Below are 132,072 nucleotides of genomic sequence, written 5' to 3'. Positions count from 1 at the left end.
TTGTGGTGTTGTTTTCCAATAGTAGTCATGATGACGAGAAACTTTTTAATGTGCCCAGAATATAAAGTGGTACACTTTATACAAGTTGTGAGATTCTTTTGTTAAAAAATTAATAACATAAAAGATAAAATTCTCCACCACTTATGTAATAACACGTGGTATACCATTTGTGTTATGGGCACAAGGAAAATTTTCTCCAAGATGACACCCAAGAAATTGGATGGCGAGCTACATTTATTATTGTAGGTATGTGAATAATATGAGGAAATTTTAATTTGGTAATTGAAAACAGCTTTTTAAATATAATTATTGAGAACATAATCTTCTCAAGATTTTGATCTAAAGAGTTACTTCTAGGTTCATCGTTTTTAGAGCAATGGGTGCTTTTACAGGATCAAAAAGGGTCTAAGTTTCAAACCTTATGAAACTGAACCAAGAATTAAACACTATTTATAAAACTTCACCAATAAGTAGACACTATTCATGATACTATACCAATAAATAGACATTATTTAGGAAATTTGACCAATTAGTAGACACTATTTATGAAACAAAAACAAGAATTAAGCATTATTTTCAAAACTAAACCAATAGGTGGAAACTATTTATGAAACATGACTATACACTATTTATGAAACAGGAGTAAGAATTAGACAATATTTATGAAACATGATCAAGAACAAGGCATTATTTATGAAAGTAGACTAATAACTAGACACTATTTATGAAACTGTACAAATTATTATACATTATTTATGAAACTGGACTCAATAACTAGACATTATTTATGAAACATGACCAAAAACTAGGTACTATTTATGAAAGTGGACAAAAAACTAGGCACTATTTATGAAATTGGACTAATAAATAGTATAGTGTCGTTCAGTTTCATAAATAGTGCAGTTTCATAAACAGTGTACAAATCCCCCTGCGTCAGGGTTTTTTTTTCTTTAATTGTGTCATTTTCATTAAAATTTAAGGGTTTTTCATTAACGTATATATTTTTTCATTAAATAAAGTTATAGCATGATTTTTTGTTAAAATAAACTCAGCCCCAAGCCCTTTTCATGAAAGTTCCCGATTTTTATTTCATTCAAGTCTCCTTTCTCAAGGGTTTAGTACGTGATATTTATAAGGTATACAACACAATGAACGGGATAGGGCCACAAATTTGGAAATTATAAACTTTGACATTGGATTAACCACTTGCTCTCTAAACCAATTTAACATAGCACAATAATGTTACAAGCTTGACCTTTTTGAAGTGAGAACTAATACTTTGGGTACCAAAACATGCCTTTGATGCCCTCCGGGTCCGGTTCAAAACCCAAATTTTGATAGAACTCTACAAAACAAGCTGAAAATGCTAAAGCAGGCAACAGCCGAGGTGGAAATGAAAAAGCTCGACGAGTCATAAGAAGGAACATCGATGTAGAGTAGGGTTGGTGGAAAAAGATTTGTGATGTCACCGTGCAGTTGTAATTGTATGGCAATGGCAGACAAGCTCATCAATCTTGAACAACTTAAATAGAACAATGGCATGATACCATAATAGACTGAACGCTACAAATAATTGTTGTTTTACCCTGACTATCTGCAAAGAGTGAAATGCTTCCGATGTCCCTCTGCAGAAGAGCCCGTATAATCTTTTCAACAAGAGCCTTTCCGAGGCCTGGGCCGTGAATGATAAAGACATCATGGGTAACAGTCATGAAAACATGTTACGCGATTAGTGCTTTAAGTCCAACACACAATGTATAAGCGTACCTGATAGCTGGGATCAACAAGGACATCCCAAATTGTGGCATTGAAGGCATGATCTGATGTAGCTCGAGCCATGCCAATTAACTTCTTCTGGTCATTCCCTTCTGTCATATAATATAGACTGCAACACCAATTGTGTGAAAAAGGACTGCAACAATGCTCTATCCACTATGTACGTGTTCCAGGTGATTTCCAAACTGAATGCGATGTGGCAACCAAGTAGCTATTTTTCAAAGATGCAGCTAGTTTCGACAGCGGCCTCCGAGGCCAACCTACCTATAAGAATTACATTGAAGTTACTTGACTTTCGCAGTGGATATAAGATAGCATACTATCTCCACTTGTTGCAATTGGATAAATAGAGAGAGAAATAGATAGCATTATATGTCATATACAGTAAAAGAATGACAGAACAACTTCACTAAAAGGTCAATCAGGTAAAATGCATCCAAAAATAAGTAGAGTCCGGACCTATGAAGAGTGACTTAAACACAACTGGGAGTTCAAAAGACATTGACTATTAGAAGAATGTGCAAAAGAAGCACCAACAACAGCATAGTTACCTTATCACAAGGGGCTTGAAGATCGTACACATCAATATCTCCACCAGAAGAAAATATTATTTCTTCAAGTGTTCCATCCGGTCCAGTCCTCTGAATGAGAACTAATTCTTGAGGCAGAGGTTCTTCGTCTTCCTCCTCTTCTGGGAGCGTGGACGGTGATTCTACTACTTGTGTGGTGGTGTTGTTTAAAATACTGCAACAAGAAGTGAGTTAACGACAATCATAACTTTTCTCTGCGTGTGTGTGATGATATCTAATTTCTCGCTGTTTTAGACTTCAATTAGTACCAATTTCAAAACTGCAGAAGTGGTACAAGCATTGAGCATGCTGCCAATAGGCAACCTTTAGATGCACCAATTTAAGCTTTGAAGCCCAACAAAATGTAAACTTTCTTTCTACGAAACGTATCATTAATCCATAAAGTAACATACTTTCTAAACAAGTTCACTGATTAAGCGCTCAAACCAATCAATGGCTTCATATTTGCCCGTTTCAACAATCGAGCACTAAGTGACATGGCAAATTCAACATTCTAAATCAGTTCACCTGGATTTAATGGATTGAATCCCCAAAAGCCAGCCTTGGGTCGATATCCCTTATGCATCCTTCTTGCTGCAAAAGATACAGAAAAAGATCAAAGAAACTTGGATCATGGTTCACTATGCAGACATGAGCAAGTGTACATCAATCGGTACATACCTTTGGCAAGCTGCTCTCTCACATTGCAAGGAAACAGTAACTTATCCGATGCTTGACGACACGATTCAAACGAAACAATCCGGCATCTGCCACGAACACAGCCGAAAAGGTACATCATTTTCTTCAATCCACCATCATCAAGTAATTAACTTTACACGCAAATGGTTACTTTCAACACATTCTTTTGTGCAATTAAACAGTTTTCGAACAAGTTATTAAGACTGACTGATTGTTTTGTTTTCTTGATACATAAGCCTACCAATAAGTTATTAAGTGCAAAGCTACCAAAATTTTCAAATTTTCCAAGAGACAGCTCGATAAACAGACATGGGTTGAAGCGAAATTACAAAAAGACTGACTGATGGGTGGGAAGGGAAGAACTTACAGAGGATAGGATGCGCAGGCAGCACTCAGCGTACGCATCGTCTTCTTGCTTGTTCTTCTTCTTGTTGTTGTTGCTGTGGAGCTGTGTGAGTGACCGCAAGCTCTGTTGCTAGGGAATTCGGATAGTTTGCGCCAAGGAAGAAAATATCGGTAATATCGGAAATATCGGTAGTCCGAAAACACGGAAATATCGATGGAAATATCGGGATAATATCGATATCGATAAAAATTACATGGAAACCACGGAAATTGTAAGAAAAACTTGGAAATTTTTATTGAAACTTTGCAGGATGTTTATTTAGTCAATTATCTATTAGTTTATCACAAAAAATTGGAAGGAAATGCATTGCATGATGGATTTAACATTATCAAGTTGATTATATAGCGAGCTGACAAACATTGTGAGTGTAGAAAATATGTAGAAATTAATGAAAGAAGTCTAAACACACCATAATCATTTATATATAATGAATTAGTACAATATTTTACACTTTATACATTGCATGGTAAGATACATAAGTGACTTAGTACCACATAGAGTTCCTATGAGGTTCAAAATTTTCACTATCTTCATCATCTCTATGTGTAGAGTGAGTGTATTTTGAAGAGTAGTTAGCAACCATGGCAATGGTTTTCAAGAACCAAAACCCAAAAGTCAATAAGAAACCGAATACTTCGGTATTTTTCGGGATTACCAAACAAATGGGATTTGGAAACCAATCCCATATCGAAAATTTTGGTATTTTTCGGGATGGGATTCTCGAACTTCAGGATGGTTTTGGTTTGGGATTTTTCGGTTTGGGTTTGGGACTTTTTCGGTTTGGTTTGGGATTTTTCGGAATTTTTTCCAGCCCTACCATGTAAGTGACCAAATAAAAAATAGAAAAATTAAAAACCACATGCCATTGACTAAGTAATTAATTGACACAATTTAAAATATAATACCACAAAAAATTTGGAAAATGTGCAAATTTGTTTCTTGTAAAAAGAATTCAAAACAAAAGCATATACATAAATATTGTAGCATATTATCACAACAACATAAGTGGTATGGTGGTTAAGGCGCTAAGGAGTTAATGTGGGAGGGGTTCGAACCCCTCTGTGTTCAAAATTGTGACTTTTCAAAATTTTCAGGAATTTTTGAACAAAATATCGCGATATTAGCTATAATATCGCGATATTAGACGATATTATAGTTAATATCGCGATATTTTGACGAAAACTCATTGGATACTCATTAAAATATCGTTAACCCAAAAAAACGAAAATATCGGCGATATTTCGCCGATATTTTGGATATTTTCTTCCATGGTTTGCGCTTTGGGAAAACCATACATGGCGAAAGCAAAAGCAAAAGTAAAAGCTCTTTGGCCAATCGGTTATGGCGCACACAACTTTTTGTTTTCCCCCTTATTGGTAGGGCTGGTTCGGGTCGGGATCCCAAACCGAAACCCCGAACCCGATTCCCAAACCAAAACATTTCGGGATGGGATTTTATATCCCGAAACCGAACCAAAACTATTGGAATCCCGAAATTCGGGATTCCCGAAAGTGTTTCGGGATTTTCGGGAAACTTCGGGACCGAACCGATGAAATATTTAACTCAAGACAATTTGCTAGTTCCTTGGCCCTTCGGCTATTTCAAAGAAATTAGGGGGAAATTGTGTGTATAGATGATATACCTTTTGTTGGCTCTGTTAGTTACAATGCTCTGGAAAGAAGAGAAGCTTGCAAAGGAGGGAAAGAAGCTTGCAAGGTTGGGAAAGAAGGAAATAAGAGAGGTGCCCAATTGCAATCATCAGCTAAGGGTGCAGCAGCTACCCAAAGATCTCAGTCCACCCACACTGCTCGAAGAAATGATGTAGCACCTTCGGTGAACCCCACAAGTCAATCAGGGAAGACCTCGAGGCCTTCTTCTAGTGGAGGCCCTACTCCCCCTGCATATGATGAACAGGTACTTTCAGTAAGTACATGAGGGAGAATTCAGTCAACAAATTCCGTGAAGAGAAGTTCATGATGATGAACAGGTACTTTCAGTAAGTACTGGGAAAGCTTCTAGGCCTACTAACCTGGATTTTGGGACTCGATTGGTGTCGGATTCGAGTGTGTGAGTGTGAGTCGATGGAGAAGCGTCAGTCCATGGAGAAGCGGCGTGAGTCAATCGACGACGAGGACCGGCATGGATTCGACGGAGGAGTGGAGCGGCGTGAGTCAATGGAGTGATGGACGATGAGGAGCGGCGTGGATTCGACGGAGGAGTGGAGCGGGGGGACTGTGAGAGTGACTGTGAGAGTGAGAGTGTGTGTGAGTGAGGCCAGTGAGGTGAGAGAGTGAGAGCGACTGAGAGAGTCTGATACCTAACAAACAAATGACCTAACTATGGACGGTTGGATTTGATTTTAACAAATCCAACGGTTCAAGTAATTTCTAATTAAAAATTAAAAATAAATAAATAAATATATATATATATATATAATATTCGGTTCGGTTCGGGATTCCCGAAAGCTTTCAAAGGTGTGGCCAAATCCCAAACCGAAACTTTCGGGTCGGGATCGGTTTCGGGTACCGAATGTTTCGGGAAATTCGGTTCGGGAATTTTTCGGGCTAATTTCGGGACGGGATCGGGACGGTTCGGGATTTTCGGGAAAAAATTCCACCCCTACTTATTGGCCCTGCCTCCATGTGAACTTTAAATTGTTCATTTTAACGAAAAATCATATTTTTATATTAAAAATTTAATTCTGGTACTATTATATTATTCTTACTCAAAGTTTTCAAGTCATTTTCATTAGTTTTCTTTTTTCTCTTTCACCCTTTAATCTCCTTTTATCAATTTTTTTTTATATTTTTATTCTTCTATTTGAAGTTTAGAAAAATAATAAAAACACTTTTTTTTTTTTGGCCTTTTACACTCTTATTTAATAGGCGTTTAAAAATCACCACTGAAAGAATAAGGGTCAAGTCATATGTTAAAATGGGGGTCGTTCTCAGCGCATCACAAAAGAATGGTGTGCAGTCCATACACCCAACCTCATTTAGTGAAATTTTAACCGTTTACTCATGAAAAAATTGTGCGGGGGAGAAATTACAACTGTTAAAATTAGGCTGAGGGCTTTTAATGGATATGTATCCGTGGCCCAAACTGTTTCACCGGGCCTTTAAGTTTTATAAGGCCGGTTGGTTTCATTTGGGCTTTTTATCTTTAGCACTGATCCATATTAGGGTTCGAATATGATAAACAAATAATTGAAGTAAAAAGAGAAGAATATAGTACTTGTAATAATACCATCTTTATTGAATTCCGTGCCAATTCTGTCGCACCATTACAAATATACATTTATGAAAAAATTAATTAAAAAATTAATATTATAATATTGGTCCCAACTCTTCTTTTTATACCGTTACGATATTATCTACACGATGAGAAAATGAGTTAAGCTTATAATGAATTAATCTAATATTATTTAGTAGGAATTCGCGTTTATCCAGAATCGATCTTAAAGTTTATTAAGAAAATTTTAAATTTTAGAATAGAAGATGCTTCTCTCATCGTTTAAGAAAATTTGCTGAAAAAAGTATAATAGGTCTGGATAAAAAAATTACTGTAATTCAATTTTAAAACTATAATTTCTACCCAAGAAGCTACATACTCACTACAAATTCAAAATAAGTTGCAATTTAATCCGACTTGAAACTCTCCCGAATTAAAACCAAACAACTTAATGGAAAAAAACTGCAAACGCTTTTCTTGGGTAATTTACTTTCAAATACTTTAATAAAAATTAATGTAATTTTAAATTTGTGTACAAATTAACTTTCATGAAATCTATTTATTTGAAAATTAAATATTATGAAACTGATGTACTGTTTTTGAAATTCAACCAAACAAATTATTTCTTTTCGAGTAATGGTAAGGAGATTAAATTTAGAGATTAAATTTACAAACTAAATGATGTGTCACCAATAACAATAAGCACGTTTGTCAAGGTATAAGTAATAAACCAATTATCAATTTCCACGTCCTTTAATTTTTAAAATTTTATTTACAAATTTAATCTGCCTTACATTACTCTTTTTTTCTTGTTTATCTTGAAAATAAAAAAATAAAAAAAACCCTAAAAACAGAAAAAGAAGAACGCAATACAAGAAAAAAGAATGATGAAGAAGCAAAAGCAAAAGGTGGCTGCTGCAGCACCAGCGACCATGTCCCCATAAAAAGAAGTAGCAGCGGTCCAACCGTAAATTTCTCAACGCCACCGGGTTATTTACGTAAAAATAAGAAGAAAAAGGAGAGAAGGAATGATGAATATGATCCGAAAACACTGTTTGAGATTCAGCAGTTGGCGGTGGTGAAGAGAATTAATGGGGATGGTTTCTGAAAACCCTTTTTCTTTTTCAAACCGCTCTCCAACTCCTAAGCTCTGCAGTTCCTTCACCACTCGGTAATCTACCTCTGTAACTCTACAACTCTTCTAATCTTTTCTGTTTATTTTCTTCGTCTAACAATGCGATGTTCTAAACTACTCAAATCTAGAGAAATAGAGGTTTTAAATTCGGTTTTAAGGCCCGAGTTAAACCGGCCTAACTTACGTCTGCATGCTTTCTTCTGTTTAGCTCTTAAGCTATCAACTGCATGCTAATTATGCGATGTTTCATTAAGTTTTGTTAGTGTTCATCACTTGCATAATATGATGCACGATATGTTTTTGTTTTCTTTTGATTTTCTCAACCCTGTTGTGTTGTTATTTTAATTTTTCAACTGTTTTTTTGTTCTATATTCCTGGATATGGGGGCTCACAGAGTTCGTTAATTATTTAGCATATTAGACAGGACATAGCATTTTAAAATTAATTAATTAACATAATAGACAAAAACATATAAACATTTGGAAAAGTACTTTGTGGCGCAAAACTGAGCGCAATAGAGTTCTAGGATTCATACAGCTGACTTTAGAATTTCAATGTTTCATGTAGTATCTTTTCAGATGTTGCCGGGGACATTACAATCGTCGTGGATGGAGAGTCTTTCTTGCTGCATAAGGTACACTCTTCTGTTTTGCCAATGTGAAGTTTTTTTGTTACCTATTATTGCTACACACTAGGTCTTAAATTGATTATAATACAAGCTGTAGCATTGCATTTTTCTGTTTTGCTAATCACACATGGTTCTATCCTGTTGAAGTTTCCACTGGTGTCTAGAAGTGGAAAGATTCGGAAAATGGTTGCAGACACCAAGGATTCATCGGCAAAATTGGAGCTCCTCGACATACCAGGAGGGGCGCAGGCATTTGAACTCGCAATGAAATTCTGTTATGGCATAAACTTTGAGATCACAACTGTAAATGTAGCCCATCTGCGTTGCGCTGCAGAGTACTTGGAAATGACTGAAGACTACAGGGATGAAAACCTCATTGCACGAACGGAGACTTATCTGAGTGAAGTTGTAGTTGAGAGTCTCGAAAAGTCGGTAGAAGTCCTTGCCACGTGTGAGACGCTACCTTCTATAGCGGAGGAGGTTGAAATTCCTAGTAGATGTGTGGAGGCTATTGCCATGAATGCTTGCAAGGAACAATTAGCATCAGGGTTGTCAATGTTAAGTTGTGGCGGTGAGTCTACAGAGCTTAAGAGTGATCGTCTTGAGTGGTGGGTTGAAGATCTCTCGATTCTGAGGATCGATTATTATCAAAGGGTTATATGTGCTATGACAAGACTAGGTGTTCGACCGGATAGCATTTTTGCATCTTTGATGCATTTTGCTCAAGCATCCTTGAAGGGAATCGGAAAATGTCAAATTTGGAATCCAGGAAAAGTGAAGCCAATTGCTGGCATGGCAGAACATGACCAGAAAACCGTTGTGGAAACCCTCGTTAGCTTAATGCCAACAGAGAAAAGTTGTTCGGTGCCATTGAGTTTTATGTTTGGAATGCTGAGAATGGCAATAATGGTGGATGCAACAATAGCCTGCAGGCTTGAGCTCGAAAGGAGGATTGCTTTACGGTTGGAAATGGTTTCGATTGATGATCTCCTTATACCCTCAATCCAAGCAGGGGGTTCGTTGTATGATGTTGACACCGTTCATCGAATACTGGTGAATTTTCTGCAGCGGATTGAGGAAGAAGAAGAAAGCGAAGATTGTGGATATGAGTCCGAAGGCCTTGGTTCTCCGAGTCATGGTTCATTATTGAAAGTTGGAAAGCTTATTGACTCATATCTAGCTGAAATTGCTCCTGATCCTTACCTGAGCTTACCAAAATTCATTGCCATGATTGAAATACTGCCCGATTATGCACGTGTGATTGATGACGGGATTTACAGGGCGGTGGATATATATTTGAAGGTAGATTTTATTCGATTTTGTGTTGCACGATTTTGGATTGAGTTCCCTTTATATTTGAATTGATTTTGTTTCGATGTTTATTTATTAGGTTCATTCAATGATCACTGAACAAGAATGCAAGAAGCTGTGCAAGTTCATAAACTGCCAAAAGCTCTCTCAAGAAGCCTGCAATCACGCTGCACAAAACGATAGACTCCCAGTCAAGATGACAGTGCAAGTCCTGTACTTCGAGCAGCTCCGCTTGAAGAATGCATTGTCTGGAAGCTCAGGAGACGGGTTCCCCTCGCAGAGAATAAGCAGTGGTGTGCCAAGCGCAGCCATGTCCCCTCGAGACAACTATGCTTCGTTAAGGAGAGAAAACCGAGAACTGAAGCTGGAGATTTCGAGAATGAGAGTGAGGCTGAGTGAATTGGAGAAAGAGCAGTTGTTTATGAAACAAGGAATGATGGATAAAACAGGACACGGGAAGACTTTCTTGACCTCACTCTCTAAAGGGATCGGAAGGATTGGGATTTTTAATGGCCAAGCGGGAGGCAAACCGAAGAAATCAGGTCGGAAGTCCCGGGGATCTGAGGGGAAAACTGGTAGGAGTAAAAGATATTCTGTTTCCTAGGTAGCTGCTTTGCTAACAAAAATATTGTCTTCAGAAGTACTTCGGAGGTAGCTTAGAAGGTTTTGAAGGGATCCTGAAGTTTGTATCACGTATGCAAAGAGTAATGCTACATGTATCACATTTAGTGACCGCATTGTTTACGGAGATGGATTCTACTCGAATCCCACTTCATGTGTTCAATAATGTGGTCTAAATGTTATACAAGTAGTCTATTGATCTTTGAAATAACAATTAGAATCTCTTAAGTCTGTTTTATTTTCCTAACACATGAATTCGGAGTTTTTAGTAAACAATGTAACATATTATGAATTAGCTTACCCTAATTTAAGAGTAAGCTAAGAATCGTTATTTTCTGGAAGCAAAAGTTCATCATCTCAGAAGTAAACTGCTAAACCAACAAAGAACAAGTCTTCTTCTCACTTGTAAGAAAGTACTCCTCTGGTTTAACCTAAAAGGCGCTTCCGAATCTGCAGAGAAAGAAACCAAATAAGTGAACTGATCATGCAAGGTAAAGTTGAGTTTTGTTCTTCTTCCTAGTTTCGCTTTCTTTTCGATTCTGTTGTGCTGAATGAATGTCCAGATGAAACTTCATACTTTGCTTAATCTTACCTCAGGCAGTTTCTGTCTGTACACGACATCCAACCGCGCATCAAGGGTGTTTTCGCAAACAATCTTCCCGTCTTGGGAGGCCACCACCACTCCACCAGAACTTCCAAACAATCCAACCAAACAAAATGATAATGTGCATACAGCAGCCTATTGCATATATGTGCACAAATCAATGCAAGAAGAAAACTGAGGTAATGAGCAGAAAAGAATACCAATAGGGTTCGTGGGAATCGCCACTCTTCGGAGGAGGTGGGAGAAACACACGATCGTCGACGGTGATTTTGGGGGCAGGAACATTGGCTTTATCAGCATAAGCTTTCTTTGCTTCCTCCAACACAGACTCAACAACCTTTTTGTCAACCTCTCTGCACCTCAGCAACACTGCTGGCTCCTTTAGCCGCAGTAAACTCTATATACATACAAGTTCAAGAACATTTCCGGCACTTTAGATTAATACGTACAAACACAACCGGTTACAAACATTAAAGAGGACCTAAATCGGGGTTTATAAGCGATGATTTAAAGTTATTCTTCTTACGATGGTTAAGTACCTGAACAATCAAGTCTTTGAGGAGCTTCTTGTATGCCTTCTTGCCATCAGCAACTTTGAGAAGATCCTTGCCAGCAGATTCTTTCATGGAATTTACAATGTCATCTTGCGCTTGAAGAACTTTTATACGCGACGCGTTCAATTGCATCGAGTATTCTCTACGTACACCAAAATCAAACCCTTAATTAATTACTAATTCCAATAATCTTTTCAAGAAAAATGGTGAAGATTAAGTGATGGATTAGTTTAGTGAGGATGAATGAAATAAATAAACTCACATTTTCTTTTTGACGTCCACCTGCTTTGCCTTGCGGTCATACTCTTGTCTGATCTTTTTCTTTTCAGCTTCAACTATTTGCAATTTCTCAATGTTAAACTCCTGTCAACAAATTACTGAAATCAAATTAAAATCCCCATAAATATCAACTATTTATGCAATCAAATGTAAAAAAAACAATGTTCCGATTGCTAATTTAATTTTCTAGGAATGAATCGAAGCGATGCATGACTGCCTACTTCTCCATTACGTGTGCTTGGGTAGGAGTTTTGTACAGATGTATCACCATGCTATTAACGACTTTGAATAATAAGTTATTGTCTTTCAGGGAGATGGAATAGAATAACCGATTGATGCGTAATGATCATACGTCTCTAATGCATATTGTATGCCCTCTACCGGGAGTCTATTCATAGCTATTACCTTGACGGTTTCATTTGACATTATTAGTATATCTTCCGTAAATTTGTCGGTAGATATTGCAGATTTTTTATTCCATCAGTAGATCGTGACAGCAAGACCACACTACACCACTTAGAATACCTAAGTACTCAAAATTAACAACATTATTATGATCACAGTCATGAAAATTGCAGTTGGCATGCTATGCAAATTGCAGTTGAGTCGAGTGTAGAAAAAAGAAATGCATTATAAAGTACCTCCTCAGCAGAGACAGAAATCTCATTGGCTTTCTCTTCGGCCTCTTGGCGAATGAATCTGACCATCTGCTGAATCTGCTTCGACACATCTGCATCGTTCATCCTGTCAAGATTAAGATTGTACGTACATGAATACGGATACGAATACAGATACGAGGTATGTGCTTATAGTGTGTTTAGAAGACTCTTGAGAAAAGCCCTTTCAGAAGGAATAATCTTGAATGCAAGTTAGGAAATGGGAGGAAAAAAGTGGAGTTGTAGTTTGTGCGACAAGCATTGCAATTAATCTGTGTTGAATAATGCCTATGTGCGAAGTTTCGTCCGAACTTTTTGGAGGTTGAATACTTCCACGTTTCCTCCTTGTTTCCCGAATATCTTGTCCATTGTTTGAGAGTTATATAACATGTACCAAAGATTTGGATTTGGATCCTCTCCTGAGCTTGGGAGGCGGAGCCTCCTAAGCAACTCACATGGGCCGTTGTTACAATTATTATAACTTTTAGAGGACCTCCTGTTTGTAACCGTTGAATCAAAATCCAACGGTCCGTGTGATTTGCTTAGAGGCTCCGCTTCCCGAGCTCAGGAAAGGATCCAAATCCCAAAGATTCACATTGTTGGGCCGAAATTCATGAATTTATATATTTTGTGAACATGGATTTATAAATGTGTTTACTACTTCTCACCGAAATATATATCTATGTATGTATATTTAAAAATTGCGAACTGAGAGAGCTAGTATGGACCGTTGCCTTGTATACTTCCTTTCTAATTTCATGCGTGGATATGATATCCCACCTAGAGTACTCTTTTTTTTTCTTGATTTCATGAGTGTTTTTGGAACCCTACTTTACTTTCAGTAGGTTCCATGTCGTTTTGGAACACTGCTTTTGTTTGGTTCCATGAGAGGTTCTAGTTGCCTACTTCATGTCAAATTTCATGAGAGGTTGCGGAATCTTGCTCTATTTCTTTGAGAGGTTTAGGAATCATGTGCATAACTTCTATCTGGTTCCATGACATGTCCTACTACTTGTGTATCCTTGCTATCCAGTCCCATGAGGTTATGGAACGCAAAGTTTATGACGTCGCCCTAACCCTATTATTTTATTATATAAATATGTGAAAGAAAAGCACGTTGAATTCTTGTGGGGATTCAATTGTGACTTGTGAGTGAGGATTATTTTATATGCAAAGGATTGTGAAATGTTTTATAAATGAGATCAATTGACTTTATTCACATACGTCATATTACTGTCACTCACATCAGCTTTATTTTTAGGAAACTTTAACGAAAAGCACCCGGTACTGTTCACTTTAACGAAAAACCACATTTTTACACTAAAAAGTCAATCCTGGTACTATTCACTTTACCCTTTATTTTGTCCTTATCATTAAAACTCAAAGTTTTAAAGTATTTTTCATTAGTTTTCCTTTATTTTTATCTCTTCTTTGTAGTTATGCAAGGAATGCCTTGCACTTTGATAACTCTTATACTGGATGCCCTAAATACTTTTCTGTTTAATTTTATTTTTCTTCTAAAAAAAATTAAATAAAGAGCAATTGAAATCTAAAATTACGAAATTGCCTCTCAAAAATGTAAATATCAAAATTTAGAATACGAGTAAATAATGAACGACAATAAATACGGCGACATGCATCCAATTTGAAAGTTAGGGAAAAGTAAGCTGAAGATGCAAAATGCAAAAGTTTGAGATACTCGAAAGTATTTTTTTTCTTATGCGAGTCATATTATATCATGATTTAAGGCATAACGTAAATGAGATTTTATATAATTGCACTTTTCCGATAATATATTTAGTAAAAGTAACAAGACTTCCACTAGTAACTCTGATAATTTAAGGGTTTAGGGTTTTGTAATTCAGTTAATTAAGGGACAAAGTACATGGGATTTGGAAGCTTAAAAGTGCGGTTGCCAACACAATCTCCTTGAAGATCAGTCCACTGGTCTCCTATATTTCCCCAAATTCTGTAACCTTGTTCTACCAATTGCTTCCGAACGTTTGATTTGTACACAACTGCGCTCTGCCCTTTGTAAACTGGAGTCCTGCAATTAGGCACACAAACTAAATTAGGTAGTGACACAACACTAACAAACTAACTTTAGGTAGAGACACCACAATAATACGTGCCAATGTCCAATTATTTTCTTTAATTACTTAATCCCCAACCCATTAGAAGAATATATCAAGTTATTGAAACCTAGTCAACATTTGGTAGGTGGTATTTGGTAGGTAGTGACATGTATTGATTTTGTAATTAAGCAATAGGATTACTTTAGAAGTGGAATTTTATTGTGACGGTCACACTGTCAAACAACTAACAATTTATGTAATAATATAAGTGAATGATTTATCTGATACTTTATGGACATATATATAACCGCATGTGTGGATTGACAACATAACGTGTATAACACTTACGCCGGATGTATTCCCAAAAGTTTGACACTTCTTTGTTATTGACTCGGATAATTCTAATGAATCCAATCATTAGGCTAAATTTGATACGGCTGGTTTGGGGTTGGTTAAATTTTTTAAAAGCAGTTTCTTATAAAAGTTGGGGCTTTAATTGTGTTTGGTAAATGAAAAAAAATTAGAGTATTTTTTTTCTTTTCAAAATCATGGGGGTAAAACATCAAAAAGCAGAAGCTTCTCTACGCATGTTTCTAAAAAAAACACGGTTTTCATTGGAGATAGGTGAACAGTACCAATTAATAAAATTTTCATATTGATAAACTCATCTCCATCTTTTTTTTTGTTAAAAGCACTTTTAACATTATAATTTACCAAACGCTTACATATTTATTTTTCACAACACAATAAAAACGAAGAATCAGAGTAACCCTAAAATAGTCGTAAACATGCTTTTGACTTGGATTGCTTCTAGTACAACGAATCTTTTTGGTCTTTCAAACCCACTTATCCAGTCAAACATGACGGAAGATTTTTTTATCATGAGATTTTCCTTCTCTCGCTCCTGTTTTCTATTGAGCCAATTATTGAACTCCTATGCGGTTTGACAAAATCATCCATCGTGATCAATGAAAGAGGGATGCATGCACATATGGTACCACACATCACAATATTCTTACCTCAAAATTAGCCGTTCATAACCAACAAATCCCTGATCATGCAAGTTTGCGGTAGTAATTTGGCCTAGGGTCTCTTCATCTCTTCCTGTGACCATGAACACCTTAAACCCACTATTCACCAGCTTGCTAAAAAGTCCCAGCATACCAGGAACTGCTGGGCACCCTCCAGTCCTTGCCCATGCCTTGAACCCAGATGAATCAAAAGGATCGCACCTGTATATTACAAATTAGTCATGGCAAAATGAACTAGTAAATTCATAGGCTTAAATGTAAGCAGAACGTTCTCTTGACCAACAATGTGCAAAATATATGATACTAATAGACTTCTGGGAATCTTAACCACGCATTTTAACAAGAAAGTTCTAAACAGTATGCATAAATGAATCTCTTTAAGGTTTTAAAAAACGTTATGCGCTAGTCGGGAGGTGGGTAGGGGCTTAGCGCCTAGACGGTTAGGCTGGGGTTTAGGCGGCCTGGACGGATTTATGTAAATTTATTATATATCTTGTAAATAAATGCCTATTTACACTTAAAAAAACTTGTATGAATAATAGAATAATGATAAAATGTAAAATATAAGTAGAAGAAAATATAAAATACATCTATCCAACAAGTTCAATATTTAAAAATCAGTAAGCATATATAGATAATGTAACACATTATTTAAAAAAAAAAAAAGAGATATGTATAGGTAATGTAAAGAATTTTAATTACATAATTTGAAAAAAAATAGATTATAATATATAATATATTTGTTTAATAATGGGAGTAGGTAACGTTTTTAAATATAATTCATAAGCAGATAATAATATATAATATATTTGTTTAATAATGGGAGTAGGTAACGTTTTTAAATATAATTCATAAGCCTAGTGCCTTCCTTTTGATGCTTTTGACAGAGGGGATGGCTTTTGACAGAGGGCAGTGACTTTTGACACATTGGAAATCGGTAAGGCCTTAATTTGCGGTTTCTCGTTTCCTCTCCCTCCGTTCTTCTTCGATTGCTCCGCCTGATTTCCCATCTCTACGCCTAATTTCCATCTTCTTGCTCTGTATAATTTTCCAAAACCTAATCATGAGTACAGTCAATTTCCTCAAGCACAGCGAAGAAATCCTCTCCGGCAAAGAAATCTGGGCTTCCAGGTAAGAGTTCTTGTTTTTGTTTTCCTGCAATTGCACTGTTATCTGATTCCTTCTACATCTCTCTCACGTTTACTCTAACCCTCGCTGTGTAGTGAAACGGAATATTTTAACAGAACCGCCGCAGGGGCCGCTTAGCCCGGCGCCTAGTACCCTTGCCGATTTCCTGAACGTTTTTTAAATAATCGCGGCGGATGCCCGACGCCCAGCGCCTAGGCGCCGTCTAGACGGTCGCCCAGACCACGTTTTAGAACACTTAGCAACACAAAGTGCTTATATTGTTATACTGTGAATCTGAATCACACATAATTGATGCATTTTTACTTTATTTGACAGTGTGACAATATATTTATCTGACAACATAACTAAACATTACCCTTTAAGTTTTGTAATATTTTAACATATATATTACGTACCCGTATCGCTTGCTCTTGTAGTAGAAGAGATTAGATAAGCAAGTGTCATCCACGTCCAAAATCCAAGCATCCATGCCATCATTAGATAAAGCTATTCCAATCGCATAGCTAAGAATTTGGCCAACGATAACATTGATGTCCCGTTCATACTGACCTCCGATCATGTAAGTTTCGACGTAGCGAAAGCACTGAATTGGCACCGTGCGCCACCCACGCATATTGTTGGTCTCCACCGCCAGTCTCCAACTCAAACAGAAGTTGCTGTCGGACTGCGGCAGGCTTGGCCTGGGGCAAGGCTTCACACTAGTTGCCTTGGAGAGTAAGGCCAGAAACAGAAGAACAAACGCCTCGTGGGTCCGCTGCATCATTGCTCTAATATTCATGTGTGCTTGGTTTTATCTCCAAAGAGAAGCAAATAAAATGGGAAACATATAACAAATTAATAAATAAATATGAAAATTTCTGGTTTAGGTCAGTAAATGGGCAACATATATATACAGGAAAACCTTCTCCCGAAGACGGCGACAAGAAAGTGTATGGTTGCCGGCCGGAGGAAATAACAAAGTAAGTTTCCCAAATCAACCCAAATTGTTCTGGAGAAATTACAATCAAAAGAGCTTAAGAAAGAGGTTAGGGTTGACGAAATCTTTTGGGTGCATTGCATGCCATTTTCGTGGCATTAACAAGGAAAGTGTGTTTTGGGCAATTTAAATATTTTGTTTCAACTTGTAAAATACAACAGCTCAACTAGTGAATTTGTGAATCAATTGCATGAGCCAAGTCAACTCATGAACTAAAAATCGACGGAGACCGAAGACTTATATAAGTTGTATGGCTGAACAACCTGGAAATTTCCAGGTAAAATATCCAAATTATATATTTTTGATGGAATATATTCATCTCCACATTATTAAGCAAGGAGGGAACAAATGTTTTGATCGAACCACCAAAAATAGGATTTGAGGGTTGAAGAGAAGTTATACTTAAAAAAATATTAAAAAATATTGGACTAAGAGAGACATCGTGGAAGCTTAATCAGCACAAAAAATCTGACTTTAATTAGGTCTCTGCTGTTGTGATTTCAAAGGAAGGAACTCGAACTGTACGTAAATCATTTTATATAGGATAGGAATTGAAATATTTTCTTGCCAAAGTACAGTAATATATATTAAAAAAGAAAAGAAAAAAAAAAGACTCTTGTGTTGCAGATATGACATCATTTGTGTATACGTATGAAAGACTACGTAATGTCATTTGTGTATACGTATGAAAGACTACGTAATGACCAACAATTGTCATTGGTTCACATTTTGATTACGATTGATTTGTAGAAGTACAATAGGTTTCCAATAATTAGAGCGGCTCAAAGTGTACGTAATCTATTAATCCACATTTAATTACTTTTAATGCAAGTTTATTTGTAAGTAGCTTGTAATTCAATTGGTTAAGAACATTCGCATATCCATTCGAGATTCGTGTTTGAATTAAGTGTAGATTATTCTATATCACTTATAAAAAAAACAACGTTATTTAAATTTTGATTACAAATTTTAAGGACAAATACGTGGAAGGAACCGAAAAACTTAGAAATAGGGAAGATGAAGAAAATGGAATCTGGAGCAACCAGATCCTTCTAGTTGATTTGATTCCTGATTTTTAAATTTTGATTACAAATTTAAGGAGAAATTCATACTTTTAATATTTTTATCTGTGTTAATAAATACATAGAAACAATTGAGAAGTGAAATAATTCTCATACTTTAGTAAACACGTAAAACTCAAGAATCAAAATAGTTCTAATTCATATTCCCTATAAGTAAACATGTATTAATTGTTAAGGACAACTAATATATAGATAATACATGAAAATGTTGCGATCAATCTCACACAAGTCAACGATAGACAATTAAAAATTAAAGCTCATAACATGTGATAATTAATGAGAAAGACTGTAACCTACATGCGTTGAGAATAAAAAAATGGAAAATATATACATAATACTCAAATGTATGTCATGTAATTGTAACAAAAAATTACCATGGTTTTAATAAAACACAAAAAATTGCAATTTGGAGCTTCTCCTTCAGAAGCTGCTAGCTTCCAACTCCTTAACTACTACTGCAATAGCCAATATATAGCTGATCTTCAGCTGCCCACAGACTAGTAAACTACTACTACGCGGGTAAGAATTTGAAGGTGAGAAATGACATCAAGAATCATGATAGATTTAGACAAAGAATGAAAGAACTGGACCCTGGTAGATCCTTAAGTAGCAAAAATGTTGGGTGGGATGGCGTCATAAACCATGAATAATTGCGATGGTGGAGAGATACGTGTTAGAAGAATGGCATGTATGGTCTAATATACTGAGATCAACCCTGGAGGTTTGTGGGGAAGGGTTAAGAGCAAAAGTGGGAATATAGTCACAGCCCACATGTCCTAACAGAACTAGTGGATCTGCCGTCAGATCACTATGCACACACACAAATATACTGCCCCATAGTACACACCTATTGCATTTCTCTGTGTTGGGACAAATTATATCAGACAGTTTCAATTGGTATGTATATGCCACTTCCACAATGCTCCGACCAACCAAAAGTCGTTGTGGGGCAATATGTAGAAGAATACACATGCACAGTGCAAGTTAGAAAACGATTTATATTTTTTTAGAAAACTTATGAAAATAACTTAAAAACTTTGAGTTTTAATCAAAATGATAAAAAGATGTTGCAAGTGAATAGTATCATGAGAGATTTTTTAGAGTAAAATTGTCATTTTTCGTTAAAATGAACAGTACCGGGAGTGTTTCGTTAAAACTTCCAATTTTTTTAGGTCCATTTGCTACAGAAAATACTTCACTTTTTCGTTCTTGAAATGAATCAATTATTTCTTATAGACAAACTATAATGTTATATATTTTATGTATTGCATTTTTTTTTAACAAACGATATTATCTTGATGTAAACTATTAGAATTGACCAAATTGGCGTTCCATCACAATCTAATATGAGGTGGACTGATGTATTTTTGGTTTTTCATGCTAAGTGTATACTTTGTGGTTGGGAAAACTTTTTTTTTTTTTTAAGAAATCTCGATGGTACGAGGGGAGTTTTATTGATATATAAAATAAAAAAAGGTACACGTAGTCAAGATGATATAAACCTAACCCCTCATAATACAAGAAAAAAGATTAAAAATACATGAAAAAGAATTGTGGTTGTGGAAACTAACGTAACGCATACTGTAATTAAGCACATATTCAAAGCACGACTTATGGAGCATAATTAAGAATCTTCAACTTTCGTGTACAAGGCATCAATAGGCCAGTGGGACGGAGTAGCCTCGGGGATGTACTTTATGAATTTCTATTGAAATGACAGGTTAGAAAAGGTCATAGCAATACTCGTGGAGCACACACCAATTAGAGGTTATCAAAAAAATCAAAGGCCATTGGAAATGAAGGTCAAAAGGGGATCTAAATGAGAGATTGGTGGGAGATTGTGGAAGTTCTTCAGTGAAGGAGATCCTACGAGATAAACTCTTGGGTACGGCCACTATATACAACATCACACTCACAAGATAATGAAGTTAAGGAAAACATTTTTTGTGGCATAACTTTGTGACGGATAATTTTGGCCGTCTCAAAAGAATGACCTTTCGAAACAGAACTTATGCCCTGTCAAAAGCATCGAGTAGTTACAACAACGGAATCGGGTAATCTCGTCGTCGCAACCTTGTTAGCATTTGCGACAATGGCATGTTGTCTGAAGAGAGGTTTTCCCTAGTAATGTTTACAATCTCTTGTAGCAAGCCCACCATGATTGGAGCAAACTGGATCTGAATTAAGGCATATCCTAGCTAGTTTAGGGTTAGGCCCCCCAAACAATGAACCATTATATTAGCATGACACGTGGCTCGGGTGTTTGTCCAAACTAACGTTGCTTTCTTATTGATTTATCATATTGTTACAGCCTTAGAGAAAGAAGCGTGAAAGAGATTCATGCATGTGAAGAAGGTACGGAGACAAGTTTTTGAAGATGAAATAGTATGACGTTGTCGCTTGCCAATTTATAGTCATGTATCCTTTACTTTTGGGGCACGATTCCTACCCAACCTCACATGCTTCAACTCGAATACCACCAACAAATTTTACTTTATATTATGATGATATAGCTTTGCTTCAAAGCAAAACTCCGATCTCACCAAATTTAATCCACCATAAAAACCTTGGCAGTGATAACTATATTTAATATATAACACTAAGAAGCATCATGGATTAAAAAGTAAATCAATTGTAACTTCCTAAGTCCTACAATCAAATCATGTAAGTGCATATATTCATAGTGAACAACTTTTTGCGATGAACTTTACGTTTTTGCCCGAAAATTAATGTGTATGTTAAATTATTGTATGAGTGTTCATAATTAAGCTTGGGTTTGGGATTTGGGACAGATACCATAAAGTTCATGTAGCAATTTTAGCGTTAACAATTTAAACTTTAAGAAACTGAAAGTTCACAATAGTTTTATTTTACATTAGAGGAAATTGAACTCCTTACTTATACACAGACTTTCATTGGTCTAGTAATGTAGTCTAGTATTATGGATGTAATTGATAGATTTTTCGAAAATAATATTTTAAAAATTTATCACTTACGTAATATTTCAAGGACTAAATCGACATTTCACGCTACATGAATTGATAACACGTACTGAAATGATCTTTTAAGTGGTGATGTGTGATTTTAGAGCATTTCCAATAACCTAGCTAAATGACGCTTTTTGGCTTTGTAGCTAAATGAGGTTTTTTGACTTAGTACTATGGTGTAGTGGTATTCCTCTTCACTTGTAAGTGAGAGATCTTAGGTTCGATTCTTACCAAAGACAAATTTGAACCACATTATTGCTAGCTTATTGTGAGGCTAAGTTCACCCCCTCCTCTTTAGGGTTATTAATATCGTTGGTTAAAAAAAACAAAAAAATAAAGAAAAAAAAAACAAGCTCCAACATCTTAGCTAAATGACTAGCTATTTTAACTTTGCAAATAGTAATTAAATTTAGCTAAAAAGAGAGGGTTAAATTTTTACCAAACATTATTGCATTGTTTATGGGCTTCATGAGAAGAAATGGGTTGTTAAGTTTATGAAAAAAGATAATATCACTATATTTTAATTTAAGCTAAAATAGCTAATAATGTCCCGTAACTAGCCAAATTAATTAATTTGAGTCAATTGGCCAACTACAATAACAAAAATTTGGCTAGTATTGTTAGGTGTTCTTCCATCATCGTTTCAGTCTTTCTTGCGATGATAAGATGGTGACTTGCTATCAAGCCTTGTGATCCATCTTTGTTGTGTACATGTACATAATTAAGAAGATAGTTAGTCAACACTTGTCATTAACCAACTGCATGTCAACTCCTTCATTTCGAGAGATTTTTAGTGTGACTGGAGTACAGGATGGTACATCACGTCACTATATAACTAATGGAACATGTGTGTTAAAAAGTTAATAACTTAAATATTAAAATTTCCCACTACTTATATAAAAACACATAATGTATCACTCATGTTTTAGTCATAATGAAAAATTTCTCCTTCCTTTCACTGTTCAGAATTGACTCGCCCATGTGATGTGGATATATAATGGGAGACCTTGAATCCAGTCCCTAGCCACTAATACTTTTTGACTAAAATCTTAATGGTATTCAATTTTTTTTTTTATCAAAGTCCCTTGACTTTGTACATCTCATTATTGCTATTAATATGTATTTTGATATGTTTGATATTAATAACTTGACATCTTATGGGATTTAAAATCCCATATTATACGGCATATAAATTAAAAACGATTACAATAAAAAAGAAAATACTCAAAAATTTTGATTGAATAAATAAATAAAAATAGGTAAATAATAACTGGCAAGTGGCAAACGAATGTACCCATAGCGTTCGAAAAAATTGAAAAAGGGTACAATTTATTATAAATATGTACACATTCTAAATAAAAAATAAATAGATTTTACATTAAAAAATGGGTACATTTTACATAAAATGTAAGATTCCACATCGCCCAGGGGTGGGGATCCTGTAAGCCTTATATGTATATTCTCATCTCTACCTAGTACGAGACATTTTGGGAACTCACTGGTTTCGGGTTCCATCGAAACTCTGAAGTTAAGCGAGTTGGCGCGAGAGCAATCCCATAATGGGTGACCCACTGGGAAGTTCTCGTGTGAGTTCCTAGAAACAAAACCATGAGGGCGTGGTCGGGACTCAAAGCAGACAATATCGTGATACGACGGAGTTGGGCCCAGGATGTGATGGGGGCCCGGGCCGAGATGTGACAATTTGGTATCAGAGCCAATCCCTGGCCAGAAGTGTGCCGACGAGGACGTCAGGCCCCTAAGGGGGTGGATTGTAAGATCGCACATCGTTCAGGGGTGATGATCATGTAAGCCTTATATGTATATTCCTATCTCTACCTAGTACGAGGCATTTTTGGAACTCACTGGCTTCAGGTTCAATCGGAACTCTAAAGTTAAGCGAGTTCGCGCAAGAGCAATCTCATGATTGGTGACCCACTATGAAGTTCTCGTGTGAGTTCCCAGAAACAAAACCGTGATGGCGTGGTCGGGGCCCAAAGCGAACAATATCGTGCTACGACGAAGTCGAGCCCGGGATGTGGTGGGGTCCGGGCCGGTGACACACCCCGACCTAAATCAAGGCGTGCTGGCCATCACGAGAGGGTAACGTAGCCATGTGCACAGTGCGGAAACAATAAGGATAAGAAATTTACGAATAAATAAAAACCGAAAGCTACTAATGTGCACTAATAAGCAGAAAGTGCTAGGAATGAAATACAAGTGTAAATACACCTAATCAGAGCATAGAAAGTCTAGGTGCAGTCTAGTAGGACAAATACTGGTTATACAGTACCAGAGATATCCTATGAATATTATATTCTATCAGAACCGCTGAGATCCTCGAACGCCACCAACAGCAAGTCTACCTAAAACCTGGAGGGGAGCAAAATAGAAAGTATGAGTGGACAAAAACAAAGTTTTTCAAAATCATTTCATTTACAAACGCTCTAACCTCTTGCCGTAAAACATGTATAATTTTCCCAGAAATAAAATATAGATATATATATATATATATATATATATATATATATATATATATAAATCATGCTTCACATATCCATATTCATAAGTATGCCATGCCAAAACATAAAATATAATAAGTAACTCAAGTGAGAATAAATTCATGGAAAATAACATATTAGCCGGAACCCCTGCAGAAGTCTGTACGTCTAAATTCATAGTTCATTAGTCAATCAAGCCGGAGTCACTACAAGTGACCTATACGACACTACACTGCAAACGAGTCAGAACCATTGTAGGGTCTGTACAATAAGACTGGATGTAATATAGTTATGCTTAATACTACGCTCTCATAATAGCTGTGCAATAAATCGCTAGTCACCTACGAGTCGGAACCACCTATGATGGTTTGTACGACAAGACTGTGCACCTAAATTTGATCCAATGTGAGCATATGGTGCAGGAGGTGACATTATAAACAGGCATGTGCCATATCTCTGGCTAAATCATTAACACTGGAGTGCAGGTTTATGAGCACAAGGTTTCTCAATTAATCACAACCGTTATTCATATTCACAATTCATAAACTCACATAGGACTTACCTGAGTGTCCTCATCATATGCATATTCTAAATATAAAACGTTTGGCATGGCAATTCAAATCATAACTCATTTAAATGCATTTTCTGGGAAATTATCAAGTATATAAGTATATACTGAAAACCAAAAGCCCACTCACTGGTATGTCGAAGGTTCATAGCCCCCGAGTCGCCCTTGACTGCACTCGTCCTCGGGATAAGTCTCCCCTATATGCGAAACAACTATAAAAACGTTAATTTAAAGCACATAACTGATACTAGCTAATAACTTCTCATACATTGCTCAAATGAGATATATAAATATGCCATTGTGATCTACACAACTCCACGAACATGTCCATATTTTTAAAATAATTTTTGGAGCTTTCACGCACTGTCACATGCCGGCAAGGGCACGGCCCTACGTGCAGGGACCTTAATGGAATCCCCTAACCCCGTCAGGAATATTTCGTTAAAAAGTAACATAAACCGTTAAATCTACCTGATATTTGATGGAATATTCCGTCGTCATCCACCTTCGAATTCCGATAACTGTTGCCGCCACTAGAAACTGCAAAATTTTCAAACCTTCATTTCTCATCCGTTTCTCAACCAAATTTCATGGAACTTAAACCAATTTGAAGCTTAAGACGAATAGAACACAACCATACCTTTCAAAAGCCCTAAAATCCACAGAACTCGCCGAAAAATCCCTCGATAATCCGGCTAAACTTGCAACTTGTCGAAACTCAACTTTCCGACGTCCAAATCACTTCATTTTTCTTCTCCAAGCTTCGTGAAAACAATCTAAAGCTTCCTATGCCCTTAAAAACTCCTAAAAACCTCACATTAATTAGTGCATGAACAATACCTAAATCATAGTTTGTGAGAAACTAGGGTTTTTGAAAGTTTTGAGTCCAAATAAAGGTATAAATCGACTTCAAGGCTTGCAAAGAGTTTGAATGTTACCTTTAAAACCTCGATACGTGCCCAAAATGGAAGGTTGAAGATTTGTCCGTATGGGTTGTACGGAAATGCCAGAAAATGCGAGAGGAAGGAAAGAGAGAGATCTGAGTGTTTGTGTGTATGGTACGTGTGAGTGTGTGTGTGTGTCCAGCTTGGTCACCAACCAAAAACCACAAAAAGCTAAGTTCTAATTGGGTTCAAAAATTAAGGAAGAACATAAATTTGGACCACCACTAACATGCATAACACACACCAAACCACTAACGTCCAAGGGCAAAATAGTCATCTCACGTCATCGATAAAAATTTATTCCGGGATGGGGTGTCACAGCCGGGATGTGACATAAAAAATAGTATATTTACAAAAAAAAAAAAAATGGTACATTTTACATATAACAAAGTGGTATATTTATAAAGAAAAATGGGTACATTATAAATAAATTATGAGTATAAATAAAAAAATTTAAAATATGGGCATAAAATGAAATTAATATATGGGTACAAATTAAAATTAAAAAGAAAATTGGTAAAAATTAAAAATGGGTTGCCAATTAAAAATGGTACAAACTAAAAATAGAAATATATGATACTAAGTTTAATGATAAATAGAAATATACCAAATGTAATGTTTCTAACACTAACTAAATCTATTTTAAAAATAAAATTTAATTATGTTCATATATAAATAATTTATAACTGAAACAATGATGTTCATTAAAAGTTAGGGACCTTGATAAAAAAATTAAAAGAATAATATTTTAATCAATGCAATAGAAAAAAAAAATTGAGAACCTAATTTTTCCATATATATAATCCACGATTCCTACTTTAACCAAACTTAGGGTTTGCATCTCTTCCTCCACATGATAGCCTTATTTCAGCATTGTGCTTCTCTGAGCCATGCAGCCATTTAATCGGTCGTACATGGACCACGCATCTAGTGCAAAGACTACCAGAGGTTTGCAGATTCGGAAAGATGTTTTAGTGTGCCAAGTACGAGTTCACTAAATAAAATAACTTCGAAGCAGAATATTATAGAGTTAATTGACAGATTATTAGTATAAGGATTGGTTTCTGAAAAAAATATTTTAAAATATTTTAAATTTTTTTACTTAAGTAATAATTTAAAGACTAAATCGACATTTCACGCTAACACATACTGAAAATTTTCTGACAAACGAATAATACTTGGCTACTCAAATAATGAGTATGAGCTTCTCTCCTACTCAAAACTCTTTGTTTCTGATTCAAACTGTCGAGTTTATAATCAAAACGGTTCACATTATAAATCACTCTATAAATGTCATGTTTGAGAAAAATCATTTAAAACTAGGTCATTGAATTGTATAAAAACATTGGACAGATAGTAAAAGCAAGGTCATCGAATTGTACAAAAATGTTATGAATCGTCTATCTATTTTCTACAGTTGATCAACTGAATGACCTTATTTTTATTTCACTTGTTGCATATGTGAGCTTTACAAAATAATTTATAGTATGAACGATTTCGATTATAAGCACAAAGTTCTGTGAATCAGACATGAAATTTTAAGTAGAACTCCTACTCAGCTATCAGTATTCAAACATTGCTCCTAAAAAAATTAAATGGAGAAATCTTCAAGTTGCAGTAGAGTCAAATATATCGGCTTATCACGTTATGTAGTGGTTGTTTTTTGTCGGATTATTCGTCTCCAGTGCTTCTGCTTGAGGAAGCATCACGTGGCCAAGTCAAGCTGGGCTTCGTATGTCGGCCGGTAAACGTCGCACCCTTCGTTTTCTCACATGGTCCAGCACTATTGGGAGCTTCTGATGACCTGATGGGTAAGTCAGTCCCGGGACTATTTCATTGGAGAAGCTTGGATGCCATGGGCCACCATGGGCCACTCCTGGCCCATTTGCGATTTCGGATTGCATAATATTAATGATTACGATATATTTGACAAAAATATATAACTATGATTATGATATAGTACCATGGTTGGTACCTCCTAGAAAATATTGTGTCACGTCCCTTTTCTAAATAAATAAAGTAATTAAATAAGGTGTCACGTTACATTTCTATTTAAACAGACCGAAAACTTTAGTACTCTCATGTCTATTCTATACGCCAAGATTTGCGGTCATTAAATCTTGATCTCTAAATATAAAAAGCTATAACGATTTCACTATTAAGATGTATGGTAATTTTTTTTTTAGTACATCAATATTTTTACATTAGGGGTGGGGAGTTCGGTTAAGCCATACAATGGACAACCTAATTTGATATTGAATTCATCATCCACGAGATTCGAACATAAGACCTCTCACTTCCAAATGAAGAGGAATATCACCAGACCGTAGTATTAAGTATCAAATTGTATGGTAATTGAATGAAAAAACATGAAATATTTCGATCATAAAAAAATTAATTCAATATTTTGAGAGGGGTTTGATTAAAAGGGGAACATAAAATATGATCTTGCATGGATTATACGTGGGGGGTCCCTTTTATGAGCTAACGTTAATCAATCACCAGAAAGCGTGTAAAAATTAATATACATCGGCAAGCACATGAATAAAAAGGTAGCTAGAATTTTTCCATGCAAAGAGGATTATACGTTATTATATTTGTTGATGCACAAAATCGGAAGGTCTTGGAATAACGTAAATCCGACCATGAATCATGCAAACGCCCAAGAACACAAAGATGTATCGTGGTTCATCCTAATGTTTGGGCTACGTCCACATTGATGTTGATTGTATTTCTCTGTATGAATGTATAGATTATAAGTGTGAGGGGGAGTCCCCCAGAGAAAGAGAGAGTTTGAGAGAGTTTCTCTGTTTGTGAGCTTTGTGGCTTCTGTATGTGAGGATGAGACATGAGGATTGTGAGGGCGAGGATGCCATTTTATAGACTAAGGGCTCCTCCCCTTTTACATAAATCATGAGCTAAATGTCTGGAAGCCCAAGTAACAAGGCCCAATATAATATAGTACCAACAATATTTCCGTCGAAAACTTTATAAATAAGTGACAGGAAACGTAATGTGTCATTCATTTTATGAAAGATAAGATACGTAAAACAACATACTTTTTTTTAACAAACAATATTACGTATATTAAAATGGAGGAGGTAAACTGAACCTCATTTTAAACGAAGTAAATAAGATAACACCTACATATGATGTTAGTTGTAAATGCATGTGAGATCCACAAATGAAGTCTGTGTATGGTGCACACATAGGTAAACAACTCTTGCAAAATATCGAAATGGCAAATGAAGTCTGTGTATGGTGCACACATAGGTAAACAACTCTTGCAAAATATCAAAATGGAAACCCTACATTTCAAGTTAGCATATGCCACTTCTTTGTCTAATAATGGGTTACTTAATGCTAAAATGGAAAAATAGAAAGTTAGCAACTACCTACTCAAATAAATATAGTCTAAATAATCCAAGTCCTCAATTGTTAGGTTGGGTGGTTGGCCCTTAATCTTCCTTGAAAGATATACAATTACCAAGAAAATTGAGGTGGGTCCAATGATATGGTTTGATGATATGAATAGGGACATATCAATCAAATAGATATATAATCATGGATGAGCATCCCATCCGGATCCAAATAGTGGAGATACTAGTGATCCTCACATCCTAACCGTTCATCATATATCGTACGGTCAATTTTTATCAGTTATTATTTATATTTAATTTTAAATAATAAAATTCAAATGATTTATAACCGTACGATATACGATGAACGATTAGGATTTAAGGATCCTAAGATCCCCACCATTTGGATCCGGATGGGATCCTCATCCTTTAATCATAATCATAATATAGCTTCCAATTAGATAAATCAATTCTCAAAGTCCCTTCAAAAGATTTCCATAAACAAGATTATAGGGTAAAGCAAAACATAATTAAGTAATTAACAAAATAATTAGCAAAAAGCCCTTTTTTACCACAAAAATCATGACAAAGTTTGTTTTCTTTGAAAAGGAGATCAATTAGTGGCAAAAGCACGTTGATCCACTTTTTTTGGAGTTTAGAAGATTCACATAAGTATTTCAGCTATTTTTTTATTACATCAAACAGTTTATTAAAGCTATAACTTAAAGGATGTGATATCCACACATTCCATTTTACTTCTCACATATCTTTTTAATTTTCGGCCGTCGAATCGGATGAATTAAAGAAGATCAATGGACATAAATTATTAAAAGATGTGTGAGAAATAAAATGAGATGTGTGGATAACACATCACTAACTTAAATCCCAAAAGAATCGTGTGGAATACGGATATAAAATCTGCCCCAGCTCCAAGGAACATGATGATATTGATGACCAATGGAGTAAAATCATGTGGCTAGTTTTGTTGTTGTTTGGTGTGTTCCTGTTGTGTGAATGACATATGAGGTTTATGGTTGTTTGATGGCTTTTGCCTTTGGTCCACTCACATGCCCTGAACATTAGATGGGGACCCACACTAATGGTGAAAAGTGACTCTCCTTCTGCTTGTAATTTGTTCGTCAGTCTCTGACACACCACCATGAATGGGAATGAGCACCGATTGGCCACACTTTGTGTATTGTTATTCCACTGATCGGACAAGGATTGTCAGCCCTTCTACTTTCAGTGTTATTTCGTGTCTTTCTATTTTATATGGTTACGGTTAAGTTATGTTAATATTTTATATTATTTTTTTATAAAAATAATAAGATAAAAATAAATAATAATATAAAATATTAACGTAACTTAACCGTGACCATACAAATAAGAGATGGGAGGGCAAACAATCATTGTCCCCACTGATCTCCTCGGCAGAAATTTATCGGTGTTTCAGCATGCTAAGTGTTATAAAAATGTAACTAGAACGCAATACAATCTTTCAACTAACGGTTAATTCTCTCGTAACAGACCATAACTTGATATGGAACTTAACGTACATATCTTCAAAGTTAAAAAACAAAAAAGCAAACAAAACAAAAAACTAGCCTTTCTACACCCAATTTTCTTTTACTCCAGAGTTAAAAGAAAATAAAAAACAGGGAGGTCACGGGTTGGAGGTAGGGATGGGCAATAGTTATGGCGAGCGAGTAATCGCGGTTATTTACCCATAACCGTTTATGTTCATACCCGTATAATCATTTTTTCTTTGGGTAATTGCATAAATGGTTATACTCATACCCATAACCGTTTATAAACGATTAATCATACACATAACCGTGTACCCATTTAACTATAAACATTTACCCGTTTACCCGTTTATCATTTTTTTACCTATTTACCTTTTTTTCACCCGTCTACATGTTTTTTTTAACAACTTGAAAATTACAAAAGAAATTTTTTTTCATAATTTTCGTTTTCTGACAATTAAACAATGTTATAGGTACATTTTAGCATTCATTTCCCTATTTTAATCATTTAAGTCCTCATACAATTCCAATAATTGAAATAATAGTTTACGAATGATATTTTTCTGATACACCCAAGCAAGTTTTTAATTATAATTCATATTATTACAAAGTAAGGCTTCTAAAAACAAAAAGTAGTCATTATCTTGAATACTAGATGATTCAAATCTCCAAAATATTCCAAAACTAAACATTTTCGAACACTAATGCTTTAGAATGTTCAATCACAAAGTCTCATCGACTCATTGTCACCAAAAGAGGTCTACAAAAGAAATGTATAAATTGAATTAGTATCCCATTTAGGAACACATACACCAATTAGCATAAGAGAGAGGGCGGCGATGATAGATAGATGAGCAGTGGAGATGAGAGAGAGGGCAGCGAGGGAGAGATGAGCAGGGGGATGGGGCGTTTGAGACTCTAAGTCTGGCGAAGAGATTGAAAATTTAGGATTTTTTTTTTAAATTTTACATATATTAAATTAAATGGGTAAATGGATACCCGTTATAATCACGGGTAATACCCATAATCAATGGATATCCGTTATAATCGCGGGTAATATCCATAACCTCCTATTTAAATTTCACAGATAAACAGTTGTACCCATAACCATTTGTTCTTATAAACGGTTACCCATAACCGTAACTGTGAACTTTAAATGGATGGGTAACCACGGTTATCTAAACCCATGAGTATTTTGTCCATCCCTAATAGGAGGCTTTAAGTTAGTGAGTCTGCTTAACTGTGATCAAAAAAGTTAAAATGTTTCTATAAATCTTTTCGACTCCAAAATAAATGAATAACCTTGAATTAATAACCGTTATTCACATTTTTAAAAAGAGAAAATAAAAGAAAATAAAAGGCCCCCCGAAAAATGACACAAAAAAAGTAGTAGAAGAAGAAGCATCTTCCCATTACCCAATGCTCCAATGACCCCCAAAATAAAAAATTCAGAGTGAAGTTTGGATCTTTAACTGCACTGTTGCAATTCCAGTTGCAATTCGACAGATCTGAAAAGCTCCAGCCTCCTCCTCTCTCTTTGTCTCTCTCACATATGACGTAAACGTGATAACAAAAGAGAAGCTCGATATGCTGTCTCTCTTTGCATCTACGACACTCTCTCTATGCACCATTAGATCTCACTCTCGCTCTCTTACTCTCTCTCGCTCCTCCACTGCATACAATTTGCTGAAGAAACAGAGAGATATGGTGTGAGGGGCATAGAGGAATTGGGGAGCGATGATGAACAGGAATGTGAGGGAATCTCTGGCCGGAGGGAGGAACTTTCCGATGGGATCGCAGCACCGGCGAGGTCAGAGCTTGAACTTGGCGCCGAAGGACTCCGATGAAGGCGGCTTGGATCTCTTCTCGAAGAGCCGCCGGACTCTCTCTGTAACTTCCTCCGACGAGTCTTCCGACGGTACGTTTTATAGTGCTAGTTATTTCCGTTTTTCTCTTTGGACAGAAATGTCCTTCCGTGTTTCATTCAGTTACGTGTACAATCGGTCGTTGATGCGGAGGGCAGTTCGGTCATTTAAGTGAATCATAACTGCCTGAACCGACAACGAACCAATAGGATTTGTCGGCATCTTGTCCCTGAGGATATAGATTCTCGATTTTGTTCACGACTAACCGCTCAACGGCGCCGTTGGTAGTTAATCCATCAAACGGCAGCGTTTTGATTGGAAGATTTAATTTTGATAATTTAGTTGAATTTGGAATTTCTTTTAATTGATTTGATTTTTTGCACAAACAGTTTCTGTGAAATTGGGGAGGCTGTCAGTCGGATCGGCCAAGGTGGGAAGAACTGGCATTGATGATCTGTTGTCATCTACAGATGGCGGAAAGCACGATTACGACTGGTAAGTCTAAAACCGTTAGATTAGATTAGATTAGAATATCGCTCGAATAAAAGAAGATATCTTTACTCGTTTTCGCGTTGAACCAAACCTTTTCTGATTTATATGTTTGTGTACATCTCTTCAACTGCATCACGATCCAGGTAAAATTTTGTTAGATTTAATTTTAATTCGCATTCGATCATTTTTTCGCGGCGGAGATGTCGGATTCAGAATGATTCCTTGCTTGAAATGTTAATACAGAATCAACACTCAGACTCTTATTAGTTATACTTGGTTAAGCATCACTGTAGAATCAACATTGATTTGATTTGATTCCTTTGAACCTACGATGCACGGACACGGTGGTTTACCCCCGTATCGCGTACCTGACACGCCGGGGAAACGATAGATATAGCATGGGGAGGGATACGTATCGATGCGAAGTAGTTGGATTGAATGTTTTGTATAATGTTACCTGTATGATGTCAAATATTGTTGGTTTAAATTGTTAAATTATTACCCCATGAAATTTGATAGTAATTAAATTACGTCTCACTGATTTTTTTTTACATTTTTGTGTCATCAGGCTTCTCACTCCTCCTGAAACTCCGCTTTTTCCTTCATCGGATGGAAGTGAATCTCAACCGTCCTTGGCTCCTCCACGAAAAAGTTTAAGCAGACCAAGTTCTGCAGCTAAGCCTTCAAGGGTATGTCTTTGCCAGTTGACTTCATCCGTGTCGAGCAAGAAAACTTTATGCTTTAGGGGGTTGTACTTCATTATTTTCTTAATTTGTATTTCTCTTGCAGCTTTCAGTTTCGCAATCCGAGAGCAACCATTCATCAAGACCTGCTAGAAGCAGTTCAGTGACTCGCTCTTCGACCTCTGCCTCACTATACAACAACTATTCTTCCAACAGATCCTCGAACATCCTTAACACGAGTTCAGCTTCGGTTTCTTCTTACACTAGACCGTCATCCCCCATTACCCGCTCTCCAGCTACGGCAAGGCCTTCCACTCCAACCTCTCGCCCAACGCTGTCACGGTCCACAACTCCTTCTAGAGCCCGTACAGTTTCAACCACCTCTTCCATCGAGAAACCTCGGCCAGTGCAAAGCTCATCAAGGCCCTCAACTCCTAGTAGTTCCAGGCCACAAATTCCTGCAAACTTGAATTCTTCACATAGTTCTCGACCAAACTCTCGCCCATCTACTCCCACTCGTCGGAGTTCATTGCCTTCTTTGTCTCCAGCATCGAGTCCTTCACCTTCAGTTGGTCGCGGTGTTCTGTCAAATGGACGCAGTTCAGCTCCCTCATCCCGACCAAGCTCCCCTAGTCCACATGTCCGACCCCCACCACAACCAATTGTACCTCCTGATTTTCCTCTTGACACACCGCCAAACCTTAGAACAACATTACCAGACAGACCAATTTCTGCTGGTAGATCCCGTCCAGGCACTGCTTCCACAATGAAGGGGAAGCCAGAACCCCCAGCTGCCACAATTGTGCCAAGAAGACAGTCATCACCCATTGTCTCAAGGGGAAGACTGACAGAGACCCCTTCCAGGGGACGTGTACATTCCAATGGTCACCTTCCTGAAGTTCACGAGCCTCCTCGGAAGTCTACCAATATCCCTGATATGGGTATGCGGAAACCTGTGAGGTCTTCAACACCACCTGCAGACAGCACCGGGTTTGGGAGGTCTATCTCGAAGAAATCCCTTGACATGGCTATCCGACATATGGTATAAATCTATTTCCTTGGCATCATATGAATGAAGTTTCAGGTTGTGAAAATATTCTTCGTATTGTCTTGTTATGCATATCATTGTATTAAATTCGTATAATGGTTGCTATCGCGGTATGAACGTAGATGACAACTTTAGTCTGCCGTACACCATGTGAGAAAAAGAACAGTAATTTGTCCAGTCTGTTTGTACTAATTGTAGCAAAAGATTTAATAACTTCTTTTCAAATTCGTAAGACAAATTTTGGAACAAGGTAATAGATTCTAATGGTTGATCTACCATCTGATGTAGGATATAAGAAATGGATCAGGAAATACTCGCCAACTTTCAGGCAGCACCCTCTTTCCTCAGAGCATTCGATCATCCACTTCCGCTCCCAAGGCCCAGTCTGTACGCGCGTTGAGCACGCCAGCATCCGCCCACATTAACGGAAGCCACCAAACCAACAGTAACGGATTCATCTCAGAGAATGGACACATTGTGAATAGGCATGTAGAAAACGGAAATGAGGCAGACAGCAGACGATACTCTGCGAAACTGAGTGAAGTGGACATCTACGAGAGCTCGCGTTATGATGCGATATTGCTGAAAGAAGACATGAAGAACACGAACTGGCTGCACAGTTTGGATGATAAACTTGATCAAGGACCCATCTTCGATAACGGATTCGAGCATCTGCCTGAACCTTTTGGACTCTTATAACACCTGGTGAGTAAGTGATGTTATTGTTTTTTTCTTCTTTGTTTTAAGTTATCTGGTTTCTTAATATGGGATGAATCCGCTTTAAAACAGAAGAATGAAGAGCCAAGTACCTTGTATTTTTGCAGTGAAATCAATGCATTTTGTTAGTGTTGGTCTTCTGTATTTGCAATTAGCCTCCTAAATTGGCTGCTCAAAAAATTTAAATTCTCGAATTCTTTGAATTGTGATGCATCATTTACCTGTCTGTCGAAAGAGCTTTGAGAATTGAAAGTCTTTCAGGCGCCGTAGTTAATCGACAATGCCATTGTTGGAACTTTTTTTTCCTACTTTAGTTACGGTGAGGGGATTCGAACCTGATGAAAGGAGACGACACACTGTTCTAGCCAATTTACTTAATCCACGTCTGTCGCCATTACTAGGAACTTAAGTGGGCCAAGAAATGGAGACTGAAATTTGAGTTGAATTAAAAGCCCAAGAAGATTCAGAATTGTGGGTTTGTTTAGAGGCCCATTTGGGTTTATGGGCCAAAACATTTAAAAAAAAAGTTCTTTTACCTTGATTAAGATGAATATTGGACCAACCAATTCAAGGGATGCTTAGCGAGTGCCTATGTAGAAGTACTTTTGTTCATAAGCGGTTCGGCATACATGTTTCAAATTTCAATTAGAAGCACGTTGAAATTTTTATTAAAAGTAATGTTTCAAAAAAAAAATACTTGAAGTTAGCACAATCTCTAGAAAGCGCAATTGAAACCGTCCAGAACAAGCGTTAGCCGATGATTAAGTAGATCCAACTACGGTTTGGACCTTTTTTTTTTTTTTTTTTTGGGGTGAAAACTAGGTTTTGGACAATACAATATTTTTCGCTTCGATTATACGTAAGAATTTCTCGTTTATTAGAATTTAACGTATTTCGCTTCAATGTACGTCTCTCAAACGAGAACCAGAGAGGGAAGGGGGAAGGTATGATGCAGCAGCTGATGAGTGTACTGATGAGGACCCCTGAAACAGTCCACGGTACCAAAGAAAGGAGGGGACATCTTTTCTTTTTCCAGATTTTTTTAGATAATATGAAAGCAACTATTTTTTTTGGAATTTACCAACATATATTCATACACCACCAGATCTGAAGTCAAGAGCACAGCAAAGGACTTTTCTTTGTGTCATTTATTTCTTGAAAGAAAATTCAAGATTCAAAAAATTGCATCGAACTTGCCGTTGAATTAATATTTTCTCCCTAATTTATAAGTAGGACGATTCAAACTTGAATCCAAGAAAGCATGCACAGAGCGACTAGTCCAACTCACGCTAACTATGTATAGGTATATGCCTCTGAGTTGTTTGTATTTATTTTCTTTTGAAATCGAAAAATGTCATTGTAACAGTATTAAATAGATTTTAGAGTAATCATGAACAAGGGGTACAATTTCGTGAATATCACATGTCTGTGGCATTTTCAACCCACATTTGTCAATTTGTAATTAATAGCATGCATATAATTTTATTTAATATTTTTGGATTCATAATAACGTGCATGCTCCCATAAGTTATGGTTGTGGATGAATCATTGCATTTTCTCATTTGTTCTTAAGCGAGTTCAAATCTTCTGCACTCATTTTATGTGTGATCTTTTAATTTTATATTTGATTGATATGTATTAAGTTTATAGACAACAGGTTAAGGAGAATTAAGTTTACGAATACACGTCAATTAATGATAATTGCCACATAAATGTCACAAACAAAGTAAGCGTAGAAGATTTGAACTCTTTTCAAGCAATAGTGTATTTTAGGTTGGTGGCTTATGACCCAGAATTTAATAACATGTTTGGTTTCTTTTAATACGTATGGACCTATGATTTGTATATGTTTGGTGTATAATAATATCGCATACAACCACCTTTACCGACGCCAAAATATTATATTTTCTAATTTTCTACTTGCATCCATTAGTCAACGCTATGGTGGATGCTTTCATATATGGAATTTAAATGTTCGTGACGAGAAAGTGATTATCAACCGTTAATACATCGTGAATGTGCATTGACGTTTGAAATACGTTCACTCACACGTTCCGGTGATCATAAACAAACGTAATGAAGACACGTATAACATGGGCTTTGGCAAAGTCGCTGACCAAATTATTGCTTTCAGCCAATGACCATTCACCTTTCTTCTTCTTCTTCTTCTTTTATTTTATATTTTTTCGATAACATGGAAGAAGAAAAAGAAATACTAAGAAACAACTAATCTAGCTAGAGCGACTCAAGAGCAGTCATCTGAAAGAATTTGAACTAAACAAGGAGAAGGCTCCGCAAGCTCTTGAAACTCCATCTTGATGTTTAAACCCAATTTGGCTAACCCGTCAGCTACAAAATTACACTCTCTACAAACATGTTGCACATTACAACTCAAGTTCTCTATGATCAAACTTTTGCACTCCGAGACAAGACTATATAGAGGATGATTATTAAGGCTAGGCAAACCATGAATCAAAAAGACCACCAAAGCAGAATTAGCCTCCACAATAAGATGATAGAAATTTTTAGTTTTAGCTATTTTGAACCCATAACACAAAGCCCAAAGCTCAGCATGAAGAACTTCCCCAACTCTTTTTTAGCAATAAAACTAGTGATCCAGTTACTGTGTAATTCACTCTTTATATTTCCACTTTTTTTCTTTCTTTCTGAATTTAATGAATTTATGGGTAGATTTTGATGTTGTGCATGCAAATGGCCAACAAAGAAAATTAATAAGGTATGGCTTATTGTACCGACTTCAAATTTTTTTTGTGTTGTTTATCATTTATTAACACGTGTTAAGTTTTTGAATAACAAAATAAGAAAGGTTAAGTTTATATACTCTGTCTATCAATAATAAAAATTATAAAAAATTATACACACAAAATAAGTGCAGAATGTTTGAACTCGCCACCAGACCCATCCATCCTCGGATCCTTTTTTAGAATTTGGAAGGAGCTGCATCACGTGAATTCCTGTATAAAAATAAAATAGTTGACATTTCATTAGATTTTTCATGACAGGGGTAACGTAATTTTTGGACTTTGTCATAAATATTCAAATGTAAATTTCACTATCCAGTATCCACTGTCTTCCACTCTCAATCCTATATTTTAGGGTTGAACAGTAAAATTGTAAATAAATAAAAGAAAACTTTAATGAAAAACTTCCGGTACTGTTCACTTTAACGAAAAATCATATATTTACTCTAAAAAGTGAATCTGATACTATTTACTTTACCCTTTATTTTACCTTTATCGTTAAAACTCAAAATTTTCAAGTTATTTTCATTAGTTTTCCTATAAATAAAAGCTTTAACTTGGGTCATGTTTGGAACTTCGAAGTGTATTAAAACAATTTGGAGTGTTTATGGGTTGTTAAAAGCACTTAAAGAGTATTATAGAAATTCTTTAAGAAGCAATTCAAAATATTTGTGTCTGGTTTGTAGCAAATATTTCTGATTATAAACGCTTTTGTTAAAAATATTTTTATTAGAAATACATCACAATTTTCGTTAAGATTTGAAGTTCTTTCTACAAGAGCAATTGAAAGTCCTTGCTTCTCCAAAAAACCACTTCTACAATTCTTAAATACTTTTAATTTTTTTTGTCAAACATGATTAAAAACATTTTAATTGTTAAAAAACGCTTTAAACCCTTGCAAACGAGTTTTAAAGATTTCAATGCACTTTTAGTAAGTATATCGCTTTCAACAAATGACCATTCACCTTTCTTCTTCTTCTTCTTCAGGGTGAAATTCACTCTTTATAATTCTATTTTTTTTCTTCTGAATTTAATAAATTTATGGGTAGAGTTTGCTGTTGTGCATGCAAATCGCCAACAAAGAAAATCAATAAGGTATGGCTTATTGTACCTGACTTCAAATTTTCTGCACCTATTTTATGTGTGTCGTTTATTATTGATCGACACGTTTAATTTTAATAAAGATTAACTTTATAAGCACATTTCAATTAATTGTAAAAACTAAAGAAATATTACACACAAAATAAATGCAGAAGATTTAAACTCGTTGCGGACCATAAATCCTCGGATCCATTTTAGAATTTGGGAGGAGCTGCATCACGTGAATTCCAGTAAAAAATAATATAGTTGACATTTCTTTTGCTTTTGCATGACAGGGGTGACGTAATTTTCGGATTTTTGTAAAAAATAGTCAAAAGTAAATTTCACTATTCACTGTTCCATTCTCAATCCTATTTTAGAATTGAACCGTAAAATTGTAGAAAATTAAAAGAAAAGCCTTAACTTGGGTCATGTTTGGAAGTATATTAAAACAATTAGGAATGTTTATAGGTTGTTAAAAGCACTTAAAAAGTGTTCGAGATTCTTCAAGAAGTACTTCGAAATTATTGGTATCCTTTTTGTACAATTTACACTGCAAATATTTTTTATTACAAAAGCTCTTGTTAAAAATACGTCAAACTTTTTATTAAGATTTCAAGTTTTTTCTAGAAAAACACTTAAAAATCCTTCATTCTCTAGAAACCACTTCTCCAATCCTTAAACACCTTTAATTATTTCTATCAAACATATTTAAAAACACTTTCAATTGTTAGGAAATCGCGTTAAACCCTTTGCAAACGAGTTCTAAAGATTTCAATACACTCGTAGTACATATATCACTTTCAGTTAAAGAAAGAACTAATAAAAAGTCCCTCACAACATAATTTTTTAATTAAAAAAATTAGACAACTTTATTATTATAAAGGACTTTTTATAATATAAGGACAAAAAGCAAAGTCAAATTCAATTTTAAAATATTAATATGCAAATTTGTGGAAATATAGACGAATATATTAAATATCGATATCGATATTAGTTGCTTTGGATGGAAATTTAAAATGAAACCTTAAAGATTGTCAAACATTGGTTTGGACGAAATATAAGAGTTTCTCTGATATTTAACTGATATATCAGAAATATCGACTATATCTATCGATTCTAGTCTAATAAGATTTTCTCCGATATGAGGTGAAGTTTAGGCTTAACCTCCATTTCCATATGTTTTTTCTAACTTTTTGGGTATTTCTATGAAAATATCAATCGCATCGAAGAAATTTTAAACCCGGATCAATTTCATGATGGTTTTGAGTTAAAAAAAAAATGTATTTAATAATAAAATAAAGTGATCTTAATGATAAAGAAAATTGTTTAAAAGTTTCTGAATAAAAAATGGTTTTGTGAGGGTTTTTTTTTTTATATTAATTTTCTAGTAAATATAAGGGGTGAAACGCAAATAATTCAAAGAAATGAGAAATGTGCATTTATTGGGTGACTGCTTGAGACTTGACAGTTGAGGCCTTCGTACTTCGAGAGTTGCAGCTGAGGAGGAACGTTCTTCACTCTACACACAAACACATTGCTGGCGAATCTCAGAAGTCAGAACGCACCTTCTTGTTTTTCACTCCTTTAATCTTTTAATCTTTTTTCCCTGCGTCTTCTTGAAGGAATGCAGCTAAAGCTCACCCATCAAGAACATTAAACACTCTCTCTCTCTCACTCTCTCACTTCTCCAAGCCTCCACATTTCCAGCTGCGGCTTCAATGGTGAGTCTTGTTTTCCCAGTCTTTAATTTTTCTGGGGTTTTCTTTTTAATTTGTTTAGCTCTTTCTGCTGCCATTGCTGATTTTTATGCTTTTTTTTGGAGAATTTAGTGCTAAATTTGGTGTCTTTCTGGTCAAGCTGGGGTTTTGGAATCGAGGGAATCGTCTAGAATCAAATTTTAGGTTTCGGGAAGTTAGTATTGTGGAAAATTAGGACAATTTGAGCTCTATTGGCGAGAATTTCACAGATTTACTTTTTCCAGCTCTTTCTGTTTGGTTGGTGAGAAAATTTAGGAAGCCAAATTCGATTTCCAGAATGAATTAATGTTGGAAGAAAATTGTTGTGTGTGTTTCAGTTTCGGCATGTGAAACTTTTCGTTTCATTGTTATGACATGAGTTTAATTAGACCTCTGCACAGTTTCTTTTTGCACGTATTTCTCATCAAGGACTTGGTGGTTGAACTTGAAATCCTGTATTCCATTAAGCAAAAATTATAAAAGCTGAAAAGGTATTCTTTCAGGATTCTGTCTGGCATGCTTTAAGCCTTTTGCTTTCTCTTTAGCGAGAAAAGATTTATGCTTTCGCTTTTTGTTTTCTCTTCTTTTGTTAAATTTCTTACTGGTAAGTTTGTCTTTGAAATGATGTTGAGTTGAATGCTTTCTTGATGCTCTGCATGTCTTGAACTTACACGTTTTACACAAATATTCGGAGGAGTGGTAGGCCGAAAATGTGGCCCTCCCGATTTCAACTCTGTATAAACAAATTATATGTCTTTACCATTTCCTATATGCTCGCACTGATCGAAAGATGTGGAAGTTGATTTCTTGGAATTGTTTTTAAGATAATACTCGCCACAATCGTTCACTAGTTGCAAGCTGTAGAAATCATTAAGAGCACCATTCTGAAACCTTTGTGTATTTTTCAGGGGAAGAAGAAAGATTGCTGAGTGTGCTCTCATAGTCTGAATCGCTAACGGATTTCTGAGCAAACAATACTAGATGAAGCCACATTTATTTTGTGGCGCAGTAATTCTCTTCCTTTTCCTTTGCCGAACTATAGCTGACATCAATTCAGACAAACAAGCCCTTCTCGACTTTATTTCTGCTGTTCCTCATGGCCGAAAGGTTAACTGGGATCCTGCTAACCCGGTCTGCAAGTCTTGGGCAGGCATCACTTGTACCTTGGATGGCACCCGTGTGCTCACCGTCCGACTCCCAGGTGTTGGACTGTATGGTCCAATTCCAGCAAACACTCTTGGCAAGCTCGATGCCCTCATGATCCTTAGCCTTCGGTCTAACCGCCTCAGTGGGAATGTGCCATCTGATATTTTCTCCCTTCCTTCTTTACACTACATATACCTTCAAAACAATAATCTTACAGGTAAGATTCCCTCTTCTCTACCTCCCAATCTCACCTTTCTTGATTTGTCGTCCAACTCCTTCACCGGCAACATTCCAGCCACAGTTCAAAATTTAACGCGTCTTAATGGACTGTACCTCCAAAGCAATTCCTTAACGGGATCTATACCTGATATCAACACAACAATGCTTATGCATTTGAATTTGAGCCACAACCAACTAAATGGTTCGATTCCTCCTACCCTCCAAAAATTCCCCACATCTTCCTTTGAAGGAAACTTGGAGTTATGTGGGCCCCCACTAAACCATTGTACTTCGATCACTCCCTCACCGTCTCCATCCCCCAATCTTCCACCAACAGTCCCCTTGAAACCAAAAAATGTATCAAAGAAGAAACTTAGTATAGGAGCTATCATTGCCATTGCAAGTGGGGGTTTTGCAGTGTTGTTTCTCTCAGTTCTGGTGATCGTGCTATGCTGTTTGAAGAAAAAAGACAGCGAAGGCAGTGCTGTAGTGAAAACAAAAGGCGGAAGGAACGAGCAGCCAAAGGAGGACTTTGGAAGTGGGGTACAAGAGGCAGAGAAGAACAAGCTGGTTTTCTTCGAAGGCTGCTCTTACAATTTCGATCTTGAGGATTTACTAAGAGCTTCAGCTGAGGTTCTAGGAAAGGGGAGTTATGGGACTACTTATAAGGCCATCCTGGAGGAGGGAACGACAGTGGTGGTGAAAAGGATTAAAGAAGTGGTGGTCGGGAAAAGAGAGTTCGAACAGCAAATGGAGAATGCAGGGAGGATTAGTCAGCACCCAAACGTTGTTCCTCTTCGAGCTTATTATTACTCCAAAGATGAGAAACTCCTGGTTTATGACTACATTCCATCTGGTAGCTTCTCAGCATTATTACATGGTATGCCCCTTTTCATCTTGCTCTTTCTCTTTTTACTTCTCTCGTATGATACTAATCTTTGAAGCAAACTTGTATAATATCCTCAAATGAAGCTTTACAATAAACTTTGATGGAGGACATGCAACGTTTATTGTAAAGCTTTTGCATTTAGACTAGCAACTTACTTCTCACACCATGAAGTTTTGCTCTAATTGTTCTCGGAACTGTAGTAATAATACGCTTTGCAGATAAACGTATGAATTTTCCCTCAGAAATGAATTCTCGCGCTTATCCAATATTACAGGAAACAGGGAAAGTGGACAGCATCTACCAGACTGGGTAACCAGATTAAAGATCTCCCTCGGATGTGCCAAGGGCCTTGCCCACATCCATTCTGCAAGTGGAGGGAAATTCATCCATGGCAACATCAAGTCCTCCAATGTCCTCCTCACCCAGGACCTCTATGGCAGCATCTCTGATTTCGGCCTAGCTCTTCTCATGAACCTCACAACTATCCCTTCCAGAAGCGTGGGCTACCGAGCTCCAGAGGTGATCGAAACTAAGAAGTCCCTTCAAAAATCCGATGTTTATAGTTTTGGTGTTATGCTCCTTGAGATGCTGACAGGCAAAGCACCAGTACAATCATCAGGGCGTGATGATGTCGTTGATCTTCCAAGGTGGGTCCAGTCTGTTGTTCGAGAGGAATGGACAGCCGAGGTGTTTGACGTGGAGCTAATGAAGTATCAAAATATCGAAGAAGAGTTGGTACAAATGCTTCAAATAGCAATGACTTGCGTGGCAAGGGTGCCGGACATGAGACCTACTATGGAGGAAGTTGTTAGGATGATCGAGGAAATCCGGCCACCAGATTCTGAGAACCGGCCATCATCAGATGACAACAAGTCCAAGGACTCAAACATCGAGACCCCAATCACCCCGGAAGGGCCAGCCTTGCCGTAACCATCAGAAAATCAGCACACGCCCGAATGAGATGAATCCTTCTCAAAATTGTCATATATCAGCAATTGTGTGATTCTTTGTAGTGTTCCTTTGTAAAAGCTTAGCCCTTTTTAACATTGTTCCAAACGATTAAGTGATGTACTTATTAATTGTAAACATGATTTGCTTGTTCTGAAAATTGTTCGTTAAGGAAGACGAGCGTAACAGTTTGTTTCCGAAATTTGCCGTTTCTCCATGATCGACGTGTTAAACCCTAGTTCATAAATCATCTCCGGCGTGGATCATCATGGCAAGCGATTATTAACTGACGAAATTCCGTCAACTGAAATGAGAATTCTACTGCCAAAAACATGCAGACCTGCTGTGAAAAACAGGGTAAAGATCCATAAAAAGAGGAGCGAAGCCCTGAAATCCCACAGCGTACAAGTATTTCTTCAACAGAAGTTACATTTTTTGATACTTTAACAATGTAAATGGCCAAAACAAGGGCCCGACCTCTAAAAGAATGGTAACGTCGACAAACATATGAGAAGTTATGCCGCTGCTCATGACAAGGTAGAAAGCTAATAACTAGAGTCAAGTAGAACCCTTGTTAACCAAGTCAGCACCGCTAACATATCTAGCAACATATGACATTAACCGGAAAGGAGCACCGATCAGGGGAGCTTCTATAAGTGGCACAGCAGCATTTTTGTCATCCTCGAGAGACACCTCTAGGTTCCCGACTTCATTCTCTTCCAACGGAATTTGCACAATTTCACTAATTTCATCAGATACTGGTAACTCTGGAACTAAAGCAGCATGTTCAGAATCCACGTTACCATTACTATGCATCTCCTGTTTGATTGGAACATCTTTTGGGGAATCAAGCTTCTGGTCTGATGTTGACATATCCTCATTGGATCTGGGATCGATGACACTGACAGTTTCAGGAGGAACAACTGCTGTATTAGACTCTGCCGTTGAAGCTGTTGAAGTGAGTTCAACTGTTGGGCTCCGTCGGTCAAGTTCACCATACAACTCATTCACCTAGGATAGAGTAAAAGATATATCAGACAACTGGTCAGCCCATCAAAATCTTATAGTAATAGCTAAAACTTAATCACAGGTGTCTCAATGTATAACACGACTGTACACGTTACACCTATAGAAACCACGGGAGGGAAGCAGCCTTTCACCTTCTCAACAAGCTCTGCATTTTCTGCAACTAATTTCTCAACCAGTGAACATGCTGCTTCAACCTGAGAGTTCAATTCCTCACGTTCCGAAGCATGCTACATTAACAGAGTCAGATATATTTTCGTCCTTTGACAAATAGTATGTCAAGATTTCAATAATAGAAAAAGAGACGTTTGTCAGATTTTTTATTTTAAAAAAAAATCTCAGTAAAACTGATAGATTTATCACTCGTAGTAGTTAATAAAAGTTCCAAACACCATTGTAAGAATTTATTCTCCGGGAAACATAAAACACTCCCACAAACTTAGTACCCTAATTGTACATAAAGCTACCCATAAAATTCCGTCGTCAGGTAAGCAAATGGGAGCAAACCTTTGCAAGGTCGTCTGATGATGGAGTAGAGGAGACACTCTCAAGATTCTTAATTTGCAACTGCAAACTAGAAATGTTTTCCATCAGCTGTTGATTCTCTTGTACAAGATTATTCCTGGATTGCTCCAATTCCGATACCTGCCCAGCTTTGGTTTTAATTTCCATATCAGAAGAAAATATAAAGATGTTATGTGAACTACTTGTGAATGGGAATTAGGATGAGCATGCAACAAGGAAGACAGTCTGACTCGATTCAAACCTACCATACAGGATCTAAGAAAGCAAAGCAATAGCCAGACTCATCCGTACTCAATCAAGTAGTTATGCATGCTGACACCTTGTAGATCAAAAAAACAATTTAATTGAATCCATCAAGCAGATTCGTTGGGTCAATTGAGCTACATACCTGTGCTCGTAATCTAGCAATATCATCATTCAGAGATGCTATTGTTTCTTTAAACGAATCCTGTAAGAGCCACATGATAAGGACAAACTAAGTCTCTGATATAAAATGATAGAATAAAGATTAAGTAACAAAAGAGTTTCAGAAGATGAAACTACGATGATGTATTTTTCAGGTGCAAATAACAATGAATTCATCACAAAATTCTAAGAATTGCCCAATATTCCTCATCTACAATTTACAGTTAAGAGTTATTAGAGTATTTGAGTACCTCCTTTAGAATCCAAGTCTCTCTATCTCCGTCTAGATGTTTAATCTTTTCGTGTAAGCTTGCCTGCAGAACAATGTAGGGTAAGTTTTACACTTGCAAAACAGGAGTGAAGGCAATCAAGGGAGGCCAACTGATTATTAGTTACGGGGTTACAATAAACAATAGCGGCTCTAACCCTTTCCAAATGCAAAGTGCCGTTTTCATCTACTAACCGACCAATTCTCTCCTCTAATCCAACCTGCAACAAACACAGCATTAACGACCAATTCCTCTAGTTTGCAATCTTGTTTATAATAATGTTGTACCAAACACTAAAAAATCATGATTATGTGCACTCTGTGGAAGTAAAAACGTAGAGGTGCAATTGCATTGAATGATGAACGTAGTTTAAAAGAGCCCTATGATGCAACTCAAATCACCTCTTTCTGAAGCCACAAAACTTTTTCGCTCTGTAATTGATCATTTTCCATCTGTAGACCAGCCTGTATATCATCCGATTAAGAACAGTCTTGAAAATACATGCAGAATAAGCAAACAATTGCACTATGAAGTGTGATAGAGCACAATCGTAAATACATATACGGACTAACTCTTTGTCAGCTAATTACCTCAAGTAAATTTAGGTGACATTACCTCTTTCTGTATATGTGAATCCTTTTCATCCCGCAATTGCTTTATTGTATCTTCTAATGTTGGCTGAATAAATCATACACAAAGCCAAAAGGAATGGTAAAAAAGAACCATACTGGACAAGAAAAGGTTTTGACGGCTCTCTCGGTCCAACATCTTAATCAAAAGTTAATCTATTACCTCTTTCTGTATACACGAATCCTTCTCATTCCGTAATCGTTCAATAGTATCCTCTAATTTAGCCTGAAAATATGAAATAACATCAAAAGTTTAAACTTTAAATCCTGTAAATTACGATAAATGTACCCTAATATTTGGTCCAATATTACTCTCAAAGTTGAAATTCACATTATATTACCTCTTTCTGTATGTATACGTCCTTTTCGATTTGCAATTGTTTGATTGTTTCTTCTAATGCAGCCTGTAAAAACTAGGGTTATTTTATGTTCAAGACGAAAACTTTCGCATCACAATTGAATATAAATTCTGTTGTGAGGTAATCAATGTTCACACTAACCTCTTTTTGGAGCCAATTTTTCTTAGATTCAGCTAATAATCTCTGCACAAAATAAAAACTAATTCAAATAACATAAATTCACAAACCACAATGTAGCTGGTGATTGATCCAATTCAAATTCAAATGCGTAATAGATAACTATCAATCGCTAATCCTGACTAGTAAATTAATGCAACTGAAGCTTACAGATTCCGTGCCATTGCCCTCATGCCTCTTCCCATTCACATCTCCATCTCCATCTAGCTCAGCATCGGAACGAGCACCGCCACCGGCCTCTGAAACTTGGCCACCGCCGACGGCGGGGGCATCATCGGTATGAACATCTCCTGCGGCCTGGGACACTTTTCCGTTTCCGGCAACAGGAACATCGTCGGTGGCCTCGCCCTGCTTGTTCTTCTTCTTCTTGTTCCTCTTCTTCTTCTTCTTATCGTCCTCCATTGTTAGGCTCACAAAATGCTCCGCCTCTTTCCCTGCCGCCACCCGAGAATGAAATCGGATCGTACCGACAGACCCGAATCCGGATCCGACTTGTTGCCGTTGGATTTTTCCTTCACTGAGATTTTTCTCGATCGGATTTTGTTTCGTCTTTAGACCATCTCCAACCTTTGGACTAAAAGCCAAATTTTTTAGCCCGGAAAATTTAGCTTTTAGCCCAGAAGCATCTTTTCTGCTCCAACCCTTCTACCCTAAAATTTTAGCCCGAAATTATTAAAGAATGAAATTAGCCAAAATTTTTTTCTTAAATCAATTTTTTTTTTTAAAAATAAATATGTAGATTATTGTAAATTAATTTTATGAACATTTTAATCTAAAAAAATTTAAATTCCGATAAACATTTCGCATTTAGCCCGGGGGGAAAGCTGGGGGGTATTTGGCCCAGAAATAGCATTTGGCATTTAGCCTAAAATTTTAGCATGGGTTGGAGAGTGTTTGGGGGGGTAATTTGGGGGGTAATTTGGCTTTTAGCCCAGGGTTGGAGATGGTCTTAGGGAGGATGCCAGGAAGGGCTTTCTTGCTTTAATTTTCTAATTTGTGGTACTTTTTTTGCGTTTTCTTATTATTTTAATCGACACTGATAGTGCGTTTATAAATCCATAATTAAATTGAGAGGAATTGAATTGATGATGAATTGAATTGAAGAGAAATTGAAATGAGGTGGAATCAGAATCAGATTCATGTTGAAGTTGTTTACTAAAACTGTCCGGAATTGGAATACAATTCCATAAAGCTGTTTACTAATTCAGTAGAATCGGAATATAAACTAGTATGAGTACTAAAATGCCCTTATCTCAAATCAAATATTTTATGTACTTTTTCTAATAAAATTTGATATAGTATATAATAGTAAGAAAAAAATAAATTGCTTTTTTATTTCAAAGACACGCTAAAATGATTTTGTTTATTTTTTTTATAAATTTAAGTATTAACTTTAATATCTAGATTTTCTCGCTCAAGTTGTAGTTTTTTCTATTCGGCATATGTATGGAATTGTGCATAATGTGAATGAGCATGAAATTATGCTTAATGAGCTAGAATGGCATGGAAAGAAATTGTTGGAGCATTTTCAACCTTAACTCTTCAAGGATATATTTTGTTGCATAATGTCAAGGAGTAGAAGAAACTAAATTATTTTTATGCAATAATTATTAAAAACTAACTTGATTACTAAATTACCCTTGTCTAAAATAAATTATTTTTATGCTATAATTATTAAAAATTAAGTTTAGCTAATTAAATATATCCATAAACAAAGCTTTTTATGAGATCATTATTTCCAAAAAAATTTATAACATCTTTATTTCCAAAGCCAGTTCTCCCCTTTCATCTCAAGCCTTTTTTCCCAGCCCCTTTATCCCTGTAGCCCTTTTTTTCTTAGCCCCTCTATCCCCTTGGCCTTTTTTTTTCCCAGCCCCTTCATCTCAAGCAAACTAAAATAAAGTTTTACTTCCTTCTTTCTCTTCTCCCTATCTTTCCCCAGTATTTGTCTGCAACCCCTTTCTTTCCCCAGTACGCAATATCCACACCCCACCATCCAATCTCAAATGGAACCACGAAGCCACATAACCCACCCCATCAATAGAAGAAAAAAAATAATCCAATTCAGGGTGAAAGTGATAAAAGTTCTTCCTTCTCTTATGTTGGGTTTGCAAATCGCAATTTCCTTGAGGATTTGGGCGTTCGTTGTTCCAAATCATGTTCATTGTTGTGGCGTCGTTTCAAACCCCAGGCGATCGTTGTTCCAAATCGCAGCATTCATTGTTCAGTGCTACGACATCGTTTCAGATTGTGAAGGTGGGTTGGTCTGTGCTGTGAAAGAAACAAATACATAAAGGAGTGATCGATGAAGGTAGAAGTTGTTTTAGGAATATGCATGGGTATTTTGGGTAGAAAACTTTGAATCGTGATGGAGCCATCTACCCATAATTCAATTACCACCTATACAGAGGTAATCCAATTTCGGGGAAATCCGGAATTGAACTCCTGAAATTGGGTGGACCCCACATAAAATCTGATTCCCCAATTGCTAGTAAACGGCAGAATACTTAGGGAGGAATTCAATTCCGTTTCTCTCCATCCCACTCCCGATTAGTAAACACACCATAAGAGGCGGGGAGGGGAAGGACTCACCTTCACAATGGGTTAGTTACGTGGTTCAAATTCATCTTTGGTTACTTACTAATGAAGAAGAATATCATTAGACTGTAGTACTAAGTGACCGTAAGTCCGATTAATTAGGCCACTACTATTTTTAATGGGAAATTTTATTTAAACTCATCTAACCTATTTATACACTCAACTTACTATTTGTACCTATTTGATTTTTAACTAAACTATTAATATCTCCTTAAACCCAAATTTAATACCTAATATACCCCATAAACCCAATTCAATATGTGAATTTATTTCTACATCCATTGAACATCAGTGATTGTTGGTCTTTGTCCCTGTTATGCTCTGCTCTGCAAAGCTAATTATTTTCCTCTGCAAACAGCTAACCAGCCTTGGTTTTTGGGGCAATGGCTGGGTAAAGTATCAATGTGTCGTCATGATTTGCTTGTACTAGGCTTGTTTGTAAATTGCAAGACCTTAATGGGGCGTTTGTTTGCTCTCACTAAGTGGGATTGAACTGAACTGGACTGGACTAGCTGTTAGTCCAATACTGTGTTTGTTCCATGCTGTGACTAACATTAATGAGACTAAAGGAGATTAACATGGACAAAACCCTTCACTAAGAGGTCTTAGCGAGACCCCCCAATAACCATGGGACTAGCTAAGACTATCCTCTCTCGTCCTCGTCATGCTCAACAACCACTCCCGATAGACTCCTCATCATCTCCGGTCACCTAGATCATAATAAAATATTAATAATTTATATATTAAATAATATAATATTAGAATTTGTTATTATCCAGCTTCTTAGTCTAACATTTCACCAAACGCTTCACTAAGTTAGTCTAGCTTAGTCTAGTCTAAGCCAGTCCAGCTTAGTCCTTGAAGCTAGTCCAGTCCGAGATAGTCCGGCGCAACAAACGCCCCCTAAGGGTTGAGGGTGCAATTTCTGTAATGCTTGCATTATTAAAAGAACAAAAATTAAGCTTTCATAAGATCTGTAATGCAGATTCATTCTGTTGCATTGCACAAGGAAATCAGATATGTACTGATTGGAACTGGAGTTGATCCTCAAGCATTGATGCCATCATCTGGACGTTTTGTTCCTCCTCTGCCAATTTGCTGTAATGTTTTTTAACATTTACTTGCTCCAAAACATAGAATATTTAACACAAACCCAGATAGGGAACAAGAATTTCTGAGTGAGTTACTACTGTGATATTTGGTAGCAATGAATAATGCCGTTGGGCGTGTTTGTAATGGTAATTCCCCAAGTAAAAGGGCAATTATGCCCTGTTAGGCAAACTACTGTGATATTTGGTAGCAATGAAAATAAAATGAGATGTTATTTGTAAATCACTGTAGAAAATTTGAATTGATACTTGTATTAACGAATGAGATTACAAAACTAAAGAACACAGATGCCAATTCATAAATTGCAATCAAACGAACAAAAAAGTCATAAATTGAGTCATACCTTGGTCGGATGATTCAAAACTTCAAAATCACAATCCATCAATAAAAAAACTTATTTTTCTCTATGAGAGCTATTAGGGTTTTAGCTAGAATGAACGTAGGATAAACAAAGAGTGATTGTAGAGTTTAATTATAGTGTTTGGGTTTATTGATAAATTTGAGTTTTATTACTAATTTCATTTTGTACTTAATAGTAATTATGTAATAGGATAAAATAGACAATTAACATTTAAAATTTAAGTTGGATGTAAAAAGAGGTTAAATGGGTTTAAATAAAATTTCTCATTTTTAATTTGAATTTTTAAACGAGAGATTTGTTTCATCCCTAGCGTACTTCTTCTAGTTTGATTTTTTTTTTTTTTGGGAAGATTTGTATTTTATAATTAGTTTGCTGGTATTAATACAACATTTTGTTTAAATTCCGTGACATTAAGTGTGTTTTTTCATTAAGACGCATTTTTGGTTTCTAATATTTATGTTTGGATATCTAGAGAAAATTCACTTTGAATAGACTATTCTCTAGATACACACATCATAATATATATTTTGGGAACTTTAAGGAAAATCTCATGTTATTGTTTATTTTAACGAAAAACCAAAATTTTACATTAAAAAATCAATTATGGTACTATTCACTTTACCATTTATTTTGTTCTTATTGTTAAAACTCAAAGTTTTCAAGATCTTTTTATTAGTTTTCTTATATATTTTTGTATTTCACATGTCAATTTAAAAAAGACCTAAAGTTAAGGACTTATCAATAGGCAGTGTTGCTCCAATACCCAGCCAAAGGACTACTACAGTACCAATAAAAAAAGACGGTTGTCACTACAGGATGACAAAATGGATTTAGGAATTTATCAACATTCTCCAAAAAAAGTACTGTCAATAATCTCGCAGTTACTGAAACCACTAAAAAGAACACCCAATAACGTATTTAGCATTGTACAAAGTATTTGAAATATGGAAAAGAAATACCAATTTTTCTATCTTATGTATTGTTCTATGATGCTAATCAAGAATCTTATTTAATAAAAAAATTGAGAGATGTGTATGAAATAATAAGGAGTCTTTTGATATGAATCCAAAGTAATTAAAAATTAGACCTATTTCCAAAGTCAAAAGTCATTAAAAATTGAACCTATTTCAAAAGTAGACATATAAAATTGGATCTATTTCAAATTTTCTCAATAATAAACAATTTTCTCAGTTGACAAATTTTTATTTTTTATTTGACAATGATATTGAAAGAATTTGGGCTCAGTAATATAATGAAAATATTTATATTTAAGTATCAAGCTCGTCATTGCAAGTGGCGTATTATCCTAGTTATTAGAGTTTTCCTACTCAACTTACTGTCTTTGGTTTAAACTATTCCTCTCTTTTTAGTGTGATTAGTGTATATCAATTGTACTGAGAAAATTCGTTTTTTTTTATAAAAAAAAAATTGAATTTAAAAGTTCGCAAAGGAGACGGAGCCTCTTAACCCAAATAAATGGGCCGTTGGATTTTGATTCAATTACTACAATTATTATAACTTTTAAAATGACCTCCTATTTGTAGCTGTTGAATCAAAATCTAATGGCCTGTGAGTTTGGGTCAGAAGGATCTGTCTCCCTTGCTCATGAGAGTATCCAAATCCGGCAAGAATACAACCAACTGTAATTAAAATGACAACAAAATATAACAAAACGTTATAGGGATCCAAGTGAAAATCAAGTAAAAATAGGAGGACAACTTTGGGATACATCATACCCGTTTATCCAGACTTTTGATGGACCCGGGAGCACTAGAGTATTTCCTTTCCAACGTGCTGACTTGGTAGCCTATGATTGGGCGGTTAAGGGATCTGTAGTGTGAGTCGTCATACGTTAGCCTTCTAACTTTTGCGTTAAATGAAATAACGGAAGGAGGTCAGATCGTTCCGAACTTACGGCGTTACCGATTCCGGCAAAATAACACAACAGCAACTTTCACGTTAACTTGGGACCACCAAAGGGGCACGATACAAAGCATGTGGGAGCCACGTGATTATCGACCCGGGCTCCGTCGAAAAGGCAATCCATCAAAAGCAAAGTCGAACCACCAAGTGGTCGTGAATGAATTTCAGGTTCACATTACACACGGTATGTTTTAAGTATAATTCTTGACATACGTGAATCACATGATAGTGATTAAAGGAAGATTGAAATGTTTTTATGAGTCTTTTCAAGTCTCAAAAAGTTGGGCTATTGTGACGAAGCAACTAGTTTTTTTTTTTTTTTGAGCAAAAGAGATTATCTATATTAAAGGGTAGGGGAGTATGTGTTAACCCTAAAAACTACCAAGCCTACGTGGCACGCAGACCGAGTAATCTATAAGCTAACTACGTCCTTTAGTGAATGCGGGGCGTGCCAACTCGTCTGCCGAGCTCGGCCGAGGAGTAAAAATTTGTTGATGTTGGGTGCGCGGCTGACTTCTGCGTCTTGCGATTGTGGCCGAGAAAGGAACACGTCTCGACCTCTTGGGCTCTCGAACCTGAAGACAAGGTTACTATTCTTACGAAGTTCAATATCAAATTCGGCTTTCAATGTGCCGAATGTAATAACTTGTAACACCTCACTTCGCCGAGAAGGCTGATGAGATGACCTCGACCAATAAGGATTCAGGAATCCTTCTCGACCGAGACTTGGATAGGTAATCAACCGTCCTCGCCGCAGTGCTGTTGATGTCAACGGAAGATGCTGCGAGACCGATTGATTCTACGGTGACAAAGCTATCTATGCCGACCTAAGATATCACCGGTTTCTTTCACAGTGCTGTTGATGCCAACGGAAGATGTGTCAGCGAAAAGAGAAAATAAAAAATCTCAAAGTTGTTGAGAGGGTTTGCGCAGGGCAGTTTTGTGTTGAATTGGAGGTCCCTGAATATTGTCCGCGACTTTGTATTTATAAGAATGAAGTGCCTCGCCCTCACAAGATTCTTGGAATATTAGGTAGAATAATCATCACTTAATCTTGTTGATTATCCTATACGCGCAATTGCATTAGGATAATTGTCCCCTCATCACTCGTTGGCCAACTGGAAGTCATCACATGCATCCTGATAGAATTCTAAATTGCATGGAACCATAGATAATCATTATCACCTCCTCCACGCGTTAGCCAAAGATATAATCCTAATAGAACTCCTTATTTGCTGCATGCAAAATTAAAAGCCGCCACCTCATCAACCATTGCTAATGATAACCCATGTGTACAGCAAGCTTGTAGGTATTTGGCTAATCCCAAAAGCCATTCTGACCACATCACTATTTCAATTTCATCCTTATCAAATACAAGCATGTCCAGCAAAACAAAGCAACCTGATTCAAAGCTCACGTCCCCATCACAAATCTACTTGTCTCCATCCCATTTATTTTGCATAAAACCGAGATAACTTGTTAAGAGATAATTATTATAATTAAAAATAATAATATTATCTCTTAACAATAATATCTTAACTTTTTTATCCAACGGTTGAGAACCATGCTTACTCAACGGCATCGACCGCTTAGGGCGATGGTGTAAAATCGGGTCCAAACAGTATGCTAAGCCTCCTAGCAATAATTTGGTTCCAATTTGTATTTGGCGAAAATCTACCTCTCAGTTACAAGTGAAAAAAATATCACCAAAATATAGTACTAAGTGACAATTTCCGTATGTCCAAATGGTTGGAACAACCCAAATTTAACCCAATTAATTATAAGAAAACTAATAAAAATGGTTTCAAAACTTTGAGTTTTAACCAAAAGTCACTTAATAACTTCTATTTAATGATAAGGACAAGAGATAAAAAACAAAAAATAACAAAAACTTATTCAACCCAAAGCGCGTGTGCACGCGAGCAGTGCGAAAGCAAACATCTACCAATTCAACATAAAACCAACAGTGCAAAAGCAACACATAAATTACTTTTTAAATATTTCATCGGGAATGAAAAAGTTCAGAGAGTGAGACTATGAGGGTAGAAAGAAGAGAATGACAACCAAATCCATTCAAACTAACATCAACAAACTCTAAAAAAAATTAGAGAGGGAGAGGGAGAGGGAGAGGGAGAGAGAGAGAGAGAGAGAGAGAGAGAGAGAGAGAGAGAGAGAGAGAGAGAGAGAGAGAGAGAAATTTGCTTAGCCTTACACGTGGGGTGGCATCTCATCATCACCCCATGTTCAAATTATGGAATTATTTATTAATTTTAATTCTAACCAGCTAAAACTTTAAAATAAAAAATATTAGATTATGATCCTCAATGAAAGCACATTAGCTTTTATGATCTTTCATTTATGCTTTTGTTGTTAATTTTGTATTGAATAAATTAAAGGAAAGTCAAATAAATTGTTCGAAGAAATGTCAAAGAACAAATAGGAATGTGAAAGTGTTGACCCTAAAACTACCAAGTCTATGTGGCGCGCAAGCTAAGTAATTAATAAGCTAACTATGTTATTCGATTGTGTGCGGGGCGTGTCAACTTGTTGACCGAGCTCGGCCGGGGAGTAGAATGTGTTGCGTGGCGTTGGGCGTACTGCTGACTTCTTGATCTTGCGACTGTGGCTGAGGAAGGAACACGTCTTGGCCTTCGGGTTCTAGAGCCTGAAGACAAGACTGCTAGTTCTACGAAGTTCATAAATCGTCGACGCCAGATTCGATCATAATGATTATATTCCTAAGAGTATAAGCATGCCAAATCAACACTAAACTATATGGGCATAAGTACTTAAAGCAAATGTGCGTCTTAATAGTAAATATAGTTCGACCGTCAGAATGTCAAAATCTAAATCCCACTTATGAGTATCCAATCATAAAACAACTCGGCGTTCAAAGTGCCAAGCCTAGTAATTTGTAACACCCTGTTTCGTCGAGAAGGCTGATGAAATGACCTATACCAACAAGGATTCGAAAACCCTCGTCGATCAAGACTTAGGTAGGTAATCAGTCGGTCAAGACGCAATGCTGTTTATCCAAATTGAAGGTGCTCCACGATCGACTGATTTTACGGCAACAATGTTGTTTATCCAAATTGAAGGTGTCACCGGTTGCTTTCACAATGTTGTTTATTCAAACTGAAGATGTGTTGGCGAAAAGAAAATAAAAATCTCAAGGATGTGGAAAAGTTTCGCGTAGAGCAAGAGTTTGCGCAAGGCAGTTATTGTGTTGAATTTGAGGGGCGCCTTAATGTTGTCTGCGACTCTGTATTTATAATGGTTGTATTTTGCTTAGCCCGGCCTGATAACTTTGTATAGTCCAATCGCCTCTCTAACTTGGTAGAATATCACCTGCTATGTTGACTTTGAACCATTAGATTGTGTGGAACCGCCTTAGCCATCCAATATCCCCCAATTTTCCTTGAAAAGATAAAGATATCTTTTCCACATGCATGGCCTGACCAAACGAATGCATCATATTCCAACTAAAGCTTCTCTTTTTCCACCATGTTGGTCCAGGTACAACCATGCATGCATAATAAATTACATTTAGTCGTAATATAATCTGATACTTTAAAGACCATCTTCCATCAAACTTATCATTTGACAGACTTCATGGTAAGACAAAAGCGTATGCCATCCAACTCTTGCACGTCATTAGTCAAACACCCATTTAATCTCATATGTACCTCTTTGTTCTCTTATCTGACAAATATTTAATTTGCACGCAAATTGTTGTTTAACCAGATAAGAGTCTCAAAGCTTGAGATATAGTTTGCATCTCATTTATCTTGTACAAGAAAGTATCAAGATAATTCACCATCAAAAGATAATATCATGATTAAAACCACAATATATCCTTCAATAATAATTATCTTAACTATTTTGCCATCCAACAGTTGAGAGCTATGTTCATCAACGGCCTTGATTGCACAGCCGATAGTGTAAAATCAGGTCCAAACAGAAAGTCGTTATTCTAACTCTTTTAGAATATAAATATTATTGTCAGTGATTCATATGATAATGAGAAGAGAGTTTCAAATTTTGAACCTTTTAGTGTTCAATTTATAAAATAGTCGGTGTTCAGTTTAAAAAAACAATGATAGTGCTAGTGTTCGATTTTAAGAAATAGTCAATGTTTAGTTAACGAAATAGTGACAGTACTAGTTTACAAAATAGTGATAATACTAGTGTTTGGTTTAAGAAATAGTTAGTGCTTAGTTTACGAAATAGTGATAGTACTATTACTTGGTTTAATATATTTAGTTTACGAAATAGTGATAGTACTAGTGTTAGATTTAAGAAATAATCAGTGTTTAGTTTATAAGGTGTTCGATTTAAAAAATAGTCAGTGTTTAGTTTATGAAATAGTAATAGTACTAGCGTTCAGTTTAAGAAATAGTTAGTGTTCAGTTTACGAAATAGTCAGTATTCAGTTTAAGAAGTAGTGATAATATTAGTGTTTCTTTTAAGAAATAGTTAGTGTTTAGTTTAAGAAGTAGTCAATGTTCAGTTTAAGAAATAATTTTCGATGTAAGAAGTAGTCAATGTTCAGTTTAAGAAATAATTTTCGGTGTAAGAAGTAGTCAATGTTTAGTTTAAGAAATAGTGTTCAAATTTAAGAAGCAGTCAATGTTATGTTTAAGAAACCGTGACAATATTAGTGTTTATAAAACTGAATAATGAATTTCCTTTATTTTTGATCTTGTAATATTATTACTTAATTGATTCTAAAAAAATTGAAAGAATAGTCAAATAAACAAATAAAATAAAGGGAACTTTAACGAAAAGCACCCGGTACTGTTCACTTTAACGAAAAACCACATTTTTACACTAAAAAGTCAATCCTGGTACTATTCACTTTACCCTTTATTTTGTCATTATCATTAAAACTCAAAGTTTTCAAACCCTTTTCATTAGTTTTCCTTAAAATAAATTGTTTATGGAGTGAGGTGAAAAGAGAGAGAAGGGTGAGGAGAGGTGAAAAGAAAATGAAAAAAAGTTGATGCGAATGGGTGAGATGAAAGGAAAGCAAAAAATTGATGGGAATATGTGAAAGAGGGAGAGAGAGAGAGAGAAAAAAAAAAAAAGGTTGAACGGTAAAGTGAGGGAGACTGTGTGTATATGTGTGATGTGATGCGTGGTCTCACACGTCAGTATTTGTTGGTTTTTTATTTTTTATTTTTTTTATTATTATGTAAAACTTTTGTCATTTTTGTTAAAATTTGAAATATTGTTACCAAAGTTTAAGCTCTTTTTTATTAAATAAAGTTAATAGATGATTTTTTTTGTTAATTAAAAGTTTTGAGCCAATTAGTACTACGATATAGTGGTATTCATCTTCACTTATAAGTAAGAGGTATTACATTCGATTCTCACCAAATATGAGTTTGAACCATATTATTGACAGCTCATTATGAGACTAAATCACCCACTCTCCCTAGTGTAGATAATATTATTTGTTTAAAAAAAAAAATTTTGAAAAACCCTTTTCATTAAAACTAATTGGGTCGCCCAAAAATATCCCAATTGGATAAGTCGATCCAAATTAGGTAAGCCGGAGTCCACACCCGCCGACGCCCTTAATTTTCAAACCAAAATTAAAATTTAAAATTAGAAAGCCGCCGTAAATAACGGTTACAAATATAAAAGAATTTAAAAAAAAAAGAGAAGGAAAAAGTAACGGATAAGAAAGAAGGAGACGAGATTCATGGACGGTGTATATAAACTGTTGAAAGGGAAATCCACAAAGTCTCTTGAGTTTTTGTTCGGGAAAATATCGGGGGGTCTCGATCGAAACGAGCGATTGGTGGTAGCGGAAGCTTTGGGAGGCGGAGCTCCGGATCTGCTACATACCCGTTTCCCTCTGCTGCCGCTATTTCCGTCCGATCTCTCAGGTATTTGATAGATGGAACATTGGAAATTGTTTTGATTTGATTGGATGATGGTTTGTTTTCGAATTGCAAAATTGCTTTTGGGATTTGATGATTTGGGTGTAAAGATAATTGGGTTGGATTTGAATTTCTTTGATTTTACAGATTTTCCGGTCCTGGGTTGCTTTGAGTTGTGATTTGTGAGCGATTCGGTTTCGTCATGGCGTCGAAGCGCATCTTGAAAGAGCTCAAGGATTTGCAGAAGGATCCTCCAACTTCTTGCAGCGCAGGTACTTTTAATTGAGTTTTGAGTTGTAATTTGATGATTTTACACTTAAAAGTTGAAAGCTTTGTTAGTTTGTTATGGTAAATTGATGATTTGTATAGAGATGTGGTCGTCGGCGCGAAATTTATATTTAAATTTTTATAATTACTGAAACTTTGTTATGATTTTATACTCAAAGTTCAAAGCTCTGTTAGTTTGTCATGATAAATTGTTGTTTTTGTATAGAGATGTGGGTGTCGGTGCGTGTCAATTTCGATGATTTTTGTGTGAATGGTTGATATTATTGTGTATTATAGGTTCCCCTTTATTGGATAAGTAAATTTTTGTTAATTTTGTATTAGGTCCTGTGGCTGAGGACATGTTTCATTGGCAAGCAACGATTATGGGACCCCCTGATAGCCCATACGCAGGAGGTGTATTCCTGGTCACCATTCATTTCCCTCCAGATTATCCTTTCAAGCCCCCTAAGGTAAATTGTACAATCTTATGTTCAAAATTCGGTCATGCTTTGTTGTGATGTCAATGTGGCGATTGTTTGTTCTAGAAGAATAATGGTGTTTCGTTTCTCAGGTTGCATTTAGGACTAAGGTCTTCCACCCGAATATCAATAGCAACGGAAGCATTTGTCTTGACATCCTAAAAGAGCAATGGAGCCCAGCACTTACTATCTCTAAGGTTTGTCTTTTATTTCGGACTAAGTTTATGTTTGTTTGACTTCATTTTCTTGTAATATTTTCTTGAATCCCACATAACATTGGTTTGTCTTTGTACTCTCGTTTAATCTGGAATTGGTATACATATGATGCCTTGATGCATCACAGAGTGATCAAGTGTTTCCAAAATTATCGCCTAGTTTTTTAAGCTAGGCAAGAGTTATCAATATATATATGTGTCTCCATTACTCTCTGCATTGCTTATGCTAAAAGGTCATTAATAGTTCATTATGCTCCTTGTAAAGAGTTGAGAAGGTACTTAAAAATGTTGCATGCGATGATCGAGCACTATATCTCATTTTTGGTTTTTCCAATTCATAGTTTTCGGTATCAGCCACGACTTGCTATTCTTCCTTTATGCTTATTATTTGCCTGAGATGGTTAGGATTGTATTTACTAAGCCCATTTTGCATGTAAAACCAGGTATTGCTCTCAATCTGCTCATTGCTGACTGACCCAAATCCTGATGACCCTCTCGTGCCGGAGATCGCCCATATGTACAAAACTGATCGAGCCAAGTACGAATCCACTGCACGTAGCTGGACTCAGAAATATGCAATGGGTTGAAGAAGTCTTTTCAGCCAAATGTAGAGTTTGTATTTGGGGGGAGGGGGACAGGTTCGGGGCTTTTCAATTGAGGAAGAACAGTTTCCTTAATTATATCAAAAAAAGAAGGGTATGAATGGGATGTAATTCTGGCTTTACCAGAACTTTAATTTCTTGTTTGATGTTGTTCCTTCCAGATTTCTAGACAGAAACTTAAGTGTTCAAGTTTTAATTCCATCGACTGAGGAATCGGTGTTGATTTTTCATCTGCCATTTCTTGTTGTGTCTTGAAAGATTGAGAAATGTATAAATCCAATGAACTGCTATGTTTGCTATTTACTCTTCCAATAAATTGTTCTTGTAACTCAGCTTTGATTTATTAATTAAATTGCCGATTGCTTCATCTTGCATGTCGTACTTTGTGAACTGGTTTTGTATGCAGTCTTCACGGTTGGAGCCGGCTATCATTACCGTCTTCCGACCATTCTTCTGACGAAGTAATAGACTTCAGCAGCTTTTATTCAGGATGGTTTGGGAGTGAGGTGCTTAAAAAAAAAGCATCCATGAAAAAAAGCTGTGAGGATTTTAAGTGTTTGGTAAACTAAAAAAAAAGGGCTTATTTTGGAAGCTGCTGTGAGAATAAGCTGAAATCAAAGGAAAAAGCTGAAGCTGCTATTTGCGGCTTTGGAAAACTGGTTTTTTTTCAAAGCACACGGAGCTACAGTGCTCCTTTAATGAAAAGACCCACTATCAGACTTTTTTTTTTTTTTTTCCAAAAGCACTTTTACAAAAACATTTATCAAACACTCTGCTGATTTATTTCACAGCCGCTTATTCTCACAGCAGCTTTTTTTCAAAGCACAGCAATACCAAACCAGCCGTCACTGTTGCGATATTGGTAATAGACATGTTTTAACATTTGGTTGCACTTTGATCACATTTAGGGGTAGCTATTTCACACACATTTTTACTTTCTACAAACACTTCTCAATTTTTGGCCACGGATCAAATGACAAAAATTAACAGAGGGTATGAGAGGTAAAAAGAGGTGCTCTTTTGATCAATTTTGCATGTGAAAAGTCTATACTAACCTTAATTGATTTTTTTAAGGGGTGTGCTATCCACACACCCATTTTTACTTTTCATACACTCCTTGTTAATTTATGTCTGTTGATCTTCTTTAATTCATCCGATCCGACGGCCGAAAACTAAAAAGGTGTGAAAGAAGTAAAAATTGGTGTGTAGATATCACCCCCCTTTTTTAATTGATCACCATGTCCTTCATTGATCATAAACCAAAAAAAACTGCACCAACATCCTAACAACACCCAACAACACTCTTAGATCCATTCGGTTGCTCCGCCTTGACTAATCAAATTTACTCTCTTCTCTCTCTCTCTCTCTCTCTCTCTCTCTCTCTCTCTCTCTCTCTCTCTCTCTCTCTCTCTCTCTCTCTCTCTCTCTCTCTCTCTCTCTCTCTCTCTCTCTCTCACATCTTGCTTTAGCTCAATTATTCGAAAAGGGTTTAGATTGATAACTTCCCAACCTAGTTGGGATGTACATATTGTAGTGAGGCACTCCCTTCCCTAGTTTATCTTACAAATGTTGGATGTGGAAAGAAACACACACACACATTTAAATATTAAACTACAAGGCCCGACCCAAAAATTGAAAAGTCCACTTGGACCCGCTAAGCCAAAGATTTAGGTCCGGTCCGCCCCGGCCCAAATATGCATTCAGAATAAAGTATACATTAAACATTTTTTTTTTTTTTTTTGTTGAAGTTTTAACAAAACACTCCCGATACTGTTCACTTTTAACGAAAAACCACATTTTTACATTTAACTGACACTATTCACTATACCTTTCAAATGAACTTTTTGTTAAAAGAAAAGTTTTTTTAGATTTTTCGTTAGTTTTTCTTTTTTTTTTTGTTCACATCATTAAACATTATCATAAGCTACTTTTTACTTGGTAACGGTCAAATACGAACATTATATTCTAATTTATTTACATATCATTAACGTGCACGATTGAGTTTTGATGCAGTTGACCAAGCATAAATGTTTGTTTAGTCAAAGATGGAATTAACCAAGTTGATGGGGGGAGGAACTGAGGGTAATTAACCAGCAAATTTTTAGTGTATTTGAGATACGGCTTTGCGTTATTTTTAAGACAAGTTATAACATATGGATTTGTTCTTAATTGATATATTATAAAAGTTAGACTATTTAACAATGTCGTTCTCTTTTCTTATAAAATGAGTAATTGCATACCCTTGGTACATCTCACATACTTTCCTATAATACTCTCATTTGCTTATAATATTAACACTCCATAAATTGTTGAATAAACTTCACATACTTAATACACCTTACATTTGCTTTTTCAATTAAAAATTATCTTATCACACCTCACATTCTCAACATACACCCTACATTTATGGTAGTATTATGAGAAAGTATGTGAGGTGTATTAAGATAATTTTTAATTGAAAAAGCAAATGTGAAGTGTATGAAAAAGCAAATGTGGGGTGTACAAAAAATCTAATCTGGACAATCACCTTAAGTGTACGAAACCCACCAGATCACTTCTTGTGGCACCATGAGAAACATAGAAGATTTACGGTCCGGTCGGCTTACCATGTGGCAAGGAATTGGCTACAAAACACAAAATGTGGGGCATCGTCCTCGAATGGTGATGGAGCTAAGGTGTGGGTGAATGTATGGAATGCACAGGTACCACCAAAAGTCAAAATCTGCGTATGGAGACTTGCCAATGAATTGGTTCCTACTAGGGCCAATTTGGTGGCGAGACATATTACCACAGATGTGGAATGTGTATTGTGTGGAGCCTATGGTGAATCTACCATTCATCTAATGAAGGATTGCCATTATGCGAGATGTGCATGGATGAGCTCGTGGGTGGGTACACTTTTGAGAAACAATCATCCTTCTTCCTTTATGATATGGATCAATGAAGTGGCTAACCTTATACCCAAGGCAAGTTTCGATGTTTTTCTGATGGTCTGTTGGGCATTATGGAGGGCACGAAACATGAAACACTGAGAGGAAAAACTGGAACCACCCGAGGTATGCACTGATCGTGCCATCCAATGGTGGCTGGAGTTTACTAGGACCACAAACGCAGGTTCGGAACGGGATATGAGGTTGAGGAACACCCCCCAGATGGAGTGTCCCACCACAAGGTCAAATCAAGATGAATATTGATGGGTCCTAGAATGCAGGAAGACTCATTGCAAGATTCGGGGCCATTATCAGAGACAGCAATGGGTGTTTTGTGGTTGCTCGTACTGGAAGCTTTGAAGATATATCCTCCCCATTGCTCTCAAAAGCTATGGCAGTGAGGGCGGGTTTGCTATGGGCGATTGACAGGGGCTATCAATCCCTTATTATTAGCGTTGAGGGATCCTACTCTCAATTTGTCAATCATTGGGCAAGTTGTGGAGGATTGCAAAGTTTTGCCCAACACAATCAATGAAGCAAATATCACCCACATTCGTTGTAATGCGAACGCTGCTGCTCACCACCTTGCAAAAACATACACCCCACAATTTTTAAATCTTATCACAACTCAAAATATAAAAAATAAAAACAATTTAATAAAAACATAAAATTGTTGATTAGTAGCAGTAGTGGCAAAATCATACACGTCAAAATCATTTAATCTCCAGCAAACTGATAATTATAATACTTCTATAAGGTATAACATTGAAAATGGCAAAGGGATGTTAAGGAGGGATGGCATATACGAAAGTGCAGTGAAGGGTTTCAAGGGTGGGGTGTGTTGGATAATGAACATGCGAGATCCAGGAAGAGAAAGGGAAGGATCAGTTCAGCGGCGTTCTCGACAAATAGCAAAATTAGGCTTAAATAATTACCAATGTCGTTGAAATCACTAGAACAATGAAAAATATGAAATTTTATCTCATATGAAGCTTCTGAACATCAATTTCGTGTTTCTTTCATAAAAAATAATTGGGTAAATTACAAAAAACTACCACAACTATTGGTGTCACGACACTTTTATACCTCATCTTTTAAAATTGACAATGTCATACCTTATTTTACGAATTTGTGCCAATGTCAGACCTCCGTCAAATTTTCAGTTAATTTCGCTGTTAAATGCTGACATGGCTAGAGAATAGACTCATTTTTTATTAAAAATTTAATAAAATATTATTAAATACTAAAAAAAAATTTAATATTAAAAATAAAAAAAAGAAACCATCAGTTCTTCCCTTCCCCCTTCTTCTCTCTTTCTTCTCCTCCATCATCGTCTTCCCCCTTCTTCTCTCTCTCGCCCCCCTCTCTTCTCCCTCTCTGCGCACCTACATCCCCAAAACCCAGAAACCTTCCCACCCGTCCCTTCCCCCCAACCTTCCTCCATCCACCACCCTCTCTCTCTCCCCTCTCTCTCCCCTCTCTCTCTTTCTCTCTCTCTCTCTCTCGCCTCTTTCTCTTCTCTCTCTCTCTCTCTCTGTGGGCACCTGCATCCCCAAAATCCCAAAACCCAGAAATCCTTCCCACCCGTCCCCCCCCCAACCTTCCTCCACCACCCCTTTCTCCCCACTTGTCGAATCAGGCTCTGCATCCTCGTCGCCTTGCAGATCTTGTCCCAGACCCGACAGACCCGCTGCAAAAAAAAAAAAAAAACAAAACAAAACAAAATCTGGGTTTTTTTTGTCCAAATTTTTTAAAATAAAAAGGTGAAGAATGGACAAAGGAAGAAGGTGAAGAATGAAGGTGAAGGTGAAGGTGAGAGAGATAGGAGAGAGAGGTGAAGGTGAGAGAGATAGGAGAAAGAGAGAGAGAGAGAGAGAGAGAGAGAGATGGAACGCAGGGGAGAAAGGGAGAGATGGGTTAGGATTAGGAAGAAGGATGAGAGTGTAGACATCGAAATTTCGGTAAATAAATGTTGACCGATAAATTAAAGTTTCAATGCTCATGTATTACATAAATTTTACACGTAGCGTGTGTCTAAACAAAAAATCGAAATAAGTTGGAAAAGTCATCAAACAGGACACGTGTCAACACCTGGCAGAAACGACTTATTTCATCTGGAATATTATATTCAAAATTAGGCCTTGAAAAATTCTATAAATAGAAGCCAATTTCATTCATTTCGTTTTCACCAATTTGATATTACACCAAAACCTTGAAGCTCTGAAGCTCTGAAACTCTGAAGCTCTCAAGCATCCAAGTTCACGAAGAATCAAGAAAGCCTTCTTCGTTCTTTGTTCATCGTTCTTCCAAGATCAAGCATCGACGGCCCTTGGATCAACAATCATCCACCTTCAAGATCAAGCCCCGAAAACCCTTTGAAGAACTTCCACCAATTCAAGATCAAGCCCTAAAGGCCCTTGAAGAACTTCCACCAATTCAAGATCAAGCCCCGACGGCCCTTGAAGAAAGTGTTCATTGTTCATCATCCGTTCATCCTAAGATCAAGCCCCAACGACCATTTGGATCAACAACGTCGACAAATCCACACATCTGTCCTTTAAGATCAAGCCCAAAAGCCCTTGAAGATCCGTTCATCATTGTTCTTCAAGATCAAGCTCAAAAGCTCTTGAAGATCCGTTCATCACTGTTCTTCAAGATCAAGCCCAAAAGCCCTTGAAGATCTATTCATCAATGTTCTTCAAGATCAAGCCCAAAAGCCCTTGAAAATCCGTTCATCACTGTCATTCAAGATCAAGCCTCAACGGCCCTTGAAGAAACTTTCAACCGTTCATCCAAGATCAAGCCTCGACGGCCCTTGGATCAATCGCACATCCACAAATACACACCTGGAGATCGAATCAAAGGATCAAGTTATAAAGAGATTGTAACCCCTAAATCATTAATACAAATATTATTTTGTACACGTTGTTCTTGTCTCGTTTGTTTCAGGAAAATTTCGTGTTTACATAGAGAAATGGAGAGAATTATTGGGGGTGGGTACCATATGTTTAAAATAAAAGTATTAAAATAATTTATCAATATTTAATTAATATTTTTATCCACTTGGTTAGGAAGTGGATCACGTCTTAAGCCACGTTAGCATTTAACAGAAAAATTAACAGAAAAATTGATGGAGGTCTGACATTGGCACAAATTCGTAAGATGAGGTATGACATTGTCACTTTTAAAAGATGAGATATGAAAGTGTCGTTCGATCTATAATTGAGGTAGTTTTATGTAATTTACCTAAAATAATTTTTCTCAATTAACGTATTTATAGTTTCATCAGTTAGAGTTTTGTTCAACAATGGAGGGTGGGAGAGTTTTTGATAGTTGAAAAAAATAAAAGTGATTTGGGGTGTATGTAGAATTTTTTTTATTTTTTTTAAACCTAAGAAGGGTAATTTAATATTAAATTTTGATGTGGAATGCATTTAACATTATGTGTGGTGCTAATATGAAAAGTTATTTATTTTTTATTAATTTATTTCACAAAAGGATCATCTCCTGATCGATCCGGGAGATTAATCAATCATTTCCGTTCATCGTACATCGTGCGGTCAGAAATCATTTAAAATTTAAAATTTAAAATTGAATATAAATAGTACTTAATGAAAAATGACCGTACGATGTACGATGAACATACATGATTGATTGATTTTCTAGATCCCCACAAAGAGGATTCGGAGAGGATCCTTTTCCATTTATTTCATACGTACAACATAGCAATATCATTGTGAACCGTTATTATAACACGTAAAATTTCATACCATAAAAAAAAAAACATGGGTAAATTACATTTTACCCCCTTAAGTTTGGGGTCGATTTCAATTTCTTACAACATCTTTAAAACATTTTAATTTCATACATTTACTTATAATTTTATTTCAATTTCATACTCCTTCCCTGCAACCCAAACACCCCACCCCACTCCACCCAAAACCCAAAAAAACCCAGCTATTCAACCCGCAACCATGGTTGGTGAAATCAAGCCGAAGACAAATAATCGAAGTCCAAACCGCCTCTGCTCCCGCAGCCCATCACCATCTTCAAGCCTAGCAAAACGTAGCAGCAATCCTGCACCCACCATCGCTGCCAAGTCTCTTGCACCGCTTGATTTGAAGGTTTATGGTTTGTGGGGCTTAGTCGTGGAAGGAGGCACGAAGACAGAGATGATGGTCGTTGGTGGATGGAGTCGACGATGAAGAGGAGAGAAGGGTGGATAGGGCTGTAGATGAGAGAAGGGAGAAAGAGGGTAGGGGTGAGTGATAGGTAATTATAACGCACCACAAAGTAGCACACAATAATCCTATTAATTTTCCTTATTAACACTAAGATTTGTCAATTGTAGCATATGAAAATAAGGGTCTTTCCCGCAGAAGATTGTTTTATCCAAATACTTAAAAATGTCACAAAAACAGGGTGGCTGTCTCCACTGACCAGCCACCGAACAATAATTATTAAACTAACTTACACTTATCCAAATGCAACAAAATTTTATACACATAAACTAGACACACAGTACGACAGTCTCACAAAGTTTTGGGATTTTTGGAGTTGATTTGCTATTTAAATTAAATCGTACAAAAACAGTACAGAAACAGATTTTAAATAATACCAATAGATTTTAATTCACAAGTTAAGAAAACGAGTTAGGGGACATGCTATCCACCACCAAATAATCATGTAAGTATGTTATGTTTCATTCAAATCCCTTTTATTTCCGAATGAAGATGCTCAAGTTGGCTCACTGTTAGAACTCAACCTATTACTCTTTCTTACGTAGTATGTTAAGAGAATGGTGTTTTCAACTTAACTTAGTCCCTAGCATGCAATCTAGAATTGTGTGTTCATAGATTTAACAAGTAGAAATCATTAAGAATAAAAAGAGTTTGAGTCATCACAAGGCATCGTAAGTACTGGTGTTGTCTTACTTATCATAGAAATCGTTTCACATGTTAACCACAATTAACAAGTGCTACTTTAGAACATATGTAGGTCCTCATTCAACAAGGGCAGGCAGACATATATTCATAGCATTAAAATCCTAGATATGCTCACTATGTATGCATCCATAGAAACACATAAAGAATTTATCAATGACATAAGTAGTGAAACAATTTTCATCATTTCATAAAAATCATTCAAACAAAATATTACAACAAATTTACGATCATATTCGGGGCTTCAAAACAGCCCCTAACTACTAAAAATTAGTTACACATAATTCTTAAATTAAACCAAAAATTAAACATGGATTTGAGAAGATAAAACCAAGAAAAATGGAGTGAAGCTTCTTCTCCCTGCTCTCTGCCGTTGTCTCTCCCCTCTCTCTGCGCTTCTTCGCACTGCACTCCTGACTTTCTTTTCTCTTATTTTGCTGTCAGTTCTTTTTCTTCCGCACAGTACATGCCCTCTCTCTTCTCTCCCCCGCCAGTCTATGGCCCCGTTTGGGATTGAGGTGATTTTAAAAAAAGCCACTGTGAAAAAAAGCTGAAGGTCATTTTTGTGTTTGGTAAACTGAAAAAAATGGCTTATTTTGGAAGCTGCTGTGAGAATAAGCTGAAAATCAAAGGAAAAGCTGAAGCTGATATTTGCTGCTTTGAAAAAAAGCCAGTTTTTTCAAAGCACACAGAGCTACAGTGCTCCTTTAATGAAAAGACACACTATCATCCTGATTTTTTTTCCAAAAGCACTTTCACAAAAAAGTTTACCAAACACTCTACTGGTTTTATTTTACAGCCGCTTATTCTCACAGCACAGCCGCTTATTCTCACAGCAGCTTTTTTTCAAAGCACAGCAATACCAAACCAGCCCTATGTCTCCCGTGCGCTGCTCCTGTCCTCCTCTTATTCTTCTTTCATTTTTTTTTATTCCTTCTTTTCTTTTTCTTGTCTGCCATGCCTCTTTCTTTATTCTTCTCTGTTTTTCTTTCCGTTAGTCCTCCACTTCTTCCACTTCTTGCTTTTCTTTTCCTATTTTATTTCCACCAGTTCGTGTCTCTCATGCCCTGCTTTCCGTCCCATTTCTTTTATATTTGTTTTTTCTTTTTCTTAGCAGTAGATGCTCTCCCACTTCCGTCCCATTTATTTCTTTATTTTTTCTTTTGCTGTGCCGCACTCCCTTCTTCTTTTGCTTTGATTATTCCTCCATGAGTCCATTATTTCTGCTCCCTTGTCTTTTATTTTCTTTTCAGCGTTTGAAATTAATCCTAAAACAAAATTAACTGTAGATTAACACAATTTTAACACAAAAATATCACAAAGACTTTAGAAATGAATGGTATAAATGCATGAAATATATGAGTGATCAGTGAGGAGTAGAAAGGGCTCGAAAAGGACGATGGGTTTTTTTATAGGTTAAATTATTATAATATTTTAAAAGGAAAACTAATGAAAATGGTTTGAAAATTTTGAGTTTTAACGATAAAGACAAAATAAATGGTAAAGTGAAAAGTACTAGGATTGACTTTGGGAAATTTTATTTGAACCCACATAACTTCTGTCTACACCCAACTTACCCTCTACACCCATATTATTTTTAATGAAAGAAGTAATATCTCTTTAAACCCAATTTTATACCTAAATTACCCTCACAAACCCAATTCAAAATATGAATTTATCTTTACACCCATTTAAAAAATAAAATTCCAATTGAATAATTTGGTGATCGATGTCCAAATTGAAAGAGAGATAAAATTCCAATGGAAGATTCGAAATGTGAACGAGACAGTGAATAATGGAATAATTTGGAGTCTGAGCCTCTAAGGTGGTTCTTTTCAAAGAGCTTCAGACTTGAACTCAACCAAACACCTGTATTCGATGAACCCAGAGTGACCACTGCCATGCTAGTTGTTGAACTCAACCACACGCTCGTATTTGCTGAATCCGCAAGAATTGCTGCCATGCTAGTCATCGAAACTGAAGGTAAGGATAATCAAATTCAACCTCAGGCTCCAAGCTTGAACGAGACAGTTAATAAAACTCCAAATTCAATCCTCTGTTCCAATATGAATCTTCTATATACTTTCTTGATATCCATGTCCTCGTGATTGTATTTGCATAAGCATAAAGTACATGCTTTCATATGTCTATACTTAAAACACCACAAAAAAAAAACTAATAATAACTTTTCTTTCTATGGAGATAATGTGATAGGTGGCAGTTAGGCGGGAATGCTAGGGGTATTGACGAAGCTGCCATAGGTATAGAGAATGGTGATGGACAATTTGTGTGGCCCGTAAAAGTTGAGGATGAGCTTGCCAAGCTCTACTGTGAAGATGATGTGTTATACTTAGAGGTGACTTATCTTCAGGAACACCCACCTCCTTCTCAAGCTGGGAAACATCTTTTCTGTTGAAATATTCAACCAAGAAAAGAGTCTTAAGTCCAAGGTGACGCTTCGCCACCACCTACACAGCAAACCTAAACCCCCCATCTTCTCAACTTTCAGTGTTGATGATTGTAAATTGAAATTCAAAAACTCATCTTCTCAACTTCATAAAAAATAGAAATCAAACGAAAAAAATAAAAGCATTTCAACGTAGGATCAATGTAGGGTTTTAGCTAACGTAGGATAAACGTTACATGATGGTAAGGTTTAATTTGGGTGTGGGTTTATTGATAGATTTCATTTTGTTATTAATTTCATCTTGTACTTAATGGTAATCATGCAATAAGGTAAAAAAGACAAATCACATTTAAAGTTTAACTTGGGTGTAGAAAGTGGTTATATGGGTTCAAATAAAATTTCTCATTGACTTTTTAATGTAAAAATGTGGTTTTTCGTTAAAGTGAACAGTAAAGTTCCCTATTTAAAATGCATATTTTTGTTTGCCACGTGACACAAATTTGACAGCTAAGTCAGCACAAATGTGGATCTCATATTTGCCACATCATCACTTAACAGATTTTCTAACGGATATATGAAATTGAAATAAAATGATAAGTAAATGTATAAAATTGAAATATTTTAAAGATGATGTCAAAAATTAAAATCGACCTTAAACCTGAAAAGATAAAATGTAATTTACCCAAAAATCAATGATTAATGAGATGGAACCAAGCAAAGCCCCACATACCGACTTTTTACCTTCGAAATTTTGTCCTCATTTGAATTTGAGCATTAGAAACATGTCACAGGAAAATGACACTAAATATGGTGGCATAGAGATTTGATGAAGTTGACCTAGTCAAATCAATTTTTTTAATAGACGATATTATTTATAATAGGGGAGTGACGAAATGTAATGAGCTAGTAATAATATGGGTTAAATTAGTTTTTAACGAAAATCAAACCTAAATTCTTTCACTACAAGTAAAAAAGAATATCATTATACCATAAATGGTAGCCAAATCATCTTTTGACTCTTTTTTTGGTCATCATGGAATTAACCAAGTTAGAGGGAAGGAATTGAGGGTAATTATGAGAACAATTATGGATCTAATAAAGGTATATGATGCCATAATATAAAGTCTTATACTAAAATTAATAATATTACAATTATTTTAAAAATACGCCATAGAGTCGGGTTTATATCAAATTTCCAATAATAACTTTATAATTCTCACAAAGTGCAAGAGCTCAAGATAAAAATTAATAATAAATTGAATAAATACAAATAAATAGGACAAAAAGTAGGAAAACTATATTTTATATCATCATATTAGTGTATTATCTGCTTTGTTTACTAATGAATTTATCTTAATAAATGTTAATTATGTGTATCATTTATCACGTTTTGTAGAATAAAAATATAAATTTTTATCATTAAATAAAAAAATCAAAGGTTATTAAAAATACTTATGTCCTAACTACAAGCAAATAAATTGCCAAAAATGATGAGAATTGAATTAACAAATATATTGATGGTAAGTAGGATAATAATTAATTTGAAAACAAATAAATAAAAGTTAAAACTCCTTAATTAGAGGGGTCTAAATTCCATAAAAATGGAATTAACAAATTAACTTGCACCGACGGAAAAGTTAAAACTCCTCCTTCTTCTTCTAGAAAATTTCATACCATATTTCTCCCTGAAAAATTGTTTCTATCATAAAACGCGCGTTTTGGTTTGTATCCGTACCCTCTTTATCTCTGCCGCAATCTCTCTCTTAAATTACAGCCGACTCGCTTCGTATTACAATTTCAGCAATTCGATCTTCTGAAGGTAATTTCTGATTATATTGTCGCGCATATGTATTTATATATATATATATATATATGTATATATGTATATATGTATGTATGTATATCAATTTATTATTGGAGTTTCTCAATTTAGAAATGTGTAAATTCTTGCAAGCCAATGCATAATAAGACGTTTATTAGCGATGAAATTGATTATTTTTTCTTTTTATGGGTTGCAAAATTTTGTTTTTAATATATGTTTTCCCTTTGAATTTCAAATTATTGGATTCTGGGTATGAATTTATACTGATAAAATGTTCCAATTTTGGTTTTTTAGTTTTTTGGGTATTTAAATTTTGATACTTGCCTTATCTCTTGATATTTCAGCTGTATTTACTGGGCATAATCACTTGTGCTTGTTATAATGATTACTTGAGCATAATCACTTGGATAGTGCTGTTAAAATGATGAATGACTCGTTTAGATGTGCTTTCAAAATGACTGAAATCGCTTTTAGAGAAAATGTTTTTGGGTTCCAAAAGCACTTGAAGTGCTTTCTACAAGAAGCACCAGTTATGCACTTCTTCCAGGAAGCATTTAAGTGCATTTCCAGGATTTGCTTACATTTTTACTAATGATTGGTTCTAAAAACATTTTGACCAAAAACGCTTTCAGTCATTTTGAAAGCACATCCAAACGAGCTCTAAAATGTTTTTTTTTGATGCTTTCGGACTAATTGAATTAGTGGAAGCAGTACATCTTTTGTGCTAATGAGATTGATTATTTCGAACAATCAATCTGTGATGTGTTATCTTTCGATGTTCTTCTTTGCCGACGAATATTATGGCATGCATTTGCATTTGTCCTAATGAAATTGGTGGATGTTTAGGCTTTCAGCGAGCTGCTCTGTAACTAGTTTGGTGTTGGACATCAAGATGGGAGCTTGCGGGAGTAAGGTTGGTGTTTCTTTCGTTCTTTCGTTTTAATTATTTACCTTCTTAGGAGTGGCTTGGTATTCAATGCGGTAATAGAATATCTTCCTAGCCTGATTAGGACAAGTCCGTATCGCCTGTTCAAGCTTACGAAGTTGATGGATGATTAGTGTGCAATAACTCGTATGATTCATGCAGTAGAAGTCTATAATCATCCCTCTGGGTTTAGCCTTTAATAGTTTATGTCTGCAGCCTGCCAAGAAGAAATTATCGCTGCATGATTGATCTTCTCAATAATTGGGTGTTTCGTTGATAATGTTGAACTTTCTTGTATTTTTTCTTTTGTAATCTGCAAGTTATAACGTTCCTGATACTTGTAGCCTAAAACTAAAGAAGACGATTCTGAAGATAAACTTGAGTTTACTGGTGCCAATGTGCACCTCATCACCACTACGGAAATTTGGGATCAAAAGATGGAAGAAGCAAAAAGGGATGGCAAAATTGTAAGTTTAATCACTCTTTCTTTCCAATAGAAATATACTACGTTGAATAATGTCTGATGCTTCGTTGTCAAATTTTTAATATACTTCGGCTGAACCTAATTCATTATTTTTCTATTGGTAACGAGTTACTGCATTTAAAATCTGGTAATCATTAAGACTTTTGTGGTTAGTGATAAAACCTAAACCGGGACTCATGAAAAAAGATACAAGTCCCATGACCTTGGGTGGGATCCTACGCAAAGCTGCACGTTTTGAGATATAAAATAGGGAAGAACAGTATGCTTATCAAATCTCTATAGATTCTCTTATCTACTGAAACCTTGAGTGTCCCATCCAGGCTGTCAAATTTAAGCTTTGGCGACCAAGGAAAAATAGCAAAGAATTTAAACCAACACAATGGGTGGAATAGCAAAAGACTAGTTCTTCTAATTGATAGTAAGAGATCATTTTCTTTTAAGTTTTGATTCAGAAAACTTCCCAATGACGTCTTCCCCTGATGAAAAGATGCTAGTATACAGGGACTTTTTTCATCATAATTTGACCGGGAGTACAATCTGTTGCAGTAATCCTGGCTCCTTTATAACAGGCTTTAAAGAATTTTAGAAGATTGCGTTGTGTATGAGACTATGTTTTCCCAGTTTGTGAGGTCGTACTCATCCCTATTAGTAGTAGATCATTTGTTAAGAATGTGTCGATATAAATGCATCAGCAAAAAATTCTCTCTGCAGCTTGTCTCCAAATAGACATTCATCATAGGTCAATGATATTGTTATGCAATATGGTTACATATTGCTCGGAATTCAGTTTGCATTGGATGTTGTTTCCACATTCATCGTCTTGGATCCTCGTTTGGAAGTATATTATGTGCTTAGTAGGCAAGTTTTGTGTTGAATGACTTGTTAGCTTTCTTTTCTAGCTCTTTATCTATTTGAAATTGATCTGCCCAACAGGTGATTGCAAACTTCAGTGCAACATGGTGTGGTCCTTGCAAAATGATTGCACCACTATACCGCGAGTTATCCGAGCAATACCCTTCTCTAATGTTCCTTGTGGTTGATGTTGATGAATTGACTGTAAGTTGTACCCAGTTATGTTAATGTAATCGTATTAGTGCTATTGCATGCAAGTTATCCTCTTCTGACCATATGCCTGGTAATCAAATTACTCATTAATGTACTCGGGGTTCCGCCATAGCATTATAATTGTGCAAAACAATAAGTGATGTTTCCAGTGGATTGATGCTCGTTTACACTTGGGTTTTGTATGGTGCAGGACTTCAGCACTTCATGGGACATCAAAGCCACTCCCACTTTCTTCTTCCTTCGGGATGGGCAGCAAATCGACAAGCTAGTTGGCGCCAACAAGCCGGAGTTGCAGAAGAAGATAGTTGCTGTTGTAGATTCAATTCCAGTGAGTGAAAAATAACTACGATAGTGGTTTCTATGTTTTGCAAGATTGTTCAATACCTCCTTTTACATGTCGCGAGTTGGTGGATATGTTTGGCGTGAAATTGTTTTTTTTATGTAAGTTGGTTTTGGATTGTAAATACGAACAATCGCATGAACAATTTTCGATTTAAAATTTTTCAGTTTATTCTTTTGAGCAAAATTGTCGTGATTGTGTTATGCTCAAAGTGCAATGCAATTGCAATAACAGGTCCAACAGCCATGAAGTCTCAAAATAGTCCAAGTGGTCTAATCTCCCCTCCACAAATTTGTTTGGACCCATACGTTTTCTCTTTGAGGGTCCCAATGTTAAAAGTCGTTTTTTAGATAAAAACGTAACGCAAAGCGCGTAAACAAATTTCGGTTTATTAGATTTCATTGATCAGTTGGTGATCTTGTTGTCGTCAAATGAACCATGTTGCACATATGTCAATGGATATCAACATTTGTCGAAGCAATCTAATAAGCGTGATCGAGAACTTTGTCAAGTGTGTCGGTACAACTTGTTGAGTACTACGAGATATGCTACATGCATTGCATCAAAACACATACTGGTCACAAAAGATACTCATACAAAACATTCGGAGAGTCCCCAACGACCTTTGCATGCTTGTTTGGGGCTCCAAGTGATCCTGAAACCACCTTGGTCGCATAATATATCCGTCCTTGTATACCAAAACGTACCCCCAGCAATCTCTCCATCAAGCGATAGTGACTAGATTATACATAATCAAGTTAGGTTAATAAAGACAACAACTTTTAAAATCTAAGGAAAACTAATGAAAAGAGCTTGAAAACTTTGAGTTTTAAAGATAAGGACAAAATAAAAGGTAAAATGAATAGTACCATGATAGACTTTTTAGTGTAAAAATATGATTTTTCGTTAAAGTAAACAGTATCGGAAACTTTTCGTTAAAGTTCCCTAAAATCTATTGGTGATTTTTTGTCACAAAACAAAAGGAGCGCGTGGAAAAAGTTACAATCCCACTTAAGGCAGGCTAGCCAGCCGTGCTATGACAGTCAAAATATTCGAGTTTCTCCTATAATTCTACCTGTTCATACCTAACTAAACAAATTAAATGTCGTCTGTCTTGCATTATATCTGAACATGGTCCCCCACTCACATGTTATGGTCCTAGACGACGGCAGACACATACATGAATCATCAATTGATCTGATTTTATAATGCGATCCGAAATGCATGGAAGCGGAAATGTGAATTAGGCTAGTTGGTCGAAACGGACAAAAGAAAAATGAAGGCGAAATCGATGATCCCATGGCAAAAAGAAATATGAAGTAATAAAACATATTCTCAAACTCTTCATATAATTATAGATACAAAATTACAACTAAACGCGAGCAAATCATATCAGATGACTTCAAAATAATATTAGAGAAGAACATTAACTTAATGAATGGAAAGTGGAACAAAGTAAAACAGCAAACTTCTTTGCCTGAATTGATTGAGAGATGAGCCGTGTTTTCGATCCTAACGTCCTTTAGGGTTCATGATTTGTGAGAACACGGCACTTGGCGTCAATCCGTCAGAGTCGTCGCTGGCTAGGCTCCGGCCGCCTATGCTCATGCTCATTCCAGTGCTCCTTGAGTCTGTTACATTACCATCATAGCCGGGCATTGCTTTGGGGTCCTTCCCTTTACTGCCCATGAAGGGCTCTTCCTCGATGTCCATTCCTCCACCGATACCCTCGCCACTCTCTTCTGCACTCTCCTGTAGCTGCAAGGCGAACTCGAGGTTCCAGAGCACATCTCCCATTGATGGCCTGTCGATGCTTTGGTCCGACACGCATTTCATTGCTGTCTCAGCAAACTTCTTGAAGCATTCTGGTGTTATCTTGCCCTTGAGATGAGGGTCAAGGATGTGCTCAAGAATGCCTTTCTTGTGGCAATGTGCAGCCCACTCTGCTAAGCTCACTTGCTCCTTTGGAAGCGTTGGGTTCAAGGCTGGGCGAGCACATAAGATTTCGAAGAGAACAACCCCAAAAGAGTAGACATCAGATTTTTCGGTCAGTTGTTGCCGCCTGAAGTACTCTGGATCCAAATATCCAAAGCTACCTTTCACAACAGTGCTGACGTGCGTGTTGTCCAATGTAGGACCTGTTTTTGACAGCCCAAAATCCGAAACCTTTGCAACCCACTTCTCGTCTAAAAGAATATTGGTTGTCTTCACATCTCGGTGAATGATTGTGTGCTTGGCACCAGTGTGAAGATAGTGCAAACCGCGAGCAGCACCAATACAAATCTCAAGCCTTTGCTTCCAGGGTAGAGGGGGCTTTTGAGTCTTGTACAGATGCTCACGCAGGGTTCCATAAGCCATGTAATCATAAACAAGGATCATTTCACAGTTCTCTTCACAATAACCAATCAGAGATACAAGATGACGATGGCGAAGTTTCGAAAGCATTTCAATCTCAGTTTGGAATTCATGCACACCTTGGTCAGAGAGTGCGCTTCCACGCTTGATTGCTACTTTGGTTGTTCCACCATCAATTTCACCCTTGTAAACCTTTCCAAAACCTCCAACCCCAAGGAGTAGAGCCTCATCAAAGTTGTTGGTGGCAGATTTGATCTCAGCAAACGAGAAATGTCGACAAAGGTTTGAAGGAAGGGAGGAAGTGTAACTTCCTGTTGTGTTTGTCTTTGCAGAACCTGCTGAGTGTGAATTTCCATATAAAGAAAGAGGAAGCCAGCCAGATGGACCATCACTTGAACTTGCGTCCTTCCCTTGTCTACGGCGGCGTGACACACAAATAGCCAAGAAACCAAGGACGAGGGCTAAGGCAATTCCACCACCAACTCCCCCAGCGATAATTGCTGTTTGACCACTCTTTCGCTTGCCATGACCTGATGATGGTCTAGCCTTGGTTGGATCAATGGTATCCTGCTTAGGAAGAGGAAGAGGATTAGGCCCCCCAAGGTTACCGGTTGTATCATTAATCTTGAATATCTCAACTCCATTTAGGATTGAATCATCGTAATTTGGCTTATCAGATGTGTTTGGATGCAGTTCAAGCCATAGATCCACCTGTGGTTTCCCATTCGGAACAAACACCACATAATCCTTGTACACTGGAATCCCATTGCCTCCCGCCCAGGCAATAACATCAGCTCCAGCCATAGCAGTTTGCTTGTTGAGAAAGATATCAAACACTCGTTGATTAATCTTGGTTATATTTTGGGCAACCTCACAGAAATGTAGTCTAACCAGGTACGAGAATCCAGAGTCGATTGAGAAAATCCAAGTCAAATTGTAATTGAGGTTGATTCTTTGATCTGGCCCCATTGATCTGGCAGTGGAATAGACATCCTCTGGTGCAATATATGTAGGCATGCCCGAAGGGTAACTAATCGTCATGTTTGGATCAGTAGTTTCGGGAGCCCCATATGCTGCCCCTAAGAGATACTGAGTGTCATCGTACCAGGACCTAAACAGACCCGTATCTTTTGGCGGCGAGATATCATTCCCACCCACATTTATCCGATAAACATTCTCAAGAGCAGTGCTGTTATCAATGTAGAAAGGAGTCGATTGACCCACAATCATGGTAGTACCATCAGTGGCACTGTAAATATCAGGCATTGACACAATCTCAATCCCATTCACAAATGCAAATGCATTCGCAACCCGGGAAGAGGGTGTAAACGATACGGCCAACGTCTCACCCTCGACATTGACAATAAACTCCTTAGTAATAAAAACATAATCCAGAGCCTCAGTTGTCTGAGCAACACTGAAGTTCTTCAGAATAGTATAGGACTGAGCAGTGACAGTAAAAACAGCATTGGAGGCATTAAGCTCGGCATAGGAAGCAGGGTAAAAGTAAAGACGGATGAATTTTCGACCGGATGCAACTGGGAATTTGTAGGTGAATTGGGAGCGGAAAACCCTCGCAGTCATGAAGGGAACTTCAGGGACTGCAGGATCCTGAGTGGCGGCGGGGGAAGTGGTGGAGGAATTTCCACCGGATGCGAACTTAGATCCCACATCCGATGTCCATTTCACGCCACTGGAATCCGTCGTTTCGGCAGGACCGCCGCAATTTAGGAAGATTTTATCAGATGGGACATAATTAGCAGCAAAAACAAGATGGATTGAAAGAAATACAACGATGAACACAGCTATAAACCCAGCAGTGTTCATAATCATACCCTCTTCGGATTTGAATATACCCAGCACAAAAAAGTGTACCCAGCAGAAGAAAACTACTGAAACAGATCAAGATCTATGCTTTTCCGACAACCCAGATCGGGAAATCCACTGAAAATTCAGAAATCGAGCTGAAACTTATCAAAGTGACGGAATTGGACTGAACATCTTAAGCTTTTCAGCAGACAAAACAGCTGGAAGAAGGTGAGAGTTTTGGTTTACCTTGTCGGAGAGAAAACGCCGGAGAAAGCCTCGGGTTTCGGGAGAGCTCTGTGGATCGGCGATTTGGGAAAGGAGCAGAAACCTAACTCAGAGAAGCTGGCTTTAATGGCTAACTTGCTATTTGCTACTAGCTGTTTGACTTGCTGGCTGGGTACTGAGGTTTGGTTTGCAATGGCCCATAGGTTGCTGGGTATTTACAAAGCGATGCCATCCCCAGCTCCGAGTCGGTGGCGGTTGAAAGTGCTTTTGATTGGTTACTGGAGGACAGATCAGTAAGGGAGTGGTTACAGGAGGGATACGCGTTTTAAGTGGGGCCCATTAGGGTTATAGGTTAGGGATTTGGATTCATCCATAGCTTATAGGTTAGTGGGTGGATTCTGTATCTGGAGTGTTGGTTGGGATCACTGTTCTAAAAATCCCCGCCTAGCGCCGTCTAGGCCCCGCCTAGGCGTTAGGCCCCAGCCCACCGCCTAGACCACCTAGGCACCCGCCTAGCCCGCCTAGGCACCCGCCTAGCCCGCCTAGGCACCCGCCTAGCCCGCCTAGGTTGCAACTCACTTAGACAGAAAATACATAACTTTTATTTTGCATTTTGTTTTTTTCCAATAAATTGTAAGAGACTTGTTGCATACTTGAATGAACAAACATTATATCCTTATTTCACATGTTTTCATTATGTTCCAATACTTCATGATATATATGCATTCTATTTTGTAGTTTATGATGAAATTATATATATTTCAAGTAGAAGCAGACACTTATTTACCTGAAATATGATAGATTTACTTAAATCCGCCTAGTCCGCTTAGGCTCCCGCCTAGCCGCCTAGGCGCTAGGCCCCAGCCCGCCGCCCGACTAGCGCCTAGCGACTTTTAGAACCTTGGTTGGGATTACTACAAATAATCACGACTAGTGTTATCCACACACACATTTATTTCTCACACATGTCTTTTAATTCGGTTATCAGATTAAATGAATTGAAAACGATCAATGACAAAAAAATTAACAAGAGAATGTAAGAGGTAAAAACGGATATATGAATAGCAATTTCCCTAATTAATATGTGATTCCAAAATTTTAAGTCTAAAAAGAGGGGTGTGTTTAGGGATGGGCAAATACCCATTGGTTATGGGTAACCGCGGTTACCCGCCCATTTAAATTAAACGGTTACGATTATGGGTAACCGTTTAGATAAATAAACGGTTATGGGTATAACCGTTTACCCGCGAAATTTAAATGGCGGTTATGAGTATTAACCGCTGTTATAAACGGGTAACCGTTTACCCATTTATTTTATATATGTAAAACTAACACAAACCATGCTCTCGATCCAATAATACTTAGCACCCAATAAATTAGCAAGGAATTCATCGATCATTCTCTTAATAACACTGCTACAGGAATGATGATTCTCATCATCAAGGAATTTGCCAAATTAATTTAAATTCCTTATGGTTAACCGTGAAATTGACAGAAATGCTTTGACAAAAATGTCTTCTAAACAATTTTTGTAACCCAATAATACTTAGCAAATATTATATTTACCTTCATTGATAACAGTTAAAACTATCGTCCGTAAACTATTATTTCAATTATTGGAATGGTATAAGGACTTAAAAAATTAAAATACGGAAATGTATGATGAATATACCTATAACGGTGTTTAATTGTCAAAAAAAAATATGATAATTTTTTTTTAAAATTTTCAAGTTGTTAAAAAACATGTAGATGGGTGAAAAATGGGTAATGGTAAAAAAAAAAGATAAACGGGTTAAAAGGGTAAATGTATAAACGGATATTAAACGGTTAAATGAGTATACGGTTATGGGTATGGTTAACCGTTTATAAACGGTTATGGGTATGGGTATAACCGTTTAGGCAATTACTTAACGGTTAAACGGTTATGCAGGTATGAGCATAAACGGTTATGGGTAAATAACTGCGGTTACCTGCCCGTCATAACTGTTGCCCATCCTTAGGTGTGTTATCCACACACTCCTTGTTAATTTCTGTCACTTAATCTTCTTTAATTCATCTAATCAAACAACCGAAAATTAACAGGATGTATAAGAAGTAAAAATAAGTAGATAAATAGCACACTCCTACAACAACAACAACAACAACAACAAAGCATTTTCCCACTAAGTGGGGTCGGCTATATGAATCCTAGAACGCCATTGCGCTCGGTTTTGTGTCATGTCCTCCGTTAGATCCAAGTACTCTAAGTCTTTTCTTAGAGTCTCTTCCAAAGTTTTCCTAGGTCTTCCTCTACCCCTTCGGCCCTGAACCTCTGTCCCGTAGTCACATCTTCGAACCGGAGCGTCAGTCGGTCTTCTTTGCACATGTCCAAATCACCGGAGCCGATTTTCTCTCATCTTTCCTACAATTTCGGCTACTCCTACTTTACCTCGGATATCCTCATTCCCAATCTTATCCTTTCTCGTGTGCCCACACATCCCACGAAGCATCCTCATCTCCGCTACACCCATTTTGTGTACGTGTTGATGCTTCACCGCCCAACATTATGTGCCATACAACATCGCTGGCCTTATTGCCGTCCTATAAAATTTTCCCTTGAGCTTCAGTGGCCTACGACGGTCACACAACACGCCGGATGCACTCTTACACTTCATCCATCCAGCTCGTATTCTATGGTTGAGATCTCCATCTAATTCTCCGTTCTCTTGCAAGATAGATCCTAGGTAGCGAAAACGGTCGCTTTTTGTGATCTTCGCTAGATTGCTCCGGTCATTAGTGTGGATAAGTATATAAATGGATAGAGATAGGAAAGCAAACACAAGATGTACGTGGTTCACCCAGATTGGCTACGTCCACGGAATAGAAGAGTTCTCATTAATTGTGAAGGGTTTACACAAGTACATAGGTTCAAGCTCTCCTTTAGTGAGTACAAGTGAATGATTTAGTACAAATGACATTAGGAAATAATGTGGGAGAATGATCTCGTAATCACGAAACTTCTAAGTATCGGAGTGTGGTGTCGTCTTGACTTGCCTTATCTGTCTCATAGGTAGATGTGGCATCTTCTCTGGAAGTACTCTTCCTCCATCCAGGGGTGGTATCTTTAACTGGTGGAGATGCACAAGGTAATGTATCAATTTCACTTGAAGCTTACTTGTAGTTTCAGGCTTGGTCAAGCGCGATACAAACCATGTAGTAGGAGTCCCCCAAGTCGCCGAGCTAGGGGGTCTGCTGAAAGAGGTGACAGACAAGGTAAGCAATCAGAGCTCCGACTGATTGTTCACCTTCTCCCCATCTTGCAGCAGCATGAAGGATAAAGAGAAGAAAAATGAGAAGAGATGATATGAGATACTTTTGCTTTTGAAGAAGTAACTTTCCACAGGCTTATTCTTGAACTGAGCTGGAGGGTTTTCTGGTTTCCTCCAGAGTATAAGGCCGACTGAAGAATTTGAGGGTCAAAACAAGTCCATCAAATCTAGAGTACGTTCCACCCTGCTGTATCGGCACGTGTGCTGTTACGCTTGTCTCCACATGCTTCCTTGTATCCTTCGCACTTGCCCTATCTGTTCCTCAAGCAGATGCGGAATCTTCCCTGGAAACATAAGATGTTGAAGATGAGTACTCGAGAGCAATGCCAGGTAAGTAATCAGGTAAGGGGTTCCAGGCAGTCAGTTCCTGGCTGGAAGCTTGATTCCAAGTGCTGACTGATTGCTCTCTTTCTCCTTGTCTTGCAGGTAAAAACAAGGCCAAAGGAAAAGACAGGGAAAAAGCATGATATGGGATACTCTTGCTTTTAACCCTGATGATATGAGATATTCTTGCTCTAGTATAGCTTGTTTGCAGAGGTATTATCGGGGGGAAAGAAAGCTGAATATTTCGAAAGGCTTCGTTGGGAGTGCCCTCTCAGATATGATGAAGGGTTGAGCATTTTTGCAGGTCTGCCTGTCCGTTGGGGATGAAGGTCGACATATATAGGAGTCTCCCTAACAACAAGTAGTAGTGATATTCCTTTACCCTGCTTGGTCATAGCACGGTAGTGGGAGCTACCAGTTTCACATGTTTTAACTCTGTCAGAGCACTTTGAAAAAGTGGTCTATGGTATCTGGCTCTCGAGATTCGGAGAACGATGCCTCTTCGATTTTTGAGAAAGCAATCATGCTGGGGGTCTGGCTCTCGAGATTCGGAGAGCAGTGTCTCTTCGATTTTTGAGGAAGTAATCATGTTGGGAGTCTGGCTCTCGAGATTCAGAGGGCGGTGCCTCTTCGATTTTGGAGCAAGCAATCCTGTTGGGAGTGTTGTCTCGAATGTGAGTAAAGGTTGGGCATGTTTGCTAGTCTACCTTGCCACGAAGCACAAAGGTTGACACACAGGGACTTTCCAATTATCCAGCAATGGTACTGTTCCTTTACCCTATCTTCGCTTTTGAGAAAGTAGTCATGTTGGGAGTCTGGCTCTCGAGATTCGGAGGACGGTGCCTCTTCGATTTTGGAGCAAGCAATCTTGTTGGGAGTGTTTTCTCGAGTGTGAGTAAAGGTTAGGCATGTTTGCTAGTCTACCTTGCCACGAAGCACAGAGGTTGACACACAGGGGCTTTCCGATTATCCAGCAGTGGTACTGTTCCTTTACCCTTGTGGGTAATAATATGGTAGCTAGACCTTTAAAATTTATGTGTCTAAACTTTGTTAGTGCTGTTTCTTTGCTATTCTTTTACCTTTCTTAGTCAGAGCGATGTAGTGGGAGCTGCAAGCTTCACGTGCTCAACTTTGGCAGAGAACTTTGGCAAAGTTATATGTGGTACCCATGAGCTATTGTTGCGTGTGGGAAGTGGATGATTGAACAGTAAGATTCATGTGCTTTCTACTTCACCAGAAGTCTTCGACAGAATGCCCATAATTTCTGCAAAGCTGAGTGTGCGTGTGACAGGTGCTGACAAGGCTGGAAAAGTAGGTGTCTCTTCGATTTCTGAGATCGGCCCTCGTGGTCTCTGGGGAGCCCAGCTTTTGAGAAAGCGAGCGCCTCTTCGATTTCTGAGATCGGCCTTCGTGGTCTTTGAGCAGCCCAACTTTTGAGAAAGCAAACGCCTCTTCGATTTCTGAGATCAACCCTCGTGATCTCTAAGCAGCCCAGCTTTTGAGAAAGCAAACCCCTCTTCGATTTCTGAGCAGGCGCCTTTTCGATTTCTGAAGCTCCGTCGAGTGCAGATTTTTATAGGGGCTGGCATTAAGTTCCAAAGCACACTTGAATCTCCACCAGTAGAAGTTTCATTCTTGCACTTCTAAGATCTTGATTTGTCCGACCTCTTCTCTCTTCAACACCTTTGAAAATGTCTAGCCCCTCCGACCGTCGTTTTGACTTGAACCTTGTTGAAGAGGCAGCCCCGCCTTCTCCAGACAACATATGGCGCCCATCCTTCGTCTCCCCTACTGGTCCTCTTACCGTTGGGGATTCCGTGATGAAGAATGATATGACCGCTGCGGTGGTGGCCAGGAACCTTCTCACTCCCAAAGATAACAGACTACTTTCCAAACGGTCTGATGAGTTAGCTGTTAAGGATTCGCTGGCTCTCAGTGTTCAGTGTGCAGGTTCTGTGTCTAATATGGCCCAACGCCTATTTGCTCGAACCCGCCAAGTTGAATCATTGGCGGCTGAAGTGATGAGTCTCAAACAGGAGATTAGAGGGCTCAAGCATGAGAATAAACAGTTGCACCGGCTCGCACATGACTATGCTACAAACATGAAGATGAAGCTTGACCAGATGAAGGAAACTGATGGTCAGGTTTTACTTGATCATCAGAGATTTGTGGGTTTGTTCCAAAGGCATTTATTGCCTTCGTCTTCTGGGGCTGTACCGCGTAATGAAGCTCCGAATGATCAACCTCTGATGCCTCCTACTTCTAGGGTTCTGTCCAGTACTGAGGCTCCAAATGATCCCCCTCCGGTGCCTTCTCTTTCTGGGGCTCTACCGACTGCTGAGACTTCTCCTAAGCAACCTTTGTGAAGGCTCCCTTTTGTGTGTTTATTTTGACTCATGTATATGTACATATTTGTAGTTTATCGGGGATATTAATAAATAAGCTTTCCTTCATTTCAACGTATTGTGTTAAATACACCAAAGCCTTCTTCGCTAAGTTCTTTGAATTTTCTTTTGTTGAAGCTTGTATGTTGAAGCTTTCTGAGTGGAGCATGTAGGTTGGGGTAGTGTTCCCTTAATTTCCCGAGTGAGGAAAACTTCTCGGTTGGAGACTTGGAAAATCCAAGTCACTGAGTGGGATCGGCTATATGAATCTTAGAACGCCATTGTGCTCGATCCTGTGTCATGTCCTTCGTTAGATCCAAGTACTCTAAGTCTTTTCTTAGAGTCTCTTCCAAAGTTTTCCTAGGTCTTCCTCTACCCCTTCGGCCCTGAACCTCTGTCTCATAGTCGCATCTTCTAATCGGAGCGTCAGTAGGCCTTCTTTGCACATGTCCAAACCACCGTAACCGATTTTCTCTCATCTTTCCTTCAATTTCGGCTACTCCTACTTTACCCCGGATATCCTCATTCCTAATCTTATCCTTTCTCGTGTGTCCACACATCCAACGAAGCATCCTCATCTCCGCTACACCCATTTTGTGTACGTGTTGATGTTTCACCGCCCAACATTCTGTGCCATACAGCATCGTCGGCCTTATTGCCGTCCTATAAAATTTTCCCTTGAGCTTCAGTGGCATACGGCGGTCACACAACACGCCGGATGCACTCTTCCACTTCATCCATCCAGCTTGTATTCTATGGTTGAGATCTCCATCTAGTTCTCCGTTCTTTTGCAAGATAGATCCTAGGTAACGAAAACGGTCGCTCTTTGGTATTTCTTGATCTCCGATCCTCACCCCTAACTCGTTTTGGCCTCCATTTGCACTGAACTTGCACTCCATATATTCTGTCTTTGATCGGCTTAGGCGAAGACCTTTAGATTCCAACACTTCTCTCCAAAGGTTAAGCTTTGCATTTACCCCTTCCTGAGTTTCATCTATCAACACTATATCGTCTGCGAAAAGCATACACGAAGGAATATCATCTTGAATATGTCTTGTTAACTCATCCATTACCAACGCAAAAAGGTAAGGACTTAAGGATGAGCCTTGATGTAATCCTACAGTTATGGGGAAGCTTTCGGTTTGTCCTTCATGAGTTCTTACGGCAGTCTTTGCTCCTTCATACATATCCTTTATAGCTTGGATATATGCTACTCGTACTCCTTTCTTCTCTAAAATCCTCTAAAGAATGTCTCTTGGGACCCTATCATACGATTTTTCCAAATCTATAAAGACCATGTGTAAATCCTTTTTCCCATCTCTATATCTTTCCATCAATCTTCGTAAGAGATAGATTGCCTCCATGGTTGAGCGCCCTGGCATGAACCCGAATTGGTTGTCCGAAACCCGTGTCTCTTGCCTCAATCTATGCTCAATGACTCTCTCCCAGAGCTTCATTGTATGACTCATTAGCTTAATACCCCTATAGTTCATGCAATTTTGTACGTCGCCCTTATTCTTGTAGATAGGCACCAAAGTGCTCGTTCGCCACTCATTTGGCATCTTCTTCGTTTTCAAAATCCTATTGAAAAGGTCAGTGAGCCATGTTATACCTGTCTCTCCCAAAAGTTTCCACACTTCGATTGGTATATTGTCTGGGCCTATTGCTTTTTTATGCTTCATCTTCTTCAAAGCTACAACCACTTCTTCCTTCCGGATTCGACGATAAAAAGAGTAGTTTCTACACTCTTCTGAGTTACTCAACTCCCCTAAAGAAGCACTCATTTCATGTCCTTCATTGAAAAGATTATGAAAATAACCTCTCCATCTGTCTTTAACCGCGTTCTCTGTAGCAAGAACCTTTCCATCCTCATCCTTGATGCACCTCACTTGGTTTAGGTCCCTTGTCTTCTTTTCCCTTGCTCTAGATAGTTTATAGATATCCAACTCTCCTTCTTTGGTATCTAGTCGTTTATACATATCGTCGTAAGCCGCTAACTTAGCTTCTTTGACAGCTTTCTTCGCCTCTTGCTTCGCTTTTCTATACCTTTCACCATTTTCATCGGTCCTCTCCTTGTATAAGGCTTTACAACATTCCTTCTTAGCCTTCACCTTTGTTTGTACCTCCTCATTCCACCACCAAGATTCCTTTTGGTGTGGGGCAAAGCCCTTGGACTCTCCTAATACCTCTTTTGCTACTTTTCGGATACAACTAGCCATGGAATCCCACATTTGGCTAGCTTCCCCCTCTCTATCCCACACACATTGGGTGATTACCTTCTCTTTGAAAATGACTTGTTTTTCTTCTTTTAGATTCCACCATCTAGTCCTTGGGCACTTCCAAGTCTTGTTCTTTTGTCTTACTCTTTTGATATGTACATCCATCACCAACAAGCGATGTTGATTAGCCACGCTCTCTCCTGGTATAACTTTGCAATCCTTACAAGTTATACGATCCCCTTTCCTCATTAGAAGAAAATCTATTTGTGTTTTTGACGACCCATTCTTGTAGGTGATCACATGTTCTTCTCTCTTCTTAAAGAAGGTGTTGGCTAAGAAGAGATCATATGCCATTGCAAAATCCAAGATAGCTTCCCCATCCTCGTTTCTCTCCCCAAAACCATGGCCACCATGAAAACCTCCATAGTTGCCTGTCTCCCTGCCCACGTGTCCATTTAAATCTCCTCCTATAAATAACTTCTCCGTCTGAGCAATTCCTTGCACCAAGTCTCCAAGATCTTCCCAAAATTTCTCCTTCGAACTCGTATCCAACCCTACTTGAGGTGCGTACGCACTAATCACATTGATAAGTTCTTGTCCTATTACAATCTTGATTGCCATGATTCTATCTCCTACCCTCTTGACATCTACAACATCTTGTACCAAGGTCTTGTCCACGATGATGCCAACACCGTTTCTCGTTCTATTTGTGCCCGAATACCAAAGTTTAAACCCTGAGTTTTCTAGATCCTTTGCCTTACTACCAACCCACTTAGTTTCTTGTAGGCACATAATATTTATCCTTCTCCTCACCATAACTTCCACTACTTCCATAGATTTTCCCGTTAAGGTTCCTATATTCCACGTTCCTAAACGCATTTTGCTCTCTTGAACTCTACCCTTCTGTCCTAGCTTCTTCACCCTCCCCCGTCTAATAGGATCAAAGTACTTCTTTTGTGTGTCCTGGGTAAAGTTGATAGGAGCATATGCTCCCAAACAACTTTGAGTGGAGTCGTTCGAAAAGAAGTTTCTATGGCCCCCTTGCTCATTTAACACTGCATCCGGGTGCCGATGGAGATACAGCGACCCTTGCTCACTTATCACTGTGCTCGGGCCACACAGCGCGCCACTTACGGGTGACGCCCTAGCTTTAGCGCGATTTTGTTCTGGATTCATTTTCATAAGGATTCGACGTGATCATGGAGTGCCGGCTGTCGACTACCTGACGCCCTCCCCCTCCTCCTTTATCCGGGCTTGGGACCGGCCATGTAAGACATAGGCGGAGTTAAATAGCACACTCCTAAAAAAAAAAAAAAAAAAAAAAAAATATTTAAGGGCACGAGCCGGCCCAAAATTAAAGGGACCGAATCGGATGTGTTTGAAAATTGCACACCTCTACATTAAGCTATCAAAACAAGAGAAGAAAGGGTCTTGGCATGTCATGACTAGAAACTTATTGGAGGACAATGGCCAAAAGCTAGGTGCATTTGAGATACACTTCTTCTTCTTGTGTTTTTCTCTCATCATGTGCTTCTCTCTCTCTTGGTTTGAATGAGACTACTTTATGCGGGAACACACTCACATAGGTTGATACCAAATGCAATGAATTATTCAAGTCTCTTTGCGTGTTGCATTCAAGTTTTGTTTTCGTGTTCTTAGGCTCCCTATAAGGTTGCCCAATGCAGAAACACACTTATAGACTGTGGTAATATTCTTAGCCAATGTTGCAATGAAATGCATTTTAAAATTTTCACACGACTGTGTAATTAGTTTGAGATAAAATCACAATAACATTAAAATTGCAATTAATATATATATATATATATATATATATTTGTGACGATCTCTCCCCTCATGTGTCGCGCTATAGTCTTATCTCTCTAGAATTTTGGATGAGACTCAAATGCTAAAGATGTCACTCACCTGTGAGCGCACGGCAAACCACGTATACCTTCAACGAAGACCTTCCCCACTGGCATGAGACGCATGCATGGCAAGCGCTAACAAGTGAAAGGACAAGGAAATTTTCAAAAACACACACACATAAACGATAAATAATAACAAAAATGCTACTCTTATTATATTTTTCATACATTTGTACCGTTTTTATAATAGAGATAAGACCCATATATATTGGTGTACCTTACCTCTATTACAAAGATGGTATGAAAAATATGATAAGACATGATGTTAGGATTGGTAAAAAAAAAAACATAAAATTTATCGAACAAACGACCAATGATTACGAAAGTATTTGTACCAAAGAAAACAAATTAATCGAGACCAAAAGGGGATGGCCACGAAGGGATCAACAGTGGGAAAGCACGTTTTCCTTCACAAAGACAACATCATATTGTGATGAACACCGGCACCCAAACTCTCCCAACTAAAAATGCTTGACCATTGAAAAAAAAAACTCCCTCCTTCTATCTGTAGTCTGTATCATTCGAAAAGATTATAGTACGTCGCGTCGGCGACAGACATAATACGGACTGGAGATGAGAGTCGACCAACGTTTAGACACACAGAGGCATTGAAAAGCGGATTTAAAAGGAAGTCGACAAAGAATTTCAACCAACACAAGCTGGGGAAGATCATTGATATTCATGAATTTTGAGGACGGTTTTGGTGATCTTTTTGATCTTTTAACGTCGGACGGACCATGATCAAGACCGATCTACTTTTGTAATTGTAGGATAGAGAATTAAGACGGTATACAATTAGACCAAAAAAAAATTAAAATAGAAGGTATACACAAAGTTACAAACGTAGATTAGACCCGTGGTCTGGCATGGCGGATCTACCATAGGCCAAGGTGGTCAGTTGAACTGTGGCGGCCCGAAAAGTTATCGATAGTGTCTCCGATGACCCTTTGGTTGTTTGGGTAATAACCACTTCGTGGGCATAAAGTGTTAAAATACATATGTAAGACTCGGCATTTTTCTTTGGGTTAGAAAATGGGGTACAAAACCCAAGCAACTGCAACACGAAAAGAAAAACTTAACCCTAGAGCTAGAACAAACAGCGGTCTTGTGGCCAAGACACTCCAACAGCACTCCGCAATCCTTGTGGTACTGAATATTAATACGTGTAGTCACAGAGTCTCTAAAGGAAAAAGAAAAGGGAAAAGAAAAGCTTACCTTCACGATGCACTGCAACCGACACAAATACATTCATTCCTTCATGAGCTGGTAAGAAAATAACCAAGTTTTGCAGAAAAAAGGTAAATCATCCATGTTTCTTTCTTTCTTTCTTTCTCTCTGAACTTTGTTTTTTATGCATATATAGAACCAATCTAGTTCTAGCCTTCTAGGGTTTCTCTAGATGATCAGATGCACTATACTCCATCAGATGTAATGATGATCAAGACATCTGAGCTGAAACTGAAAGCAACACACCATCTAACTTCACATAAAAACATAGTATTATCAGTTTTACATTATCTTCTAAAAGGTCGGTTTTTCGCTCATCAGACGCATTAATCTTGTCATCTCAATTTTTCAGTTTTTAGAACTACGTTAATTTTGTTACTGCTCATCCCACCTTGTCGTAGGACCCAACTGAAAGTGCCTTCGGGATTGATACTGGCTAGCTGCAACTTTACTCCTACACTTGAAACAGTATACATTGTGGAGTCAAGAAGCAGTTTGTTTTGCCTTCCCTTCAAAGTTTGAAATGTGATCATGTGTAGACATCATCTGATCCATATGTATAAATACGTTGCCCGAAAGAACATGCATTGTCTTGCAAGTTCAAATCAATGTCATGGATGGCCGCAAAAGAAAAATGATGACACAGAACATTGTTTTGGTGACCATTTTTATGATTTTCATCAGCCATTGTAGCTCTACTTTCTTTGATGCCAGTGGATTTGAGCAATTGGAAACAGTGGTGGAGAACGTCGAAGATCATTTAGCATATCCAAGCACAAATGATTGGTACCCGTAAGATTGGGTTTCTTTTTTTATTTTTTACTTTTACTTTTATTTTATGTGCATAATGTTTAAGCATACATGTTCCTAATTGTGTAGGGTTGAAGAGCTGAATGATGGAATGGAAGATAATGAGTGGCAGTTGGTGCAGAAGAAAGGGAACCAATTTGTGTTGAATGATCAACCTTTCTATGTGAATGGATTCAACACTTACTGGTTGATGGTGTTTTCTGCTGATCAATCCACAAGGGGAAAAGTCACTGATTTGTTCAAACAGGCAGCTTCGGTTGGACTAACTGTTTGCAGGACTTGGGCTTTCAACGATGGCCAGTGGCGAGCTCTTCAGAAATCGCCATCAGTTTATGATGAAGAAGTTTTCAAGGCAAAGTCCCTAACCACTTGTTTGTTCAATGCTTTCGAGTTACTCCTCGAATTCTAAGTGAATTTCGTACGATGAGTTGCAGGCTTTGGATTTTGTGATAAGTGAGGCAAGGAAATACAAGATCAGACTCATATTATCTTTAACCAACAACTGGGATGCATATGGTGGAAAAGCACAATACGTTAAATGGGGAAAAGCAGCTGGTCTGAATTTGACTTCTGATGATGACTTCTTCACTCATCCAACACTCAAAAGCTACTACAAGGCCAATGTTAAGGCAAGTCGAAAAGCATTATTTACAAGCCTTGATCATCTTACCATCGTCGGTATTGTGCTTAATTTACCTGTTAATTAAGTTTGTAGTGATTATATATTTTTGATATTTCCTTCATGCGTATTTGTTGTTATACTTTGTTGTTGTAGACGGTGCTTAATAGAGTTAATACACTCACAAACATAACTTACAAGGACGATCCCACAGTTTTCGCTTGGGAACTGATGAACGAGCCTCGATGCACCTCAGATCCTTCGGGCAATAAACTGCAGGTTTATGCTCTACAACAAATATGACCGTGTATCTTTGTTTTATCGGAATATATCATTTTCTTGTAGTTGAAGGAATGTTCTGTCTTCTAGGATTGGATACAAGAAATGGCAGTTTATGTTAAGAGCGTTGATCCGAAACACTTGGTAGAGATTGGACTGGAAGGATTTTATGGTCCCTCAGCACCTGCCCGAGTTCAGTTCAATCCAAATACATATGCTCAACAAGTTGGAACTGATTTCATAAGGAACCACCAGGTTTTGGGTGTCGATTTTGCTTCTGCTCACATTTATGCAGACTCTTGGTAACTTTCGAAACTAAATTGTCCAAGTCCCTAACAATAATTCGAGTATTCAATTTCTGATTGAAGTTTTATAAATTCATCGACGAAGGATATCACAATCAATCTCTGACGTGCATCTCCAATTTACCAAGTCATGGATGGAAGCCCACATTGAGGATGCAGAAAAGTATCTTGGAATGCCGGTGGTGTTTTCAGAGTTTGGCATATCTTCGAACGACCCCGGCTACAATTCATCATTTAGAGACACCCTTCTCAGCACAGTGTACAAGACCATCCTGAATTCTACAAGGAAAGGAGGGAGTGGAGGTGGGAGTCTTTTGTGGCAGCTCTTCCCAGATGGAACCGACTACATGGACGATGGTTATGCGATTGTTCTGTCAAAATCTCCTTCAACAGCAAACATCATAACCCTTCACTCCACAAGACTTGCCCTATTCAACTCTCGATGTTCTTGGAAATGCCGGTGGGGTTGTAAGAAGAAGCATCCAATAGAGGGATTCTTGCTACGTTATGATGAACTGTAAATGCTATACGCTTTGAATTGTCATTTCTTCGTTGACATGTATTATGTGATCTTTTGTGTATGAAAAAAACGAAGATGGACTAGCTGAATTAAATAAAAGAAAATTACGTTAACGATACTAGTTGTTCATCAAATCTTAACACCTTGTTCATGGATGAAGAAAATCAACATTTCTATGCAATCTACATGACAGACCGGAAATTGGCACCTTTTCGATGAAATCTACCAATTGAAAACTAACGAAGTAAACTACATTAGTAGCTAACTAACTTGACAACTTATAATTTACTGCCATCCATTAACCATATGATGTATTAAATGTAATTGTTTACTTATATGCCATGAGTTCTTCACCCATCCCACACTCAAAAGCTACAAGGCCCATGTTAAGGCAAGTCAAAAGCATTATTTACAAGCCTTGATATATCTTGCAAAAGAAGGGAAAATTGGATGAAGACCTCAATCATAGAATACAAGCTTGATGGATGAAGTGGAAGAGTGCATTGGGTGCGTTGTGCGATCGTCGTATGCCACTAAAGCTCAACGTAAAATTTTATAGGACGACAATAAGGCCAACAATGCTTTATGTCACGGAATATTGGATGGTGAAGCATCAACACTTACACAAAAATGCGTGTAGCGAAGATGAGAATGCTTCATTGAATGTGTGGGTTATGAGAAATGACAAGATTAGGAACGAGGATTTCCAAGGTAAATTAGGAGTAGCCGAAATTAAAGATAAGATGAGAGAAAATCGGTTAAGGTGGTTTGGACATGTGAAATGAACACCTACAGACGCTCTGGTTAGAAGATATGATTATGAGACAGAGGCTCATAGCCAAAGGGACATAGGAAGACCTAGAAAGACTTGGAAGTAGACTCTAAGAAAAAACTTAGATTACTTGGATCTAACGGACGACATGACACAAAACCAAATGCAGTGATGTTCCAGGATTCATATAGACAACCCCACTTAGTGGGATAAGACTTTGTTGTTGTTGTTGTTTACTAATGCCATGAGTCATATCAATCAATCGTGCAGGCATAGGTTTGTTCACCAGGTAGCGAAATCTCTTGTTAGTATTCTCTGCGGCGAAATCTCTTCTCAGATAACGAGTATATTCTTGAGTTTGGTGGATCATGGCAAGGTCTCTGATGAACGGGAAGCTTTACATAATAGCTCTCATCGCAGGTTGTGCAATAACGTTTCACTTTTCACAAGCCTGCCTTTGGTACCGCTTGCAGGCATGGCTAATGTTTTTCAGCTTCCACCTTAGAATTGGGATTCAAAGTGACGTCTTCCCGGCAACTTGTGTGCTTATACCACGGGAACCACAATGGCTGCTCGGATCTTCTCCATCAGCAATGCGCTACTGGTGCAAGGGACTAGCCCTTCTGGGGTCACTTGCTGCACTTATGATTCTTTGGAAGATGTTCATGTGTTTATCTAGCTGCTTTCGTTTATTTTTCATTGTATCAAGAAGTTAGTATAACATGTTTTAAGCTCTTCATGATCACATGAAAATCATGGACATGGACTTGCAAGCTGTAATTTTTGAGTTGATCATGAACAATTTACTGTTATTTATTTGTTCACGGACTAAATGAGCTTTTTCATAGGGAGAGTATTAATGAATTTAAAGTGGATTAACAAAGTAGGGTTTAGGGGATGTGTGTAAACCTCCTCTGCTATAGTATCATCGGTGACGGAAAACATTTATAAAACTCTAATTTGCATTCGATGGCGTGGTAAACTGGAAGCGAAGAGCTTAGCTCACTCGTTGCAAAAATGACAGCATTCATATACTGAGCAGGCAACCCCTTGCATATCTGTGAGCCTCTCCATTCTTGAGTTGCTGTAACAAAAGGAGAGGGAAATAAAATAAGATATTGGCACGTCCCGAGAAGTAATGAACCAACTACAATTACTCAGGCAAATGCATGTACTTACATCTTGAAGTAGTTCACTATTTGGTAAAACTTAGTTTTGAAAGAACTGCAGCTGCCTGGTCACCAGCTAACAAGAAATAAGGATGCCTCAGAGCAGCGGCCGCTGATAAACGCCCCCTTCTAAGAGAACCTCTCTCGGAAACAAGCTTTGTGGCCAGATCCCAGCCTTTACCCGAATCGAGATCAAGAAGTGACAAGTCAGGTCTCAACCGAGTGCAGTCCTTCCATTTATTCAAGTCATATTTAACCATTTTTATCTCTGAATTGAAATTCTTTAAGCCTGCTGAAGACCTTAAGGATGGTATTGCCATTTGCAATAGTATAATTCCAGCAGAATACATATCAAACAGATCAGGACTGTTGAGCTGCAACAATAATCACAACGTCTGATTCATTGCTACGCTTTAAAACGAGAATTCAAGCTTTTTTCTGATCCAAATACCTCCTGCAAAGCAGCATAGCTTTTGATATGTTTGGCATCACAAATAAAGGGTTGAAAGTGTAGTACCTGCCAAAGAATCGGAGAAAGTAATGCAGCAATAGGCTCGGGAGGAAGATTTGGTGTGTCCTCTGGGAGCACATATAGTTCAGGAGGACAAAAGTCAGGGTCTAGCAGGGTGCAGTCTGGTATATAATTCTTTCCAATCCGGAGGTCAGTGGCTGCCCCGAAATCTATGAGCTTGATCTGTCCCTTCTTCGTCACTACTAAGTTTGCTGGTTTTACATCCCGATGAACAATGCCTGTGTCATGGATTTTCTTAAGCGAAGTAATAATTTGACGCATTATTTGCTTGATGATCAATGCACTGCGTCTGACGGAGTCTACATCTTGCAGGACACGTCCAAACATGACAGACTCTAAGTTAAAAGGGAATTTCCTATCTTTCATGTAATCATCAAGGTTTTGGTTTCCCTGTCACGGATTCAACATCACATGTAAAACAGCACTGAGTTCTTAATAATCATATATATCAGTCTGTCATGGATTTATCTAAATAATTTGAATATAGAGCAAAATGCTTTAGATTTTCGAACTCATGATCCATGAATGCATAGAGTACCTCGAATTTCCAAACGAGCCACTTTCCACCCTTTGTAAACTGTGACTTTGTTTTATCAGCAACGAAACTTCCCAAGAACGCAGCACATGTTTCAGGTGCTGCTCTAGACAACCTGTAATTGAACCACTCCTCGAATTCGCCAAAATCTTCAGCCCCTTGAACACCAATCTTCACCTGCATTTTTCCTTGCCCAAAAAAGTCCGATCAATCTTTTTACACATCACAGAAAACACTAATAAACAAGTAATGGTCAAATCTACAAAGCCACCAATAAAAGAAAACGATTAACAAAATTGTAGTACCTTAGAAACTATGCAAAAATAAAACCGGTTAGATTTTGACTAAAAGTCTGCAGGCGGTTCTATTTGTGCATATTTCCCAAAACCGTAAGTAGTAATATCATACCATGATAAATCACGGAATAACCTACTTACCTTCTTGAGGATGACCTTCTCCTTAAACCTCTCATCCAACTGTGGAGCCCTCCCCCTTCCTCTCCTCTGCACAGTCTCCTCGACATTCACATTCTTCGGAACAACTGCCCCGGAATAAACCACACCGAAAGACCCTTCTCCCAATTTTTCCCCGATCACAAAACCCGTCCTTTTCAACCTCCTCCTCCCAGTCAAACTATCCAACCCCAACTGCAGAGGAGCAAGAAGGTATGCATCAATGGCGCCAATGAGAATCCCCGGCCTTGCGGTCAAGTATATCCAAGTAATCCCAGCAAAAACAAGGAAACCCCATTTCTGTGTTTCTGACAGCTCCTCTGTAATTCTCTCAAACTGCATGAAACCATATTGCAGAGGAGGAAATTGGTCCAAATGGAGGGTAGTTTCCATAAGATTTTCAGGGATTTCGCCGAAGAATGCATTGCATCTGTGAGGGGAGATTCTGAGTTGGGTTGTGAAGCAGCAGAGATTGTGAAGTGAAGAGGGTTTTGAAGGAGGGAAGCATGCAGGCTTAGGGTTGTGTTTACGTGTGGACAGACTTGGAGAGTGCAGATAGGCCATGCTTGTAGTTTGTTGTAGAGGTTATGTTGTCTAGTGTGTACTTTTTGTTTTGTTGGAGAACTAGTACAAGCGTCAGCAAAGGCTGACATTTTGACACGTGTACTCTGATTTATCCACATGTGAAATTTGCTTCCGAAAATGCACAAAAAATTTGGAAAATAAGAGAAAACATGAGAAAAGAACATTGCTGTAAGAAAATTGGCTCCTGATGACGATTTGTAGTCGTCTATCGAGAGTTAGATGATTATTTTGGAACATTAATAATAATTCTTTTTATATGTTATTTTACGATATTACCATAATATCTCACAAATTTAAATAAAAAGTAAAATGCTAACATTCAGAATTCAGAATTCAGCAAATGAAATGTGTCTGCAAAGATTTCATATTTGTGTAATCTCAAGAGAGGACTGCTTAAGGAAATCTCTCTCCCGGATGCTGCTTTCAAGCAACTTACATAAGTTCATAGTTAAGAAGATTCTACAAGGGAAAGGATAAGAAAGGTCGAAAAACTTGCATCTTGGGACAACGCACGCTAGCGAATGTCGTCTACTTCTGGAGAAAAGAGGAGACCGGCCTAACATAACTGAAGCCTGTGAAGGGGTTTCCAGCAGCATTCGGGCTAGCGGCTGGGGAATCCACAACTGACATGTCGGTCCAGCACTTATCAAAATTGGCGATGCAGTGCCTCCCGGCAACATCTGGGCGAAAGCTTGGTTGGATTTGCCGAGCCTCCAGTTTTTTCCAGTTTATTGGCTTGAACCATTTGTGGCGCTTGATGTCCTCACTCCCCAAAGGTTCACGACCGAGGCGCTTGGTTGGATCCTTCTGCAGCAGCTGAAAACATAACCAGGCAAAGTCAGTTCTCTCATAGTTAACTAAAAACATCAATTGAAAAAGGCTCAAAAGAAAGACTCGAGGATCAGCATTGACGTTCCCAACCACCGACTAAACAAAAACAAAAGGCATTAATCTTTTCATATCCAAAGTAGCCATCATCTTCATTTTGAAACTATTGGGTTCTACTTAAAGTGATGGCTCATAATATTCTAGATTCAATACATAGATTAACATAGAAGGAAACCCCGTCACATAGTAGCAGTAAGTAATCCATACGAAGGAAGCTCCGTCTTATTGTTGCAGTAAGTAATCTCATACAAAAGCTGAAACTATCCAGAAAAAGGGTTGATCGGGGTAGATGAATATATACCGCTTTCAACAGTGAATGTGCTTCACTTGACAAAAAGGAAGGCAACTTGATCTTTTCCTTAACTATCTTCTGCTGAATTTTCTCCCTGTTCCCAGTAAAAGGAGGCTGCAAAAGCAAGAGCAATGATAAATTAATTTCATGTTTGATGCTATTAGCCATAGAACAAATGCTCCAACTTCTAAGATCCATATTGACATAAAAAATAAGGACACAATTCCTAAAGTGCATTTCTGTGCGTGGGTTACCCAATTAACAAACAAAATATTTTTCTTCATTTTCATTTTTCGCAGAAGTTTATTCATCGTGGATGAGATGTCCAACATAAACAGTACATACAGACAATATGACAATTAGCATAAGAAACAAACATGGATCCCCACCTAATAAAAACAAATTTCACAAACAATGGCCTTCCATTATAATAATTTTTGTCATATCTACAAGAATATAATGATTGTTGAATTGAAATTTAGACAGAATTTCCACCTGACCATGAAGAAATTCTCTCTATATCATCGTGATCTATAAGAAGAAAATGAATAAAATGCAAACCTTTCCAGTAAGCATCTCAAACAATAGGACTCCCACACTCCACCAGTCTGCAGCCTTATCATGTCCCTTTCCAAGAACTATTTCGGGTGGCATGTATTCTACGGTTCCACACATAGAATTAGATCTTGTGTTCTCTTCAAGTTGCTTCGCAAGACCAAAATCAGTCAACATGGCCTGTTTAATAAACCAGTGATCATGACGTCAGTTAGACTTCATAGGGAGCGATTAATCAGAACAATAACATGGAGAGAGGGAGGTGGAGAGAGATATATACGTGGCCATCTGCATCCAAAAGGATATTTTCAGGTTTAAGATCCCTATGCATTATTCCATTTGCATGGAGGTGAGCAACCGCAGAAACAATCTCAGCAGCATATATTCGTCCCAGCTCCTCTCTGAAAATAAGAAAAACTAGTATTAAGTGTCTGCATATTTGAGCTTATAAATAAAAAAAATATTGGAGGTCGAGACAAAAGGTACCTAAAAAGGCCATGGTGATAGAGCTGAAAGAAGAGGTGACCACCATTAACGAAATCCAGCACAAGATATAGTCTATATTTGGTCTGCATAACAAATTAAACTAAGTTAGTAGTCTAGTCATCATTAAGAAAGTCACCAAACCAGCACATTGGGTTGAAATATCTCAATTGATAGTATGTTTTGAAAGATACTTTTTTTTTTTACCAACATGGATTCTCGTAAGTCTCATATAGAAAAGCAGATCAGAAAAAGGTAAATAGGAATAAATACTTCCAGAGCCGGGCAGTAAATACCTGAAATGAGTATCTAAGTTGGATAATGAATGGATGATCAATTTTTGTTAAAATATCCCTCTCAGCTTTCATGTATTCGGCATGATTCTTCTCCATGATCTTGTCCTTTCGCATGACCTTCATTGCATATATTTCTGATGTCCCCTTCTTCCTCACCTGATATACTTTTGCAAATGCACCCTGCCCAACAACTTTCAAAACCTCAAAATCTTCAATGCCTACACTCTCGATCTTCATGGGGTTTTCATCAATAACTTCAAGAGGCTTTTCATCGACGCCAATAAAAGGTTCCTGAAATTCTTTGATGGTGTCTCCATTGACACACTCTACCAGTTCCACTGAATCTTCTGTGTCATTTATGGTCAGTTTGCTGAGCTTCAATGATTGGTTTACAAACGATGAGGGGCCAACCAAAGAATGTGATCGGTTGTGAATAACCACTGGATCGTCATAAATAAGATCAGTTGCATCTTCAATCGAGGCAGAATTAGCCACGTTCACTTCTACTGAAGCCTGAACTGGTAGAGGGCCAAATACATCATCAAAATCAAGCTCGAGGTGATCTGAAACTGCAGCATCCACTGTTCCCATGGAAAAAAGCAACTGGGTCTGAATTGGTTTGCACATGTGGGCCTTGGTTAAACCAGGTAGCTGAGAGGAAACCATGTTTTCAAGTATAGAGCAGGGATGCAAACTTCAGTGAAAAACCCTTGAATTGATCCCTGCTATCGATTTACCTATCCAAAAGTCTCAACCGCCAGTGCTCTAGACGGACACCTGTCAATTGCCAAGTTCACAATTGCAAAAGGGGTTCCTAGGAACTTTGGCAATAAACAGAACAAAATCCAGACGAAGAAGAGGTTATTCTTGTTTCCCGATTTACAGGAAAACACGGATGCTTCAGAAGTTCTTGAATTCATGAAGAGCAGGCTGTCAAATCTGAGTTCAACACCACACACAAGGAAAAAAAACAAACTTCGTTAGTAACTTTGTACCATGAGACCAAAAAGAACTCAAAAACAAACAGGCGTCACTAACACGATAACATGATCTTCACAAGAAAAATAAATAGCAAAATTCAAATAGAAGAATCCGAAAGTCAAATATGACTTTAGTTTAACCTGCTTTATAACATAAATCACATCAAACAAAACCCCTACTCCAGTTTTTATATCAAAAGTTTGGTTAATAGCCTTCATGCTGAAGTCTGATTTCTCTCCAAAACTTATTGGAATTTCCCATATTATCCTAACAACGTCATTAACTATTTGTTCCCTCCAAAATTTATTTCCCTCCAATAAAATTTCGACTCGAAACATATCGAGGAATCCCAAACACTTAACTTGTTTGCCAAAATGTTTAGCGAGAATTCGAATCATTCGATATGCCATTCGGTGCATAAAAAACATACAATCAGAACCAAAACTAAATCGAAAAGAATACATAATACGAACCAAAATTAATGCGTGAATCAAAACGCATTACGATAAAAGCAACCCAGAATTCGAAACCGCAGAAATTCCAGACTGGGAAGTCGAAATTGGATGAAGGAATCCAAAGTTTTCAGATTTCAAGCTACGATTGTGTAATCCGCCGTTCTAACGACAAAATAAAAGCAATTCATCCCAACAATTACCAGATCCCAAAACCACCGCACAATTATTTAATATAACCGAAAAAACGAAACTTTAGATCTAAAAAAAGGTGGTTGTTTCAGGCTAAAAAACTCAAAACTTTCTGTCACTTTCCTACCGTTTCTCAGAAACCAAACAGAAAACGTAAAACCCAGAAGGATTAGAGAGAGAGAGAGAGAGAGAGAGAGAGAGAGAGAGAGAGATTGATTTGCTTACTTGGGAAGGATGCAGACGGAGCAGGAGAGGGAGGGACAGAGCAGGTGAGAGAGAGGAGGGAAAGAATGGAGGTTTTTGTAAACGCTGTTTTCACGAATCCTGGAGCGGAGGGGACGCGTCGCCGCTTATATTTTCCAGCCACGAATTTTTTTTGGATCTCCGAATTTTGACGATGGCGACGTGGCGGGAGGGGATTGGTTGGCGGACGAGTTGCCAAGTTGCACCTGATTCCGGTTTTCTGAAGGTGCTTTGAACCTCGTGGGAATATGCTCTTCTCCGATTGGTTGTTGGCTCCACGAAGGCGTGCTTTGACCATGCGTCTACGATTGGGTTTTGGTTTGCTTCGGATAAAATTAATATTTTTAGGGAGATTATTGACATAATCATTCAGGAAAATTTATTTTGTAAATCATGTGATTGTTGATCGATCCTCTTTGTGAGGATCTCGAAGATCCTCTAATTACCTTCGTTTATTGTACATCATGCGATAAAAAATCATTGTTAATTTTTTTTAATTGAATTTAAATAGAACCTGATCAAAACTGGCCGCACGATATACGATAGATGGATGTGATTGGATGATCCCTGGATCCTCACAAAGAGGATCCTCATTCGATTGTTAAGTGTGGATTAATGTGTTATTTTCTATTTAATTTATGTAATTTAGTTTTAAAAAGGTGTATACAATTGAGAATTTTAGAGATTTTAATGGATTTATAAATTCATGGAGTTTAAGGGAGTTTAATTGATTTGTAGAGATCCCATGAAATTACATTTTTGCCCCATATTTCTTATTCATGTTCTATTTTAACTAGAAAGTTAAACTGGCAATTTCATAAGGTTTTGGTTGACAATAAGTGTTTTATTAATTAGTAGGAATTATTAGGTTTATTTAGTTGTAAAGAATTGAACTTTTAATTTTTTTGTTGGAAGTTTTAGGGTTTTATTTTTTTTTATGGAAAAGATGTTTTATTCAAATACTAATAGATGGTGCATATTGAACTTCATAAAAGCTATTCAAAGCTCAAACGTGACTATCAAAAATTAAAGTTACGTCTTTTAAAAAAACAAGTTGTCTTAACAACTCTCATGGAGCAAAAAAATAAAAAACAAAATACAAACCAACATCGTAAACCTAGTCATGTACAACTCAAACGAGGACTTTGAAGGAGTTTACAACCTTGCCATTTAATAGTTGTGAGGGAAGATGTGCATTCCCATTTGCCATCCCCTTGTGGCCAACACCAGTTAATAAACTACTACACTTCTACATATAGCTACCATTTTTGGTAATATCATGCTAATTTGCTTTCGTTCCTACAAATTTAATCTTCCCTTGAAACAATCAATTATTGTTTTGTATAAATCTGATTTAGCGTTTGATTAGTGTTGTTTTTTGTACTTTCATTTGTACTTACTTGGAGAATGTTGTAAAAATGTGACTGATTCAAGATAGCAACTTAAAGATGCATAAGCATTTGTCCTTCTAATTTTGTTTTGTATGTTTGTTTGTCGAAAATGTTATGAAAGCGCATCTAAAAACGTTTTTTTTCTCATCGTTCAATATATGTGTTACATGTAAATCGTTTTTCATCATATGATCTCATATCGCTTCTTTCATTTTGAATCAAGCAACTTTTGAAAAACAAAAACACATAAACTGAAGTTGAGATACTAAGATTATTTGATAATCATTTCATTTTCAATATTCCAAATTTTGTTTTCACGTTTTTTGAAAAGACTGAAAAACTTAATAAAATCAAATCAAAATTTAAAAATTAACAATTGTAGCATTCTATTTTGATTTTCGGCTTTTCTTTTTTGTATAACTAAAATATGAATTATTTATCAAACAATCCCAAAATTGAAGTGTTTTAGTCTATAAATAAGTGAAAATAAAAAATGGAAGTGAAGAACATAACAAACGACTTGGCGTTTCCTTTGCCTACAAAACGACTTCGTCTTCAGTCACACCTTAATCCCAACTGATTCCGTTGCAGTCGACAGTTTGAGTTGACCATGTGCGAGTGTCTTCCCTCCAGCCCCCTTTCTTTTCCGCTCACAAAATCTCCAAAATTAGGGTTTACCAGAACCAATTGGAGCCCCCAAATCCAACCGCACCCCAACTTTTACACCCCAAATTGTTCTAAGCTATCAAATTTCGCGAATTCAGAAATCACAAATTCCAGAAATGGGAGGTCTTTGTTCCTCAGCAGAAGGGCCAGCGAGAATCCGAAAGTTGACTTTGGGATTCCGGCCGAGTTAGGGTTTAAGGAGAAAGGGGAAAACCTCTTCGACCTCGAAACAGAATCAATTGAATCAGTAACGCGAAATGGGATTGACCCCAGGGAGGAATCCAATGCTTCATTGGGTTCGGAAAATTTATTGGAATCGGAGGCCGGTTCGGGGGAGGATAAGCGAAATCGGAAGAGCAACGAGAGCGTAAAAGAGGAGAATCGGGTTCGAATTGAGGGTACGGATGGTGATGCGTTGGAGAAGGAGGAGAATTTGAAGCACATTGATGAAAAAGTTGGGCTGAGAAAAGGGAGACAGGTGATGAGGAGGTCCAATATTCTTGCGAAGCAAGTTATCAGTATCCGAAGTGCGCTCAGCTTGGGATTTGTCTCGCAGCTTTGGGTCAATACCAACTCTGTAAGTATCAAACTTTCGAATTTCGTATTCTGTGGTAAAAGTTGCTAGCTTGATTAATTTGCTGCCAGTTTGTGAAAATTTTTGCTTGCTTTAGTAAGTTAAACTTAGAAATCTTTCCTTTTTTCTGCAGTGGATGGTAATGTTTGTAGAAGTAAGACGGAACTTGCTTTCGGGGGATTTCGAACGTTTTCTTCTCGATGATATTACCCAGGTACATTGTGCTTGGAACATGTATGTATTTCATGCTTGTACTCTATGAACGTTATTCTCTTATGGAAAAGGTGTTCAATTTGTTCTTCTTTGCAGGTTGGTGATGTTGTGCTTGTTGAGGACGAGAGTGTGATTGAAGACGAATTTAAGATTGTTGGACTGGAAACGTTGGTATGTTCTGTCTCCCTGTGACATATGTGTATATGCTTGATAAGAGCTTCCACTCTTGTCTCTTTCTTTCCAAATGGGAGTGTATTCTATGTTTTTTTTTTGTTTTTTCTCTCTGCATGTTTAGCTTAGTTTTCTGCATCACCAAAGCTTAAGTTAATGTGTTCAAGGATAGCTTATTTTATTAAATGGTAATTTGATCACTATACGTAGGTGTTCGGTGTACCATGTACCTTGTTCAATATCTTTTAGTATCAATTTTTACCATTTGAGTTCTTAAGTTGTGATTTTGCTAGGTAGGATACCAAGTTATAACACCAGGCAGACGAACTATTGGAAAGGTGTGTCTCTATATTGCTCTAATGTCTTCATACTTATTTTCCTATTCCTCAATCATCTAACTTGTTTCATGCGCCATTTCTAGGTGCGGGGGTACAGTTTTAACGTCAATTCAGGGGCTGTAGAATCCCTTGAATTTGATTCATTTGGAATTTCCTATATCCCATCAAGTTTGGTAGGTGAAATGGAAATTTTTCGCATTAATGGTACTAGAATTGGCTTGCATGTCTAGGGATTTTTTTTGAAAACATTCTACTTGCAAAGCTTAATTCCAGCTAATTATAGGTGAGTACCTATGCGTTGTTTGTTGAGGACGTGCTGGAAGTTGTCTCTGATGCCGTCATTGTGCATGAAGCTGCAGCTTCACGCATACACAGGCTGACCAAGGTGCTTCTTAGCTGCACAATAAAACCACTAGTCTTGATTTGTAGTTTGCTTTATTTGCAACTTAGTGTTATGCCTGCAAATGAAAGTTTACCTACCATCATAGTTTGCCTTTTAAGCATTACTCGCTGTTGTTTCAAGTATGGTAAATCGAAAAGGAATTGCGGCCATTGTTCATGCTAGACATTTTAATCCATTTCTTGGGCACATACATGTTTAACCACAGAAATTTGTTTCTTACTGCACCTTGGTTCCCTTTTACTTCTGTTCCATAACTGTGCCGTTCGGCCCCTTCCACGGCCCTAATATGTCAGTAATTGGGGCTTCTATCAAATCATGAATGGATCTAGTCCAGTGAGATTGTTTACATGTAAAATAACGGAAACTGACATTTGGATTTATGTGACCATAGGGTTTCTTGGACAGCCGAAATGTTGCAACCTCCATAGATGATCTCGATGAATATTCCGACTTTGAAAGACCCGTAAGATCGGATAAGCATACAAGAAGAAGAAATTTTGGTAACCAGAAGTTCGATTCCAGGAAAAGCAAGACCAATGATGATTGGGACCTCCCAATGGATTACTTCTGAGTTCTTATCCTCAAGGTTCTTTGTTGCCTTCTTGTAGATATATACATAGATTGGAGTAGGTTTATCTATTGCAGTGCATTCATATATGAAAAATATCAACATAAAATGTCGTGTTGTTTTAGTCATCATAGGATCAGAGACCTCTATGTGGTACATGTTCATATTTCAATTCGAACATTGTTTATCAGCAAATCACAATCTGATACACATACATAATGTATTAAAAACACCAAAAGAGATACGCGTACACACATCGAACCACGATTTGTCTACAAGTGGAATTAGCTCGCGTATCGGAGAAACATGCTTCCTCCTTTGGCCCCTCCTCTCTCTTACAAATTGGTTAATTCAGCTCCACTCGTGACAACTTTCTTATTGGACGGCCCTACAATCCCGACTACTTTGTTATTGGATGGCCCTGCAATCCCGACCATGTATCTTCCTTTTTTATGATCAACTCATTAGTAGAAATTCAAATTGATCATTTAAAAGGAGGCAGATTGTCTGCCTTCTCATCTCTTCCTATTTTGTGCAGTCACGGTTAAGCCACGTCAATATTTTATTTTGATTATTTTTATAGAGATAATAAGATAAAAAATAATAAGAATATAAAATGTTGACGTGGCTTAACCGTGACCGCACAAATAGGAGGAGATGGGAAGGGCACCCAAACAAGAGGGCAGACAATCTACCTCCCATTTAAAATCATTCAACTTCAGCAGATAATCAGTGGGAAAATTTTTCAGTATGCGGGAAATATGATCTGGTACACCTACATTCATAACATAATTGATGTATTGGATCGTGTTCTTGACATATTGAAAAATCTATGAACCAGTGGATCAGTCAAACTGTGAATTAGTACTCTTGAAATCCGTGACATGTACCAGAGAAAAACCTTAATTAGGGTTGAAACAGTTGAAATTTTTACCGCCTTTTATCTTTTATCCAATGAAGCTTCCAATTTAATATCGCCATCTCCATAATACCAAACAGAATATTTATTACGTGTCGTTATCTGGTAGGACATAATGAGTGTGCGGGTCCCGCCATGAGCATGTCTTTCGTAATTGATTGGCACGCAAATCGACATAACTATCCTTTTTCTACATCCAACTAAAAAAAATTCTTTATTAAATTTTTAAGTTTGCTCTTAAATAAATAGGAATAAGAAAATAAAAAAAAATAAACATTGGTGCTTTTATCTCTACACCTAGTAACTCAAAAAAATGACATACATCTGCACTCCTCCATTATTTCATGCAAAACACACTCAAATGACAACAAAATATTCTTCTGAGTTCATCAACAAGAAAGCTTGCTAGAAACCATTGTTGCTAGAAACCCTTAGCGGCCCTCATTTATAATTTCAACGGAGAAAACATTTTACCAATTCGTTGGACATGAAACAAATTCATGTAATATGAGAAAAAAAGCTTCCATGTCAGTGTCTATTTAGAAGAGATAGCAACAATGGTTTCTAGCAGACTGACTTGTTAGTGTTAATAATTTATGCAATTAGCCAACTCCCAGATAATGGCTCAAACAAGGAAACATATTAGTTGAAAACTTACGCTGAAACTATAAATGAGGGCTAATAAGGGTTTCTAGCAAGCTGACTCGTTGATGAACACGAGATAATATTTTGATGTTATTTGGGTGGGTTTTGCCGGAAATAATGAAGAAGTGCACTAATGTGCCAGTTTTGAAGTTATGGGGTGTAGATATAACAAACACCAATATTTATTTTCTTTTCTTTTCTTATTCTTATTTATTTAAGGGCAAACTTAGAAGTTTGGTAGATAAAACTTGTTAGTTGAGTGTAGAGATAAGATAACTAAGTCCAAATAAAATTTTCCATAAAATAATCATGGCTTTTTATATTAGCACCCCATAAAATGTTGAATGCACCTCATATTAAAATTTAATATTAAATGACTTATTTACCCTACCCTACCATGCAATGACAATTTTGACCTTATTAGGTTAAAAAAATTAAAAAATTCTATATACACCCCAAACCACTTTTAATGTATTATTTAACTTATTCAACTATCAAAACTCATCCGATCCTCCATTGTTGAACAAAACCCTAACAAATGAAACTATAAACATATTGATTGAGAAAAATTATTTTTGATGAATGAAACGTGAAATCAATGTTTCAGACGCTTCACATGAGGTAAGACTTCATATTTTTTATTGTTTTAGTGATTTTGACGACATCAATAATTATTTAATCTTGTTTTGATGCGTTATTCAAGCTTCTATGTTCGTATTCATCTTTTAGGGATCACATGGATTACATAAAGAATTAAACACGTAAATTTACCACCAAATATTAAAAACAGACGACATAGGTTTTAATGGTGGAATTGAAAACAACCCACATATGCTTTAAATCTTAGGCGGCATCTTTTGTCAAAATTCTAGTCGCATTTTTTGTCCAAATTAAAAACTTTATAAGATTTGAGAAATGTGGGGTGTATAGAAAATATGGGGTGCATGTAGAAAATGTAAGGTGTATATTAAGAATGTGGGGTGTAAGGGTATTATAGGAAAGTATGTGAGGTTTATTAAAATAATTAATAATTGAAAAAGTAAATATAGGGTGTATTAAGTATGTGATGTTTATTCAACAATTTATTAAGTGTTAATATAATAGCCAATTGTGTTAATACAATAGCCAATAATCATCGTTGGAATCTGGAGCTTGTTTATAAATAAACTTTCTGAACGCAAATAAAAATTGTAGCCGTTAGCACTTTGCGCCTCTCCACTTTCAAATTCAAACACACTCTCTCTCTCTCTCTACAATTCCCTCTTGCTCTCTCTCTCCTCTCAAGTATAACAACCTCAACTGGCATAGCATCTTTCACGCATCCACCAAAGCAATGCAGGCGCTTCAATCTCCTGTTGCCGGGATTGCCGGAATTGCCGGGAACCAGATTGTTCGGCCTAGAAGCGGCCGGACGCCGCTCCAGCTGAAGAACGCTCCGGCGACTCCGACAAACTCCGATGTCAAAATCAAGCCGGTACAGCAATTGATTGGCGTTGGGGATGATTCGAACAAGGAGAACCGTCCGGTATATGTGACTCCGGTGAAGATTGAGGCGATGGACGCGTCGCTGGCGGAGGAGCTGAGCGCGATCAGGAAGAAGATGGAGAGGATGAAATCGGACAGAGAGAGGACGGAGAAGATGCTCAAGGAGAGGGATCTGATGATGGAAATGCAGACGAAGGAGCTCGAAAACAGAGGGCAGATTCAGAGGATGCTGGAGATCGAGCTCGATCGGATTTACCGATTGAACCAGCTCCATGTTCGATCAATCGTAAGCTCCGATTGAATTTCAAACACTTTTTCATTCCCTTTTTTGTTCCTTCAATTTTGATTTAATTTTGAGTGTTTCGGAACAGAGAGTGTCGCCGATTCGATCGCTCAGGGAGAAGGAGAAAGAAAAGAAGGCCGCAGAATGGCCGTCGCAGGTAAACCATAATCTCGATTTTTCTTAATTTTCTATCAGATTTGAAATTAATTATTGTTTTTAATTCGTTTTCATTATTTTGTTGATCAGGAAGTGGAAGCGGAAGAGGAAGCGGAAGGGGAAGAGGAAGCGGAGGAGGAAATGGAGGAATCTGTGGATGAAAACTCACCGCAGAGGCCAGAGAGTTGTGCTGCGTCCAGTTCCGAAATCGTTACAGAGAAAACAGAGAAGTGATAATTTTATAGGGTTTTGGTTTGTGAATTTTTATTTGAATTTTATTCGTTTTCATAATAATATAATACCTCATTATGTTTTAATGTTCTTGGTATGTTAGTGCTTGGAAGATATACTTATAGTTCATAACTTCATATATTCATAAATTTCAACTGTTTTTCAAATGTTTATGTCATCTAGTCGAGCGCAGTGGTGCAAAACCGAGCCTTATGATGTTTTAGGATTTATACAGTCAACCTCACTTAGTGTGATAAAACAAAAATATAAGTTGTGATCACTATTTAACAATACGTATTTGTTTGTATATATACTTATGTGAGATTGTAAAGAATAAATCGTTTGCTATTATGAGATTATATTTAATTGAAACTTAATCCTGATTAACAAGATGAAATTTTTATGTTTGAAAACTTAATCTTTTGATCTAACTAAAATGTGTGGATGTTGAGAAAATTAAAAATGTTGAAATGTTGGATGCTTTTATTGATGTGTCGAAAACCTATTGAACCAAATCAAATGAAAAATGGTATGGTTCCAGTTTCAATTATTACTGATCAAAATTGAACCAAATTGAATAGTTGAATGTTAGGCGATGCGGTTATATTTTTAGTGTCAAATCAAATCAAACTGAACCACGTTTAACTACCCATAATTTATAGCCTTGTATGTGCTTAAAAGTAATTGGACTACACCATAAAACCAATTGGCAATACGAGGAGTAGCACAATTACTTATAAGCATATGCAACGTCCCTCATTTTTTATACCATATTCTTAACACACCCTCTACGTGTGGTCAATTTTTAAGCCTAGCTCGTGGTTAAAACAACCTACTCTAATACTATAAAAAAAATTACAAATCCACTTAAAACCATTTAACAATACGAAAAAGTAACTTTAATTATTTATAAACACTTGTTTCTTCTTGCGTTATTGATAATTTTATGACACAAATTGACAAGGGTATTATGGGAACCGCAATATCTTCTTCTCCAAAACGACAAGAGCAAAAGCAGCAAACATTGCTCGAGGAAACCTCGCCCCAGTTTGGGTTTGGGGTTGAGGTGATTTTCATATGAAAAAAAGCTGGGAGTGTTTTTGGTGTTTGGTAAACTTAAAAAAAAAGGCTTATTTTGGAAGCTGCTGTGAGAATAAGCTGAAATCAAAGGAAAAAGCTGAAGCTGCAATTTGTAGCTTTGGAAAACTGGTTTTTTTTCAAAGCACATAGAACTACAGTGCTCCTTTAATGAAAAGATCCACTATCAGACTGCTTTTTTTTTCCAAAAGCACTTTTACAAAAAAGTTTACCAAACACTCTGCTGATTTATTTCACAACCGCTTATTCTCACAGTACAGCCGCTTATTCTCACAGCAGTTTTTTTTCAAAGCACAGCAATACCAAACCAGCCCCTCGCCCTCAAAACCACTACACATGAATGTCGGTGCCTTACACAAGTGCGGAATCCCACTGAATACAAGACGGACTCCCACACAAATAATTATCCCGTAGACAATCTCACCCGCACGATTTGACTCATTGAACAGAGGATCACCCATCAACGGCTGAAAATCTACACAGGGCTTTACACGTCACTATGTCCAACGGGTTAGGGGTATACTTGGAACAGAAATCCAAACTGTACTGTGAAAGAGACAAACTGGTTCGAGTTTCCTTGATTAGTCATTTTAGAGAGATTTCTCAGTGTGCACGGAATACGAAACAATACATCATATGTCACTATACAAGTAAAATAACACATAACAAAAATAAAGAGAATTGTTATTAGTACTTCAAACTTTCTATAATTAGAAAGAAAAATACACTTGTGAAATTTTTAGAGTGCTAATAACAATTTTCAAAATAAAAATGATCTCAACTTATATAAAATATATGGTACGACATATATGTCTGTATTTCTGGTGCACTAATAAATCTCCCTTCCTCGTGCAATCCAAAGTTTAAGGGGTTGGGATAAATCTGGAAGCAAATGCAGCAGTCCATACGTACCACCGTCGAGGCTACGTCAGATGTCTTAAACTCTTGGAATTGATATATGCATGACGAAAAGGCTACAATGCATTTGGCAAAAGAAAAAGCATAGAGTATGGTAAAATAATTTGTACAGCACATGTGTACTCCCACGTGTCAATCGTACAAAAAATTATTTAATTTGGAGATAATTTAGTTATTCATACGTGTTAAATTAATTAACGATTTTGGTAATAAGTAATATTCTTATGATAAACCGTCCTTTTGATTTATGCATATAAAGAGTTAAAAGATCTCCAAATTAAATAATATTTTACATCTATAATCTCTAGATAATGATAAAGAAAATGATTCTGATTATTAGATTTGAACCATAAAAATTAGAGTAAATTGTACAAATGGTCCCTCAACTTTAATCAAATTGGAGCAATGGTCCCTCAACTAAAAATCCATTACCTTTGGTCCCTCAACTTATCAAAACGTGCAGCTATGGTCCCTCAACTAAAAATCCATTACCATTGGTCCCTGAACTTTAATTCAAGTGGAGAAATGGTCCTTTAACTTTAACCCAATTGTAGTAATGGTCCTTCCAATATAACTCGTTTTAACAAATTTTTTGACATAGTTGACGAAAAGAACCATAATTATACACTTTGATGAGTTAAGGGACCCTAATTATATAAATAGTCATTCCAACATAGCTTATTTTGACAAAATTTTGACAAAATTGATGAAAAGGACTATAGCTACACATTTTGATAAGTTGAGGGACCAATGATAATGGATTTTTAGTTGAGGGACCATTGCTCCAATTTGATTAAAGTTGAGGGACCATTTGTACAATTTACTCTAAAAATTAAGTGGAAGGAGAAACAAATCTCCCATGAAAAGACACACGCATTATATAAGGAAATAGAATCAGTCCTTGGACAAACGAGTCTCCCGCTGGCATTAACTTTTTAAGAAATATTTTTTTTAAAGTTAGGTAATTACAAATTTACTAGATTTAAGGGCCAAAATACGTGTTCAATACGACTACATATTTAACTATAGATTCACTCAAATTATAATACATAAATAAGTACAATAATTAATATTTACCCATACATTAGAGATTTTCACTTGCGAAAAAGTAAACGAAATCGTGAAAATTACTACGACGAAAACCCATTTTGATGTGTATAATTTAGAGGGGATTGTAGATAAAATGAAATGAACAACAATTTGACAATAATACCCCCAAGTAATTACGATATAATATAAAAAAAATAATAAAGAAAATAAAAAAAAGCGAGCCCAGTTAAAGAAAAGGTTGGCTGGCAAAAAGCTCAGGTACAGATTGACAAACCGAGAAAGGAAGAGTCCGTCAGTAGTGACCGGGCAACGCCCCAAGATTCGCGCTCTGCCGCTCATCTCTCTCTCTCTCTCTCTCTCTCTCTCTCTCTCTCTCTCTCTCTCCTCCGCCTGCGATTTTCTCGCACTTTTCGTGCCGCCCACCCACCAACTCCTCCTTCCTCCTCCCCCCCAATTTCCCCCAAACAAAACTGAATCGCTCCCCTAAATCTGGTTTTCTCATCGAACCCAAGTTTTTTCTTTTGCTCGATCCGTTCCCTGAGAATTTCTTGTAAAAAAAAAACTGGAGAAACAAAAGAAAAAACTGAGGGTGAGATCATTGCTCCTGATCTTTTTTCTCACCTGCCAATTTCCCCTTTTCGTGTTTACGTTGTGACATTTCGTATTCAGTTCCTTGGAGGGCATTTGGTACCTGCTCTTTCGTTCAGTCTTCTCGTTTCGCCAATTCCGAGACGATAAAGCTCCCGTCTTTTGTCTGTATTCGGATTCGGAGGTACGTTGCTTTTTCTGGGTTTTTTTTATTTTATTTTTTTTGGGTTTTCATTTATTCTATTTTTTGGTATGAGAATATTGCAGAATTTCTTGGTGCATTTTGGTGTATGTGGTTCCGAGTCGATTGGGAATTTTGGGTATTTCTCTGATTTGGGTTTTGATTTCTGGGATTTAGGGTTGTGGGGGCAGTGATTCAGATTGCTCATTGGCCGTGTTTTCTTGTCTATCTTTGTTTTTAGGTTTGGCATTGCTTACTTGGGGATCTGCGGAACTTTGTTGTTATTTGAGCAATTGGGGCTTTCTGTGGGCCTCTTGATTCTCCCTCCCTTCGATCAAAGGGTGGTCTGTATCTGATCTGAATGCAATTTTTCTTCTTTTTGTTTTTTGTTACATCTCTGCATTTCTGAAATTCTGAAGCGTATCTGTAATGCATGCTCTAAGTGTACTTTTAATATGTGTTCTGGGTGGTATTACTGAGCTACATTGTCTGTTTTTTCGGTTTGCAGGAGCTTGAATCTCACATCGTGAATTTGAAAAAATTGCAAACCCATCATTAATTTTGGGATTAGAGGGATTTTGGATACTGGGTTTTTAAGCAAGTAGTGCTTGATTTCTTTGGGTTTAATCGGTGTTTGCCTGAAGCTGGATTTGGGAAATGGGATTTCTGGATTGATTGGCTGTGTTTGTTCATGGTGGTTAGAAGTGGGGTGAAGTGTATATGTAATTCTCCAATGACCTCATTGGAGAATTATTTATGACTTCTGGGCACCCGTTGCTGTCTTCGTCTGATTCTCCATCAGCGCCACTGGTTCCATCCTCTTCTCTTACTAAGAACCTTGCCCGTATCTCCTCCAATGCTTCATTTTCTTCTTCCAGTCTTGACAACAATGATGATGCTCAAAGTGATTTACTTGAAGTGAAGGACGACGTTGCTGTTTCTGGTTGCTCTGAGAAACCCTTAGAAAATTCCACTACTCTTGCAGGTCCATTCGGTTCTTGGTTATTGCCGCAGTTTCCGTTCGAAAACCCCACGCGGGATAGAAGACGCCTGGTGTCGTGGGGTGCCATGGAACTGCATAATGAAAATAGAAATTCAGGAACTCTTGAAATCTCCCAGGGTTCATCTAGGGTTCAGGAAAAGTTGTCTCAGAGGATCCGTCACAAAAGTGTGCAGTTCGATGATAACTTGCTGCATGATGACAATCCAAGGTTGATCTATATTAACGATCCAAAGAGGACAAATGACAAATATGAGTTCACTGGGAATGAGATTCGAACTAGCAAGTACACCATCATTACCTTCTTGCCCAAGAATCTTTTCATTCAGTTTCATCGGGTTGCTTATTTGTATTTTCTAGCTATTGCTGCCCTCAACCAGCTTCCACCTCTTGCAGTCTTTGGAAGAACAGTGTCTCTTTTCCCCCTTCTGTTTGTGCTCTGTGTCACAGCTATCAAAGATGGCTATGAAGATTGGCGGAGACATAGATCAGACAGGAATGAGAATAACCGGGAGGCTTTGGTGTTTCAATCTGGCCAATTTCAACTGAAGAAATGGAAACATATTCAAGTGGGCGAGGTTCTAAAGATTTGTGCCGATGACACAATTCCTTGTGATGTGGTCTTGTTAGGGACAAGCGACCCTAGTGGAATTGCCTACATTCAAACAATGAATTTGGATGGTGAGTCGAACTTGAAAACAAGGTATGCCCGGCAGGAAACAACTTCAGCAATATGTGAAGGGTGTACATTTTTAGGGCTCATCAGATGTGAACAACCTAATAGGAATATCTATGAGTTCACTGCCAACATGGAGTTTAATGGGCATAAATTTCCCCTGAGTCAATCAAATATAGTTTTGCGTGGTTGCCAGCTGAAGAACACAGCCTGGGCAATTGGTGTCGTGGTATATGCTGGACAGGAAACCAAGGCAATGTTGAATAGTGCAGCTTCTCCTTCCAAGAGAAGTAAACTGGAAAGCTACATGAATAGGGAAACTCTCTGGCTGTCGGTTTTCCTTTTTGTTATGTGTGCAGTTGTGGCCACTGGCATGGGCCTGTGGCTCATGCACCATAAAGGTCAGATTGATACCTTGGCTTATTACCGGAAAAGATACTACTCTGATGGGAAAGAGAATGGAAAAACCTATAGGTTTTATGGGATACCTATGGAGATCTTTTTCTCCTTTTTGAGTTCTATCATAGTTTTCCAGATAATGATACCAATCTCTCTTTATATTACAATGGAGTTGGTTCGATTGGGCCAGTCATATTTCATGATCGAAGACAGGCATATGTTTGACAGTAGCTCTGGCTCAAGGTTCCAGTGCAGATCGTTGAATATCAACGAGGATTTGGGTCAAATACGATATATTTTTTCAGACAAAACAGGGACACTTACCGAGAACAAAATGGAATTCCGAAGAGCAAGCATATTTGGGAGGAGTTTTGGGACCTCTTTGCAGGAAGCAAATGTTGCAGGTATAACATGTCACGCCTTCCTTTTTCCTTTTCATTACTGAAAACAGTTTTTATTTGCAAGAAATCATAAGTGGCCCTCCTCCTTTCTGTGTAGTTATGAAAAACAGAAAACATACAGCAAAAACATTACTAATGTACTCTTAGTTTATGCTAGTGTTTGCAATACTATTTTCCTCTTTAAAATTGCTATTCAGAGGGAAACCTGTTTCAAATTGCTTTGAATTGTCTGCTTTCTGAATCTAGACGATACTTTCATTTCATAAATCATATCCAGATTTCCTTTTTGTACAAGCCCTCATTGTATGTGATCATTGACAGGAATAGGATTAGGTAGAAAGAGATGGAAGCTCAAAAGCGAAATTTCTGTAGATAATGAGCTTGTGGAATTTTTGCACAAAGACTTAAGTGAAAATGACAGGATTGCCGCGCATGAGTTTTTTCTTACATTGGCTGCTTGCAATACTGTGGTTCCTATTGTCAGTAATAGTACATCTTCCAGTTGCGGAAAAAGTGAATTAGATGATGTAGAAGCTATTGACTATCAGGGGGAATCTCCTGATGAGCAAGCATTAGTTTCTGCAGCCTCTGCATATGGATATACGCTTTTTGAGCGCACATCTGGGCACATTGTTATGGATGTCAATGGTGAGAAACTAAGGTAGGAAGTCGTTCACTTCAGCTCCTATTTTCTTTTTGCACCTTTCTTCGTTCAATAGCTATCCATTCTACATCATTAAAATATAAAAGGATTGTATGTAATCATGTTAATGATGACTTATGTTGTATTTGAGTGTGCTATAGTAGCAGTACTTTAACATCCTTCCATGATTTTTTCTTAGGGAGTTTTAACAAAACACTCCCGGTACTGTTCACTTTTAATGAAAAACCACATTTTTACCTTTAACTGGCACTATTCACTATACCTTTCGTTAAAAGAGAGTTTTTTCGGACTTTTCGTTAGTTTTTCTTTTTTCTCTTATTGATATTTATTATTTATTTATTTTGAATTTATTTGTATGTGGTTCTAGGTTGGATGTATTGGGTCTGCATGAGTTTGATAGCGTGCGAAAAAGGATGTCCGTTGTTATCAGATTTCCAAACAATACTGTAAAGGTTTTGGTGAAAGGTGCTGACGCTACTATGTTCGGCACTTTAGCAAATGACTCTGAAAGGGATGATCATCTGACTCGTTCAACTCAAAGCCATCTGAGTGAATATTCCTCAGAAGGTTTACGTACTCTTGTAGTTGCTGCCAGGGATCTTACAGATGAACAACTTGAGCAGTGGCAAAGCATGTATGAAGATGCAAGTACCTCGTTGACTGATCGGTCCTTGAAATTACGTCAAACAGCAGCTCTCATTGAATGCAACTTAAAGCTTCTTGGGGCGACTGCGATTGAAGATAAGTTACAAGATGGTGTGCCGGAAGCTATTGAGTCTCTCCGGCAAGCAGGGATCAAGGTTTGGGTTCTTACTGGAGATAAGCAAGAGACAGCTATTTCGATTGGTCTATCATGCAAACTCTTGACAGCAGATATGCAACAAATTATTATAAATGGAACTTCTGAGGATGAATGCCGAAATCTTTTGGCTGATTCTATGGCAAAATATGGTGTAAAATCGTCCAATAAAAGAGACCCAAGTTTCAAACTGAAAAAAAATGCTGAAAATGGCTACCTTGAGATACCTGGCAATGCAAAGACATCCAGTGTGCCTGAATGGAATGGAAGGAAGGAAGAAGGAAAAATGAACGCACCATTAGCACTCATAATAGATGGGAACAGCTTGGTATACATTCTGGAGAAAGATCTGGAGTTAGAGGCAAGTCCGCTTTCCATCTATTGAACAATTAGCTTGCAGTGTGTTATGCTGTTTGTTTATAAGTGGCTGATTGCTTGCTTTCGTTTTAAACAGTTTTCTAGCTGTACACATAATACTGTTGAATTGGATTCACTTTATGGTGAAGATTAACTTGGTAATTTCTTTTATTTCCACAGCTATTCGACCTTGCCACATCCTGTAGTGTTGTGTTATGCTGTCGTGTTGCACCTCTGCAGAAAGCTGGAATTGTTGATCTGATTAAGACTCGTACTGATGACATGACATTGGCTATAGGTGATGGTAAGTTATCCATTGATAGTTCTGCTATGATTTGCCTGATTGGGAGGGGGTGGAGTCCATATTGGCTTTGTTGTTTTCTTATGCAATCTTGCATGACAGTGGATGCAAAACCAAGTCATATTCTGAGTTTACTGTTTCTTATTTATGTGCAAACTGTGGTCCTAAACTATGCTTTACTTTTGTTTAAGTTCTCTACTTCTTTTCCTCCTCTGATCACTGACATGTCTTTAGGGGCAAATGATGTTTCAATGATCCAAATGGCGGATGTTGGAGTTGGAATTTGTGGTCAGGAAGGACGTCAAGCTGTGATGGCTTCAGACTTTGCTATGGGACAGTTTCGGTTTTTGAAAACATTACTTTTGGTGCATGGGCACTGGAATTATCAGCGTGTTGGCTATATGATTCTGTACAACTTCTACCGCAATGCAGTTTTTGTACTGATGCTATTTTGGTATGCCTTGTTCTTTGGTTTATTTTCATGGAAGGTTTCTGCACGTGCATCATCGTTTTTTTTTTTTTTTTTTTTTTTTAAAATCCAAATGTGATGTATGAACATGAAGTTGAACATTTGTGTATCGATATCTTCTTAAGTTCAGTTACATAGCAAAACACTCTTTCAAGATCGAAATCTATTATAAGTTGTCACAATAAAATCTAAGATAGATCTTTCATTGTGCATTCAAAGCATTGATACACATATTATGTGTAGGACACCAAAAGCTGTATTGAGCCAAAGAATCATTTTTTTATCCGAGTTAACATGTTGCAACATTTAGCGATGCTGATTGTTTTATGCTTATCTGTTTATCTGCAGGTTTATATTATCCACTGCTTTTTCAACAACTTCCGCTTTAACAGATTGGAGTAGTGTTTTCTATTCTGTCATTTATACTTCACTCCCCACAATTGTTGTTGGTATACTGGACAAAGACTTGAGCCACAGGACACTGTTACAATATCCAAAACTCTATGGTGCTGGCCATAGACACGAGGCATACAATTTACATCTCTTCTGGATCACAATGCTTGACACCGTATGGCAGAGTCTTGTTCTCTTCTATGTACCCCTCTTCACCTATAAGGATAGCTCAATAGACATATGGAGCATGGGCAGTTTATGGACAATTGCAGTTGTTGTCCTAGTCAATGTACATTTGGCAATGGACGTTCATCGTTGGGTATTCATCACTCAAATCGCAGTATGGGGTTCAATAATGATCACATATGCCTGTATGGTGGTATTGGATTCTATACCTGTCTTTCCTAATTACTGGTTAGATTCGTTGACTTCTGCTCTTCTTTTTCTGATTTTAAACATATATTGTTTTATAATGTTGATCTGATTTTCCCCCTCATTTTCTTTTGGGTGCAGGACTATATACCATTTGGCAAAGTCTCCCACATATTGGATCGCCATTTTGCTTATAACTGTTGTCGCGTTGCTCCCTCGCTTTGTGTTCAAAGTTGTAAATCATATCTTTTGGCCTTCGGATATCCAGATAGCTAGGGAAGCCGAGGTTTTAAATAGGCAACGTAAACATTTGAGCTCAAAGCAAGATGACAGTTCAAGTTGACATGTATTACTGGCTTCGAGGCAAATTTTCATTCTGAGATGGCTTCCCTTTTGTGTGTCCATCATACATCTTTCCAACGGCATGCGGTTATAAAATATCAAAGGTGAGCATTTTTTTTTTATAGATACAAAATAATTGGACAGCAATCTTTATTCCATTATTTGCCTTCTGGGAGGAATTCGAGTTTAAGCAATTACTATTAGCCAAGCCTATCTGTTAGCAATGAGTTGCTGTCTTTATGTCCAAACCACGACTGAACGTTTTGTTCTATAATTTGTTATCATACATGTAAAATCCAAATCATAACTTCGCATTGGGTTTAATTAGATGCAGCTGTCTCCAAAGTTGTGAGATTCTACTGGACCCTACTGATGTTTCTTTCCTCTCGTTCTGCAGATGAGTTGCATTAGCTGACTACATGCAAAATAAATCGTAAGTATTTGACAACAGAGTGGAGTATCCCGTCAGAGGATAAGAAGACCGGAAGGTGGATGGTCTAGGCCGAAGGAGTGTGCTTGGCGTGTACAGAAAACTCGTTTGGCCAACTCTAGCCGGGGAAGGGAAATCAGGTGGAAGAGAAAGAAGAAAGAAACCCGAGTTGAGGAACCTCAAGCAACTTGTCGAATACTTTTTGATGTCGTCAGGCACTGACAATAGCGAAAAACTAAGATGGTTGTGTGATAGCTTTATCATGATGCAGTGCATAGAGAGGGGAAGAGAGGGAGGAAAGGGAAAAAGAAAGAAAAACCAGAGTATATAATAGGTGTGTGTAGAGATCAGATCTGCCTTTTTTGCTTTTTACAGCTTAACATATAAAATGAAAAAAAGGAAAGACATGTTGTCATTTCTCTCAATTGTTTTGATGATTTGCTAGTTCTAATCTTTCTCACATGTTAGTGGAGAGATGCCTTAAATCATCCTTTGCGGTCTAATTAGGCTTTTAGATAACAAAGGTTTACTATAATGTTAAAAGAAAAACTTAAAAATACTAGTGGATGTCTATAAAAGTACTTTTGCCGTATGGTGGGCACCTACTTGAGAATGGGTAGAACCACAGCGGAGCGGTCCAGTAATTGGGGACGAATTTCAAACTCATATTTTACACGATATGTTTTGGGTTAGATTCTTGGTGCTGATGAATCACGAGATAGTGGTTTAAAGGGAGGTTGAAATGTTTCTGTGAGTCTTCTTGGTACTAGGAAGGGTGGACTGTTTTCACTAGCCGGTCCCAAAGGAAGAACGGGTAGGAAATTTTGAGTTTAATTTCAAGAGCTTCTTCAATGTAAAGACTCAAATTTCAAACCAATATTTTTATAGTTGGGTCCGAGGTGGTAGATTTATGTATTTTGGTTCTTCTCCAATGCAAAGACTCAATTATTGGACTCAAAACTCATATTTGAGTTTTAATAATTTGGGTTTTGTGCATTTGAGATGATTGAATTCAAAATTCAAATCTCATTTTTTATTAAATGAAGAACATTTTTTCTAGTTGGCATAGGCTTCATCTTGGGCTCAAATCTTATATTGAAACTCAAATTTGGGTCTCATTTTGCCTTGAAACCAAATATGAGTTTTAAATCTTGTGTGGCACGATACACCGTCACGGTGACGTTTTGTGCCAATGAATAAAGACATGTGAAGCTTGTCTCCACATGTCTTATATTTTATTGGCATATAACACCATGTGGAATTAGTGTCAAGTAAGTTATTATCATAACACATGACCTAGTTTTGTAATTTCACGAAAAAAAAGAACAAAGAAATCACTCTGTCACTTTATTCAATAGAGATTTTCTTAGCGTGGATCAGAAAATTTCAATTCAGTAGAATAAGGGGAACTTTAACCAAAAGCACCCGGTACTGTTCACTTTAACGAAAAACCATATTTTTACACTAAAAAGTCAATCCTGGTACTATTCACTTTACCCTTTATTTTGTCCTTATCATTAAAACTCAAAATTTTGAAGCCATTTTCATTAGTTTTCCTTAGAATAAGTCCAATTATTGAGTGTAATACATCAATGCCATGCTTTTGATTTCTATAAAATAAGTACCGCACTTATTAAACTCACCTTCTGACAAAAGCAAGAAAAGTAGAAGTACTTTCCACAAAAGCATTTCTAAACGGGTTTTATTTTGAAATTTGTTGACGGTGTTTCCTGGAAAGAAAATCTACCCCAGTTTCTATGGACCTAGATAACAACTAAAGGTGAGTTTGCTCAAAATTTCTAATCAAATTAGCCGACACGGTATAAAAATGATTTCTTGTATTGACCAATTTTTGGCATCATATCACAAACCATATCTTCCAAATACTTAAAAAATCAAGTGGCATACAACCGCTCGATCCTTCTCGTTGACATGATTAAATTACTATAACTTGATTCCACAAAAACAAAAATATAAACCGGTGTGAACGTGTTCTGGGGGGTGACTGGAGTTTTCTGCAACAAATGTGCTCACATTGCCATATGGGCAACTCGTCCAATTTTCTATTCCGTACAGGACAACATCACAGCTAGCTGTTTTCGGTTTCAGATTCAATGACCATGAAGCTTTGTTAATGTCACATTCTACAGTCAGCATCCAAATGCAACCACCATCATTCATTATAATTTGTAAAAGGCTTGTTGGAGTTGCCTGAGAGGCGAGGCTTGATACAATGGAAATGTTAATTTTTATTTATTGGATTAGGAGGGCTTGCTAATAACCTCTCACTTGACTCAAAAATATAAGAAGAAACTTAAAAACACAAAAGTAGGCTTTAAAACACTAAACTAGACTCAAAGAGTTCAAAACAAACTTAAGCACACTTTGATACAAGAAAATAAATGGGGGGTATTGGTTTTGGTTGTGATTGAGATAAAAAGTAAAACTAAATATATGGTTGATGGATTAGCTAGAGATCCATTCTTCACACATGACACACTTGTACATGAATTGATTTCCAATTGCTTTTCAATAGATTATGAAACTCAACACCCCAGATTAACCGTGATGCACTAATTAATCCTCAGATTTTCCTTGATTTATTGAATTGGATGAATGCATACGACAATCCAAATTATTCTCCAAAAGTCCTCTACATGAATGCATAATAGAGATACAATCAAAGATCATTACGTTCTATGAAAATCATAAGTGTTAACGAGGCATTCGTAACTATGAATGCATGATACGTTTGCCAAGAATTCAATTAACGCGATTGTGACTAGCAACCTTCACTACCAATGAATATAAACTTGTAACGATTAGGTGAAACTCATTTATATCCTAGCATCAAATTCATGCATGAAAACTAAATATGCATCCTTAATCAACATACAAGAATTTGTTTTGAAGAAAGTAGTTAATTGAATTGCATTCACAACTTATTAAATCACAATTGGAAGAAATCTATTCATATCTCAAGCATGTTCATGGCTTCGAACTTCCCCCTAGCTAAGTAAGGTTTTAGTTCCTCATACTTGCAATTAAACAAAAACAATTGATATTAAACATAGAAAAACAAAGTAGAATACACCTAGAATGCTCCAACAACTCCAATGGAATGGCTAGCACAACTCCAAGCACTCCTCCTTCTTTGCAAGCAGCGGCACTAGAGGTTTTGGACGGTTTTGGGTGGTTTTTATGGTGTAGAATGGATGGGGAATGGTATGGAAAGGTTTAGGATTGATGGGTGGTGTGGCTAGGGGTGGTTTTCCTTGATTTATTGAATTGGATGAATGCATACGACAATCCAAATTATTCTCCAAAAGTCCTCTACATGAATGCATAATAGAGATACAATCAAAGATCATTACGTTCTATGAAAATCATAAGTGTTAACGAGGCATTCGTAACTATGAATGCATGATACGTTTGCCAAGAATTCAATTAACGCGATTGTGACTAGCAACCTTCACTACCAATGAATATAAACTTGTAACGATTAGGTGAAACTCATTTATATCCTAGCATCAAATTCATGCATGAAAACTAAATATGCATCCTTAATCAACATACAAGAATTTGTTTTGAAGAAAGTAGTTAATTGAATTGCATTCACAACAGAAAGCTTCAACATACAAGCTTCAACAAAAGCAAATTCAAAGAACTTAGCGAAGAAGGCTTTGGTGTATTTAACACAATACGTTGAAATGAAGGAAAGCTTATTTATTGATATCCCCGATAAGCTACAAATATGTACATATACATGAGTCAAAATAAACACACAAGAGGGAGCCTTCACAAAGGTTGCTTAGGAGAAGTCTCAGCAGTCGGTAGAGCCCCAGAAAGAGAAGGCACCGGAGGGGGATCATTTGGAGCCTCAGTACTGGACAAAACCCTAGAAGGAGGAGGCATCAGAGGTTGATCATTTGGAGCTTCATTACGCGGTACAGCCCCAGAAGACGAAGGCAATAAATGCCTTTGGAACAAACCCACAAATCTCTGATGATCAAGTAAAACCTGACCATCAGTTTCCTTCATCTGGTCAAGCTTCCTCTTCATGTTTGTAGCATAGTCATGTGCGAGCCGGTGCAACTGTTTATTCTCATGCTTGAGCCCTCTAATCTCCTGTTTGAGACTCATTACTTCAGCCGCCAATGATTCAACTTGGCGGGTTCGAGCAAATAGGCGTTGGGCCATATTAGACACAGAACCTGCACACTGAACACTGAGAGCCAGCGAATCCTTAACAGCTAACTCATCAGACCGTTTGGAAAGTAGTCTGTTATCTTTGGGAGTGAGAAGGTTCCTGGCCACCACCGCAGCGGTCATATCATTCTTCATCACGGAATCCCCAACGGTAAGAGGACCAGTTGGGGAGACAAAGGATGGGCGCCATATGTTGTCTGGAGAAGGCGGGGCTGCCTCTTCAACAAGGTTCAAGTCAAAACGACGGTCGGAGGGGCCAGACATTTTCAAAGGTGTTGAAGAGAGAAGAGGTCGGACAAATCAAGATCTTAGAAGTGCAAGAATGAAGCTTCTACTGGTGGAGATTCAAGTGTGCTTTGGAACTTAATGCCAGCCTCTATAAAAATCTGCACTCGACGGAGCTTCAGAAATCAAAGAGGCGCCTGCTCAGAAATCGAAGAGGCGTTTGCTTTCTCAAAAGTTGGGCTGCTTAGAGATCACGAGGGTTGATCTCAGAAATCGAAGAGCCGTTTGCTTTCTCAAAAGTTGGGCTGCTCAAAGACCACGAAGGCCGATCTCAGAAATCGAAAAGGCGCTCGCTTTCTCAAAAGCTGGGCTCCCTAGAGACCACGAGGGCCGATCTCAGAAATCGAAGAGGCACCTACTTTTCCAGCCTTGTCAGCACCTGTCACACGCACACTCAGCTTTGCGGAAATTATGGGCATTCTGTCAAAGACTTCTGGGGAAGTAGAAAACACATGAATCTTACTGTTCAATCACCCACTTCCCACACGCAACAATAAGCTCATGGGTACCACAGATAACTTTGCCAAAGTTCTCTGCCAAAGTTGAGCACGTGAAGCTTGCAGCTCCCACTACATCGCTCTGACCAAGAAGGGTAAAAGAATAGCAAAGAAACAGCACTAACAAAGTTTAGACCCATAAATTTTGAAGGTCTAGCTACCATATTATTACCCACAAGGGTAAAGGAACAGTACCACTGCTGGATAATTGGAAAGTCCATGTATGTCAACCTCTGTGCTTCGTGGCAAGGTAGACTAGCAAACATGCCCAACCTTTACTCACATTCGAGAAAACACTCCCAATAAGATTGCTTGCTCCAAAATCGAAGAGGCACCGTCCTCCGAATCTAAAGAGCCAGACTCCCAACATGACTACTTTCTTAAAAATCGAAGAGAGGGTAAAGGAACAGTACCATTGCTGGATAATTGGAAAGTCCCTGTGTGTCAACCTCTGTGCTTCGTGGCAAGGTAGACTAGCAAACATGCCCAACCTTTACTCACATTCGAGAAAACACTCCCAACAAGATTGCTTGCTCCAAAATCGAAGAGGCACCGCCCTCCGAATCTCGAGAGCCACTCTCCCAACATGATTACTTTCTAAAAAATCGAAGAGACTGCTCCCCGAATCTCGAGAGCCAGACCCCCAGCATGATTGCTTTCTCAAAAATCGGTGAGGCACCATTCTCCGAATCAATCGAAGAGGCGCTCGCTTTCTCAAAAGCTGGGCTGCTCAGAGACCACGAGGGCCGATCTCAGAAATCGAAGAGGCACCTACTTTTCTAGCCTTGTCAGCACCTGTCACACGCACACTCAGCTTTGCAGAAATTATGGGCATTCTGTCGAAGACTTCTGGTGAAGTAGAAAGCACATGAATCTTACTGTTCAATCACCCACTTCCCACACGCAACAATAACTCATGGGTACCACAGATCACTTTGCCAAAGTTCTCTGCCAAAGTTGAGCACGTGAAGCTTGCAGCTCCCACTACATCGCTCTGACCAAGAAAGGTAAAAGAATAGCAAAGAAACGGCACTAACAAAGTTTAGACACATAAATTTTGAAGGTCTAGCTACCATATTATTACCCACAAGGGTAAAGGAACAGTACCACTGCTGGATAATTGGAAAGTCCCTGTGTGTCAACCTCTGTGCTTCGTGGCAAGGTAGACTAGCAAACATGCCCAACCTTTACTCACATTCGAGAAAACAGTCCCAACAAGATTGCTTGCTCCAAAATCGAAGAGGCACCGTCCTCCGAATCTCGAGAGCCAGACTCCCAACATGACTACTTTCTCAAAATCGAAGAGAGGGTAAAGGAACAGTACCATTGCTGGATAATTGGAAAGTCCCTGTGTGTCAACCTTTGTGCTTCGTGGCAAGGTAGACTAGCAAACATGTCCAACCTTTACTCACATTCGAGACAACACTCCCAACAAGATTGCTTGCTCCAAAATCGAAGAGGCACCGTCTTCCGAATCTCGAGAGCCAGACTCCCAACATGATTACTTCCTCAAAAATCGAAGAGACACTGCTCTCCGAATCTCGAGAGTCAGACCCCCAGCATAATTGCTTTCTCAAAAATCGAAGAGGCATCGTTCTCCGAATCTCGAGAGCCAGATACCACAGACCACTTTTTCAAAGTGCTCTGACAGAGTTAAAACATGTGAAACTGGCAGCTCCCACTACCGTGCTATGACCAAGCAGGGTAAAGGAATAGCATTACTACTTGTTGTTAGGGAGACGCCTATATATGTCGACCTCCATCCCCAACGGACAGGCAGACCTGCAAAAATGCTCAACCCTTCATCATATCTGAGAGGGCACTCCCAACAAAGCCTTTCGAAATATTCAGCTTTCTTTCCCCCCGATAATACCTCTGCAAACAAGCTATACTAGAGCAAGAATATCTCATATCATCAGGGTTAAAAGCAAGAGTATCCCATATCATGCTTTTTCCCTGTTTTTTCTTTTGGCCTTGTTTTTACCTGCAAGACAAGGAGAAAGAGAGCAATCAGTCAGCACTTGGAATCAAGCTTCCAGCCAGGAACTGACTGCCTGGAACCCCTTACCTGATTACTTACCTGGCATTGCTCTCGAGTACTCATCTTCATCATCTTATGTTTCCAGGGAAGATTCCGCATCTGCTTGAGGAACAGATAGGGCAAGTGCGAAGGATACAAGGAAGCATGTGGAGACAAGCGTAACAGCACACGTGCCGATACATCCATTACTCTGTCAAAAGCAAAAGTATCCCATATCAGCAGGGTGGAACGTACTCTAGATTTGATGGACTTGTTTTGACCCTCAAATTCTTCAGTCGGCCTTATACTCTGGAGGAAACCAGAAAACCCTCCAGCTCAGTTCAAGAATAAGCCTGTGGAAAGTTACTTCTTCAAAAGCAAAAGTATCTCATATCATCTCTTCTCATTTTTCTTCTCTTTATCCTTCATGCTGCTGCAAGATGGGGAGAAGGTGAACAATCAGTCGGAGCTCTGATTGCTTACCTTGTCTGTCAACGCTTTCAGCAGACCCCCTAGCTCGGCGACTTGGGGGACTCCTACTACATGGTTTGTATCGCGCTTGACCAAGCCTGAAACTACAAGTAAGCTTCAAATGAAATTGATACATTACCTTGTGCATCTCCACCAGTTAAAGATACCACCCCTGGATGGAGGAAGAGTACTTCCAGAGAAGATGCCACATCTACCTATGAGACAGATAAGGCAAGTCAAGACGACACCACACTCCGATACTTAGAAGTTTCGTGATTACGAGATCATTCTCCCACAATATTTCCTAATGTCATTTGTACTAAATCATTCACTCGTACTCACTAAAGGAGAGCTTGAACCTATGTACTTGTGTAAACCCTTCCCAATTAATGAGAACTCTTCTATTCCGTGGACGCAGCCAATCTGGGTGAACCACGTACATCTTGTGTTTGCTTTCCTATCTCTATCCATTTATATACTTATCCACACTAATGACCGGAGCAATCTAGCGAAGATCACAAAAAGCGACCGTTTTCGTTACCTAGGATCTATCTTGCAAGAGAACGGAGAATTAGATGGAGATCTCAACCATAGAATACGAGCTGGATGGAAAGAGTGCATCCGGCGTGTTGTGTGACCGTCGTAGGCCACTGAAGCTCAAGGGAAAATTTTATAGGACGGCAATAAGGCCAGCGATGTTGTATGGCAGAGAATGTTGGGTGGTGAAGCATCAACACGTACACAAAATGGGTGTAGCGGAGATGAGGATGCTTCGTGGGATGTGTGGGCACACGAGAAAGGATAAGATTGGGAATGAGGATATCCGAGGTAAAGTAGGAGTAGCCGAAATTGTAGGAAAGATGAGAGAAAATCGGCTCTGGTGATTTGGACATGTGCAAAGAAGGCCGACTGACGCTCCGGTTCGAAGATGTGACTACGGGACAGAGGTTCAGGGCCGAAGGGGTAGAGGAAGACCTAGGAAAACTTTGGAAGAGACTCTAAGAAAAGACTTAGAGTACTTGGATCTAACGGAGGGCATGACACAAAACCGAGCGCAATGGCGTTCTAGGATTCATATAGCCGACCCCACTTAGTGGGAAAAGGCTTTGTTGTTGTTGTTGTTGTTGTTGTATTTTTTTTATCAAAAGATCACGGGTTCGAGCCGTAAAAATAGTCTTTTTACAAAATAAGGGTAAGGCTGTGCACGATAAACGTTTCCTCCGCAACTCTGATAAAGTAGGGAGTCTTGTTAACTTGAGATCGCTTGTTAGAGTTACTTGAAATTGAATTTTGGAGGCTTTTCTTTCTATTTCTTCACCAAGGAAAGGTAACTTTCGATCATTTATCTTTTTCATCTATACTACCATATAAAGCCAGCAGACTATTTGGGGTCATGGGCTTCACAAAAAATAATGGGACAAAAATGCCCCTCAAATAAAAAAGTTTAAAGGCAGCCCAAAATAATGCAGGGTATTTTTGTCATATAAACAATGTTTTTTATAATTAATTTTTTGTGCGGTTTATTTTATTTTACTTTTATAATTAGTATCTCACAATGGGCTAGCAATAAAGTGATTCAATCAGTTGTTTATTAAATATTATTTTCTTTATATTTAAACACGTTCAAAACATCTTAAGAGGCGTAGTGCCGGTTATAAAAAATGTCTTTTGCACACGCATAATAATGTGATTCAATTAATTGTCAAATGATTTTTTTTTAAGAAACAATATTATCTATACTAAGGGGGAGATGGTTGGCTTAACCTCATAATGAGATAGCAATAATGTGATTAAAAAAATGTGTAGTCACGCATAGCATGCCATAATTCAAAAAATGTCTTTTGATTAGAATTAATAGGTCTTCGAATCGCACTTTTGACACAATCAAAAAGTATATTCAATAATATAAAATAATGAACCATTTCTACTTATTTTCAAAATTCCACTCTAAATAGAGATAAATTTTTTTGGTCAATAAAACAGATATAACTTATTAAAAACAGCAACAACAAAGTCTTATTTTACTAAGTGGGGTCGGCTATATGAATCCTAAAACGTTATTGCGTTTGGTTTTATGTCATAACTTATTAAAAACACAAAAATTAAAAGTTCACATAACTCTTTATACAAGAGTTAAGTATATATGGGCTCGTTTAGAAATACTTTTAAAATGACTGAAAGTGTTTTAATGAAATTGATTTTGGAAGACTTCTTGCAAGAAGCACTTAAAGTAATTTTTTTTAGGATTCATTTAAATTTTTACCAAAAACACTTTAAGTTATTTTAAAAGCATTTCCAAACAAACTCTTATATCATTTGACAAGGACAACGAGTCCCTACACTGTGATGAGGTCCACTTCATTCAAGAGCAGAATACATTGCAAAGGTGTGTAAGCAAGAAAACTACTTCCTTTTGACAATTAAGGTGTGTAATAAAGAAAACTAACCCATTTTATGGATCAACCATGTTAGCTGTCTATTGACAAATAATTGTACAATCTTTCAGTAGTGTGCTCTATGTAGCTCTACAGTTCTTTAGGATTAGTCTTTGAATAATAATATAGTAAATTTAAAAATATATCTCGACAATTACAATTTTTATACGAAAACATGGTTGGTCTGACAACTACAAGTTTTATTTACTTGTCATACTACAATTGATTCTTGGTTGTGAATTCTTTTCTCGATTATCAAGTTGGTTGTTCCTTCTTCTTAATCATTGAATTTATATTGTTTTTCTTTACAGTGTAATGTTATAATTGATGAATAAACCATCTAACTAACACTTGTGTTGACTCATTTAGGGTTAAGTGGCAACGAATAGTGTGAACGATCTTTTGACTCTTTAATATGTTGTTAACTGCTCAGTCACTGACTCTGAAACCTATTTCAAGTTACGTCTCGATGCTGAACACATGTTTTTATCTTTGTTAATATATTGATTGCTTAGTGCAGCATTGCCATAATTTTGTCTAAATTCTTTAAATGAAGAAGATACTTTTTCATGTTAGATGGATACAATTAATGTGCCCCCGGCACCCTCTTTATGGTGGATGTGAGATCCAATCATATTAATATTAATGCTACGGGGATCATATTTTTTTTTTTACATTCTTGTTCTATTTCATGTGATAAGTGACATGTACAATCGACATTCAGTCAGATAAATCCATTCATTGATGACATATACACCCAAACAACACAAATGGGGTGACATAGAGCGCATGTGGCTTTGAGCATCACACATGGGATAACCTATTCTAATATTATGAAGAAAGTTAAGGCTCCAGTATAAAACTAATTGACAACATGAGGAGTAGCTTAATAAGCTCATCTAAGGTCTCTTCTTCCATTATTGTGTGATTTATTCTC

General features: G+C 37.5%; 16 protein-coding genes, 3 long non-coding RNA genes and 1 pseudogene across 29 annotated transcripts; 10 read left to right on the top strand and 10 right to left on the bottom strand.

Moving 5' to 3' along the window:
- Positions 1-1,442: 1,442 nt before the first annotated feature.
- Positions 1,443-4,761, bottom strand: LOC126617825 (probable acetyltransferase TAP2; annotated as a pseudogene).
- Positions 4,762-7,616: 2,855 nt separating this feature from the next.
- On the top strand, positions 7,617-10,731 carry LOC126620067 (BTB/POZ domain-containing protein At3g08570-like). Its single transcript, XM_050288535.1, has 4 exons — positions 7,617-7,852; positions 8,384-8,450; positions 8,592-9,746; positions 9,835-10,731. Exons 1-4 carry the CDS (start codon positions 7,773-7,775, stop codon positions 10,357-10,359), a joined length of 1,827 nt encoding a protein of 608 aa, XP_050144492.1. The 5' UTR covers positions 7,617-7,772; the 3' UTR covers positions 10,360-10,731.
- Positions 10,578-12,727, bottom strand: LOC126620068 (V-type proton ATPase subunit E2-like). The gene is made up of 6 exons (XM_050288537.1): positions 12,455-12,727; positions 11,797-11,897; positions 11,520-11,676; positions 11,181-11,377; positions 10,969-11,068; positions 10,578-10,826 (listed from the first exon to the last, which is right to left on the bottom strand). Exons 1-6 carry the CDS (start codon positions 12,554-12,556, stop codon positions 10,803-10,805), a joined length of 681 nt encoding a protein of 226 aa, XP_050144494.1. The 5' UTR covers positions 12,557-12,727; the 3' UTR covers positions 10,578-10,802.
- A 1,484-nt stretch (positions 12,728-14,211) lies between these two features.
- On the bottom strand, positions 14,212-19,430 carry LOC126617649 (acid phosphatase 1-like). 3 transcript variants are annotated; one of them, XM_050285698.1, is made up of 4 exons: positions 19,157-19,430; positions 17,120-17,518; positions 15,564-15,776; positions 14,212-14,516 (listed from the first exon to the last, which is right to left on the bottom strand). In XM_050285698.1, exons 2-4 carry the CDS (start codon positions 17,500-17,502, stop codon positions 14,339-14,341), a joined length of 774 nt encoding a protein of 257 aa, XP_050141655.1. In that variant the 5' UTR covers positions 17,503-17,518; positions 19,157-19,430; the 3' UTR covers positions 14,212-14,338. The 3 variants fall into 3 exon arrangements, with proteins under 3 accessions (XP_050141655.1, XP_050141657.1, XP_050141656.1); XM_050285700.1 differs by having other exon boundaries at positions 17,120-17,478; XM_050285699.1 differs by lacking the exon at positions 19,157-19,430 and adding an exon at positions 17,626-19,133.
- On the top strand, positions 15,806-17,086 carry LOC126617650 (uncharacterized). 2 transcript variants are annotated; one of them, XR_007621453.1, is made up of 3 exons: positions 15,806-16,025; positions 16,482-16,706; positions 16,799-17,086. It is a non-coding gene; the product is annotated as an uncharacterized LOC126617650 (long non-coding RNA). The 2 variants fall into 2 exon arrangements; XR_007621452.1 differs by lacking the exon at positions 15,806-16,025 and having other exon boundaries at positions 16,411-16,706.
- A 12,620-nt stretch (positions 19,431-32,050) lies between the features above and the next one.
- On the top strand, positions 32,051-35,672 carry LOC126619571 (flocculation protein FLO11-like). The gene is made up of 5 exons (XM_050287976.1): positions 32,051-32,582; positions 32,919-33,024; positions 33,590-33,710; positions 33,811-34,746; positions 35,041-35,672. Exons 1-5 carry the CDS (start codon positions 32,402-32,404, stop codon positions 35,449-35,451), a joined length of 1,755 nt encoding a protein of 584 aa, XP_050143933.1. The 5' UTR covers positions 32,051-32,401; the 3' UTR covers positions 35,452-35,672.
- A 5,077-nt stretch (positions 35,673-40,749) lies between these two features.
- LOC126619897 (probable inactive receptor kinase At5g58300) lies at positions 40,750-44,454 on the top strand. The gene is made up of 3 exons (XM_050288327.1): positions 40,750-41,035; positions 41,959-43,295; positions 43,579-44,454. Exons 2-3 carry the CDS (start codon positions 42,032-42,034, stop codon positions 44,232-44,234), a joined length of 1,920 nt encoding a protein of 639 aa, XP_050144284.1. The 5' UTR covers positions 40,750-41,035; positions 41,959-42,031; the 3' UTR covers positions 44,235-44,454.
- A 98-nt stretch (positions 44,455-44,552) lies between these two features.
- On the bottom strand, positions 44,553-48,192 carry LOC126619906 (myosin-1-like). 2 transcript variants are annotated; one of them, XM_050288342.1, is made up of 12 exons: positions 47,793-48,192; positions 47,607-47,648; positions 47,448-47,510; positions 47,270-47,332; positions 47,093-47,155; positions 46,879-46,941; positions 46,635-46,697; positions 46,460-46,522; positions 46,192-46,251; positions 45,786-45,923; positions 45,413-45,508; positions 44,553-45,263 (listed from the first exon to the last, which is right to left on the bottom strand). In XM_050288342.1, exons 1-12 carry the CDS (start codon positions 48,042-48,044, stop codon positions 44,811-44,813), a joined length of 1,419 nt encoding a protein of 472 aa, XP_050144299.1. In that variant the 5' UTR covers positions 48,045-48,192; the 3' UTR covers positions 44,553-44,810. The 2 variants fall into 2 exon arrangements, with proteins under 2 accessions (XP_050144299.1, XP_050144300.1); XM_050288343.1 differs by lacking the exon at positions 46,192-46,251.
- Positions 48,193-59,359: 11,167 nt separating this feature from the next.
- LOC126619921 (ubiquitin-conjugating enzyme E2 28) lies at positions 59,360-61,417 on the top strand. The gene is made up of 5 exons (XM_050288363.1): positions 59,360-59,528; positions 59,670-59,794; positions 60,132-60,259; positions 60,361-60,465; positions 60,927-61,417. The coding sequence occupies exons 2-5, from the start codon at positions 59,725-59,727 to the stop codon at positions 61,068-61,070; spliced, it is 447 nt and encodes a 148-aa protein (XP_050144320.1). The 5' UTR covers positions 59,360-59,528; positions 59,670-59,724; the 3' UTR covers positions 61,071-61,417.
- Positions 61,418-67,789: 6,372 nt separating this feature from the next.
- LOC126619933 (uncharacterized) lies at positions 67,790-69,412 on the bottom strand. The gene is made up of 2 exons (XR_007622190.1): positions 69,290-69,412; positions 67,790-68,243 (listed from the first exon to the last, which is right to left on the bottom strand). It is a non-coding gene; the product is annotated as an uncharacterized LOC126619933 (long non-coding RNA).
- A 3,615-nt stretch (positions 69,413-73,027) lies between these two features.
- LOC126619922 (thioredoxin H-type-like) lies at positions 73,028-76,146 on the top strand. The gene is made up of 5 exons (XM_050288364.1): positions 73,028-73,184; positions 74,034-74,100; positions 74,457-74,579; positions 75,530-75,652; positions 75,852-76,146. The coding sequence occupies exons 2-5, from the start codon at positions 74,080-74,082 to the stop codon at positions 76,002-76,004; spliced, it is 420 nt and encodes a 139-aa protein (XP_050144321.1). The 5' UTR covers positions 73,028-73,184; positions 74,034-74,079; the 3' UTR covers positions 76,005-76,146.
- A 1,170-nt stretch (positions 76,147-77,316) lies between these two features.
- Positions 77,317-80,642, bottom strand: LOC126619896 (receptor-like protein kinase FERONIA). Its single transcript, XM_050288326.1, has one exon. It carries the CDS (start codon positions 80,187-80,189, stop codon positions 77,514-77,516), a length of 2,676 nt encoding a protein of 891 aa, XP_050144283.1. The 5' UTR covers positions 80,190-80,642; the 3' UTR covers positions 77,317-77,513.
- Positions 80,643-86,451: 5,809 nt separating this feature from the next.
- Positions 86,452-87,593, bottom strand: LOC126619914 (uncharacterized). The gene has a single exon (XM_050288355.1). It carries the CDS (start codon positions 87,591-87,593, stop codon positions 86,649-86,651), a length of 945 nt encoding a protein of 314 aa, XP_050144312.1. The 3' UTR covers positions 86,452-86,648.
- Positions 87,594-90,364: 2,771 nt separating this feature from the next.
- Positions 90,365-92,172, bottom strand: LOC126619932 (uncharacterized). Its single transcript, XR_007622189.1, has 2 exons — positions 91,766-92,172; positions 90,365-90,625 (listed from the first exon to the last, which is right to left on the bottom strand). It is a non-coding gene; the product is annotated as an uncharacterized LOC126619932 (long non-coding RNA).
- Positions 92,173-92,288: 116 nt separating this feature from the next.
- On the top strand, positions 92,289-94,428 carry LOC126619905 (mannan endo-1,4-beta-mannosidase 6-like). Of its 2 annotated transcripts, none has more exons than XM_050288340.1 (6): positions 92,289-92,569; positions 92,657-92,939; positions 93,022-93,216; positions 93,363-93,485; positions 93,576-93,787; positions 93,876-94,428. In XM_050288340.1, the coding sequence occupies exons 1-6, from the start codon at positions 92,391-92,393 to the stop codon at positions 94,309-94,311; spliced, it is 1,428 nt and encodes a 475-aa protein (XP_050144297.1). In that variant the 5' UTR covers positions 92,289-92,390; the 3' UTR covers positions 94,312-94,428. The 2 variants fall into 2 exon arrangements, with proteins under 2 accessions (XP_050144297.1, XP_050144298.1); XM_050288341.1 differs by having other exon boundaries at positions 92,329-92,563.
- A 1,510-nt stretch (positions 94,429-95,938) lies between these two features.
- Positions 95,939-98,372, bottom strand: LOC126619903 (serine/threonine-protein kinase STN8, chloroplastic-like). Of its 2 annotated transcripts, XM_050288336.1 has the most exons (5): positions 97,756-98,371; positions 97,322-97,495; positions 96,769-97,173; positions 96,262-96,625; positions 95,939-96,166 (listed from the first exon to the last, which is right to left on the bottom strand). In XM_050288336.1, exons 1-4 carry the CDS (start codon positions 98,332-98,334, stop codon positions 96,278-96,280), a joined length of 1,506 nt encoding a protein of 501 aa, XP_050144293.1. In that variant the 5' UTR covers positions 98,335-98,371; the 3' UTR covers positions 95,939-96,166; positions 96,262-96,277. The 2 variants fall into 2 exon arrangements, with proteins under 2 accessions (XP_050144293.1, XP_050144295.1); XM_050288338.1 differs by lacking the exon at positions 95,939-96,166 and having other exon boundaries at positions 96,557-96,705; positions 97,756-98,372.
- Positions 98,373-98,687: 315 nt separating this feature from the next.
- On the bottom strand, positions 98,688-102,923 carry LOC126619904 (serine/threonine-protein kinase AtPK2/AtPK19-like). The gene is made up of 7 exons (XM_050288339.1): positions 102,720-102,923; positions 100,870-101,808; positions 100,577-100,659; positions 100,371-100,491; positions 100,097-100,270; positions 99,545-99,649; positions 98,688-99,171 (listed from the first exon to the last, which is right to left on the bottom strand). The coding sequence occupies exons 2-7, from the start codon at positions 101,533-101,535 to the stop codon at positions 98,884-98,886; spliced, it is 1,437 nt and encodes a 478-aa protein (XP_050144296.1). The 5' UTR covers positions 101,536-101,808; positions 102,720-102,923; the 3' UTR covers positions 98,688-98,883.
- A 1,773-nt stretch (positions 102,924-104,696) lies between these two features.
- Positions 104,697-107,256, top strand: LOC126619908 (uncharacterized). 2 transcript variants are annotated; one of them, XM_050288346.1, is made up of 7 exons: positions 104,697-105,371; positions 105,502-105,582; positions 105,678-105,752; positions 106,046-106,090; positions 106,174-106,263; positions 106,374-106,475; positions 106,885-107,256. In XM_050288346.1, the coding sequence occupies exons 1-7, from the start codon at positions 104,739-104,741 to the stop codon at positions 107,062-107,064; spliced, it is 1,206 nt and encodes a 401-aa protein (XP_050144303.1). In that variant the 5' UTR covers positions 104,697-104,738; the 3' UTR covers positions 107,065-107,256. The 2 variants fall into 2 exon arrangements, with proteins under 2 accessions (XP_050144303.1, XP_050144304.1); XM_050288347.1 differs by lacking the exon at positions 106,374-106,475.
- A 2,559-nt stretch (positions 107,257-109,815) lies between these two features.
- On the top strand, positions 109,816-110,866 carry LOC126619919 (uncharacterized). Of its 2 annotated transcripts, none has more exons than XM_050288361.1 (3): positions 109,816-110,396; positions 110,482-110,551; positions 110,647-110,866. In XM_050288361.1, exons 1-3 carry the CDS (start codon positions 109,959-109,961, stop codon positions 110,781-110,783), a joined length of 645 nt encoding a protein of 214 aa, XP_050144318.1. In that variant the 5' UTR covers positions 109,816-109,958; the 3' UTR covers positions 110,784-110,866. The 2 variants fall into 2 exon arrangements, with proteins under 2 accessions (XP_050144318.1, XP_050144317.1); XM_050288360.1 differs by having other exon boundaries at positions 109,817-110,396; positions 110,482-110,550; positions 110,640-110,866.
- Positions 110,867-114,086: 3,220 nt separating this feature from the next.
- LOC126619893 (phospholipid-transporting ATPase 1-like) lies at positions 114,087-121,643 on the top strand. 3 transcript variants are annotated; one of them, XM_050288317.1, is made up of 11 exons: positions 114,087-114,618; positions 114,702-114,754; positions 114,857-114,959; positions 115,124-117,094; positions 117,413-117,752; positions 118,123-118,915; positions 119,092-119,215; positions 119,447-119,666; positions 120,030-120,488; positions 120,588-120,892; positions 121,186-121,643. In XM_050288317.1, exons 4-10 carry the CDS (start codon positions 115,372-115,374, stop codon positions 120,787-120,789), a joined length of 3,861 nt encoding a protein of 1,286 aa, XP_050144274.1. In that variant the 5' UTR covers positions 114,087-114,618; positions 114,702-114,754; positions 114,857-114,959; positions 115,124-115,371; the 3' UTR covers positions 120,790-120,892; positions 121,186-121,643. The 3 variants fall into 3 exon arrangements, with proteins under 3 accessions (XP_050144274.1, XP_050144275.1, XP_050144276.1); XM_050288318.1 differs by lacking the exon at positions 114,702-114,754; XM_050288319.1 differs by lacking the exons at positions 114,702-114,754; positions 114,857-114,959.
- Positions 121,644-132,072: the final 10,429 nt, after the last annotated feature.

Source organism: Malus sylvestris, chromosome 4 (genome assembly GCF_916048215.2).
Source record: "Malus sylvestris chromosome 4, drMalSylv7.2, whole genome shotgun sequence".
Lineage (NCBI taxonomy): Eukaryota > Viridiplantae > Streptophyta > Magnoliopsida > Rosales > Rosaceae > Malus > Malus sylvestris.
This window is presented reverse-complemented; position numbering and strand designations above follow the sequence as displayed.

Excerpts from the sequence above, each read along its gene's own strand:
- LOC126619893 (XM_050288319.1), top strand. The coding sequence starts at position 115,372 with ATGACTTCTGGGCACCCGTTGCTGTCTTCGTCTGATTCTCCATCAGCG. Across the intron at positions 117,753-118,122 it reads GTCAATGGTGAGAAACTAAG|GTTGGATGTATTGGGTCTGC; the intron begins GTAGGAAGTCGT and ends ATGTGGTTCTAG. Across the intron at positions 118,916-119,091 it reads AGAAAGATCTGGAGTTAGAG|CTATTCGACCTTGCCACATC; the intron begins GCAAGTCCGCTT and ends TTATTTCCACAG.
- LOC126619919 (XM_050288360.1), top strand. The coding sequence starts at position 109,959 with ATGCAGGCGCTTCAATCTCCTGTTGCCGGGATTGCCGGAATTGCCGGG. Across the intron at positions 110,397-110,481 it reads AGCTCCATGTTCGATCAATC|AGAGTGTCGCCGATTCGATC; the intron begins GTAAGCTCCGAT and ends GTTTCGGAACAG. Across the intron at positions 110,551-110,639 it reads CCGCAGAATGGCCGTCGCAG|GAAGTGGAAGCGGAAGAGGA; the intron begins GTAAACCATAAT and ends TTTGTTGATCAG.
- LOC126619921 (XM_050288363.1), top strand. The coding sequence starts at position 59,725 with ATGGCGTCGAAGCGCATCTTGAAAGAGCTCAAGGATTTGCAGAAGGAT. Across the intron at positions 59,795-60,131 it reads TCCAACTTCTTGCAGCGCAG|GTCCTGTGGCTGAGGACATG; the intron begins GTACTTTTAATT and ends ATTTTGTATTAG. Across the intron at positions 60,260-60,360 it reads ATCCTTTCAAGCCCCCTAAG|GTTGCATTTAGGACTAAGGT; the intron begins GTAAATTGTACA and ends TTCGTTTCTCAG.
- LOC126617649 (XM_050285698.1), bottom strand. The coding sequence starts at position 17,502 with ATGAATATTAGAGCAATGATGCAGCGGACCCACGAGGCGTTTGTTCTT. Across the intron at positions 15,777-17,119 it reads TACAAGAGCAAGCGATACGG|GTGCGATCCTTTTGATTCAT; the intron begins GTACGTAATATA and ends TGTAATATACAG. Across the intron at positions 14,517-15,563 it reads TATGAACGGCTAATTTTGAG|GACTCCAGTTTACAAAGGGC; the intron begins GTAAGAATATTG and ends GCCTAATTGCAG.
- LOC126619571 (XM_050287976.1), top strand. The coding sequence starts at position 32,402 with ATGATGAACAGGAATGTGAGGGAATCTCTGGCCGGAGGGAGGAACTTT. Across the intron at positions 32,583-32,918 it reads CTCCGACGAGTCTTCCGACG|TTTCTGTGAAATTGGGGAGG; the intron begins GTACGTTTTATA and ends TTGCACAAACAG. Across the intron at positions 33,711-33,810 it reads CTGCAGCTAAGCCTTCAAGG|CTTTCAGTTTCGCAATCCGA; the intron begins GTATGTCTTTGC and ends TTTCTCTTGCAG.
- LOC126619922 (XM_050288364.1), top strand. The coding sequence starts at position 74,080 with ATGGGAGCTTGCGGGAGTAAG. Across the intron at positions 74,101-74,456 it reads TGGGAGCTTGCGGGAGTAAG|CCTAAAACTAAAGAAGACGA; the intron begins GTTGGTGTTTCT and ends TGATACTTGTAG. Across the intron at positions 75,653-75,851 it reads TTGATGTTGATGAATTGACT|GACTTCAGCACTTCATGGGA; the intron begins GTAAGTTGTACC and ends TGTATGGTGCAG.
- LOC126619908 (XM_050288346.1), top strand. The coding sequence starts at position 104,739 with ATGTGCGAGTGTCTTCCCTCCAGCCCCCTTTCTTTTCCGCTCACAAAA. Across the intron at positions 105,372-105,501 it reads TTTGGGTCAATACCAACTCT|TGGATGGTAATGTTTGTAGA; the intron begins GTAAGTATCAAA and ends TTTTTTCTGCAG. Across the intron at positions 106,091-106,173 it reads GCAGACGAACTATTGGAAAG|GTGCGGGGGTACAGTTTTAA; the intron begins GTGTGTCTCTAT and ends CGCCATTTCTAG.
- LOC126619914 (XM_050288355.1), bottom strand. The coding sequence starts at position 87,593 with ATGTATGAAGGAGCAAAGACTGCCGTAAGAACTCATGAAGGACAAACC.
- LOC126619903 (XM_050288336.1), bottom strand. The coding sequence starts at position 98,334 with ATGGCCTATCTGCACTCTCCAAGTCTGTCCACACGTAAACACAACCCT. Across the intron at positions 97,496-97,755 it reads AGAAGGTCATCCTCAAGAAG|GTGAAGATTGGTGTTCAAGG; the intron begins GTAAGTAGGTTA and ends GGAAAAATGCAG. Across the intron at positions 96,626-96,768 it reads TTTCTCCGATTCTTTGGCAG|CTCAACAGTCCTGATCTGTT; the intron begins GTACTACACTTT and ends TTATTGTTGCAG.
- LOC126620068 (XM_050288537.1), bottom strand. The coding sequence starts at position 12,556 with ATGAACGATGCAGATGTGTCGAAGCAGATTCAGCAGATGGTCAGATTC. Across the intron at positions 11,898-12,454 it reads TTTCTGTCTCTGCTGAGGAG|GAGTTTAACATTGAGAAATT; the intron begins GTACTTTATAAT and ends ATTTGTTGACAG. Across the intron at positions 11,677-11,796 it reads GTGGACGTCAAAAAGAAAAT|AGAATACTCGATGCAATTGA; the intron begins GTGAGTTTATTT and ends TGGTGTACGTAG.
- LOC126619904 (XM_050288339.1), bottom strand. The coding sequence starts at position 101,535 with ATGGTTTCCTCTCAGCTACCTGGTTTAACCAAGGCCCACATGTGCAAA. Across the intron at positions 100,660-100,869 it reads AACTTAGATACTCATTTCAG|ACCAAATATAGACTATATCT; the intron begins GTATTTACTGCC and ends TTTGTTATGCAG. Across the intron at positions 100,271-100,370 it reads TTTTGGATGCAGATGGCCAC|GCCATGTTGACTGATTTTGG; the intron begins GTATATATCTCT and ends TTTATTAAACAG.
- LOC126619897 (XM_050288327.1), top strand. The coding sequence starts at position 42,032 with ATGAAGCCACATTTATTTTGTGGCGCAGTAATTCTCTTCCTTTTCCTT. Across the intron at positions 43,296-43,578 it reads CTTCTCAGCATTATTACATG|GAAACAGGGAAAGTGGACAG; the intron begins GTATGCCCCTTT and ends CCAATATTACAG.
- LOC126619906 (XM_050288342.1), bottom strand. The coding sequence starts at position 48,044 with ATGGAGGACGATAAGAAGAAGAAGAAGAGGAACAAGAAGAAGAAGAAC. Across the intron at positions 47,511-47,606 it reads AAAATTGGCTCCAAAAAGAG|GCTGCATTAGAAGAAACAAT; the intron begins GTTAGTGTGAAC and ends TAGTTTTTACAG. Across the intron at positions 46,942-47,092 it reads ATTCACATATACAGAAAGAG|GCTGGTCTACAGATGGAAAA; the intron begins GTAATGTCACCT and ends GATGATATACAG.
- LOC126619905 (XM_050288340.1), top strand. The coding sequence starts at position 92,391 with ATGGATGGCCGCAAAAGAAAAATGATGACACAGAACATTGTTTTGGTG. Across the intron at positions 93,486-93,575 it reads CTTCGGGCAATAAACTGCAG|GATTGGATACAAGAAATGGC; the intron begins GTTTATGCTCTA and ends TCTGTCTTCTAG. Across the intron at positions 93,788-93,875 it reads CACATTTATGCAGACTCTTG|GATATCACAATCAATCTCTG; the intron begins GTAACTTTCGAA and ends TCATCGACGAAG.
- LOC126620067 (XM_050288535.1), top strand. The coding sequence starts at position 7,773 with ATGGGGATGGTTTCTGAAAACCCTTTTTCTTTTTCAAACCGCTCTCCA. Across the intron at positions 8,451-8,591 it reads AGTCTTTCTTGCTGCATAAG|TTTCCACTGGTGTCTAGAAG; the intron begins GTACACTCTTCT and ends ATCCTGTTGAAG. Across the intron at positions 9,747-9,834 it reads CGGTGGATATATATTTGAAG|GTTCATTCAATGATCACTGA; the intron begins GTAGATTTTATT and ends TTTATTTATTAG.
- LOC126619896 (XM_050288326.1), bottom strand. The coding sequence starts at position 80,189 with ATGATTATGAACACTGCTGGGTTTATAGCTGTGTTCATCGTTGTATTT.